Source organism: Schistocerca gregaria, chromosome X (assembly GCF_023897955.1).
Source record: "Schistocerca gregaria isolate iqSchGreg1 chromosome X, iqSchGreg1.2, whole genome shotgun sequence".
NCBI classification, from domain to species: Eukaryota; Metazoa; Arthropoda; class Insecta; order Orthoptera; family Acrididae; genus Schistocerca; species Schistocerca gregaria.
This window is the reverse complement of record NC_064931.1, coordinates 684,007,577-684,140,088: the sequence shown is the minus strand read 5'-3', so window position 1 is coordinate 684,140,088 and position 132,512 is coordinate 684,007,577. Positions and strand designations below refer to the sequence as shown.

Below are 132,512 nucleotides of genomic sequence, written 5' to 3'. Positions count from 1 at the left end.
GTAATTCCTAGGTATTAAGTCGAATTGACAGCCCTTAGATTTGTGCGATTTATTGTATACCCAAAATTTATCAGATTTCTTTTAGTACCCATGTGGATGACCTCATACTTTTCTTTGTTTAGTGCCAATTGCCACTTTTCGCACCATACATAAATTCTCCCTAGATCATTTTGTAATTGGAATTGATTGTCTGATGATTTTACTAGACGGTAAATTACAGCGTCATCTGCATTGTTGATGCTAAGTTTTATCACAGCTGGGTATTGTGCATGTTTCAGAATTGAAATTCAACCCAAAGTTCTGATCTGTGCATTCCTTCAGCTTTGTTATTTTCCTTGACAAATTGTGATGATATAAATTCAGTGATTAGCAGTTTTATTTGAATATCTTTGCCTGTTTCATATTTAGGGGTCTAAGTATGTATATGGAGGAGGATGGATGAATGAGCCACAGATTGAACTGATACCATGCTCCGTTCCATTACAGTTCCGCTAAATGGCTATGTTACAGGTGTCCAGGTTAGGTGTAAAGTAGCCAGGATGACTGGTCACATCCCAGTGTCACTGCCTGTCACTGATCGCAGTGAAACCACATCAATGAGCATTGGTTCAGAACCCAATGCCATGGTGAAATATGACACCTCTAGGGTCACTGGAGTAGCCTTGTCCTGATTCTTCTCCTCCTTCACAACCTTTGGTGAGCACGATTATTGCAAGGGTCTATCCACGACTGATGAGCATGGGGATAGGCAAAGAGTGGGCAACCATGGGACCCACAGATTGTAGTTTCTTCAGCCATTGGTTGGCATCATACCAATAAACTGTGGGTTTCCTTGGAGAGAGGAACCAAAAGGGAGCCCTGTCACCACTACATGCCACAAAAGGAAGCTGCTCTTCCAGCCAGGTGAGGAAAGTGGTTCCCAAAGGCTGTGCCACAGGAACCACAAGAGAGGAGGGCAGTGGAAGAACTGGTTTTGAAAAAACTGAAGTAGAGGGAATGATGGTGGTTACTTTCACATAACTGGTTGTCACATCAACAGGATGTAGGTGTTCATATTTTTTTTCATGCCTGAGTATACAAAAGGCTGTCAGTAGATTTATACACCTGTACTTTCTCTTCTCTATTGAAGACTGGGCAAACCAGGGAACATGGAGGATGGTGTTCTGTGCAGTTGACACACAAGGGTGGTTGTTCACAAGAACTACCTTCATGGAGTGATCATCTGCAGTTACCACATTTTGGGTCTACTGCAGAGGGCGTAACATATGCTCAAAGTATAGGCATCAGAAGAACTTCATGGGCAGTACGATGTAAGGTTTCATGTCACATCTATACACCATGACTAATTTTTTTCCATGAGGACATTCTACCCCAGGCAAATTAGTAAGAAAATCAGCAAATGGGGGAAAAATTTATAAATTTTTGAAACTTCAGGAAAATGATCATGTGGGGTGAAGTAATAAGAAACAGAAAAGTTCCCCTTCATAGGGAGGGGGGGTTGCATCCCTCTTATCCCCTGCAAAAGTCAATTTGTACCACATTTTAAATTTATGCACAAAAAGGCTCATGTTTCGAACAGAGTTCATATTAATAAATATATTCCTCACAAAATTGTATACAAAAAAGATCTTTTGCATCTTTTCATCCATACGAATGGTATTTGAGGTACAAGAATTGTAATAGAATTCTGTTAACATAATAGTTTGTAGTTTTTGTTACTTAACGAAGTATTAAAATAAAAAGTGTAATTAAGTGTATGGAAATATTTCATGGCTTCTATATTCTACCTGATGATATTTCTTTTGCTATCAGTATTGTTGAAATCAAGAGTACATGCCAACAATGAAACTATCAAATTTCCCTTCTGATTCACTCTACGCTCTCCTACCACTATTGTCACTCCCATTTCTTCCTATCCGGTGTCCAGTTCAGTCAAGTTAACGTTGTGAACTGTCAAACTAGTGCCAGAGAGTTCCGTTTTGTGACAGTATTTATCAGTTTGTGGTGTTATGAAGTGCTTCTTGTTAGCCTCATTTCTTTTGTATGGACTGAGAAAACAATAATGCTGGACCCTACTACCTGTTTTATTTGTGGTAAATCTATTTTGGAAGGAGACACATCAATAGTGATGAAGAGCTTGGAAACTCTGATACGCATCAGCAAGGAATGGAAGGGTGGGAGCTAATAATCTTCTACAGATTGCTGGACTGATTGAAGTGCATATGTTATGTTGACATGACTATACTAAGGAACGTAATATAAGGAAACCAATTAATAAGAATGTTTCACATGCAGATGATAAAAGTTTCAGATCCTCTTCCTCTTATCTATTCAATTTCAAAAAAGACTGTTTCCTATGTGCTGAAAAGAGTGACAGAGAGATGGAAACAAAAAACCACTCCACAAATGCCGTGGAGTATTTGAAGTTCACTCATTAACCGTGATACAAACACTGCTTGGGAAAGCTGAAAACGTGATGATGATTTCGGTAGAAAGGTTGCCGAATGTATCAACAGTGTTTTGTGTTTCGTAGCTGCAGAACCTGTTATCATCAAGATTGCTATGCTAAATTACTGTCGAACCTCTCCTCTGTTCGAAAAAGAGGCCCCCACTCAAGATACCAACTTTGATGTCGCTTTTCAAGAATTATGTAAATTTATAGATAGTTCAGAGGAATGTCAGTTTCCTCTGCTTGGTTTATTGCAGAAAGTTACTGAATGTCTCCCAGAAGGAGAGACAATAACTATAAAAACTCTGAAAAACAAACTGACTGAACACTTCAGTGATGGGGGTCTTGTTTGCCACCACGCCAGAAAAGCCCTCAGTTGTATGTTTTTGTAGCAGTGGCCACAAATTTTAAATCAATGGTACGATGAACAAGCTGTTAATGAAAAAGATGACAGAAAGAGAATAGTAGAAGTAGCAGCAGCAATTATCATCCATGAAGATATAAGAATTACTCCTTATAGTATTGCCGATTATCCAGATATCAATGGTTTGACAGATAATGTTGAAGTTGTGGTTGCTGACACTTTACACGAATTTTTGAAGGGTGTAGCTTTGTCAAAAAAGAAAGGTAGTTAAGTTCCCTTTTAAAAAAAATGTACAGCAATATCCCATGTGATTGTATCAGCTGCCAGGCCTCGTTCATTTATTACCCCACTGCAACTTGGTCTTGCAGTGTACTTGTTTCGTAAAGTGGGCTCAAAAATCATTTTTGAAATTCTGTTGAATATAGGTTTCTACTCTTCATATAGCACTGTGACTTTATCTGAGGCTTCTGCCATTCAGTTAGGAAATCAAATTGTTTCAAATTATTCGTTCTCACAGTTTGTTTTCAATAATGTTGACTTCACTGCGGCAACAATGACAGGCAGAGGTACATTCCATGCTATGGGTGGAATCAGGTGTGTGACTCCTGGGAGAGTGACAGAACATCAGAAAGTAACAAAACTCTCTGTCATGCCAAGCTCTACTGAAACAGCAAGTGTCAAAAAATTAGTCTGGTAACATTCCGAAGGCAGAATAGAGTTAGAATTGAAGAAATTGTTCTGCAAAATGTCTACTCAGAACCATCGTTCGCTAAAGTAACAATGGCTACCAATCACGATTTTACTTGGATGATGAGAAAGTTTTTGCAGCTTTCTATTCCTCTATGGCAAGGTTTTATGGAGAAAATCACAACTGGTGAAGCTTATACGCAATCAGATGTATTAGCACTTCCATTCGTCAACAGCCCTCCCGTAGATTATAGTACTATTTTAACTGCTTTAACTTATGCCATCACAGTGAATAATAAGAGCACACAGCAAACATGTATCGTGATGTTTGATCAACCATTTTACATGAAAGGTAAAGATAAAGTTGCATTGGAGGTTAATGGAAGGAATGAGTTATTCACTAATATAGTTATTTGATTTAAATGCGTTCACTTGATAATGTCTTTTCTAGAAGCAATAGGATTCTTAATGAGAGACAGTGGACTCCCTCAACTTTTGGAGACTGTATATGCTGCAGCTTCTGTTCCCCATATAATTTCTGGTCTCGTGCATACTTGAGGCCAATTCAGGCTCACACTGCAGTCATGTGTGCTCTGTCCATCATAATACTGAAGGAAATGGCAGTCATGGAGGAAGAGAAGCAACATATTACAGACTGTATTTCTGATTTGAGTAAAAAACAGTGCATCTTTCAGTGATGTGGAAAAATATCAAGTGATTGAAAAACTGAAAAATAAATTTGTCAAAACAATGAATGATATTAAGCACAGAAGGAAAACTTCCCAGTTATGGATCCAGCTTGTCATTTTGGCATTGCATTTCATCCCGGCAGAACATATGGGGAATTGGGAGCTCCATATAGACTGTGTGAGAGCTATGCTCCCAATATTCCATGCAACTGGACACTTTCCTTATGCTAAGGCATGTCATTTGTACCTCCAGGTACATGGAAAAACTGAAAGAAACCATGAAAACCGCAGAGTCCAATAAATACACCAAGGACAGCTTCTTCACAGTTCAACACTCTGATAAGCATTGGTGTGAAGTATGGACTGACATGACAATAGAATAAATGATTATGAAGAACCTGAAGAGTGTTGGAGGTGTTTCACACGGAAGAGATTTCACGATAGTGTGCTGAACTGATAGTTTTGTGGTATACCAGTAGCTCACCACATATGTGAAGCTATGGAACAGTTCTGCAATTTACATTCAGTTTCGAATGATCAACATGTTGAACTGAGGAGTGGGAGTACAGAAACTGGCGAGAAAATTCGCAGAATATTTCAGCTATGGTTGCAACAACACACTCCATTTGTTTATAAGGAGCAATTGTATTCATTAGGATCTGGATTAGTAGCTTCTCAGGAAGTAAACTGCTACAGTGGTGAATCAGCTCTTCGAACAACAGTTAGTGTCTAGCCAAAATTTGGTTCTCTGAAGCTTAAGCGATCCAGCATTGTTAGGACAATGTGCATCTCATCTGTTTGGCTTGGAAAAAAATATAACTGAAGTAGATACAACACAGTTATTTCAGAGAATAGTGTGCACGGTTTTTTTTTTTTTTTTTTTTTTTTTTTTTTGGTGGTTTTAGGGCGCACAACTACAATGTCATTAGCGCCCAGACTAATTTAGGAATGTACCGCGAGGCACAAGGTTAAAACAGCAACTAAAAGGGACAACACTATAAAAGATGTATTAACAGACATAGGATTAAAAAACTACAGCATAATCAAACGTCCTTAGACAGGTGTGTCAAGTTGATAAAACGAAGAACGTGAGCAGCAGCTCCTGGGTCATCCGCTAAAATGGCATCCAGAGTACATGGCAGGCCAAGATCAAGACGCAGCGTAGTAAAATCCGGACAGGACGTTAAAATGTGGCGGACCGTCAGCAATTGCCCACATGGACAGAACGGCGCCGGCGCTGCCGTCAGCAGATGGCGATGGCTGAACTGGCAGTGTCCAATTCGTGGCCCAGAAGGACGTGAGGAGGATGTCCAAGTTACAGGAAGAGGTTTCAAGGCCCAAAGCTTGTTGTCCCTAAGTGCAGCCCAATCGGCATGCCACAGCGATAAAATGCGCTGACAAATGATCGTGCTACAATCTGATGAAGGGACACAACAAGAAGCTGTCCGAGGCTGGAGAACCGCAGCCTTGGCCGCGGCATCTGCAGCTTCGTTCCCAGGGATACCGACATGGCCAGGAACCCACATAAAGCTAACTGGAGACCCGTCGTCCACCAGCTGCTGAAGAGAGCGTTGGATCCAGTGCACGAAAGGGTGAACCGGATACGGATCACTGAGGTTCTGGATGGCACTCAGAGAATCGGAGCAGATGACATAAGCAGAATGTCGGTGGCGGCAGACGTAAAGAACAGCCTGACAGAGGGCAAAGAGCTCAGCTGTGAAGACCGAACAATGGCCATGTAGCCGATATTTGAAACTTTGTGCACCGACAATAAAAGAACACCCGACCCCGTCATTGGTCTTAGAGCCATCCGTATAAATGAAAGTCATATTAATGAACTTCGAACGAAGTTCAACAAAACGGGAGTGGTATACTGAACCGGGTGTAACCTCCTTTGGGAGCGAGCGGAGGTCAAGGTGAACGCGAACCTCAGCCTGCAGCCAAGGTGGCGTGTGGCTCTCGCCCACTCTAAAGGTTGCAGGGAGCGAAAAATCAAGGTGTTAAAGGAGACGACGAAAGCAAACTCCAGGGGGTAGTAGGGCAGAGATATACAACCCATGTTGACGGTCAAGAGAGTCGTCAAAAAAGGAACAATACGATGGGTGGTCGGGCATTGACAGAAGCCGACAGGCGTAACGACAAAGCAGCATATCGCGCCGGTAGGTGAGTGGCAATTCACCGGCTTCAGCATGAAGACTCTCGACAGAACTAGTATAAAATGCTCCGATCGCAAGACGTAAACCCCGATGTTGTATGGAGTTGAGGCGGCGTAAGATGGACGGCCGTGCAGAGGAGTATACAAAGCACCCATAATCCAGCTTGGAGCGGACGACATTTAGAGAACGGGTACAACGGGCAGCCAAATATGACACATGTGGAAACCAACTAAGTTTCCTGTCAAATGTAAGACCTAAAAATTTTGTTGTCTCCACGAATGGGAGAGCAACGGGGCCGAGTCGTAAGGACGGTGGGAGAAACTCTTTGTAGCGCCAGAAGTTAATACAGACCATTTTCTCGGCAGAAAAACAGAAGCCATTGGCGACACTCCAGGAGTAAAGACGGTCAAGAGAACGCTGAAGAGAGCGCTCCAGGAAACATGTACGCTGCGCGCTGCAATAGATGGTAAAATCGTCCACGAAAAGGAAGTCTGATACATGATCTTGGAGGCAATCCATTATTGGATTGATCGCTATGGTGAAGAGAGCGACGCTCAAAACGGAGCCCTGTGGCACCCCATTTTCCTGGCGAAAGGTGTCTGACAGGACAGAACCCACACGTACCATGAACTGTCGATCCATTAAAAAGGAACTAATAAAAAGAGGGAGGCGACCGCGAAAGCCCCATGTATGCATGGTGCGGAGAATGCCCACCCTCCAACAGGTGTCGTAAGCCTTCTCCAAATCAAAGAACACAGCCGCGGTTGGGCGCTTCCGCAAGAAGTTATTCATAATGAAGGTCGACAGGGTAACCAGATGGTCAACAGCAGAGCGGCGCCTACGAAGTCCACATTGTACATTGGTAAGTAGGCGTCGAGATTCGAGCAGCCAAACCAACCGACAGTTAACCATTCGCTCCATCACCTTACAGACACAGCTAGTAAGCGAGATAGGTCGATAACTGGAAGGCAAGTGCTTGTCCTTCCCCGGCTTAGGAATCAGTACAACAATAGACTTGCGCCAGCATGCGGGAACATGTCCCTCAATCCAGACGCGATTGTAAGTATGAAGAAGGAAACCTTTACCCGCAGGAGAAAGGTTCTTCAGCATCTGAATATGAATAGAATCAGGTCCTGGAGCGGAGGACTGAGACCGGGCAAGTGCACTTTCGAGTTCCCGCATGGTGAATGGGGCATTGTAGTTCTCACAATTCGAGGAGTGGAAATTAGGTGGCCGAGCCTCCTCTGCCTGCTTTCGGGGGAGGAAGGCAGGGGGGTAATGAGTGGAGCTCGAAACCTCTGCGAAAAAGCGGCCGAAGGCATTGGAGACATCCTCAGGGGCCACAAGGACGTCATTCGCGACCGTCAAGCCAGAAACTGGTGAGTGGACCTTAGTGCCAGATACCCGGCGCAGGCTACCCCATAAAACAGAAGAAGGAGTAAAACTGTTGAAGGTGCTTGTGAAATCAGCCCAGCTGGCTTTCTTGCTTTCTTTAAAAATACGACGACACTGCGCACGTAATCGTTTGTAAGTGATACAATTTGCCACAGTAGGGTGGCGTTTAAAGGTGAGTAAAGCACGTCGACGAGCATGTAAGGCGTCTCTACATGCTGCAGTCCACCAGGGGACTGGTACACAGCGTGGAGAAGAAGTAGTGTGAGGGATGGAATATTCAGCAGCAGTGAGAATGACTTCCGTGAGGTGTGCGGCCTGACTATCGCAGCTTGTGAAGGTTTGATCCTGAAAGGTCGCCCTGGAAGTGAAGAGCCCCCAGTCTGCTTTGGAGATGTTCCAACTAGTTGAGCATGGAGAGGGGGTATGATGCAGGAGATGGATAACACACGGAAAGTGGTCGCTCGAATATGTATCAGAAAGCGCATACCACTCAAACCGGCGTGCAAGTTGGGTAGTACAGACAGAGAGGTCCAAATGGGAATAGGTGTGAGAGGTGTCTGAAAGGAAAGTAGGGGTGCCAGTATTAAGGCAGACTAGATTGAGCTGGTTGAAAACGTCTGCTAACAGGGAGCCCCTCGGACAGGATGCTGTAGAGCCCCAAAGAGGATGGTGAGCATTGAAGTCTCCAAATAACAAAAATGGTGTAGGGAGCTGAGCAATAATTTGCAGCATGTCTGCCCTGGTAACGGCAGACAACGATGGAGTGTAAACGGTACAGATGGAAAATGTAAAATTGGGGAGAGTAATGCGGATGGCAACACCTGCAGGCCGGTGTGCAATATGATGGGATCATAGTAGATATCATCCCAGACCAGCAACATAACCCCTCCATGAGCCGGAATACCTGCCACAGGGGTTAAGTCAAAACGCTCAGAGGTGTAGTGTGCCAAGGCAATTTGATGGCATGGGCGTAGCTTCGTTTCCTGGAGGGCTATGACGAGAGGACGGTGCGAGCGGAGCAGCAATTTCAAGTCGTCTCGGTTGGAACGAATGCTGCGAATATTCCAGTGAATAAGAGCCATCGTGAGAAGAAGAAGGTGCAAGAAGGGGTCATCGAGAAGGCCGCTGAGGGCCCTGCTTCGAGCGAGCACTGCCGCCGCTAGCAGGAGGCGGACAGTGATCGTCCATTCGTTCTAGAGGTTCATCGGCCATGGTGTGAAGATGGCCAGAAGGGGGACCTTCCTCCGCTGGTGAACAGCCAGATGTTCGGCTACCAGCGGTGCGGCCAGGCGAAACGGATGACGGCCTGGAGCGGCAACCGCTGGGGGGCGCAGGAGGAGAAATGCGCCGTGGCGGGGAAGGAGAACTGTGCTTCCTATGAGCCTTCTTGGAAGGCCGTTTTGTGGAAGGATTGGTCGATGGCTGAGGGTTCGAGGTACGTAGAAGGTCTGCATGAGACGGTTCTTTCTTGAAGGCCCGTGCTTCTGACTTCTGGGTCTTCGTCCTGGCAGAAGCTGATAAAAGTGCTTGTGTCGGAGGAGCGACAGGAGGAAGAGGAGACGTCGACCGGGCGATCTTAGGACTGGCCGAACAGATGACCGTAGTGCTGAAGGTCAGATCGCATGTCTGCGTCGCCACCTCCCTGGTAGTCCGAGGAGAGGCGAAGACAGTACTGTACTTCCCCGCTGGGAGCAACGTGGGCTTCCTGCTAGCGAATAGCTTGCGAGCAGCCGAAGTGGAGACTTTCTCTTTGACCCGAATTTCTTGGATACAGCGTTCTTCCTTGTAGACGGGACAGTCGTTGGAGGACGCTGAATGGTCACCGCGACAGTTCACACAACGAGGAGACGGAGGTGGACAGTCACCCTCATGGGCAGCCCTGCCACAAGTCACACATGTAGCCGCATTGGAACAAGAATGGCGAGTGTGATTGAAACGCTGATACTGGTAGCAGCGCGTAGGTGTTGGGACATAGGGGCAAACAGAGATAACCTCGTAGCCCGCCTTGATGCGTGACGGCAGCTGAACACTGTCAAAGATCAAGAAAAGTGTCCGGGTCGGTACAAGGTCATTGTTGACCTTTTTCATGACCCTATGGACAGTCGTCACGCCCTGCTCAGCGAGGAAAGACTGAATCTCCTCATCAGTCAATCCGTCGAGTGATCTAGTATAGACCTCTCCACGAGATGAATTCAAAGTGCGGTGAGCCTCCACCCGGACAGGGAACGTGTACAGGAGTGTGGCCCGAAGCAGTTTTTGTACCTGAAAGGCGCTCTCAGTTTCTAGTAACAAGGTACCATTACGCAAACTGGTACAAGACTTGACAGATCTGGCTATGGCATCTATGCCCTTCTGGATAACGAAAGGGTTGACAGAGGAAAAATCCTTTCCGTCCTCAGATCGAGAAACTATGAGGAACTGTGGGGCAGGCGATAGTACTTTTGTCACTGGTGGCTGGTCAAGTTTCCGTTTGTGGGCAGAAGTCGAGAGAGAAGAAGAAGAGAAATCCATTGTGGAGGAATCCCCCATGATTGCCAGCGTCTCCGATGGCGCGCTCCTTCCTTGTGGGGACCCTCTCAGAGGGCACTCCCGCCTTAGGTGATTGTTCACACCTCAGGTCACACCTCCTGAGAAATGGACGGAGGGACCAATCGGCACGGTCGGAAGGTGTCAGTTCAGGCAATCACCCCTCCCTGGGCCTGGCCTTTACCAGGGGGTACATGCGTGCCTTACTTGTCTACCCAGGGCGGGGAATTAAGTCACCGGCTACGCGTGCGAACGCGTGGGTCGGCCTCAGGCGCACACAGGGAGGAAGGAAGAAGAGGAAAAAGAAAGGACATACTGTCTCAAATGCCGAAGCGGAGACCAGAGAAGGAGAAGAAGGCAAGGAAAAGAAGGCAAGGAGAAGAGTAAGTAAGACAGCAAGATGGAGAAGAACAAAGAAAGGAACCAACCAAAGGAAGGGAGGAAGAAACCAGAAGAAGTGAAAAACCAAAATGAACGCAAATATAGGTCGTGAAACCGTCCGTCTCCGGATGCAGGCACTAACTACCCCCTTGAGGGGGAGGGACTCCTTTTAGTCGCCTCTTACGACAGGCAGGAATACCTCGGGCCTATTCTAACCCCCTGACCCGCAGGGGGGAGTGTGCACGTTTCATTCACCTGACAATTTACAGGTTTAGCTTCACGTATGGATTATCGAGTGTACCAAGGTCTCTGTTTTACAGCAGTAGATTGATGAGGAAAACAAAAAAAGTCGTCTCTGTACAATCTTTTCAATCATATACCTGGAAGGAAAATTGACAATAATGAATAGATGGAGGTTTTTTATCCACCATGTTGTGTAGCCCGAGAATGGAACTTTTGGTGACATTTATAAAACCTTAGTAGCCTATATTTGAGACATCATAAAGACAATGTTGCTGCTGTATTTGATGGATATTCAGTAATTTATCTGAACATAAAAACTACTGAACACCAAAGGCGAATGATGAAGCAGACCTCATGAGAAATTTTCTTTAGTGACAAGATGTTATGTACTGAATCACAGTCCGCCTTTCTTAGTAACCTCAGCAATAAGGAAATGTTTATTACACAGCTTGTGCCAAAACTAGACAGCTTTGGTACTGAAACCAGGATTGCAGATGACTATGTAGATGTTGAAATTGTTGCAAAAGCAATAAGTACCTCAAAATTTTGCCAGCAATTGAGTATAGTGGGTCAAGATTTAGATCATCTTCTGCAACATATTGCTCTTGCTCCAGACAACACAGACATAATACTGATGAAGGAAGGTAAAGGTAGCATCAGAACAAGGTGCTACAGTTCTAAAGATATACATAACTCCTCACTCATTCATGAATGCAAGAATTCAATATTGTTTCTTCATGTAGTAAGAGGTTGCGACAACACTTCAGCCTTGTTTGGGAAAGGAAAGCTGCAAGCTTTCCAACTATTCAACTGCTATCCCCAACTTCATAATATCCCACAGATATCCAACGATCCTGCTTCCTCTCTTGATACCATTGCAAAATCAGGAGAGAAATTTATAATCTTTCTCTACACAAAAACAGTGGTTTGTCTTGATAATGACAACTTAAATGCCATTTGATTTAAATGTTTTAATGTACTTGTGGGTCAGGCAAACAATGCTGCCATACTCTCTCATTTGCCACCCACTACTGATGCAGGATGCCTCCACTCTTATCTAGTTTACCTACAAGTCCAGCTATGGCTGGGGAACAACTTGGATCCGAGAAACTGGGGCTGGAGGGAATCAAACTCATCCCTCTCCCCAATTAAAATAAAATGACCACCTGCTCCAGAGAAAATACTGCGACTGGTTTCATGTGACTTTACTCAAGGCTGCGGAAGAAAGTGTGGATGTATGAAGGCTGATCTACATTGCACAACACTTTGCAAAAACTGTCATGGACAAAGCTGCACTAATGTGCCTCGCAGTGATTTGATGGAAGATCTGGATGATGGTTTTATGAAAAAAAGAAAAAAAAGGAAGAATTTATTTGCTTGATAGGTATTGCAGTATTTTAATTGTCTACATCCTGTACATATAATTGTAAATACATTACAGCAAAAGTAATTGTTGATTAGTTTTACAATAATTTTTAATTTTCATGGAAAATGATTTTCATTCCAATAATTTAAGTTGCATAAATCTAAAGTAAAAGACTGTAAAACAAAATTGTTCTGTATAAATAAAAGTTTGTTTTAAAAGAAATTTCACTTTTTTTACCTCCAAATTTTAGCACTCGAACTAATTGCCTTGCTTAAACATGTATCTGACCACCTCTACGTTGAATTTCACCAGAAATATTTTCTGTCATATAAATAACTTCATTAAATGAACCTTTTTCATAAAGTTTGAAAAAAGGAAAATTAATTACATTAAGGGGTGGGGGACGGGAAGCTCCTTCAATAGGGGAGGGAACTTTTCTCTTTTTTACTTCCACATCCCCTAAGCATGTTCTTCGAAAGTATCAAAACTTTATAAATTTTTCCCCCATTCTTACTAATTTGCCTGGACTATTCCCTTCAAAGGCTAAGGTGAATGTGCTCGTATCTGTTCGATCATAGTTGGGACCTTTTTGGACGTGTTGGATAAAATGTACACCTCATCACTCAAGATTAGCTCGCAGCTGCTTGTCTGTCTGGAGTGTAAGGTCTCAGTGGAAAATGATTCCCTGGACAATATTCAGTCTTGTGTGGGACAATAATCACTGATATATCACCCAGATGTTCTCATGCCTGAAGAGTTGTAGATTCTGCAGCAGAGGAAGATTTAATCAGTAGCAATCCATTGCACATTTTTCCCAATGACTCAACTTTTCAAACTTTATCTTCAATGTGTGTAACAAAAAATAACGGTTTCATTGAAGTAAAATTATCTCTGTCAGAGTACATACCAGGTATTGGATAAATTGTTTTGCTCCTAGTCATCTGGCTTGTCTCTCTCTCCATGGGGATAGCAATGGTAGGGAAAGCAGTAATGGTACAGACAGCAGAATGATAGTAACTGTCCACATTGAAATTTCTATACTTGTCTGATGAGATGGCCAGATCAAAACACTTACTGTTTTGGTTTAATTTGATATGTTGTATGCCCTTCTGATCTACCTACTAACATCAAGGGCTCTCCCCATGGGTGCCACCCAGCAGCAGCAAAAGCCACCTGGCATGATGGCCTTTGCTGGGAGTCATGATGCCCAGGAACATCAGAATCTACTCCTGGGCATGTGTGAGAAGCTAGCAGCTCAGGTAACAACAGTGTGATCCCTGTTTTGTTAGGGGCCTCAATCAAAAGGATAAGTAACGACTTCACCATTTTGGATTGGCTACGACATTCGATTTTAAGTGCAAAAAAAAAGCCTACTCAGGTATTGTGTGCAAATGATCTTTAACACTGCATGGAGTGGGCACTATTTACATCCATGTTAAATCCAGTTGGTCCACATCACATAAAAATTTGGAAAATGAGGTCAAACCCAGAAAGGAGACCACAAATTATTACTTCAGCCAACAGGTGCTGAACGAAAGAATATTCCAAGAAAGGAAGGGAGAAGCTAGGGAATAGCTGGGGCGACATCAAAGGCTGACATCATGAGAAAAACGAACAAGAGATGGAAGGAGTGACATAGATGAGACATTTCAGCACAGAAAGGAAACATGCTGCTATAGCCTTGGGCCCCGTGTTTGCCACATACACTATGTGATCAAAAGTAACCGGACACCTGGCTGAAAATTACTTACAAGTTCGTGGTACCCTCCATCGGTAATGATTGAATTCAATACGATGTTGGCCCACACTTAGTCTTGATGACAGCTTCCACTCTCACAGGCATATGTTCAATCACATGCTGGAATGTTTCTTGGGGAACGGCAGCCCATTTTTCAAGGAGTGTTGCACTGAGGAGAGGTATCGATGTCGACTGACATCAATGACGCATGGCACGCAGTCAGCATTCCAAAGCGGCCCAAAGGTGTTCTATAGGACTGAGGTCCGACTCTATGCAGGCCAGTCCATTATAGGGATGTTATTGTCGTGTACCCACTCTGCCATAGGCTGAGCATTATGAACAGGTGCTCGATCATGTTGAAAGATGCACTCACCATCCCCAAATTGCTCTTCAACAGTGGGAAGCAAGAATGTGCTTAAAAATCAATGTAGGCCTGTGCTGTGATAGTGCCACACATAACAAGGGGTGTAAGCCCCCTCCGTGAAAAACACGACCACACCATAACACCACCACCTCCGAATTTTACTATTGGCACTATATGCACTGGCAGATGATGTTCACTGTGCATTCGCCATACCCACACCCTGCCATTGGATCGCCACATTGTGTACCGTGATTCGTCACTCTACTCAACATTTTTCCATTGTTCAATTGTCCAATGTTTAAGCTCCTTACACCGAGCGAGGTGTCGTTTGGCATTTACTGGCATGATCTGTGGCTTATGAGCACCTGCTCGACCACGAAATCCAAGTTTTCTCACCTCCTGTCTAACTATCATAGTACTTGCAGTGGATTCTGATGCAGTTTGCAATTCCTGTGTGATGGTCTGGATAGATGTCCGCCTATTACACATGACTACCCTCTTCAACTGTTGGCAGTCTCTGCCAGACAACAGACGAGATTGGCCAGTATGCTTTTGTGTTGTACATGTCCCTTCATGTTTCCACTTCACTATCACAACAGAAACAGTGGACCTACGGATGTTTAGGAGGATGGAAATCTTGCGTACAGATGTATGACACAAGTGACATCCAATCTCCTGACCACGTTCTAAGTCCACGAGTTCCATGCAGCACCCAATTCTGCTCTATCATGATGTCTGACTACTGAGGCTGCTGATATGGAGTACCTGGCAATAGGCTGCACCAATATGCACCTAATACGAAAAACGTATGTTTTTGGGGTGTCCGGATGCTTTTGATCACATAGTGTACATACAAGAGTGTCATGAGCCCCCTCAGAGTCCTACATACTGTTCCCAGAGAATTCATGTTCATTTTCTATCCTTCAGGATAATGAACAGTCCCAGTGTCGCCAAGAATGGCTGCGTTCACAGGGGCACTGACAACGGTCATCACACACTGTCGCCAGACATCGCCCTATAACTTTGGCTGACACCGTGGCCGTAGTGCATCCGATCTCCTCCATCAGTTTTTGGCAGGGCCAAGGAGGTTAGGTTAGGTTAGAATCTATATCGTGTATGAAGTAGGTTAGATTTTAAACGCTTAGGGTGGGGTGGATACCACGTCTCTGTGCTTGGATAAGAGTGCTGCACAGTGGCTTCTGCTGTTAGAGAGACACAGAATGCATGCGAATGAGCTTTCCTGTCTCATCAAGAATGTGGCTAGTACTATACACTCTGTTGCCCGGTATCAGAATGACCAGACAAGTTTTAAGAATATACAACATGATGTGAGAAACATTCTGTTACACACCTGCGATGATTCATGGTGACCTTCAAAAGCAAGTTATAAACGCACTGTTTCATGGTATTTATTTAAAGTTTTGCAGACACACGTCAGTTAACCTTCAATGACTGTCATTTCGCACACGAGTGAAAGACAAGCATAAAGTGTAGCATACGATACTCTGGAAACCTAAGATACTTAAAAGTGGAAATATGTACTGCACACCACATTTTCATGTTAATGATTCATGTTAATAGCATTACTACTCTACCGCCATAAAACACAAGTAAGCAGTGATGATTATTTGTAGACAACAAATGACATCCTACCATGAAAAAGGTCCAGTACAGTAGCTATAAGCAAATAAGATATGCCACCCTTTTCGCCTGAACAAATTATTCTTTGAGTTTATAATCTAGGCCTAAAATTTTCAATAAAGACTTTGCCTATTTGAGGTTTCTAATAAATCTCTGAGTCCAGTCCACAGACATATCCGATTATGATATTTTCATCCTCAGGATGCCACAAACTCTCCCTTTCTTGGATTAAACTTGTCAGTTTCTCATGCTCCATATTTTGTGTGCGAGAACGTCGCTTGATACAACTGAATAAAACAAACCTATTTGAGTTTCAACGATTGTCATCTGAAGCCTGTACATTCAAGAGATTATCAGCTGTTTATGACCACCCACGTAGTGGCATAATTATTTGAAAATATCGGCTGTCTCTGGCCGATGTTGGTCATTGGTGGAATCCACCGATATTAGAGCGACATTCAGAATTTCTATACATCTTCTGGTAGGTCTGTAATCATATCTGTAACAGTACATGGAATATAATCATATGAGTTCCAGATACTGCTGCTTGCATGAAAATCTTGAAGCCTCATTTGTGGTGTTTGTTGTGACTATGCTGACGTATATGGCCACATCTGGTTTCTTATGAAGAAACATAACGTAAATTTAATATTTGTTTTCTGCATCAAGTTTTTGACACTTGCTTACTACAGAATTCAGAAAAGGTCTAGAAATTGCAGAATTCCCATTATTTGATAAGTGAAGGTATCTGTGGACTTTCTTAATTATTTTAAACTCTTAACACTGGAGATTTCTTTTATGTTGGTAGAGTGAGCCCAGTAGTTGGTTTATGAAGCCAAATGTATTATACCCATGCAATTTAGCTACCAATGAATCACTCCAATTCAGTTACATTCGCGTTCAAGGATGACAGTGTCTGCTGCACAGAATATACATTTGTCTGATAAACAATCAGTTCGATTTTCTCAGAGCCAAATAGTTTTCTGAAATATTGCAATGAGTTTCACCAAATGAGTCATGTAATTCTTGAGATAGATCTGATTCCATATGCATGATATCTTGCTTCACCGTATCTTGCTTCACCAATTTTAACTAAAAAAAGGAGAAAGAAACAGAATGAATCAACAAATCGAAGAACAGGTATCAGGGTCAGGGACTGAGCAGACCAAGTTCATCACACACAATCCTATAAATGTTAATTGCAACATAACATCAAGTATAAAGGTGATGTAGTGTCCAACAAGATGATATCAAGATTGATGACACATAGGGGATCTCAGTGAAAACACATTATTTGACACAGTGAAATCTCAAGGCTTTGCTGCTATTGCCTAAACACACATTAGTCCCTACAGATCACTTACTCATACATGCACACAAGAAGTATTGATACCAGCAATATTTGCATTTGGACAAATTGTAGATTCCGATATCAACACAACTTTAGCAGCATTTTTCTCGCTGGCAAATACACCATTGCCTTTGTATTGCTCAAGTATGCCATCAACTTTGTTTAAAAGTGTCCAAGATGTTATACTTTGATTAAAAAAAACTTTCTTTTTGAAGTTTCAGGGAGTCAATTGTTAGGGGACTAGGTACTACCCAATCACAGATGTTTCTTGAGCTTCACATGCTGGTTCTGCTAGCAAAACCAGCTGCATGGGTGAGAAGGGGGCCAGGTGAGGTAGTCCACAAGGCAGGGGAGGGGGGGGGGGAGGAGGGAGGGGGAGCAGACGTAGAGCCACATATGCATTATGTTACTACAGATGCTATGGCATTAATCACTGTGTGGCCCCTTTTTTTTTTTTATGGTGCGAGCACAACTATCAGTTGGATGAGTACATGGCATGCTGCGTAAGAGCTGGCAGTTTCCCACCACTGATAACTGTCATACACAAAGTTATTTTAATCTAAGGACAGCACACCACTATCAGAGCCTTGAATTAGTTGACTAATATTTCTGTGAGGACTATGAGCTGCAAATTCATTAGCCTCACCATCAATAATAAACTCAAGTATGCACTGCGAGCTTGACATGTGAGAGTGTTTGTATAACAATACCAATGCACAGAAAGACAAGTAATACACAATGCACATCTTGTACGAAATTAGTGTAGCAAATTATTTTAATATTACCAAACCATGTGTCTCCATTACAGATCACAGTAATAGTGTGAAGACTTAAAATAGTTTCTAACTGCTTCCATACATGTACAATGTCAGTTGGTGGCGTTGCAGTGTGAAATCCCATGTTTCACTACACCACTGAGCATGAAATGCAGAATCTAGTACGTCAGATCACTGCCTCGGGGAGAGGAACATGGCCAATGAGATGTGACATTGTTTTCACCTCTCAAGCAGAACTGAAGAGCCAGCATATTTGGTGGATTTGATTTATAGTATGTGTATGTGGTATGGATATCAACTGTTCCAAAGCATCAGCAAACTGAGGATCCCTCAAAAATGCTTCATTATTTGTTATAATAAAGTGATATATAATTACATATTGGTAGATAAAGGCTTCCTGTATGTGATGTTTTCCATTATAATTTGTGTGCAATTTACGTATACCATTTCACTGCTACAGCACAATGGTGCTCTATCAAATCATGCCATTTTGATACAACCTGTCACAGTTACATATCAAAATATAATGACAGTTGAGGATAGAGTCTTTACACAGTGTACCCCATATATGGAGGCTTAGTTTCTTGTGGAAGCGGTACCTTTGTTGACAGCATTGCAGATTGTGAAGCAACAGGTAGGAAGTGTGCACCTACCTCTTTCCAAATTTCATTTGCTCACCTGGATCTTTCTTATTAATTTAATAGAAGAATTACCTGCAGTAGTCAATGTTACTTATTTCAAGTAAGGTATTTGCTGCAGTTCTCATTGCAATGGCCATCAAATGGAATGTTTCCCCAGTGGTTAGAAATCTTAACATAACTGCTACTCTGTCAGAAAGTAAACACACATTACACTGGAAGTTTTTGCTATTATGAAACTTTGTGTAAGATATATGTATATATCTATCTACCCCTTGGGTTTATGGACTGCCTTACATCTGTATCTTGTCAGTAAATATCTTTTTCAATGGTGGTGAGCAGTCTAGAAAAAATATCTTCTTCCTTTCATATGGAATTGCGAAACCAATCTCTATTTTGAAATCTATGTAGTGTAGTATGTTACTTCGGTGTGATGATAGTCAATGCAACACTGATAATATGGATAACATTTAAATTGAAACAACAATCAACCACAAGTATGGTTTGTAAAGGTTTATTTGAATCAAACCACGATCAGTTTCAGATTTCTTATAAATCTATCTTCACATGGTTGTTACAGACTCAACTGTTCTCTTGCTGGGCCCTCAGTTTGTGTATGTTATTGGTTTGCAGCAGTGATATACGATTCTGTGTGATGAACTCGTCCTGCATTTTTGTTATGAGTTTTAAAAATAAAAACATTTATGGACATGCACCTTCAGATGTGGATTTATAAGAAACCCAAAACTGGTCACAGTTTGCTTCAGATAAACCTTTCTACACCATTTCTGTGGCTCGTTGCTGTTTCAGTTATAAGGTTCATAGTATTACAGTCTCAGTTCTAAAATTGTCAATTTTTGACAACTAGTGAGAATAAGGATATTATGTATGTGCAAATTAACATTAGACACTATATTTTAGCTATATTGAACTTAAAACAAAAAATGAGATGAAAATTCAATTGAGTTAACTAGTAACTTCTACTAGTATTTATGTCAGATCATTTACAGCATTATTCACTGTTCAAGTTATTGACAAGTCCAGAATTTTCTTCGGAATTTCTTCCACTTTTCTTCAACAACCACCACTAGAGTTAATGCAGCTATTTTGCACCTCCATTTTCATTAAGAAACCATGTGATTTCTGCACCAGATGCCACAGACGGCCACTGGAGAGTGTCGAGATCACAAGTCACACTGAGGAGCACATTCCATACGATGTACCACCTCATTTCAGTGTGTGCAGCAAACACAACTGACACCGCATCTGATGGGCTCCACCTAAGAGACGTGTCCAGTTTGATGACGCCTTTAGGAGATGATTAACTGACTGATTCAACACCATTTCCTAGACCGACTTTAGTCAATGAGGTGCTGGTTCTGCTGCTGCCTCCCCTCCTGCCATGCTTAAACTGTCAACCTATTTCAGTGAATGAAGTACCTCTCTTTCATTGATGGATTGGGAATATTACAACAAAGCACTTTTCCACAACAGTTTACTGCACTTTAAATACAGCTTGAGCCTATGGGACTGGTCGGTCATACAGGGTTGGTTGGGATTAAGGAACTCAACTGCGTAGTAATTGGCCCTTGTTCAGCGGGTAGTCTGGCATCAGCCAGAAATTTGAGTGAATTGTGGTAGTATGATGGGAGTGGTAAAATCGAAGCATCATAAGTAACACTGATGCCAGAGGTGAGAAATAATTGTATGAGAGAGAAAAGTCATGGGCTGGGCCAGCCATCAGGACACAGGGCAGACAAGATCTCTCTAAGGCTCATCTGTGGTGAGAGGCACCTCACGAACGACTGACACCGTTAACCAAATGCAAGAGCATGACAATAACAGAACTACTACTCAGGTGGACAGAAGATCCATAACAGTGAAAGTGAAAAGTCTAAAAATGTAGAACCAACAACAGTAAAACAAGATGAGAAAAATAATCACATGGGTAGGGTGTGGGTGCAGTTGTATCCCCTGTGTGCCCTAGGGCTTTGCATGCAATGAAGGAGATGTCCTGCCATTTATCGTCCCACCATCGATCTGAAACAGTAACAGTGTTAAAGATGGGGATAGAGCCCCCTCTTTCAGACCCGAGGTACAATAAAAACCCGTTCAACTGTTCTTCCATCATCAGCTTATATCCAGGATAAGGAATCATTAATGTCTCATATTCATCCTGAAAAAGTAAAATAGGGTGTGACAAAAAAAAGGACTCAGTGCATCTAAAAGTAATTAAAAAACAGACTAAAAGAGGGATGACCTTTACCACAACTGGTCCAACTGCACCCCAAAAGCATTTTAAGACATTAGATCTGAGACTAAAAACTACTTTATCGTAGGCAATGAAGAACCAGTTCAACTTTCTGTGAGTTGTCTGCTAACATTAGAGGCAAGAAGTCGGAAGGACCATATTTGGCATAGAGAGCTAGGAGGAGTATGAGGCATTTTGCCAGGATGTCAGCTGTTGTACGTACAGCTTTGCAACCACAGCGTGAGGGTGACTCGTTACACAAGATAAAACTAAATGTTAACCTATTATGACTGATGGAGAGGCAACATAAGATGATGGGTTCCTTCAAAGAGAAATGGAAGGAACAGTGTCATGCAGCCATAGCTTCCTCGATAGCAAAGAATGTACTCGAATGGGCAGCAGCCCTCCACATGATGTTCATCCAGGACGGTTGGATAGTTTGTTTCTCTGATATCCACATAACTTGGGACACAGAGAAAGATAAGACAGCAGATAGTAAATTTCATATAAGAGAGATGAGTACAAATATAAGATATCACAGGATGACAAGAGTAACATCAATCAGTAAACAGGAGACTCATTGAGTTACTACAAATTAAGCTGCAGGCAGGGGAGGTCTATTTAATAAAATGCTGTGCTCTGTCAATGGCTATCAGCTCCACCATGAAAACACTACATGTTACTTAAAAAAAAATAAATAAATAAATAAATAAATAAAAATAAAAAAAAAATGATGTTCCTGACTGGTATAGGATGTAAAAGCATATCCCATCATATGCATGGCTTTGGAGCTGTCTGTGTAACTCAACTGTAGCACCCTGATACTAAAAAAGGGCTGAGAGGAACAGATACCGAAAGGTCATGGGGCAACTGATACTTTAGCTCTTTAATATAAATCAATCCTAATTTGTGGCCAGGGTACTAACCAAGATGGAAGGATGAACAGTCTAAGGGAGGTAGGTGGAGGACCCGGCGAAGAGTCTCAAGGTGCATTCTAACTGGAAAACCCAGCCAAAGGTGTTTGTCGGGAGGTCAACACCCCCTGTATGAAAAAAGGAATTTGATAAGTCCGACAATTAGGAAACCATCATATGGTGACAGTGGAAGTCAGCAAGAGTTGTTACTGGCAGGATGGAGGATTTAAGTTACCTGCTTCAGCAAGAAGACCACCTATAGGACTAGTGAAAAAGGTGCCAATGGCCAGTCTTACTCCACAATGATCTACTGGGTCCCATAATTTCCAAACCAAAGGTGCTGCTGAGCCACAAACTGGGCAGCCATAGTCCAGTCATGATGAGATCAAGGCCTGGTAAATATGGAGTGGAGTAGAGTGATCAACATCCCAAGAGGTATGGGTGAGGAAGCAAAGAGAAAATATGGGGAGCAGCCAGGTCAGCTTCTTATCAAACAGGAGTCCCAAAAATCAAGTCCTAGCGAATTCCAAAATTCAAGAATCGAGCATAATTGTTGGGCTGCTGCCATTCCAAACAGTCTCCAGAGCATGTTGGTCAGGCTAGTCAGTTGTTAATTGTCGGTGGTCATTGCATTTTTACATGGCTTAAGGATTGGGATGATGACAATATATCTCCACTTCCAATGGAAACACCTTCTAGAAAAATACACCTAAGACTCTGAGGACCATCTGATCATGAATCAATTCACGGCCTACAGCTGTATTGTGAGAAGTCAAGAGCTTGAAACAGTTCGTAGTCAGTGAACTGATCATTATAAATTTCAAAGTTACAGGGGTACGGGACAGGGGGTGTCTTCAACTTGTGGTCAAAAAAATCCTTAAGTTGGATATGAAAGGGAGTGGTGATCTGAGTCACAGTCAAAGAAACTATCCTCTTTGAAAATCTGAAAGAATGAAAAAAGTACCCGTCAATCCACTTTTCTCTGCTGAGTGTGAATCATGTGAATCTAAATGAAAGCAGCATTTATGTGCTACTTTTATACAGTGCACTATTGAGAGCAAAATTAAACTTTTTTTTTTTTTTTATAAGACATTTTATTTGTAAGATAAGTACATTACTTTGCTCTACAGAATATGGATTCCTAAACAATGTATATCTAATAGGTATTTGCTCTACAGACTATAGATTCCTAAACAATGTATATCTAATATGTATTTGCTCTACAGACTATAGATTCCTAAATAATGTATATCTAATAGGTAACTTCAATTAAGGAACAATTTCTTCTACACGGTAACTACAAATATGAATGAATACTATTACTCCCAATACTCCCACAAGTACATATTATTGGAACAATTTGCAATTGCAAGTAATATATCATGAAATCTCTTATCGAGGCGCATATATAATGCAAGACCATTCCGCACTTCAGTCTGGACCTGTGAAGAGAAAATGATAAAGAATTAAATTTCACAAACAGACAAAAACAGATGTCTCACCTACAATTACACTTTTACCCATCTAATTCAATCTCACTGCACAACTGCAAATACGAATTTGACTCTTCACGGAGACGCATGCCACAGAGTGTCTATGCCACATAGTGACTCTGTCCACAAAATGTTTCACTTCTAAATACACTGGACTCTTTTACTACAAAGTATATATATATATATATATATATATATATATATATATATATATATATATATATATATATATATAATGGTTACTCCGAGTTGTTACACTTGCCACCATTTAAACACCCAGGGATATGGAATGAATGCTACATCCATGAGCCGAAATATGGCACTTTGTGGCTAAAATATTAATGTGCATTCCAGGTGCTCAGTGCACTGTAATTATAGTACTACTTTTGTGTACAGTCAGAGTCCTTCACTTGAGGTGGCCAATACAACTGGCCGCCCCTCAGAATTTTAAGTCCTGCCGTATGCACAATCTAGCAACACTGTAGGATGTGGAAGAGTATGGGAGACGTGCCATCACTCTTCACGTGTTGTTACATTGCTGTATTTGCTCCTGGCCTAGTGGAAAGCGTCACATCATGTAGATATTAAGTACCGAGTTTAAGACCACTCCATTCATTAGAGTTTTAAACTGCATTTCGGTTGGCTGCTAAAGTTATCAGTCTGGTAATTTGCTTCACTTTATGACCCACCTATAACAGTAAAAATTTCCAGAAACTATTCTGCTGAACAGTTCTTGGCTGCATCAAGTTCAAAACGATTTATGTTCTTGAGTTTCCTTGCCCTACAGCAGCCGCCGGCCACCAGCTATAGCCATACACCACCAGGTGAATGCAGCGCAGAGCTACGAGTGTGTTTACCAACTGCAATTTCCTTATTTGAAGTTCTAGTATTTATTTTGCAATTATGTATTGAATTTTGCATACTTGAAATTTATGAACACTGTTGCAGAGTCGTAAAATAGACATGCAAGTGGAAAATAGGTCTAACATTTGCGATGTATTATTTGCTTTGGATTTAATACAGGGGTGCATGCAGCAGAGGCAGGTCAGAATCTTCGCGAGGCGACTGCCTTTATGAAAAGCGTGTCAGAAAAGGATTTTCTTCATTCAGGAAGCCTCAATGGGAGACGTGATGAACTGTAATCATTTAAGCATCATGCAACATGCAACATTTTCATTCAAAAGGTAAGGTTCGAGAAGATGGGCATAGGAGTTGGGTTGTTTTGGGGGAGGAGACCAGATAGCAAGGTCACCTGTCTCATCGGATTAGGGAAGGATGTCAGCCGTGCCCTTTCAAAGGAACCATCCCGGTATTTCCCTGGAGCGATCTAGGGAAATCACAGAAAACCTAAATCAGGATGGCCGGATGCAGGATTGTACAGTCATCCTCCCAAATGGGAGTCCAGTGTGCTAACCACTGTGTCACCTCACTTGGTGGCATAGGAGTACTCCATGCTCTAGTTCAAAGCAGCAAAAATCAAAGCAGTGATTGTTACTGTATTTTTGCTTGAATGTCGTCAGTTCATACACTGAACTTGTCTAATCAATATTGTTATAGTTTGTAAGTTATGATACCTTTATGTTAACTCTAAGAATAAATTCACAGCTCGGCTATAACAAGAGTCATATACTCATGCAATGGTCAGTGTGAACATATTTTGAAACTTTTGGCTGAAGAAAGGTGTTGTGCACTAGCAGCTTTTTCCCAGGGATGTGTCCATCACAGCTGGTATTTGTTGCCAACAGACACCTTCAGTTGCAATGTAAGAAAAAGACAGACAAAACTGCATTGGCGGTTCTTACCAATCAATAACATAGTCTCCTGATTTCAAAAACAAAACTATCCAGGAGATGTTTGGGAAATTCTCACGCACTTATTATTCTGATCATATGTTCTCAAATTTTTAACTTTGCCAGTCCTTATTGAAAAAAAAAAAAAAAAAAAAAAACATCAAGAAAATTTGTTTCCAGATGAAAATGCACTTCCAACCAGGTTTGATGACATTTTAAACTCAGAACCAGTAGTTTCCTACAGACGTGGAATTGGTGAACAATCTGATCACTATTTTAGACAATGTGGGAGCGTATATTGTTGTTGATTGATTAATGTTTACTTTTGAGTCCAATAAATTAATGAAAAATGCTGTTATAGCATGCACAGTACTAACACAAAGGAAATACAACTTATTACGAGAGCTTATGTCTCAAGGAATGTATCCTCGCCCAAGAGATTGAGAATGAGTGGGACTGCAATGCGACGATGAGAAAGTGGGCTAAAGATCTCAAGGGACAATGGACCATTTAAGGCACCCTTCCCCAATTGGCTTGCTCTTCAGAAAAATTTTGAAATATGGCGGTCAAGCTCCACAGGGGACCATCACATAAATGCTGAAATGTGTGGGCCGGCCGCGGTGGTCTAGTGGTTAAGGCGCTCAGTCCGGAACCGCGCGACTGCTGCGGTCGCAGGTTCGAATCCTGCCTCCGGCATGGATGTGTGTGATGTCCTTAGGTTAGTTAGGTTTAAGTAGTTCTAAGTTCTAGGGGACTGATGACCACAGCAGTTAAGTCCCATAGTGCTCAGAGCCATTTGAACCATTTTTTGAAATGTGTGACTCTCCTTTCAGTCGCCTCTTACGACAGGCAGAAATCCCTCGGGTCTATTATTACCCCCGAACCTGCAGAGGGATCCATACCTCAAATTTATACACAAATTCTGAAAGTTTGTATCATCATCATAGAATCATCCTGCAGGTATAAATCTCATTGTCCCAAGTTACGAGACATTCACAGTGGGTATGCTGGGCGAAGGGAAGGAGTGAGCATGACCAATAGTGTGGTTGAAACTTCCTGGCAGATTAAAACTGTGTGCCCGACCGAGACTCGAACTCGCGACTTTTGCCTTTCGCAGGCAAGTGCTCTACCAACTGAGCTACCGAAGCACGACTCACGCCCGGTACTCACAGCTTTACTTCTGCCAGTACCTCGTCTCCTACCTTCCAAACTTTACAGAAGCTCTCCTGCGAACCTTGCAGAACTAGCACTCCTGAAAGAAAGGATATTGCGGAGACATGGCTTAGCCACAGCCTGGAGGATGTTTCCAGAATGAGAAATAGTGTGGTTAACCGTACCATCTGTTTCTTGCCTCAGCATAAGGGTGACAGCTTGCTGCAAAAGAAATAAGACGTTAGCATAAAGATGCGGGCATAGGGCTGTGATTAATTTTTTTATAATGGGTCTGTGTTGTGTGGGTCGCAGGGATGTTGATGCTATTCATCCAATGTTGTGTAGTTATTTCACTGGAAAAACAATATTTAGGTTATAATCTGGTGCAGTTTTAGCTTGACATTACAAATCATCAACATACGGATAGCCTCTGCAATTTCTAGAACCTTCTGCCCATCTGTGTCATTGCATTACAACTCAGTAATTCTCATGAATTTTGTGGCTGCCTAGAGGCATAGTTCATATGAAATGTATGAGCTAAATTAACAGCATTCTGCACAGGTGCTGCATATAATCTCAGGATCCTGCCCAGCTTGGTGATTCTGTTGCTATTTTGGGTTATCTCTGTTTTAGGCATACTGCACACTGAAGCATACTGCACACTGAAAAGCTCTTTAACACAGGCACTTTTCAATTTTATTGACAATGCATCAGCAGCAGATATATTGTACTCATAACAAGTAGATGATACTTGTCATTCTTTCACTATTTATAGATTGAATAAAAGTTTTGACAGACTATGAGTTATTCTAGACATTACAGTCAGCATTTTATGTTGTTTGTTTCATACACTGGTAAGAACTGTTTCTCCTTGTGTATTAGCAAAAGCTGGACTCTATAGTGGACTAGCGGACTGCATACATTAGGTGGCTTCATTTTCAACAGATTTTTGAGGCCACATTTTCTGTTTCCCGCACAGCAGCCTTTCTTGATTTGTAACTTTATGTTGTTCATTGCTTTACAAAGTCTCCTGTGGATGTGCATGTACTGGAATTGGTTCTGTGTTGGTGTCTCTTTATTAGTGTGGTTCTATTTTGGGGATAGTGCCAATGACAGCAAAATCAAGAAACATGTTTTCTGAGTATATAATAATAACAAAGATGCTCTGCCAACTTATAATGTTTACAACATAACCACTGGAGATGCGCAAAAAAGTGAACAGCTTCTGATAAATGATGTTTTCAGTTTTCAGTAGGTTTAAGACAAACAAACATAGATGATGACAGTTATTGTTTTATGACATTTAGTTTGCAGTCAGTGCACCTGATTATTATTAGTAACTATGCCCAAGTCTGTAAACCTAGCTACTGAAATTTGAAGAAGACACTTTGACATATCCTTTGGGTATTCCAGCATTCAGCAGCTGCCGTCTTTGAGACACCAGCTGTGGTCACTTCCCAGCCTACTCCATGAATACACTGACTTATTCTTTTTGCTAGCAGAATAACTGAATCTTGGCAACAACACAGGCTACGTTTGACAACTCTGTGACCAACGAGTTACTTCCTGGTTAGCATATAATTACCCAGCTAACTTCACTTGATATATTCTTACAGTTTCCATTGAATAAGCTCAGTGATTTTCACAAAAGGTGTGAAATAAGATTATTAATTAATGATTTCAAGTCCAGGAAAGTTGTTCCATGCAAAAATTGCAACTGTTTCATCTTTTATATTGCAATTTCTCTGTCCTAGTCACCACTGGGATAACAAGGGAGAGGGAAATAATGTAATTTTTCGCTAGCACTGAAGGAATGTGGTCGCCAGTAAAATGAAGGCTGCTTTTGCCTTCTGGTTCCAGTCTCACTGAAGACCAGATTTTTGGCCATTTTGTGGCAGAGCTACAAACAGCCGGATCAAAAATCAATAACGGAATGTTACATCTTTTGTTTATGAAATGCCACATTTTCATACTAATTGAGAATGACCTAGGACAGCAAGTATACATAGACCTCTTTGAAGTTCAGAGTGAGTAGTATCTTACAAACTCGTGCCAATATAGGCACATTCTAGTTACAGAAGCCTTTAGTTCTATTAAGATAGACTTTCGTCATAAGGTTATTGTGGTACACTATACGTCATCTGTATTAACACGGTGCATATTTTAATAGTGATTTCCATTAGTTTGTTGAACACAACAGTAAACATCAGAGAGAGAGAGAGAGAGAGAGAGAGAGAGAGAGAGAGAGAGATCAATCAACAACAATATACTGTCTCACATTGTCTCAGTCTGACTGTGCTTGGGTAGTTCAGTGATTCCATGGCTGTATAAACATATTGGATCTGAGTTAAAGAGGTCATCTAATCACACTGGAAGTACATTTTCACCCAGAAACGAATTTTCTTGGCTGTTTGTCATTTAGGAGTGGTAAAAGTAAACATTTGTGGGCATAAGATCAAAAAAATAAGTGTGTTTTTTTAAAAAATAAAATAAAATAAAAAACAATAAGATAGTTTCGTGTGCGAAATCAGCAGTGTGTGTTACCGTGCAGTAGCAACACATGATGGACACACCCATGGGGAAGGGTTAGTAGTGCACAACACCATTTCTGAGCCACCAGATGCAAAATATTATGTTCTCATTGCCCTTTGCTCGAGTTTATGTCTTTTCTTGGGGGTCCAGCCATTAATTTCTTCTTAAGAAGTTAACATAAAGGCACTGTGACTCATCACCAGCAACAATATAGCAGAGGACTGCTCCATGAGCAAACTGATGATGTTCAAACAAAAATGCAGGAACAGTCAACCCTTTGATTTTTGTTGCTTTGAATTGGAGGATGCAGTACTACACCTGACTTCTGAACCTTGCCTATTAATTGCAAATGTCACACAAAGCTTAAACGGTCACAGTTTATCATGTGTCTGCTATTGATACTTCCTGAATGTGGAAATTATTCTTTCCAGAACGATTTTTTGTGAAACAAGAAAATAAGAAAATCCTGTTCTGATGTCTTTTGTTCAAAAACACTTGCCCCACACAAAATACAAAGGTTCAGAGCTGCCCCCCTGCCTTCTATTAAACCTAAAGTGAAGAATATGTCACTAATGTGAGACATTTTACCATTTTCAACCATTTTACAACACTTTATCAATGTTTGTAAGTTTCAAGTACGAAAAGTCCCATTCATAACTGCAAGATGAATACTACAACTGCAAATTAGAAAATGACAGTTGATAAACACACTGATAGAGCCATGTTGCTGTTGCCTGGTTGGAGGGCATGTGACACCAAGTTATGTGGGGTTGGCAGCTGCTGTAGCACTAGGGAACTCTCAAGTGCAGCCACAACCTGTTTTGTGGGATTGTTTCCGGAGGTTTTTGCTGTTATAGATGGGTTATAAAGTGAAGCAAATTATCTTTGAGGTTCCATTAGACGCTGATAACTTTAGCAGTCAACTAAAATGCAATTTACAAATATAGAGGATGGAGTAGACTAACTCTAGACTTTAAACCTACACTGTGCGAGCCTTATCACTACATCATGATCAGATACAGCAATGTAACAACTTGCTAAGAGTAACAGGACTTCCTCCATACATTTCCACAACCTACAGTGTTGCCAGATCGTGCATACAACCAGACAGAATGCTAAGGGGTGGCCAGTTATATTGGCAGTGAAGAACTCTGACTTAGCCTCTTCGGCAGGTGGTGGCTGCATTTTATGCCATGTCAAAGACTGTACATTAAAATGGTCCAAAAATTCAAAGAGTTCTTGAGATGGTCTTCCTGAAGCAATGAAAGATATCTTGAGCATGCAATATTCCTGTACTCATCTTAAATGAACAATTGAGCTGTTAGAGAGAGAGAGAGAGAGAGAGAGAGAGAGAGAGAGAGAGAGAGAGAGAGAGAGAGAGAGAATGGCAATGCCTAAAAGTTAAATTTAAGTTCAATACTATCGATCCATCCATCAACGGCTTAATTTCTCACTATATTTTGAGTGGTTACATTCACTCTTTCAGTTGTTTTTATTCAACTTGGGACATTCGAGTATTGCATAAATATGGTGAATATTCAGAAGTCGTCGCAAATTCATTGAGAGTATTTTACTTTAAATGAAACTAGTACTTATGTCCCAATTAGATATTCTTGATTTATATGGACCATAAAAAAGGGAATAAAATGAACCTACCCACTTAATCCACCATGTTTAAGAAAAACTGGTTCTAAGTTCATACTGGCAAGAACAAAAAAGTATGATTTTTAATGGCTTCCTTATACTAATGGTCAGTGCTAAATCTTCATTAACAGTCTTAATTATGTGACAATGTGACTGCAATTTGATATCCAACAAATTTTTTAGAAGTACAAAGTTTTCATTTATTTAATGAGTATATACACGGAACTGTATTTCACATTCTAGGGCAACAAGGCAATTCAACTGTCCACGTTGAACACTGAAAGTGTCAACTTTAACTGTCTTGATGTAGGAGCCTATTGCTGATAGTAAGCAAACCTACAAATGGTATCACAAACCTTTACAGTCAAAATTATAAGAATGGTAGTGGATTCTAGATGGAGTAATTTGTGAAATTGAACTAATGGTTATAAATGAATGTTTCAGGCAGTATGAGATCTGCAATGAGCAATGCACAACAGGCATATGTTTGTAAGAAGCTTGATTCACAGATTCATAACAAACAATTATCCATCACACTGATAATGGTCTGCTACCTTAACATGCAATAGACATATGCTTGTGATGACACCATGCCGTAATCAACTATTGTTAACAGCTAGTGACTGATTGTCAAAAATGGAGAATTACTCACTACAAGAATTGGATGTCTTTATAGGCCCCTGGCTCAGCAGCTGTTGTGGCTGAGCACCTGAAGGATAATTTGGAAAACATTTAGAACAGATTTCCCCACCATGTTATAGTTCTGGGTGGAGATTTTAATTTGCCAGATATAGACTGGGAGACTCAAACATTCATAATGGGTGGCAGGGACAAAGAATCCAGTGAAATCTTTTTAAGTGCTTTATCTGAGAACTACTTTGAGCAGTTAAACAGAGAACCGACTCATGGCGATAACATATTAGACCTTCTGGTGACAAACAGACCCGAACTATTTGAAACAGTTAACGCAGAACAGGGAATCAGCGATCATAAAGCGGTTACTGCTTCGATGATTTCAGCCGTAAATAGAAATATTAAAAAACGTAGGAAGATTTTTCTGTTTAGCAAAAGTGACAAAACGCAGATATCAGAGTACCTTACAGCTCAACAACACAAAAGCTTTGTCTCAAGTACGGATAGTGTTTAGGATCAGTGGACAAAGTTCAAAACCATCGTACAATATGCGTTAGATGAGTATGTGCCACGCAAGATCGTAAGAGATGGAAAAGAGCCACTGTGGTACAACAACCGAGTCAGAAAACTGCTGCGGAAGCAAAGGGAACTTCACAGCAAACGTATACATAGCCAAAGCCTTGCAGACAAACAAAAATTATGCGAAGCAAAATGTAGTGTGAGGAGGGCTATGTGAGAGGCGTTCAATGAATTCAAAAGTAAAGTTCTATGTACTGACTTGGCACAAAATCCTAAGAAATTTTGGTCTGATGTCAAAGCGACCAAAATGCTACTGAAACAGGGGATGACAGACTAAAGGCCGAAATACTATATGTCTTTTTCCAAAGCTGTTTCACAGAAGAAGACTGCACTGTAGTTCCTTCTCTAGATTGTTGCACAGATGACAAAATGGTAGATATCGAAATAGACGACAGAGGGATAGAGAAACAATTAAAATCGCTCAAAAGAGGACAGGCCACTGGACCTGATGGGATACCAGTTCGATTTTACACAGAGTATGCGAAGGGACTTGCCCCCCCCCTCCTTGCAGCGGTGTACCGTAGGTCTCTAGAAGAGTGTAGCATCGGTTGTAGAATTTTGGAACACGTATTATGTTCAAGTATAATGACTTTTCTGGAGACTAGAAATCTACTCTGTAGGAATCAGCATGGGTTTCGAAAAAAGACGATTGTGTGAAACCCAGCTCGCGCTGTTCGTCCACGAAACTCAGATGGCCATAGACTGGGGTTCCCAGGTAGATGCCGTGTTTCTTGACTTCCGCAAGGCGTTCGATACAGTTCCCCACAGTCGTTTAATGAACAAAGTAAGAGCATATGGACTATCAGACCAATTGTGTGATTGGATTGAAGAGTTCCTAGATAACAGAACGCAGCATGTCAGTCTCAATGGAGAGAAGTCTTCCGAAGTAGGAGTGATTTCAGGTTATATATATATAAGGTGATGGGCTAAAGGTGATAGGCTCCTAGCAACTTTTAGTGTCATCATGTATCATTGGTCAGGGATTACCAGCTAACAGACTAAGAAATTACTGTCCCATGTGTAGGTTGCCATTAACAATGCAGGGAAGCATGTACTGCTGTTGAATGGCAATGCATTGCATTGCGTTGCGTTGAGTGATGAATCTTGGTTCTGCACCACACCAGATACCATCATTGGTGAGTATGGTAGTGGCTTCAGAAGAGGTCCCATTCTTCCTACATTTTGAAAAGAGACAGCAGTGTTACCCCTAGTGTCATAGTGGGGGCAGCCTTTGGTGTCATGGATGGTAGTGATTGATGGAAATCTGATGGCAAAATGGTACATCACAGACATTTTGCATCCTCGTGGGTTACCTCTTGAGCGCCAGCATAGCTGTGCTAATTTTCGACACTACAATGCTTGTCCACATATGGCACATCTCTATAAACTGTCTGCATGATGTTGAGGTTCTCTCAAATCCAGAAAAATCCACAGATCTCTCCCAAATGGAACATCTGTGGGGCCAATTCAGGCATCATCTCAGTCCCAGGTCCAGAGCATTGAGGACCAGTTACAACAGTTTTGGGCCAGCTTGCCTTCCCAACTGAACCATCGCATGCATAGCAGCCAGAGACGGATGCAAGTCATACTTATAAGTGAGCTCAAACTGTTGAGTTTCTCTAAATTTGATTCAACATCGTAATCAGGGAAACAACATCATATACCTTCTCAAACTGATAGGTATCCTTTCATTTTCGTCTCCCCTTCTGTATACCTCACTTTGTGATGTAATTGTTTTTATGGCAGAATTGGAAGAAGTGATGTTGACTTGTGCAGGAAAACCCAAATCGGAACGAACCTATGACATGCCTACAAAGTGCACAATTCAAAAAAACACAGTGAGAAGACTACTGGCGAGCAGGAACTACACCCCTATCATAAACATGTGCAAACATTGGGGCCAAATAATTTGGACCCTGGAGTTCAGTTCTGTCAATGGATTATTAAGCACCACTAAAACGCATGCACTCAGACTGGCATTCACTGCAATAAAAGTTTGATATGAGCACAGGTGGTTGTTGTTGTTGTTATTCTTTTAAGATGTAAGTGGTTTATGCCAATAAAGAGCTAAATATTCATTTCAGACCATTATATTCATTTCAGACCATTATTTTCACACCTCAAAAAGCACCCAGTTTAGGGTCCACCACAGTAAAATTTTGATTCTAATTGTTTCCTTTAGTCCAAAAATGAGCAGGCATAAGGAGGGGCATTTTATAGTGGGGAGGAGGGGGGCAACTGTGGCATATTTTTGAGACATTGGATGATTTTTTTTTTCAGTTATCATATGGTGAATTATATAAATATAAGTTTCTTAATTACAGCTTTCTAGCTAAAGAAAACACAGTACTTACAGCTTCACTATAATGTTCCGTACTATAATTGTAACTGTCAATAAATTTGGTGAATACTTCAATAGCTTTTGCTCTCAGCGTAATAGTGTTCTGCCTGTTGATCTCTAGGCGCCTCTTGATCTCGTCAATCATGTCAGCTTCCATGAAAGCCTTTTGATCTAATGCTCTACGTTCTGCTGTTACTTTTGATATTGCCATCAAAATTCTTCTGGTTTCACCATTTTGCGCTTCAAGCGTATTTTGCAATGCAGTGTAATACTCATACTCTAGTCTCATGAGAGATTCTTTCCTGTCTTTCAAGCTGTGGAGTTTCTTCATTTGTAAAAGCTTTCCCCACGTCAGTGCAAATACCTTTCTTTCTATCTCAGCTTTATCAGAAAGAAAAGTTACATAGTAGTTCCTCGTTTTTCGCAGAGCAGCATAAAATGGAGTTCTGATGTCCTGTCTTTGCATGCCTCTACTTGCTCCTATACCAACATGTCCCTCTTGCTGCAACTGTCCATCTGTGACAAAATAAAAAATAAGCATTTGACTAAGCAAACCAAGGAAAATCAGAAATGAAATTGCAATCAAGCTCTACAGATTCAAATCAATTACTATTTAAATTTTTAGGATAAGGATTATATGCATAGATGATCACTGGTCAAGAAATGGACAAACTGGGAACACAAGACATGTCACTTTACTAAAAACTGGGATGACAGACAAGCAGTTAAAGAATGAGCATAAAAATGAAGATAACACTTAAAGTTCAGTCCTAAAGCAAACAAATTAATTTTAGTCATTTCTTTTTCTTCCAAGAAGGGCTGCATTAGTTAAGTAAATGGTGAAGCAAAATGTCAGCTTCAAGTGAACTGTATGTACATAAATTGTAAATTTATCATATGCAGTGTATTTTAGATCCTGTAGATCAATTTCTGGGTATTGTTACAGAAACACTAATTGTAAACTAATACTTAGTCTAGGGTTTTGTTTTTTTTTCACTGGGCCTTAATGAAATATCTTTTGAGAGTGAAAATTTCATTGCGCAAACTTTCATTTCAAGCTAAGTTCACAACTGTCAATTGTGTACAAGATAGTAATACAGAATAACCATATTGACATGTTTAGAGAAAGAAGGAATGACATACCTATTCGATAACCTGTTGACACTAAGGTCACTAGAGACAGAACACTAGATACGGATGAATGAAAAGGGAGGGGGGAATCTGCCACCATATCATTGGCAGAAAAATTCTGACATCAGTAAAAGAACAATGAACGTCCATCTTCCTCTCACTGATGGAACCCATTCAGCATTCACTTCGTGTGAACTACAGAAACAAAAGAAAAGGATGTTTGAATCCCACTCCTGAATGTGAACACAGTGTCTTAACCATTGTGCACCTTGTTCTGCATTTACAGGCAGGTGATCAGCATTCTATTTCTTGCAAAATTTGAATTTGAAATACTGTTCTAGTCCTTTCCTTTTAGAAAGAAAGAGGGGGAAAAAGGGTTCAAATAGCTATGAGCACTATGGGACTTAACATCTGAGGTCATCATTTTATTTATTTATCTCTTGTTCCAGTGATCCATGTTGTGACACTATCACAGGATATGGAACATATAAATTTTACAAGCTTTTGGCCAGAATTTATGGTAATGCATAAAACAAAACAAAAACAGTAAACATTAACTTAGGTCCCACTAAAAAAAAATACATTTTAGAGACAGATAGAGATTACAAAATAATAAGTGTTACAGAGAAATAAATATTGCAAAATATATGTTTACAATAAAAATATTTGGTATTACAAATACAAATTTGGGCATACATTTGCAATTTACAATACAAGAAATATTAAACACTGTAGTTCAGGAACTCTTCTATTGTATAAAATGATGCTTGCAATAGGAACTGCCTTAAGGTTTTTTTAAACAAGAGATCATCATCTACTGAACACTTAATTCTTGAAGGTAGGGCACTAAAAATCTTACAGCCACTGAAATGGACTCTTTTCCTGCACCATACTTAGATTTGGCTGTTCATAGTGGATATTACGTTTCCTTATAGTATTGTGACTGATATGCACTATTCAGTTTAAATATGGATTTTTCTTTCCTTATGAAGCACATCAAAGAGAATATATATTGCAAAGTGGATGTAAGTATTTCAAGCTTCTTAAAAAAGATTCCTGCATGTGGCTCTAGGATGGACTCCACACATGACCCATATGGCTCTTTCTTGTACACACAGTACTTTTGTAGCCAGTGGCTGATTTCCCCAAAATATAATTCTAAATGCCATAATTGTATGAAAGTAACCATAATACGCTGACTTCATGGTTTCCATATTCCTATAAGAAGACACAATGCATATGTTGCTGAACTTAGTCTTTTGCATAGATCCAGGATGTGGTTTGACCAATTCAGTTTGCTATCAATATGCAAGCCTAGGTATTTTGAGGAATCTACCCTGGTTATTGTCTGCTCACCTATTTTTACTACTATTTCCTCATCTTTGGATGTTGTGTGGAACTGAATGTAGTTTGTTTTACAGTAATTTACAGAAAGACCATTACTGTTAAACCAGTTCACCGTTTCATTTAAAATCTTATTTGCTGTTACCTCAAGTTTATCTACTGAATTATCAATAAGTAGTGTAGTGTCGTCAGTGAAAATGGTGAAGCTACAATATTCCGTACAGAGAGGGAGATCATTTATAAATATAATAAAAAGTAGAGCGCTCAGAACTGAGCCCTGCGGCACTCCACATGTGATGGTACCCCATCCTGACTATCTGCTACAACTTTTTGTTTCCTGTTTGACAGATATGAGTCAAGCCATTTCCCTGCTGCACCATTTATACCAAGAAGTGCAGCTTTTTATAAAATAATTTGGTGATTTACACAGTCAAATGCTTTTGTTAGATCACGAAATATGCCAATCACTTTTAGTTTTTTGTTGATAGATTCCAAGAGTTTGCCAGTAAATGCAAATATTGCATCTTCTGTTGACAAACATTTATGAAATCCAAAATGACTTTTGCTGAAGATATTGTGTTCACTGAGATGCTTAACTATCCTGGCATGCATTAGTTTCTCTACAACCTTCAAAAAGCTTATTAGTGATATTGGCCTATAGTTAGCAGTATCCGTCTTATCCCCCTTCTTACATAGCGGGTTTACAACTGCATACTTAAGCCTCTCAGGAACTATTCCTTGTTTAAGTGATGCATCAAAAATGTGGCAAAGGACTTTACTTACATGGCTGGAGCAGTATTTTTGTCAATTCCAGCAGAGTGTTTACTTTTCAGGAATTTAATAACTAGTTCAATTTCTTGAACAGTGACTGTTTTTACCTTCATGTGTTGTACTGAACCAGGTACTCTAGCTTTCAAAAGATTGATGGCTTGCTTCATGGGCCCTTGTAAACCTATTTTTTTCTGTTACTGTTAAAAAATTGTTGTTGAATGTGTCTGCAACTGTTTTTGGATCACTAACAAGATTACCCTCACTTTTTATTTGGATATTTTCACTACAAACCGCATTTTTCCCAGTTTCCTTCTTTACAAATTTCCAGATACTTTTTACTTTATTGCTCAAGTTGTCAATTTCTGCCTTTAAGCACACGTTCTTTGCCTCCTGAATGGTCTTATTCAGATTTTATAGTGTGTAATCCTACTGTTATCATTTGAAATCCTGGCTGCAGCATATAGTTTTCTTCTTGTTTTACAAGAGATTTTGATGCCTTTAGTAATCCAAGGCTTGTTTCCAGATTTGAATAGGTTTTCTCTCACTGATTTTTTAGGAGATGCTTCTTCAAAAAGGCTTGTAACTTCATTGATAAATATATTAAATTTTGAATTAACATCAACTGTAGCATATACAGGGGACCAGTCCACTAGCTGTAATTGCTGGTTAAAGGTTTCAGTGGTGTGTCTGTTTATAATACTAAATGTTTTCCAAATGAAATCATCTTTTCTTTGTACATTCGTTTGGTTTAGAGTGAGGAATTACCCTTCATGATCAGAGAGACCATTTATAATATTTTTCATGGTTAAAATATTGCAAATATCCTTATCTACAAATACATTATCCATTAAAATGCTAGAGCTGGCAGTTACTCTAGTTGGAGTGTCCACCACTGGTACTAAATTGTAACAGTACATTAAATGTTCAGTCTGTTTTGTTTCTATTTTCTGTTAAAAGGTCCACATTGAAGTCACCCATAAGAATGATTGATTTAGTTTTCCTACATAGGTGGGACAGAAGTGATTCAGTTTGTCTTAATTTATTTAGATTTCCAGCAGGTGCCCTGTAAACAGTCCCCTAGAACTTAGAACTACTTAAACCTAACTAACCTAAGGACATCACACACAACCATGCCTGAGGCAGGATTCGAACCTTTCCTTTTAGCATATCTGTCCAACTGCAATCAGTTTAACCTCAAATGAAACTTTCCAGAAATATCATAATACTTAGTTAGAGATGGCTCATTGGGCTGCCCCTGAGGCACCACAATTCACATTTATTGTGAAGTGCTCATCCTGCTATCACATTGGCATTGGCTACCATTGTTTTAACCATTTTTTCTGAATGTTGTCTTTAAGTACTTCAGCTATACTGGCTAGATCTCTTCGTCAGTTGGCTGTTGTTCTAAGGGCTACTGACTACTACACATTGTGAGTTGTGATAGCAACTGGATGTGTAAGTATAAATCAGTGTGATGCTGATACCTATTTCATGATGCTGATTGGAGGGTGTGAATTGTTTTCCAGGAAAACAGCTCCTTGAGACCTTCACTGCTGGATGGAGACAAGCTGGTGGTGGCTACATTATGCTCTGGGGAACTTTCTAGTGGACATCCATAGGCCCAGTGGAGCTCGTGCAAGGCAACATGATGACAAAGGAGTATTGTACAATGGTTGCAGACCATGTACACACCTTCCTGATGACCATGTTTCCAAACTGTAGTAGCATTTTTCTACAAGATAATGCACCATGTCACAAGGCCAGGAGGGTGATAAAGTGGTTTGACGGACATAGAGGCGATTTCCAACTGATGTGCTGGCCCCCCAGACTGCCAGATCTGAACCTGGTAAAACACATTTGGGATGTCACTGAATGTGCCATCAGACCTCCTTGGCCCCCTCCCTGGAATTTATGGGAATTAAGCAACATGTCAATGTGTGTTTGTGTTTGTGTGCGTGTGGGGGGGGGGGGGGGGGGGGGGGGGCAGACGTGGTGCCAAATCCCTCCAGCAACCTGCCAAGGCATAATTGTTTCCACACCATGATGCGTTGCCACTGTTATCCGTGCCAAGGGTAGTCATACCAGGTATTAGGTAGGTGGTCATAATGCTCTGGCTGATCAGTGGTAAGTCTTCTTTCTATATTTTTAGCAAGCCGTATACTGCAATGGTGCTGCTACATGTGGCTGCAGTTTCTTCACAATTTTATCTTGGAATGGGTTTTAGAGGGGTTAAATAGTTTCTCTCTTTAAGCAGTTTGTTGGATCCCACCTAATTTACTCTAGTCTCAATCGCTGAGTACTTTATATACTTCCTTCTTGCAATTTGTGGGTTGTACCAGCGAAATGTTGCCTTAGTCACATTGTAGGCTCAATACATTTTGGACTTCTCACAGCTTTTTCTTCTCATTGCTTTTTTCTGCCCTCAAATTCTCTATCTTTGGTGACAGGTTTCCAGTGAGCACATAGCATTTTCATGTGGAGTTTTTCTACTGCCTCTGCAGGTATGGTGGAGACATGGTCCACACAGCTAATGTTGTCTATGACTAGTAATAACATGGAGTCTGAACGAGTTTTCTGTAACATTCAAATTTGCTCCACCCACCCCAGAAGTATACAGTTCCTCATGAGGGTGGAACAACAAGGAGCTCTACAATCCTTCACTGTCTGGATGTTCTAGTGAAATGAAATGATGACAGCTAGTGGGACACAGTATGTATCAAAAACTTAAGCATTCTGATTTGTTGTTATGTACACTCAGTTGTCATCACAGCTTTCAGTGTGAAGGAGTTTAAAGCACACTAGTCCAGAGAGCAACAGCCACTTCTGATGAAGAGAGCTTGCAAGAAGAGCTTTAATACTCGCAGACAACATCCAAAAAGAAATGGTTATAATAAACAACAAACATAGTACGCTTTCTTCATCTTTATCTACATAGATACTCCAGAATCCATCTCACGGCACATGGCACCCCGTACCATACTAGTCATTGTCTTTCCCATTCTACTCGCAAACAGAATGGGGGAAAAATGACCATCTACGTGCATATGTATGAGCCCTAATTTCTCATAGCTAATATTTGTGGTCCTCATGCGCAGTGTGTGTTTGAGGCAACAGAATCATCTCGCACTCAGCTTCAAATGCTAGTTTTCTATATTTTCTCAATAGTGTTCCTCAAAAGTAATGTTGCCTTCCCTCCAGGGACTCCCATCCGAATTCTTGAGACACCTCCGTAACACTTTTGCATTGTTCGAACCTACCAGTAACAAATCTCACAGCCTGCCTCTGAATTGTTACGATGTATTCCTCTCACCTGACCTGGTATGGATCGGAAACACTTTAACAGTACTCCAGAATAGGTCGCACCAGTGTCCTATAGGTGGTCTCTTTTACAGATGAACCACTCTTTCCTAGAACTCTCCCAATAAACTGAAGTTGACCATTAGCTTACCACAATCCTCATATGTTCTTTCCATTTCATGTTGCTTTGCAATGTTACACCCACACTTCCCTGGGACACTCCTGACGATACCCCCATCTCTGATGAACTCTCACCTTGGACAGCATACTGTTTTCTATAACTTATGAAATCTTCGAGCCACTCACATATCTGAACCTACTCCATATGCTCATACCTTCTTTAACAGCCTGCAATGGGGCACCACATCAAACACTTTCTGGAAACTACAAATATGGAATCTGCCTGTTGCCTTCATCCATAGTTTACAGTATGTCATGTGAGAAAAGGGCAAGCTGGCTTTCGCACAAGTGATGCTTTCTAAAACTATGCTGATTTGTGGACATAAGCTTCTTGGTCTCAAGAAAATTTATTATATTTGACCTGGGAGTATGTTCAAGGATTCTGCAGCAAACCGATGTTAGAGATATTGGTCTGTAAATTTGCAGGTTCGTTCTTTTGCCCTTGTTATACACAGGAGTTATCTGCGCTCTTTTCGAGTCACTTGGGACTTTGCGCTGGGCAAGAGATTCACAAGAAATGCAAACTAAGTAAGGGGCCAATGCTGTAGAGTACACTTCGAAAACTCAAACTGGGATTCCATCCGGACATGGTGACTTATTTGTTTTCAACTCTTCAGTTGTTTCTCTATGCCACGGACGCTTATGATGCTTACTGCTATGTCGTCCATGCTGGGGTTTGTTTGATGCCAATACAATAGCATGATGAGCAGGAACTTCTCAGAATAATAGCAAACGAGTGATAAGTAGGCAATGTGATGACAAAAACTTGGTCATAGGATGGCACGATATCGAGTGTGTGTTCTTTCTCTCTTCCAAGACCTCGACCTTATTAGCACCTGTGAAAGATGATGTGGAGCTCTTCTAGCCTGGAATCTACTGCATCCACTGGCAATGAGGAAATCATTTATCGATGAGCCAGTATGCACAACTGAGGGGATGCCATGGAGTGTAAATGTCATTCTGAACTGTCATCCATTAAGACGGCCAGCATAAAGTACTAATAAACACTGGTCATGCCATGGAGTATGGAAAAAAAACACCAAAGGTACTAAGACAATATTCTTTTTATGGGACTGTGTGTTTAAAGAAGTGGTAGAAATCAAAAACTGACTTTAGAAGAAGATGGTAAAAGAATATTTTAAATTACACATTCACCTAAAAATTTTCAATTGTATAAGGGGCAGTAAAGGGTCTTTGTCTCTTCATGAATTCTGGTACACTATTAAGTTTGAAGCACGGCATAAAGACTTACTGTTAAACTATATGATTAAGAAAGAACTCACTCTTCCTTTGAAACAAACTATTCTTAGATGCATCTGGATGATCAACACTAGCAAGAAAGTATAAGCAGAATAAACTATAGATATATAAGCACTAAGTATAGATAGATAAGCAGAATAAAGTATAGATACAAAATCCCTCACAAGATTGAAAAGAAATGCAGATAAACCTATGGTAAAGGTACTGGGCACTGGCAATTTTTTTTTTAAAAAAAAGAGAGTCTGTCAGGCATTAGAAAATGCTCACAAACCTTTAAAGATCTAATTTCGCTAAAATTGTCCAAAAAGCTCAATGGTTCACAAATATTTTAATTTATGTATAATGAAACACGCAACATAGTAGTGCTTACAGCAAAATAAATAAATAATTCATTAACTGATAAAGTCATTTAACAACCAATATACAAGAGATTGTTAATATTTTAAAACAGAAAATAAGTAACCGAAGTGGGAGTAACAATAACATACAGGCTGAGCAGTTCACCTTGTATTTCCTGAACCATTTACAACAGTTTAATTCTATTGTCACACAAATGAATTGTAAAAAGGTCCTCTTAACTGAATGATATACAGTATCTTTTCATTCCTATATTAATTGCAGATATATCAGACTCAGTTTTTTCAAATGGAGCTATGGTAATTCATGCTAGTATAGTTGTTTTAAGAGAAATGAATTCAGTGGCATTTCACTCTTCAAAATCAAATTGATAGTAGTGAACAAATTACAATATTCAGAATTTAAGATTTTTCCATTTTGAACATAAAACTGATAGCTGTCTGAAGTTAATGCTGCTGTATGGAACTGTCACAACAGGCTGGTGGGTCATTCCAGCTTGACATAGCTGAGGAAGGAAGGAAGATCAGTCTTTAATGTCCCGTCGACATTGAGGAAATTGGAGGTATTGTGCAATTAAGAGTGTCTACTTAAAAAAGTGGAATAATGGAGAAAATTTTGATTTAAAACCAACACTCATCACATTTGGTGGCCACAGTGGGCAGAGCACTAGACTCCAGCCCAGGATGTCCCAGGTTCAATTTCAGACAGAGGTGAGGATTTTTCTTCATTCCAGTCCCTCCAGAATGACGCCAGGTCCACTCAGGCTCCTGTCAAATAAATGCCGGTACCTTTCTTTCCCAGCAGTAAAAGGCAGCTGGGACGCCATCCTCGGACATCCCCCCATGCTTCCTAGTGCCACATTATGAAACTAGTATTGTGTCAAAGAAAGGTTGAATTTTACCTACAGCCAGGCCGATTGCCCAGTGATGGACCTGTGCCACAGACTTCACTTAATCTTACTAACCACATTAGTCTACATTCAGTTGGACAGACATCAGCTGGAAGGCTAATGACATTGCATCAAAGGATGTGAAGTATGAATCACCTATTAATTATACTAAGAGTTCTGCTCTTCCTTCTGCTGGCCTCTTGAAAGAGAAGCGTATGTAAAAAAAATCAAATGAAATTTGTAAAACAGGGAATTTAGGTAAAACATTGTTAAATACTAACTTCAAATCATGAGTTTCAATTCCAGATACACTCACTGCAAAATTACATCAGCAATAGCAACACTAACGAAACTACAGATTTAAGAGATTCCTTTGATATCATCTATATCATCTCTCATGCTGCAATGTAATCCTCTTTGGTACTCTTAACTTGTGCATAGACTTCACCTTTGAGAAAAAACATCAAGTGGCAAACACGCAGGTCAACTAATAATGCCTTCATGTACTATCCAGTCACCAGGAAAAAACTGGGCCACATGTAAATAGTGAGCTGAACACCCTTTGTGGTCCATTTACATCCATGTATTTTGAGTGGTACTTCCTCAAGGAGTCGATACTACTTTGGTAAGAAATTGTGCATACCATTTATTTGTTATAATTTCTTCAATGAACTGAAGCCCAATCACAGAATCTCTAACAACCAATCATTCCCATTCCACTGTCTCTGATGTTCAACCTGTCTCAGCCAGTACAGATTCTCAGCAGCCCAATATTACATATTTCTTACAGTCAGCTGCCATGATTTGTAAAGGTAGCTTCACTGGTAAAGAGAATTCTTTGAAAATATAACATATCATCCTGATGTTGCATCAGAACAAAGTGAGAGAATTCCATGTGTCCTCTGCAGTCCTGTTGATTAATCTGCTGGTGAAGTGACACAACATAGATGGAAGCTGTCTGTGAGCAAAATGCGAACAATGCTGGGCTGACTTATACCTGAGGCACTCACAGTGTCTCTGGAGCTAACATGTTGATTATGAGAAACAGCAACCAGATCATCTATTCCATTCACTCTGCCCATTGCAGGCTTATTCCTTACCCTCTGCAAAATATTCCACTTCTCTGCCAATAATGATTGATTGCACATCGTTGAATTGTCCTTTTTGTTGGACACTGTATGCCAGGATATCTTTACGCGTACATCTATCTTTGTGTTCCGTCTGCATTTTTCAAAAGAAGTAGCATACCTAGTTTCTCATGGTTTGTGAAAAATACTTTTATTAAGCTACTCACCACTCAACAAACATTAACCACAGTGACTGACTGAAAGCTATATTTCCTTTGTGCATCTTTTATTCTGTTAGTGTAGTGGTGCAACACTGTTTCCACCTTATCTGATGTGTCTTATTTTCTTATCATGGTACGAAATAAACTTCCGCACAAGACAGCAATTGGGTCCATCTTTGAAACAGATAAATCCTACATTCTAAGTTTTGTAATAACTGCAAAACTAGTAATTGGATCTTTAGGGGAAAAACATCGATGAAATTGTCTCTTTTAAAACTATAATACTAGCAGCAGAAATTACTATAGTTTAATCTGAAACACAAAGATGATTATGATATCTCTGTAATAAATACAGCTATGGAAAGAGGTTATACAGTGTTTACTGAGGACATTTCGCAATTAATCTGGATGAAAATAGGATTACAATGTATAAAACGTTTCCAGAAACGTTTGAGGTGAACAGCTTAGCTGAATCACCTTGTATTATTCAAGAAAATAAGTTAATTTTAGTAAGTCATTACTTTTTTATTGCATCATGTAACAAGAAATCAGTTCAAAGATAGCTGTAGTTCCCGTCAAAAATTTAGCAGATTGCACAATGCTGTTGTTAGTTACGACAAAGTATTAAGTCATGATAAAGTATTACAAAAAGTAAAATAGTAAAAAAAATATTAGCCTAAGGTAAAATGTGAGGGCACTGTAGTCAAACACACAGAATAGAAGTTACCTTAACGGACAAGAGGGAGGGTTAAAAAATGACTCAAGTATCTAAAATAATATAACCTTGTACATTTCCTTTCAGAAATAGTATAAAGATAGGATTTACTTAAATGTTACGACTTAAGCCATCTACAGTGGCAAGGGTGTTGTATTTATCAACCCAGTGTGCAGAAAACATACCTAACAAGTGTAAATTGCCACCCTTATTTAATACTGATCAAAACAGAAACCAAGACAAAATTCTTTCACTAATGGCAGAATATATACTAGATCCTGATTTATTTACTTATTACGTTGCAAAAACCTGTCCTCATGTGTGCCTAAAGCAAGTCGTACAATGCATTTTTAACAATGAAATTTTGCTACATAATTTTTAATGGTATATATATATATTAAGATTAAAAACAAAGATTCCAAGACTTACGAAGCGGGAAAGCGCCGGCAGACAGGCACAATGAACAAAACACACAAACACACACACAGAATTACTGTGTCTGTCTGTCTGTGTGTGTGTGTGTGTGTGTGTGTGTGTGTGTGCGCGCGCGCGTGCGCGCGAGTGTACACCTGTCCTTTTTTCCCCCTAAGGGAAGTCTTTCCGCTCCCGGGATTGGAATGACTCCTTACCCTCTCCCTTAAAACCCACATCCTTTCGTCTTTCCCTCTCCTTCCTGAAGAAGCAACCAACGGTTGCGAAAATTCTGTGTGTGTGTGTGTGTGTGTGTGTGTGTGTGTGTGTGTGTGTGTGTGTGTGTGTGTGTGTGTGTGTTTTGTTCATTGTGCCTGTCTGCCGGCGCTTTCCCGCTTGGTAAGTCTTGGAAACTTTGTTTTTAATATATTTTTCCCATGTGGAAGTTTCTTTATATATATATATTAATTAGAAAACAACAAGAGGTAAATAAATACTGAAACAAAAAAACAAAAATGGATGTATCAAGTTGCTTCTATTGTGGATTTCTCTTGCTGCCCTTCAGTTTGTGTCTACCTCGGTAACTCAAGTTTTTTTTCTGCACTGAGTGAAAAAATAGCCTACACTTACTGCCATCAATGAATTTCAGCAAATATTATCCATGCATACACTATATACATGGATAATATTTGTAGCTCTCCAGCTCGTTTATGGCTATGTAAGTCTTGAACCAGTGCAACTCTACATGTGTTTCATATATAATAAGTCAGCAGTGCCCTTTCAACGTAATCATCCTGGCATTTGCCTGAAGCGATTTAGGGATATCGCATAAAACCTAAATCAGGATGGCCAGATGTGGCTTTGAACCATCAACAGAAGAAGAGAAGGAAAAACTGCAGCCAGGGACAACAGAGGCAACAGGGGAAGGAATTATGAATGTGGCACCAGTATTTGGCCCCATGATGTTGCATGGGGTACTCAATGAATGAAGAGGTTTCAGTTGGAGTGGGAGAGAAGAGGGAGACACAAACAGTGGAGAGATACTGTGGGTGAACTTTAAAATATAGATGGATTGGGGTGAAGTGAAGTGAAATACTGTATATTAGGGGGTGTGGGTGTGGGTGTGGGTGGGGAGGCAAGGCACGTGGACAGAGGATATCAGAGATTAAGATTAAAGTGTGTGCAGGATCAATGGACATATTATAAAGACTGTGTGTGTGTGTGTGTGTGTGTGTGTGTGTGTGTGTGTGTGTGTGTGTGTGTGTGTGTGTGTGTGTACTCTGCACCCACCCATCACATTCTAGTCTATCCAACCACATACTAAACCTAATTCTCCTCTCTACAGTAACTTCTTTACACTCTTACATGAGCATCCCCATCTACCAGATGGCCACCTAAATAATGCTTCACAGAATGTGCCACGAATTCTTCCCTCCCCTCCCCCCCCCCCCCTCCTCCCAAAAAAATAAATAAGTAAGTACAATGCTTTCTGAATGAGAGCACATCTTTTCATACCTCAACTTCCTTGGCCTCAATCTCCATTAGCCTCAGCCCCACACTCTTCTCCATCTCAGATGAAATCCAATGCCGCCCCCCCCCCCCCCCCAGGCACAAGCACTATACTCTAATCAAATCCACTTATTTGTGAATCTTCACCCACACTGTTTTCTCCACACTCTACCTCTCCTCTGTTCCACTATTCTCCACACAACCTCCTTTTTCCATCTCAGCCTCACCACCTACTTCATGGAATGTAGCTTCCATGCCTATTCGAATTATACATTCATATCTTTGCCTCCTACTGCCTCTCCCTTCCACAGCAATCGCTTTCCCTTCTCTTCTTACACTCTACACCTGACACTTCAAATCAACCTAGTAAGGCTGCAGAGACAGGATAAAATAATTCTGTGTAAATTTGTAATATTTCCTTATTAACTAAACATCCCTGTTCCCCCAACCACCTCTGCTTATTTCTTCCCCCATACCCATTTCTTCCACTTTCCTCTTATTCCACTTCTCATTTCTCTTCTGCTCAGTCCATCTTCTCAGTCTGTCCTCCTACCATCTCTGGACTGAAGCAGTCTACAAAGTTTGACCTTCTACTTTCCTTGACATCCAGCACATCATCTGTATCTGCTCTCATTCTCACAACAGTTGGGTCCTGTCCAAATTGGGGCCTGAGGGACCTGCACCTCCATCCCAAACTTGTCTCTCTTTCCTCTATGAGGAAGGAACCAATATTTCCAAAAAGCTAGGAATATATTTTTCATTGTTAAATATGTTTCAGCAGAACTGGAATTTTACCTCCAGGAGAAAAGTTCTGGGCAGACATATCTCCTTGTGATTTTAAATTTTCTCAAATGAATTCTGCTTTGATACAGTTATATACTGTAATGTTATACATAACATAATTGATAGAATATACACTTTACTAACAGTTCAAGCATTTCACTTCAACTGCAACTCTGAAGGGAAAAGTAAAACCATCTGCTATAGCTACCCTCACATTAGTGCAAGCCCACAGCATCATGGTGGGTCTTGTGTAGAATTTTTAGGGAAAAGGGAGAGGTCCATTCCAAGTTGAAGCTTTGATTCAGTCAATGAGATATGCTTGGATGATTCATATCAAAAAGCACTGCTCATAAAAGTCACATTTCTAGGTTTGAGTCTTGATCTGGCATATAGTTCCAGCTTATGTTCATACATAGGCTGTTATTTGATATCTTGGTAACTTGATCTGAATTTTTAATGATTTCTTTGTGTTAACAAATATTACATTACAAATCTGAGATTTTTTCTTAATTTTTTTAAAAGTTTGTTTTTCACTTTTACCAACTGAATCTGTAAAAATAAGTCTGACAGGAATAGTAATCACAGAACATGATGTTATATTATTCTTACCTGTATATCCTGGATATGATGGAAACTGGGAGGGAGCTCCAAACTAAAAAAAAAAAAAAAAAAAAAAAAAAAAAAAAAGTTTGGTTAAGAAATACAAATGGGTAACACTTATTTTAATTTCTGTGACTTACATTTAATGCCAGTTGAATAACACAAGTTTCAAGCTTAGTCACACAAATAAAGAGTGGAATGGGAAATGTTTTACATGCTATTTTTTTCAAAAAATTGTTTTCAGTGCTATTGTGTTTTTCAACTGTTACATGCCCCTTCAGTTCTTCCAAGTGTTAATCATGGACGAAATGTAGGTGCATGTTCTTTGTGCCTAGCAGTGCAACAACAAACATGGATTGTCAAGAAATACGAGTAATGTTCTTTCATCAACAGACAGCCATGACAAATCTACCCAGCATGTTCAAAGAAACAAAATGAGACATCAGTGACTAGTGCAGTAAAATCTGGAGCAGGTACTAAACATGTAGTACATACTCACTTTCGGACAAAAATAACACTGTAAAATGACTACCAATTGTATAACACACTGCAATAATGTAGAAAAAATGAAGCACAGATTTGCACAAGAACTCCACATAATTTTCTAGAAATGGATAAGCCTAAAATACAGTAGTTGCTACAGTGCCTCATATGTACAATGTAATTTATAATTCACGTGTGAACAAAGAACTATGGTAAACAAACATTAAAATAAAGAAACTGTGTTATGTATAGTATATAAGTAAGCTGCACTACAACCTAAATATGAAACATGGAATGCACTTTAACTATGAAGGGTAAAGGTTCATGTACCATCATGTCAATGGAATAATTAAAAAAAGCTTTTCAGGAATAAAACTGTCTATTAGCTTCATGTACATCCCACTGGCAACAGTATGGGAAGTAAAATGAACAAAAAAGACTAAAGAAAATGCAGCACTACTGGTGATCCAAATTTAAAATAAGACACCCCACTACCTAGTCATGAATAAAACTGATCTAAAAGTTTATCACAATAATGTACAGTCCCCACGTAATAATACTGACAAAATTAATCTATTATTAACAGGTGACGATATCTCAATATTCCGCATTTATGAGCACTGGCTTAATCTTGAATAAACTCAACAAACAAAAATAAACAAATTCATAGTGTGTTCCTACTATTGCAGAAATAAAAGTAAGCAAGGTGGGGTAGCACTTTGCATAAGGGAAAAAATTTTGAAACGGACTACCAAATCACAGTCACAAAAAGTTTGGTTACTGCTACAAATTACCAATCACAATATGCAAATTTTGAACTTTTCTTAAATACGAGAGCTGTCTGAAAAGTTCTCAGCCTTGTGCAGTGATCACAGCACTATTTGTATGAGTCTCCCCAGCCCCATTATGTTGGTACGTGTCAGCAGCTGCTACATTAAATTGCAAATTATTCCAGGAGGCAATTGAATGTAGGTATTCATTTGAACCAGTTTTGGTGCATTTTGTGCTGAAAACGGAAAGAAGATCTAGTATCCTGCAGTGATTTAATTCATCCTCAAACAAGGTTCCACCAAAATTCATTTGCAGCTTGCAAATATCTATGGTGTCTCTCTCTACTTTCAATGTTCACTTTTAACACTTATATCAGTTAGAAGTAGGTTTATATTATGTAACTGTCTATCTGCAATTTATGAAGTATGTATTCTGTGTTGTTTAAACTCCTTGATCTATGGCAAGAAAATTAGTTTTGTAATGTATATATGAAGAAAGTAAAAGAATATGTCGAAATGATACATTATTATAATATGAATATGTTTATATAAAGAAAATTTTTGTTAAAAGCTGGTTCATGCTTACAGCACTTGTATTTGTAACATGTAAACGCTGTAGGGGAAACCCTCTGTAATGGAAGTGGCGTGGCGTGATGTAAAAGGTGGGTTTGGCAGTCAAACTGAGTGGCTACTTTGTGTGAATGGCACGCAGTATGTGGCTAGCCTTAGCATGGCACACTTTGATGGTGCTAAGAGAGGCAATTGGAAGCTGCATTATAAAGGATTTGCCTCAGATGTGGATCTGGCTATTATTTGGTATTCGTGGCTTAATGGAATTGCTCTAATATGTTGAAAATCTGACGCTAAGAAGAGATTTTATAGAGCATTTTTATATCTAGAGTCGTAGGTACAGTTAGCTGCCATGTCACCTGCCACCAATCTTCACCACCTGCTTCACAAACTTCATAATTCAGGTAAGTAATGTATATGGACACGGACCAGTTAATTTGTGTTGTTCCAGTGATAACCATATAAAACATAAATCTGTGTCCTGAACTGTATTTCCAATCCTGATCACGAACCTCTACAGGGTCCTCACCTAAGTGCTACTAAGACAGAGTATCCTGATTTAAATTAACTATTCTTGCATTCATGTGTTTAAAAGTGATTTTTGTCTAAAGTAAAAGAAGTAGTAAAAAATCTAAAGCTAAAACCACATAAGTGAAGTTGGATAGGCTTTTGCTAAAAAATCGTTAGTGTATTAAAAAATATAGTTTTGCAGGATTACAGTGCAAGATTATGTAAATATTATTGTCTACAATACCTACTTCACAGGTGATTAAAAGGCAAAAATACATACAAATCTTTAATGATCAGATTTACAATAGTAATCTTAGAAGTTAAATTATGCTCATTTTCAAAATTAGTGTGGTTTTGGTTTCTATTATACATGGATCCTTTTTTGAAGTTAATTAAGCCCAGTGTTATATTTTATTGTCTTGCAAAGTAATTTATGAACTACTCCAAGTGAAGTGAATGGTAAGATTTTTGAATTAGTCTTTACTACTGTAATAATCAAAAAGTGTTGCCTAGTGAAACTATACTAGTTTATGGGTCACCATTATATTCTTCACCTATTAGTAAAAAAATTGAACTATTACTGTTGCAAAGGAAAACTGATATATTTAGAGGAGCTTAAACAGTGTATTTATGATATTATTCATCTTTATTCGTGTTTTTCATGTCAGTTAAGAAAGAATCACCTCATGTCCAAATTTAGTTCTGCACTTCATGCAGTGACATTTCAGTATTTGATTAAGTAATGCTCTGGAATGTGGCTGTCCTTAGTATGAGCTTGGTGCAAATTTACTCCCCATAATTTACTTGTGTGTGTGTGTGTGGGGGGGGGGGGGGTTGGTTTGTTTTATTGGTAACTGCTGCTACACACAGTACAGAGTGCACTGTGTCAAGTGGTATCCTGTTTGCTATTCAAAGGGAAATTTCAACAAAAGTAACTTCAATAATCAATATTCAATTTTCTCCAATATACATTTTGAAATTAATGTGCCTAATTGGGCTGGCAACTGTTCATTTTCTCTTTCATTTGAGATTTTACCACTTTCGTTAACTCCCAAGATTAAAGTCCTTTTGGTTTTTCTGTTATTTCACCATTTTCAAATTTATAGTCTGATACCCTTGTCCATTAGACAAATGCGGGGTCAAACTTTTAAATCCTCTCAGAGGGTAATGTTAGCATGTTTCACAGCACGTTAGAGTGTTATATGTGCCATTCCAGTGACAGGACTAAGGGTTCTGTTATAGAGTGTAATACGTTTGTGTTATACATTGTCAAGAAATGGGCAGCCGAGTTTAAACATGGCCGTGAAAGTATCCAAGTTGTTCCATGCAAAGGATATCCAAAATTGCAAGAACACCAGAAATTGTCGGAAAAATGCAATATATCATTTTGGAAGGTCAGTGTATAAAGATGGACGAAATTGCTTATGCTCTAGGGATTATCAAAGGCATGTGTTGATCTCATCTTGCACCAGGACTTGAATATGAGAAAGCTTTGTGTAAGATTGTGCTCTGCAGTGAGCACATGTGGCACCAAACACATTCACATGACACTTTCAGTAAACTGCTTGATGTGTTTTAAGAGAAACATAAGTGACTTTTTGCACCAGTACATGACAGTAGATAAAACATGCATTCACTGCTACACACCTGAATCCAAACAACAGTCTGTGCAGTGGACAGAAGCTGGTTCTTCAACTCCAAAGAAAGCAAGGATGGTACTATCGGTGAGAAAGAGCATGGCATTGATGTTCTGGGATATGAAAGGAATTCTGTCGATTTGCAACCTTGAAAAATGTAAAACCATAACTGGAGACTACTACTCTTAACGTCTAATAAAACTGGACACAAGAATTTGTGAAAAAGAGACCAAGTTTGAAGAAGAAAAACGCCACTTTCCATCAGGACATATTACCTACCCACAAAAGTGTCTTGGCAATGGAGAAATTGAAGGATTCACACTATGAAGTGCTGGAACATCCTCCCTATTCCCTAGATTTGGCTCCCTGAGGCTTCTACCTATTCTCAAAACTGAAGAAATTCTCACTAAACAGCACTTTTTGTCCAACCAAGAAGACATTGTGGCTGTAGCAGCACTTTGGGAGGAACACTGCAGAGAGGGGATAATGGCAATGGAACACCACTGGATAAATACACTCAGACAAGAACTGATTATGTTTAAAAAATAAACCTCCTTTGGCAGCATAAAAAAACAAAGAGGCCCTTTTGAACCTTGTTGCATTCTACAATTTAAGGGCTAAAGTAGAGGCTGCTACCCAAGTAATACACACTTAAAACTGCTCTAGATAAGTTCTTAGTCAAGAAAAGTTTACACTTCAATAAAAATTTTCAGTGTAAGCTTTAGTGACCGTCTTGCTCAAATACCAAGCTTGAAAATAAAAGTACTTTCAACAACACATCTTTAAGACTCGCATGTAGAAATTATAGTCAGGATAAAATAAGCTACTTCAACAGCTTATGAAACAAAGAAAAATGGACACAAGCTAACTAAAATAAAGACATAAATGAAAAAGTCAGCACCTTCATTGATACATAAACACGTTTCTTTCAAATTGCATCTCCACAGAAAACTGTAACCATAAGGGAAAATTCTAGAACACACAGTTGGATCACAAGGGGAATAAGGGTTTCATGTTACAAAAAGAGACTACTTGTGTAACATGTGTAACCTTAAAAATCCCTCACCTGAATCACATGTACACAGTGAAAACATTCCAAAATACTCAGAAAATAAGTGTATGTAGAGGATCAATGTACATAATCCCTGTCTCTCAAGGTGAAAGTAGCAAAAGCAATAAAAAGACTAAAAAAGTTCTACCTCTACTGGCATTGATGGTATCCAAGCTATGATTCAAAGAAAGAGCATCAAATCTATGTGAAATACTCCCACATTTATGTGACAGCTCACTTCAAGCAGGCACTTTCCTTCACATACTGAAAACATCTAAGGTTATTTCAGTATAGAAAAAACGGAGAGAGATATTGTAAATAATTACAGACACATCACAATTTCAAGAATAGGAGACAAACTTATGTATGACAACGTTTTGAAATCTGTAAATAAAAACAATATCCTGTGTAATGAATAACTGGGATTCTGAAATAAGTGATCAACAACAACTGCCATATATGAATGCATCAACTACATATTAACCCTGATCGAGAAAAAACAGGACTCAGGAGAACTATTTGTTGACTTGTCCAAAGTTTTTGACATGCTGTAGCACAAGTATCTGTTGTCAAAGCTTGATGAATGTGGTATTAAAGCTTAGTCCAACACATGAATCAGTTATTTTCTGACCAATCATAGGCAAGCAGTGTGCATCCACACACAAATATTAACCTAGAACAAATGTGAACCTAATAACATTATGAAAACCTTTAAATTTTGCAGATTTTTTTTAAAAAAAAAAACATCAACTGTGTTATTCATGATCACTTTGCAAGACAAAACACAACTGCTTTCACTCCATTAAAGAATATTTCAATTTATGAAGTGTACTATATAAATATTTAATGTGTATGGTGTATTACGGTAATAAGCACTTGCAGAAATCCCTGTCACCTGTATACAGGTGTACATAAAGTCCGGGAACATTTTCAATTATTTATTGCACAAGAACTATACATCGTACAGATATAATATATATTGCATTTTGAAGAGAAACTCTTTTTATATACAAACATTTGGTATGCGAACCATGAGTGACCCAGCAGACATCAATACAGTAATCGAATTCTTGCCATACAAGTCCCAGCATGGCATAGTCGACTGTGGCAGTTGCTTCCCACATTTCTCCTGGACGTCTGCTACGTCACGTGGCAGAGGGAGTACATACACCAGATCTTTAATGTGTCCCCACAGAAAAAAGTTACACGGAGTGAGATCTGGTGATCGGGGAGGCCATTTCATGAAACATCTGTCCCCTTCAGTAGCACGGCCGATCCATCGATGCGGCAGCTCTGGTATAGGTACCGGCGAACTTCACGATGAAAATAGGGTGGAGCTCCATCCTGCTGAAAGATGAACGGAGAGTCTGATTGCATTTGAGGAAGCAGCCATTGCTGCAACATGTCCAAGTAAAAATATATAGTGACAGCGCTCTCGACGAAGTGCTCTTACATCTGAACTCGCCATGTTTGCGACTAGCGCTGACTATCTGCATATTACCAAACTAAGCTGTGGCAGTATTCATGAAAAAAAACTTTCAGGGTTTCTCTTCAAAATGACATATGTATGATATCTGTACAATGTTTGGTTCCTGAGTAATAAATAATTGAAAGTGTTCCCAGACTTTATGTACACCCTGTACTATAAACAGACTTGCCCAATGTCTTGGGCATAAGCTGCTTTGTAGACAAAAGGATCAATAAAATAAAATTTACAATTCATCACAAGTTCCATAAGCTACAGCTAAGAACTCATTCCGTATCATTACAATGCAAACAACTGACTACTTTGATTTTAAAGATGGTGCTGAAACAATATTCGGGATGCAGCCGCGTGTAATATCTCTACATGCAATATGATTGAAGTGTTTCAAACTTGTTCCTCTCAAACAGCTATAACAAACTCTTACTCCGAGACAGAAGAATTAAAAAACCTCACGTAAGTGTATTCAAAAGAGGAAAGACCATGTCAGACGTATGCCTTGATGCAGTTCACCTGAAAGACTAGTCATGTTTATCAGTTGCAGAACAGGGAAGACCTGTTGGCAATGTGACCATTTCTTCAATAGCCCAGTTTAACCCCCAAGTATACAGTTTTATAAGAAACAGAAGTCAATATTAAACAGTGTTGAGGTGTGCAACATAATTCTGTGTTATCAGAATACCTTTTCAGTTTTTTGGATTACAAATAAGTTATTAACAACAAAAGATATGTTCCTTTTGGATCTGCATTAAAAAAAATGAGTTTTGGCACTCAGAACATTTCCCACTTCCACCCTTCAAACATTGTCAATTTTTTTTCCTCATGTCTGATTCCATGAGGAAGCAGTTGTGCCTAGCCACTGTATTTATCTGAAGTAATAATGGGTACATTAATCAATTGCAAATAATGTTTATTGCATATCAAGATTTTGGTCACTGCGTGGCCATCTCAAGTGCTAAATGACATGTAAAGAACCAGTTACAATAAGGTAACATGAATGCCTTATTAAATGTACAGTTGTATACACTTTAAATGAGAGTCTTTTATAAAATAATACCACTAAATGTAAGTTAAAACATTAAAACAACTTATATATGCACACAGTCCCAAATGCACTATTCATGTCAAAGGTTGTGTTCACACTGTTGCTGCTGTTTACAGTTAAAACACAGGCTGCTTCAGTGTACGTCATATCAATCCTCAGCACCCTCTTTACATGTATTGACAACATGCATTAACTTTTTTTACAATTCCTATGTTTTATCACTTTATTTACTAATTTATACCTTTTGAAAACTTATGTACATAAACAGATAAGGTGGTTCTAACTAAAAACAGTGATTAATGTTGTAGAATTATACATGGTGGTAATTGTGTTAACTAACCAGTGACATTGGTTATTGGTGCACAGTTTACAATTGAACATAGCTTAAAATATGAAAATCTTGTTCAAAATACCTAAGCTAGTAATGTTTAAATTAAAACTGTTTTACATTATAAGTACAGTTGAAGGAACTTGGAACAGACAAGAGTGGTGGTGTAAGTTATAATACCAGGAACAGTATATCAAAAGGACAACAAGTCTTTCTGCTTTAAAATGTCCGCTCATAAGTTTCACATAAAAATACATTACAATTTACGCAGTTTGGTATTACACCTAATAAACTTTTAACTACATCATGCAACAATGTAGAAAATACATAACATTTGTCTCCAGAAATTTTGTACTTGTATGCTATGTAGAAGGATTGTAATCATAACTAGGTTGTTACTGTTAGATCAGCCTCTTTGGATTGGCCCACAGTAGCCGAGTTCCTATGATTTTTAAACAGTACCCAAATTTGGGAGTTTCTCATGGCCATCTGCTTATTAAGTAGTGTCCTACAAGACAATGCTTTCAAGACAACTATTTCAAACTCCAAAAGGTCTATACACCTACCCTTTTCGCATGAGTGGAACATCCTCACGTGTGTGGACGAAAATGGTACACTATGACCACTTTCAAGACAGTGGGCAGTGAACTTAGATTTTTATGCTGCATTTTTACAGTCTAATACAACACATTCACTAAACCTGTCTACCAGTTTGTCCAACAAAACAAGCACCACAGTCAAGACATTCAGTTCTATAGACACCCGACCTACAGAAAAGAATTCTTGTTTCAATAATATTCTTTAAAATTCTAGCCAAACTACCCAGAGCAGAAAATGTGACATTTACTTTTTCTTTACTAAAAGCTGATGTCACCCTATCACTAATTTTGCCATAGTATGGTAAACAAATGAACTTATTGTTGCTACTGTCAACTAAAAAGAAACCATTTTCTTTTTGCCTTTTGTTTACCTTGTTGTTATACAAGTTGTTATTGACCTTAGCAATATATATCATTGTATTCAGCTTAGCTTCATGATCTGTACTTCAAAGTGGAATTATTTTTTTACAACTGACTGATGGTGAAATTAAAGTATGCCTTCCTGTGCTGAATGGTCTGGTCTCAGGTGTAATTTATGCTACTGCCCATACAGGTGCTTTCTGTAAATACGAAATGCATGTTTCCCATTTAAAATAATAATGTTCAATTATGATTTCCATGGTGTTATTAATCTGAAAATTGGTGTATAAATTAGTCATAACTAAAAAAAAGCCAATTTCATGTCATTTGACACCTTTATCCCCCCCCCCCCTCCCCCCTCCCTAACTACTTCGTAACTTTTTCATGTTCGTAACTTTTTTCATGGAGTATTAAATGTTAAAAACAAAGCACTTTTTAAAAAAATTTAAGCATTTCTTTGCTACTTTTCTAACAGGGTCACCTCCACTGTTAAAAATCAGCCTAATATACAAATATTTTTATGGACTTTTATTTGTGCTTTAAGAGTAGGAGTACATGGGTTCATCACTCTTAAGTGGTAAATTTCATTTGGTGAAAAATTACACTACATTATTTTAATTTTTCATTAATTTTCTTACTTGCTTCTCCAAGAAGGGAAGGCATATAGAGCTGTTGGAGAAGTCAGAAATCTTTCACTACCAGGCATCGTCTTGGAGGAAACTACTTAATGAGCAGGTGATCACGAGAAGCTCCCCGTTTTGAGAACTGATTCAAAACAATTGGGATTTTGCTACTACGGGCCAATCCCAACAGACACTAAGATCTGACAATAATGACCTAGTTATGACTGCACTCCTTCTAGATTGCAGGGGAGTACTAAGTTTTGGAGACAAAGGTAAGGGGCAGTCAAATGAAAACCCTAACACCGACCACAATTGGACCATGGAAAAGTTCGTGCAGAGGGTTGTCGTCTTGCAAACATCCCTATCTGTTGACTCAGGGATCGAGACGTCACTCCACGATCCATTACAGCCATGCGGATAAGATGCCTGTCATCTCGATTGCTAGTGATACGAGGCCGTTTGGATCCAGCACGATGTTCCGTATTACCCTCCTGAACCCATCGATTCCATATTCTGCTAACAGTCATTGGATCTCGACCAAGGCGTCCAGCAATGTCGCAATACGATAAACTGCAATCGTGATCGGCTACAATCCAATCTTTATCAAAGTCGGAAACGTGATGGTACGCATTTCTACACCTTACACAAGGCATCATAACAATGTTTCACCAGGCAACGCTGGTCAACTGCTTTTTGTGTATGAGAAATCGGTTGGAAACTTTCCTCACGTCAGCACGTTGTAGGTGTCACCACCGGTGCCAAGCTGGTGCGAATGCTCTGAAAAGCTAATCATTTGACACTAGATCGCGTGTTGGTTAAATTTCTCTTCTGTAGCATGACATGTTCGTGGTGTAGCAATTTTAATGGCCAGTAATGTATTTCCCAAATTATTACATGACACTGTTGAAAGTATTACTGTTAACACCAAATTGTGTGAAATTATAATTATTCTCATGTGAAACTTATGAGAGAGTGCATTTAAACACAGAAAGACTTCCAGTTCTTTTAACAAACTGCTCCTAGTACAATAACTTATAACACCACTCTTGTCTGTCCACAAACTTTACTAACTTAGTTATTTTGAACAAGATGTTTTGTATTTTTAAACCATCTTTAATTGTAAAGTATCCAGCTATAACTGATGCCACTTGTTAGTTGACAAAATTACTACCATGTATAACTGTACAACATTAGTCACTGCTTTTACACCACCTTCTTCATTTTATGTGCTTAAGTTTTTAGACAGTATAAAATAATAAATAAAATGTAAAACATATGAATTGTAAACTAACATTAATGCATGTTATCAATGCATCACACATGTAAAGAGGACACTGAAGCACACTGTTAGGACTGTGAAATCAAACTGACATGATTAGTTCAGTCAGGACAGTGTGCATTACAAGTGGTTTTAATGTTTTAACTTACATTTACTGGTACGTATCTCATGAGTGACTCGCATTTAAAGTGTATACAACTGACATTTAATAAGGCTTTGGTGTTACCTTATCGTAAATGGTTCTTTATATGGCCACAGAGCGACAGAAATCTCCATAGGCAATAAACATCACATGTGACTGATTGCTGTACTCTTTACCATGTCAGATAATTTTTGTTTCCTGCTATAAATAAACAAGAGAAGAATGGTGCAAATTACTAAATTCAAACTTCTAGAATGAAATTTTCACTCTACAGCTGAGTGTGTGCTGGTATGAAACTTCCTGGCAGATTAAAACTGTGTGCTGGACCGAGACTCAGACTCGGGACCTTGGCCTTTCGCGGGCAAGTGCTCTACCGACTGAGCTACCCAAGCACAACTCACGCCTCGTCCTCACAGCATTAATTCCACCAGTACCTTGTCTCCTACCTTCCAAAATTCACAGAAACTCTCCTGCTTGGCCGCCTGGCACAACAGTCATTACCAAGCAAGGAGGTGAAATGGCTATGGAAGAAAGGGGGGAGAAGAGGAGGAGGAGGGGTGAAGGGGGGAAAAGAGGAGGAGGGGTGAAGGGGGGAAAAGAGGAGGAGGGGTGAAGGGGGGAAAAGAGGAGGAGGGGTGAAGGGGGGAAAAGAGGAGGAGGGGTGAAGGGGGGAAAAGAGGAGGAGGGGTGAAGGGGGGAAAAGAGGAGGAGGGGTGAAGGGGGGGGGGGAGGAGGAGGAGGGGTGAAGGGGGGAAAAGAGGAGGAGGAGGGGTGAAGGGGGGAAAAGAGGAGGAGGAGGGGGTGAAGGGGGGGAAAAGAGGAGGAGGAGGGGTGAAGGGGGGAAAAGAGGAGGAGGAGGGGTGAAGGGGGGAAAAGAGGAGGAGGAGGGGTGAAGGGGGGAAAAGAGGAGGAGGAGGGGTGAAGGGGGGAAAAGAGGAGGAGGAGGGGTGAAGGGGGGGAAAAGAGGAGGAGGACGGGTGAAGGGGGGAAAAGAGGAGGAGGACGGGTGAAGGGGGGAAAAGAGGAGGAGGACGGGTGAAGGGGGGAAAAGAGGAGGAGGACGGGTGAAGGGGGGAAAAGAGGAGGAGGACGGGTGAAGGGGGGAAAAGAGGAGGAGGACGGGTGAAGGGGGGAGGAGGAGGACGGGTGAAGGGGGGAGGAGGAGGACGGGTGAAGGGGGGAGGAGGAGGACGGGTGAAGGGGGGAGGAGGAGGACGGGTGAAGGGGGGAGGAGGAGGACGGGTGAAGGGGGGAGGAGGAGGAGGGGTGAAGGGGGAGGAGGAGGAGGGGTGAAGGGGGAGGAGGAGGAGGGGGTGAAGGGGGGGAGGAGGAGGAGGGGTGAAGGGGGGGAGGAGGAGGAGGGGTGAAGGGGGGAGGGGGAGGAGGAGGAGGGGGTGAAGGGGGGGAGGGGGAGGAGGAGGAGGGGTGAAGGGGGGAGGGGGAGGAGGAGGAGGGGTGAAGGGGGGAGGGGGAGGAGGAGGAGGGGTGAAGGGGGGAGGGGGAGGGGGAGGAGGGGTGAAGGGGGGAGGGGGAGGGGGAGGAGGGGTGAAGGGGGGAGGGGGAGGAGGAGGAGGGGTGAAGGGGGGAGGGGGAGGAGGAGGAGGGGTGAAGGGGGGAGGGGGAGGAGGAGGAGGGGTGAAGGGGGGGAGGGGGAGGAGGAGGAGGGGTGAAGGGGGGAGGGGGAGGAGGAGGAGGGGTGAAGGGGGGAGGGGGAGGAGGAGGGGTGAAGGGGGGAGGGGGAGGAGGAGGAGGGGTGAAGGGGGGAGGGGGAGGAGGAGGAGGGGTGAAGGGGGGAGGGGGAGGAGGAGGAGGGGTGAAGGGGGAGGGGAGGAGGAGGAGGGGTGAAGGGGGAGGGGAGGAGGAGGAGGGGTGAAGGGGGTGGGGAGGAGGAGGAGGGGTGAAGGGGGGAAAAGAGGAGGAGGAGGGGGTGAAGGGGGGGAAAAGAGGAGGAGGAGGGGCGAAGGGGGGAAAAGAGGAGGAGGAGGGGCGAAGGGGGGAAAAGAGGAGGAGGACGGGTGAAGGGGGGAAAAGAGGAGGAGGACGGGTGAAGGGGGGAGGAGGAGGACGGGTGAAGGGGGGAGGAGGAGGACGGGTGAAGGGGGGAGGAGGAGGACGGGTGAAGGGGGGAGGAGGAGGACGGGTGAAGGGGGGAGGAGGAGGACGGGTGAAGGGGGGAGGAGGAGGAGGGGTGAAGGGGGGAGGAGGAGGAGGGGTGAAGGGGGGGAGGAGGAGGAGGGGTGAAGGGGGGAGGAGGAGGAGGGGTGAAGGGGGGGAGGAGGAGGAGGAGGGGTGAAGGGGGGAGGAGGAGGAGGGGTGAAGGGGGGGAGGATGAGGAGGGGGTGAAGGGGGGGAGGATGAGGAGGGGTGAAGGGGGGGAGGAGGAGGAGTGAAGGGGGGAGGAGGAGGAGGGGTGAAGGGGGGGAGGAGGAGGAGGGGTGAAGAGGGGGAGGAGGAGGAGGGGTGAAGGGGGAGGAGGAGGAGGGGTGAAGGGGGAGGAGGAGGAGGGGTGAAGGGGGGAGGAGGAGGAGGGGGTGAAGGGGGAGGAGGAGGGGGGGTGAAGGGGGAGGAGGAGGGGGGGTGAATGGGGGAGGAGGAGGAGGGAGGAGGATGGGAGGGGCTGGGGTAAGGTAGGGAGGGGCTGGGGTGAGGTAGGGAGGGGCTGGGGTGAGGTAGGGAGGGGCTGGGGTGAGGTAGGGAGGGGCTGGGGTGAGGTAGGGAGGGGCTGGGGTGAGGTAGGGAGGGGCTGGGGTGAGGTAGGGAGGGGCTGGGGTGAGGTAGGGAGGGGCTGGGGTGAGGTAGGGAGGGGCTGGGGTGAGGTAGGGAGGGGCTGGGGTGAGGTAGGGAGGGGCTGGGGTGAGGTAGGGAGGGGCTGGGGTGAGGTAGGGAGGGGCTGGGGTGAGGTAGGGAGGGGCTGGGGTGAGGTAGGGAGGGGCTGGGGTGAGGTAGGGAGGGGCTGGGGTGAGGTAGGGAGGGGCTGGAGGTCTTGCCTTTATTAAGTGATTTAGGCTGCTTTGCTACGCTGCAGATATCTACTTCTAAGTCACACATGTTGGCAGTAGTTGTCGGTCAGATTCTGGAATATTTTCTTCATCTTCTTTAGTGGAGAAATTTTGGAAAACCATGTTTAGTACCTCTGCTTTAGTGGCACTGTCACCAGCAACATCACCACTTATCTTGCAGTGAAGGTATTGATTGCGAGTAATGTGTGATTGTAAGACCATAAAAATACAAAACCTCAGCACCAAGCATTGCATCACATGGTGGATGTCAACAATATTGTTAAGAGAGCAGCAAGCTCTTTCAGAGAAAATTTACCATAGGCTTTCAATAGGCATCAGAAAATGATTGCAGTACTCATACCATTGATGTGTGATCACACTTACATTCTGTGGGAAATTTGCAGTACAGGAATAATGAGCATAAATCTGAATGTTTGCCACAATTACAGTTGTGCACTACCCATCAAAACAGATCACTGCTGGATGCTAGAATAATGCAAGAGCATCACATGAAGTGATGAATCATGTTCTATATAGCAACATGTCTAACAATTTGTACTTACCTGTAGAGTTCTGCTGAGCGTTTCTTAACAGAGGCACAGACGGTGTTTAGAAAGGATAGATTGAATGCAACCGGTGGTGGAGTGTTTGTCGCTGTTACTAGTAGTTTATCCTGTAGTGAAGTAGAAGTGGATAGTTCCTGTGAAATATTATGGGTGGAGGTTACACTCAACAACCGAGCTAGGTTAATAATTGGCTCCTTTTACCGACCTCCCGACTCAGCAGCATTAGTGGCAGAACAACTGAGAGAAAATTTGGAATACATTTCACATAAATCTTCTCAGCATATTTTAGTCTTAGGTGGAGATTTCAATTTACCAGACATAGACTGGGACACTCAGATGTTTAGGACGGGTGGTAGGGACAGAGCATCAAGTGACATTATACTGAGTGCACTATCCAAAAATTACCTCGAGCAATTAAACAGAGAACCGACTCGTGGAGATAACATCTTGGACCTACTGATAACAAACAGACCTGAACTTTTCGACTCTGTATGTGCAGAACAGGTAATCAGTAATCATAAGGCCGTTGCAGCATCCCTGAATATGAAAGTTAATAGGAATATAAAAGTTAATAGGAATATAAAAAAGGGAGGAAGGTTTATCTGTTTAGCAAGAGTAATAGAAGGCAGATTTCAGACTACCTACAGATCAAAACTAAAATTTGTGTTCCGACACTGACAATGTTGAGTGTTTATGGAAAAGTTAAAGGCAATCGTAAAATGCGTTTTAGACAGGTACGTGCCGAGTAAAACTGAGGGACAGGAAAAACCCACCGTGGTGCAATAACAAAGTTAGGAAACTACTGCAAAAGCAAAGAGAGCTTCACTCCAAGTTTAAACGCAGCCAAAACCTCTCAGACAAACAGAACCTAAACAATGTCAAAGTTAGTGTAAGGAGGGCTATGCGAGAAACGTTCAGTGAATTCGAAACTAAAATTCTATTTACCGGCTTGACAGAAAATCCTAGGAAGTTCTGGTCTTACGTTAAATCAGTAAGTGGCTCGAAACAGCATATCCAGACACTCCGGGATGATGATGGCATTGAAACAGAGGATGACACGCGTGAAGCTGAAATACTAAACACCTTTTTACAAAGCTGTTTCACAGAGGAAGACCACACTGCCGTTCCTTCTCTAAATCCTTGCACAAACAAAAAAATGACTGACATCGAAATAAGTGTCCAAGGAATAGAGAAGCAACTGGAATCACTCAACAGAGGAAAGTACACTGGACCTGACGGGATACCAATTCATTTCTACACAGAGTACGCAAAAGAACTTGCCCCCCTTCTAACAGCCGTGTACCGCAAGTCTCTAAATGAATGGAAGGTTCCAAATGATCGGAAAAGAGCACAGGTAGCGCCAGTCTTCAAGAAGGGTCATCAAGCAGATGCGCAAAACTATGGACCTATATCTCTGATGTCAATCTGTTGTAGAATTTTAGAACATGTTTTTTGCTCGAGTATCATGTCATTTTTGGAAACCCAGAATCTACTCTGTAGGAATCAACATGGATTCCGGAAACAGTGATCGTGTGAGACCCAACTCGCTGTATTTGTTCATGAGACCCAGAAAATATTAGATACAGGTTCCCAGATAGATGCTATTTTCCTTGACTTCTGGAAGGCGTTCGATACAGTTCCTCACTGTCACCTGATAAATGAAATAAGAGCCTACGGAATATCAGACCAGCTGTGCGGCTGGATTGAAGAGTTTTTAGCAAACAGATCACAGCATGTTGTTATCAATGGAGAGGCGTCTACAGACATTAAAGTAACCTCTGGGGTGCCACAGGGGAGTGTTATGGGACCATTCCTTTTCACAATATATATATAAATGACCTAGTAGATAGTGTTGGAAGTTCCATGCAGATTTTCGCGGATGATGCTGTAGTATACAGAGAAGTTGCAGCATTAGAAAATTGTAGCAAAATGCAGGAAGATCTGCAGCGGATAGGCACTTGGTGCAGGGAGTGGCAACTGACCCTTAACATAGACAAATGTAATGTATTGCGAATACATAGAAAGAAGGATCCTTTATTGTATGATTATATAATAGCGGAACAAACACTGGTAGCAGTCACTTCTGTAAAATATCTGGGAGTATGCGTGCGGAATGATTTGAAGTGGAATGATCACATAAAATTAATTGTTGGTAAGGCGGGTACCAGGTTGAAATACATTCGGAGAGTCCTTAGAAAATGTAGTCCATCAACAAAGGAGGTGGCTTACAAAACACTCGTTTGAACTATACTTGAGTATTGCTCATCAGTGTGGGATCCGTACCAGATCAGGTTGACAGAGGAGATAGAGAAGATCCAAAGAAGAGCGGCGCGTTTCGTCACAGGGTCATTTGGTAAGCGTGATAGCGTTACGGAGATGTTTAGCAAACTTAAGTGGTAGACTCTTCAAGAGAGGCACTCTGCATCGCGGTGTAGCTTGCTAGCCAGGTTTCAAGGGGGTGCGTTTCTGGTTGAGGTATCGAATATATTGCTTCCCCCTACTTACACCTCCCGAGGAGATCACAAATGTAAAATTAGAGAGATTCGAGCGCGCACGGAGGCTTTCAGACAGTCATTCTTCCTGCGAACCATACTCGACTGGAAGAGAAAAGAGAGGTAATGACAGTGGCACGTAAAGTGCCCTCCACCACATACCGTTGGGTGGCTTGCAGAGTATAAATGTAGATGTAGATGTAGAGTGCATAATCACGAATTTAATGGATCTGACATAGTAGAATTGACTTTTTTTTCTTCACAGTTTGAACTTTATTCCATGGTTTAGTTTCTTGAAATACATCACGTAATACTAGACAGTTATCTGCTTTCTAATGTCAGACAGCAATATGAAACTGACTCATTTTTCAAAGTGGGAAGGTTTCCGTCTAAAAAGTGTAAGCTGCATGGTCTGACAAAACAGGTTAATAGGCTGTCCAAGTTCTTGACCTCTGCTCATCAGCTCTGGTATGAATTATAGTGTCAAAAGATAGTTATACAAGATTATGCCATAAGATTTACAGAACAGTTCATCATGTTATTTGAAGTATGGAGGATACTATTTGAAAAGAGTTAGAGTTATTTGGTGGAATTTTTTCCTGGAAATGTCATTACTGTATTGGATAGCTATTGAGGATATTACTGCAATTCAGATTCACTCTGTAGTAGGAGGCAAATGAGTGTTATATCTGGTTTGGTTCCTACAATTTTCACCTAAAATATTTTCTGATGTATTAAAACATCTTCAACCATTTTCACCAACACAGAGTCACAAGGCGAGGTTCATAAAATAATGACCTACAGGTTTTCTGAAGTTCTTGTACAACCTGGAAGTTCATGACTCTCTCAATGATAGAACGCTTCACTGAAACAGGATAAGCTTGAACTACTGAGCATTGTCCGTCAGACAACCTAAATAAAGCGAAGTAGAACCAATTTTTTGCTATACGCTTTCCACAATATCCACTTTTTAAAAAATCATGTTTTCTTTGTGTAAAAACCCCATTTTAATTATGAATGTTAAGAACAAAGTAGAAGCAGTTTTTATTTTCACTCACTAGTTCTCAACAAATGCAAATGTGTTTGCTTTGCAAATAACAAAGAGTAAATTAGTTGCTGCATTTCACCTAACAAACTTTACCATGCTGATACTGACTTCACTGCACTTCACTCCACTTGTACCTTGGTTGGGTGTGGGATTGAAGGGACCAGACTGCTAAGGTCATCGGTCCCTTGTTCCATGATAAAATCACACGAAATAAAAGCTGTCAGTCGTTAAAAACGGAGAACTGAGACAAGGGACGACACAATACAAGAAAGACAGAAAGACCAGACAAACGGAACTAAAATCACACCGAGTGTGAAGGTGGTTGGCCGACCATGAAAATAAGGAAAAGCCAACCACCAAATGACATTAAAACCCACAGTTTAAAACCACAGGCCAAAGGCCCAAGTCAATACAGGAAATAAAAGGACAAACACTCAAATCATACGATAAAAACCCCCTGCCCGAATAAAACTCAACACGAGGTCCGCCATAGCAACGTCATCACATAAAAGGGCAGGGAGGGTATCAGGCAGCGCAAACGTCTGCCTGAGTCCTGTTAAAAGCGGGCAGTCCACCAAAATGTGGACCACCGTCAGAGCTGCCCCGCAGCGACATAGCGGTGGGTCCTCCCGGCGCAACAAATGGCCGTGCGGCAGCCACGTGTGGCCAACGCGCAGCCGGCAGAGGACGACAGAGTCCTTCCGAGAGGCCCGCATGGAGGAGCGCCACACACCGGTCGTCTCCTTCACCGCCCGAAGTTTGTTGGGCATGGGCAGGGTGCGCCACTCGTCACCCCAGGCACCAAGCACTTTCTGGTGCAAAAGCGACAGGAGATCACACTCCATAAGGCCGAGTTCCAGAGCCGGTGAACTCACTGCCTGTTTAGCCAGCATGTCAACCCGCTCATTGCCCGGGATGCCGACATGACCTGGGGTCCAAACAAAGACCACAGAGCGGCCACAACGGGCAAGAGCATGGAGCGACTCATGGATGGCCATCACCAGACGGGAACGAGGAAAGCACTGGTCAAGAGCTCGTAAACCACTCAGGGAGTCACTACAGATGACAAAGGACTCACCTGAGCGGGAGCGGATATACTCTAGGGCGCGATAGATGACAACCAACTCGGCAGTGTATACACTGTTCCCGGGTGCCAGCGACCATTGCTCACAATGATCCTCTAGAGTAAGAGCGTAACCAGTGCGACCAGAGACCATCGAACCGTTGGTATAGGCCACGGCAGGTCCGGGAAACTCGGCAAGGAGAGAAACAAAGCGGCGGCGGAGGGCCGGAGGAGGGACCGAGTCTTTCGGACCCTGTGCCAAATCCAGCCGAATGCATGGTCGGCACACACACCAAGGGGGCAGACGGAGATTGGCCTGGAAAACAGGTGGGAGAGGAAAAAACTCAATCCCATACAGTAGAGCCCGGATGCGAACTGCGATCGTACACCCTGACCGGGGCCGCCTGTCTGGAAGATGGACGATCGAGTGCGGGAACAGGAGACGGTAGTTGGGATGCCCTGGCAAACTACAAACGTGGGCAGCATAAGCGGCCAGAAGTCGGTCGCGCCGGATCCGCAATGGAGGAACACCAGCCTCCACAAGTAAGCTGTCAACAGGGCTTGTCCGAAATGCTCCTGTGGTGACTCAGATCCCGCAGTGATGGATGGGATCCAGCAACTGCAATGCCGATGGCGATGCCGAACCATAAGCCACACACCCATAATCAAGGCAGGACTGGATCAGCGCTTGATACAGCTGGAGAAGGGTGGACCGATCGGCACCCCATCCGGTGTGGCTAAGGCAACGGAGAGCGTTTAAATGCCGCCAGCATGTTTGTTTAAGCTGCCTAATATGAGGCAGCCAAGTCAACCGGGCATCAAATACCAGTCCCAAGAACCGATGCATCTCTACCACAGCAAGAGGTTCACCGTCAAGGTAAAGGCGTGGCTCAGGGTGAACCATGCGACGCCAGCAGAAATGCATAACGCAGGTCTTAGCAGCCGAAAACTGGAAGCCGTGCGCTACAGCCCACGACTGCGCCTTGCAGATAGCCCCCTGCAGCTGGCGCTTAGCAACTGCAATGCCAGTGGAGCTGTAGTAGAGGCAGAAGTCGTCTGCATACAACGAAGCTGCGACGGACGATCCCACCGCCTCAGCGAGCCCATTGATCGCAATTAAAAACAGGGAGACACTGAGGACAGACCCCTGTGGGACCCCGTTCTCCTGGACCCGGGAGGAACTATGGGACACAGCAACTTGCACGCGGAAGGAACGATACGACAGAAAATTCTGAATAAAAATCGGGAGCGGGCCCCTAAGACCTCACCCATGAAGCGTGGCCAGGATGTGATATCGCCAAGTCGTATCGTACACCTTCCGAATGTCGAAGAAGACGGCAACCAGATGTTGGCGGCGTGCAAAGGCTGTACGGACGGCAGACTCTAGGGAGACCAGATTATCGACGGCAGAGCGGCCTTTACGGAACCCACCCTGAGACGGAGCCAGAAGGCCTCGAGACTCGAGGAGCCAACTCAACCTCCGGCTCACCATACGTTCTAGCAACTTGCAAAGAACGTTGGTGAGGCTTATGGGGCGGTAGCTGTCCACCTCCAGCGGGTTCTTGCCAGGTTTCAACACGGGGAGGATGATGCTTTCTCGCCATTGAGACGGGAACACACCCTCAACCCAGATGCGGTTGAAAACATCTAGGAGGCGTTGCTGGCAATTCACAGAGAGGTGTTGCAGCATCTGGCTGTGGATGCGGTCTGGCCCAGGAGCCGTATCAGGGCAAGCAGATAGTGCACTCTGGAATTCCCAGTCGCTGAAAGGAGCGTTGTACGACTCCGCGTGGCGCGTGTGAAAGGAAAGCCTCCAACTTTCCAACCGCTCTTTCCGGGAGCAGAAGGCCAGTGGGTAATTCGTAGATGCGGAACACTGAGCAAAATGCGCTGCTAACCGGTCCGCAATCGTGTCGGAGTCAGGACACATCACTCCATTCAGCGAAAGCCCAGGGACAGAGACAGGTGGCCGATAGCCATGGAGTCGCCTAATCTTAGCCCAAACCTGCGATGCAGAGGTACGGATGCCAATGGTGGAAACATACCGTTCCCAGCACTCCTGCTTCCGTTGGCGAATAAGGCGTCGGGCACGGGCACGGAGCTGTTTGAAAACGATGAGGTTCTCCAAGGACGGGTGCCACTTATGGCGTTGAAGAGCCCGCCGGCGATCTCTAATCGCCTCTGCGATTTCGGGCGCCCACCAAGGCACAGTCCTCCGCCGAGGGGACCCGGATGAACAGGGAATCGCAGATGCCGCCGCAGAAACGATGCCGGTGGTGACCGACTGAACCACCGCATCAATGGTGTCATGGGAAGGAAGTGCGATAGTGGCGAGAGAGGAGAACAAGCCCCAATCAGCCTTATTTAGAGCCCATCTGGAGGGGCGTTCAGAAGAGTGACGCTGTGGTAGTGACAGAAAGATGGGGAAATGGTCACTGCCACATAAGTCGTCATGGACACTCCAGTGGATGGATGGTGAAAGTCGAGGGCTGCAGATAGAAAGGTCGATGGCCGAAAATGTGCCATGGACTACGCTGAAATGTGTCGGCTCTCCCGTGTTTAAGAGGCAGAGGTCAAGCTGCGAGAGAAGAGTCTCGACATCTCTACCCCGGCCAGTAATCGCGGCGCTACCCCACAGGGGGTCATGGGCGTTAAAGTCGCCCAGTAACACAAAAGGAGGAGGCAGTCGTGCTATCAATGCAGCCAACACATGACGCGAGACATCACCATCTGGCGGAAGATACAAACTGCAGACAGTAATAGGCTGAGGCGTCCACATCCTTACAGCGACAGCCTCGAAAGGTGTGTGAAGAGGTACACATTCGCTGTAGACAGAGTTGAGGATGTAGACGCAGACTCCACCAGATACCCTCGCATAAGCTGCCCGGTTCTTGTAATAACCCCGATACCCACGTAGGGCAGGGGTCCGCATTGCCGGAAACCAAGTTTCCTGTAGGGCAATGCAGAGGAAAGGGTGACTGCTGATGAGTTGGCGAAGCTCAACAAGGTGGTGGAAAAAAGCGCTGCAGTTCCACTGGAGTATCGCTTTGTCCATATCCGAAAAAGGCGTGAAGGGGCCGAGGAGGCAGATCACGCCACTGGGTCACCTGCTGCCACCGATGGAGGACCAGTACAATCTACTTCCATGGTGTCTGAGGGTCCGGCAAGATCCAGGTCCTCAGCGGACGCCCGGATCTCCACCTTATCCTCGGACGCAGAGCCTGTAGGGAGCAGTGGGGTGGATGCCACCGCATGTTCCTTGGCCTTAGAGGTCTTCTTCTTCGTCTTGTCTCTCTGGTCCTTGGGTTTCATTGGCTGGGAGGCTCCAGCGAGTCAGTCTCCGGGACGGAGGAGGAGCGGGAAGCCCTGCGATCAGCCGCTGGTCTGCTTTTCTTCCATTGGCTGACGTCACCCTTCCCAGAGGCGGAAACCTGGGAAGGAAGGGACCCAAGGGACCCTTTCCGTGCTATTCGAGCTGGGGAAGTTTGAGGCTTCCCCAGCTTAGAAGTGGGGACTGATGACCCCGATGGTTGGGGGGTTGCTGCTCCTGAGGCAGGTAGTGCAGGAGCAGCAGGGAGGGAAGTGCCCCCCACCATCAAGGGGGCAGGTGTAGCATTCCGGCTCTGAGAGGTGGCAGTCTAAGGGAGGGCTAATGGGGCCATAACAGTAGTAGCCGCGGCGCAAGAGGCAGTCATTCGAACAGGATGGAGGCATTCGAACTTCTGCCTGGCCTCAGTGTATGTCAGGCGGTCCAGGGTCTTATACTCCATGATTTTGCGCTCTTTCTGGAAGATCCTGCAGTCCGGCGAGCAAGGCGAGTGGTGCTCTCCGCAGTTTACACAGATGGGAGGCGGAGCACATGGAGTATTGGGATGTGATGGGGGTCCACAATCTCGACATGTGAGGCTGGAAGTACAGCGGGAAGACATATGCCCGAACTTCCAGCACTTAAAGCACCGCATCGGGGGAGGGATATATGGCTTGACGTCACAACGATAGACCATCACCTTGACCTTCTCAGGTAAAGTATCACCCTTGAAGGCCAAGATGAAGGCACCGGGGCAACCTGCTTATCCCTTGGACCACGACGTACGCGCCGGACGAAGTGAACACCTCGCCGCTCTAAATTGGCGCAAAGCTCGTCATCGGACTGCAAGAGAAGGTCCCGATGGAATATTATGCCCTGGACCATATTAAGACTCTTCTGGGGCGTGATTGTAACCGGAACATCCCCCAGCTTGTTACAATCGAGTAACCGGCGGGACTGGGCGGAGGACGCCGATTTGATCAAAACCGAGCCCGAGCGCATTTTGGACAAGCCCTCCACCTCCCCGAACTTGTCCTCTAAGTGCTCAACGAAGAACTGAGGCTTCATGGATGTAAAGGATTCACCATCAGCTCTCGTACATACCAGGTAGCGGGGCGAGTATGGTTCGCTGGCATCCTTAGTCTTTCGTTCCTCCCATGGTGTAGCCAGGGAGGGGAACGATTTGGGGTCATATGTAGTTGCGTTGTATTGAGCCCTGGAACGCTTAGAGACTGCTGGCGGCTGGCCGCCAGCAAGAGATGATGTACCACGCTTCATTGCGGGTCATCCGCCCTGATGCCACCTACTCCTATCAAGGGCCCTCCCCACGGGCGCCACCCAGCCTCAGCAACGACCACCTGGCAGGATGGCCATTGCCGGGAGTCCCAATGCCCCAAGGAGATAGGCATCTACTCCTTGGCATACGTGGGGAGTTAACGGTGCTGGCATCAGCAGAGCGATCCCTGTGTAGTCAGGGGGCTACAACCAACAGGGTACATGGCGGCCCCACCACAACGGACTGGCTACCGTGCTGGATTTCAGGTGATGTAGTCCAATATTGTCATTGGCGCATAAAGCGACACAGCATAGCAGACTGCAATAAACTGCACCCAAGAACAAATCCACGCCCAAGAGATGGTAGGTGAGCGGGACTGCTAAGCGATGACGACAAACCTGGCTAGAGATGGTAATGCATGATGGACACATCGCTCCTTGTAAGGCGCCCTTCCCCAATCGGCTCGCTCTTCGGAAAATTTAGAAGGATGGAGGTCAAACCCAGTAAGGGACCATCTCACAAGGCCAAAACGTTTGAGACTCCTTTTAGTCGCCTCTTACGACAGGCAGGAATGCCGTGGGCCTATTCTTACCCCCGAACCCACAGGGGGGACTTGTACCTTTTTATGGGCAATATGTTACTTATGAGGTAATTGTGATTAAGCATTTTAATGATGAAAGTGCCACAAATCTCTGTGCAGTGTGTCATTTAGGACATCAGGAAACTCAAATTTTAAATTCATTTTTACTCTATAATTTTCTGCCAGACCTACAAACTAGTTACATCACTCAATTTATCTCACCAAGTATTACTATTCTGCAAGGAAATAAATCATATTTCCATTTGATAAATCAAAGTTTATTTCTTTATTCAGTTGTTAATAAGGTTATGAAAAGGCACTGGTCATTATTTTATGAGTCCATTGCAAAGTGTAATTGTGAAGATCAAAACAAATCACCAATATGTTTCATCTTCCCTTAACATTTTAGGCAAAAACATTAGGTATTTTGTCCTGCATATTGTTTTTATTTATGGAATAAAAACTGCACGTAAGAAATCATATTTTCTAAATTTTTTAATTACATCGTCTGTTCCATTCACTTTATTCAGAACATTAAAAAATCTCATTCAGTTTGTTCTTCAAGTTCTGGCCACCATTTCCCAATTGCATAAGGAACCATATAATTCATTTTTTTACTCTGTTTTTTTTCTGCACAATGTGGTAATTGGTCCGTTGTAAAATAATACATTTCTCTTGTACTCATGTTAGATTCTGCTTCATTTGCCAAAACAAAGTGCAGTTTACACAAACTTCATTTTTACTAGCATGCTAAAGCAGTTGCAATAGCAACAGGATCCTAAAACAGATCATAAGACAAGTCCACAACTTATGAAAAAGCTCATCACTGGTAGATAAATAAATTTGTAATTTCTTCACTTATATTGTTTGGAACCTTGCAAATTCTTTTCACCACTACTGGTGGCCCTTAGAAAATTACATTATTCCATTGGCAAAAAGACCTACAATTACTTCTATATCACAGTAGATAAGAAAGTTTCACATGTTAACCATATGGTCCTTTTTACATGACATTGACTGTTAGAAACTCATTTTGGTATCTTCAGCCATTTATGAAATATGATAGTGGTTATGAATAGTTCACCCTTGTGCACTACATGTAATTCATTTTCTTGAGACTGAAGGAATAATATCTTGTCCCATGTTTAAAAAAAGAAATTCAATACGTCAGCTACATTTTGTACCTGATGATTTTGCACCTAACATGCACCAAACCAACTGTGTCAACTCATATTTTTTACTGCAAACTATTCGATTTTCATGTGATGGGTTACTTAATTTCGAAACATATGAATAACTATGTGTACTTATAGAAAGGTAGGCAAGTTCACCACACTACATGGGGCAATAAAATGCAAAAGAATTACCTTTTTTTTTACTGAACAGTTTCTTTGAGATCATTTTTGTAAGACTGCAGATCAACCAGCATGTGCATGCTACTGTTCTTCTGGTATAGTGAGTTGGCCACAGACCACTGAAGTGGGGAAAGAATGTTTTGATCATTTTGGGTAGCCAGCTGATCCTGCCATCCTTTTCTACCGTATTCTTGTCCCACTATATAAAATGTAGAGATCTGTTGCACTGCTTCAAGCAGGCTCACGCTTTCACCCAATATGTGAGTAACCTGCTTCCTTTGGGTGTACACCTTACGGAAATTTCCCAGCTTAGATCTGTCCAAGTATACTTCCATACAATTGCAGTGCTTATTTCAGATGTCAAAGTATAAACTGGAGATAAAGTCCCAACAAGCCACAGATGATCTTAACATAGATTACTTGATAAGGTGATAAATTCTGTAATATGCTCATATTTTGAACAGTTGCTACTAGTGAATTTTATACCCTTATAAACACAGTAAAAGTAAAGTTTATTGACAGCCAATTCATTCATCTTAGAACAATATGTGATATATACTGCTGGTTACTTACAGCAAAATCGCGTTCATTTACACCACCAAAACTCTGACATAAGTACGCTATTGTCATTTCCTTGTCACTGATGATACTATATAACTCTGCAATCCGCCTCTTGCAATTATCAAGTTCATTCTCCAATTCTGCAACTACCTAAAATTGAAGAAAGCTTATAAAAAATCACAATAACTCTAATTGTCAATGGAGACTATTAGCTTCAATGGGCTCATATGCTATGGCTGAAAATGAATACTTGCCACCGAGTTGTTCTGGCGAGCTATGTCATACTGATGCACCTGTCTCTCTACCTCTGCTTCAAGCCTCCTCAGGTTCTCCATAAGGGAACGATTTTTGTTCACTTCACAGTTTAGATGAGCTCTCAAGTTAGCATTTTCCTGTAAGTACTAAATTCAATTATTCTTACAATGTACCTAAATCAAGAAGTACCATAAGAAAAATCAGAACTAAAAATGCTGAAAAACATTAACATGGTAAAATTTTAACATAAATAGGTTTTGGGCACTAAGTTTAACTGACTATCAACAAAAAAAATAATAGGCAACTTAATTTGATTTGTTTACAGAATGTAAAGTTATGCTGCAAACTATACAAACTTCTCAAAGTAATAGGTTCAGAAATAATTGTGGTTAAAAAAGTAGTGTGGAGATAACCACTAAGAGCTGCTGCCCACTCATATTATGGGGTAAGGAGAAAATTTCTTACCCTGGCACAGAAATGGCAGTGACATCAAAGCCACCATAAAATTCTCTGTTTAGACAGTTTATTGCCACCAAAAATTCATTTGAGGCTGCTTAAGATTTACCATCACAAGTTTTATTTCACTATTTAAGAATGAGAACTAAGCAGCTGAATTCAAGCACTGCTGTATTTCCCCTCAAAGATGATTTCGGCGAAGAACCAGAAACTGCATCCAAACGTGGAACCTTTGAGAAAGTGCACAACGTGTCCTGAACAATCAATGACTAAAGATGCATGAGACAGTTGATGTAACTGGCTTATCTGATGAAGGAGTATGGTATATATACACAGTGGTGAGAAAAGTCATAGGACTCTTTTCACCCAGCATAGTGGAGCAACCCTACGTGGCATGCAATTAACAAGTTGTTGGAAGTCCCCTGCAGAAATATTGAGCCATGCTGCCTCTATAGCCATCCATAAATGTGAGAGTGTTGCTAGTGCAGGATGTTGTGCATGGACTGACCTCTCAATTATGTCCCATAAATATTCGATGGGATTCACATCAGGCAATCCGGGTGGCCAAATCATTAGCTCAAATTGTCCTGAATGTTCTTCAAACTAGTCATAAGCAATTGTGGGCCAGTAACACTTCCACCATTGTTTGGGAACAAGAAATCTATGAATGGCTGTAGATGGTCTCCAAGTAGCCGAACATAACCGTTTCCAGTCAATAATCAAAGGATACAGTAAGATCAGAGGACCCAGTCCATTCCATCTAAGCACAGCCCACACTGTTATGGATCCACCAACAGCTTGCACAGTGCTTTGTTGACAACTTTGTTCCATGGCTTCTTGGGGTCTGCACTACACACTAACCCTATCATCAGCTCTTACCTACTGAAATCAGCACTCATCTGACCAGGCCATGATTTTCCTGTCATCTAGAGTCCACCCATATGGTCACAAGCCCTGGAGAGGTGCTGCAGGTGATTTCGAGCTATTAGCAAAGGCACTCACATAATTTGTCTGCTGACATAGCCCTTTAACACCAAATTTTGCCACACTGTCCTAATGGATATCTTCTTCATATGTCCCACACTGATTTCTGCGGTTATTTTGCGCAGTGCTGCTTGTCTGTTACCACTGACAATGCTACGCAATTGTCAGTGTTCTCAGTTGGTAAGTGAAGGCTGTCGGCCACTTTGTTTGCTGCGGCGAGACGTTATCTATGAAATTTGGTGTTCTCAGCACACTCTTGACACTGTGGAGCTTTGACTATTGAATTCCCTAATGATTTCCAAATTGGAATGTCCCATGCATCTAGCTCCAACTACCATTCCACGTTCAGAGTCTTAATTCCCATCATGCATCCATAATCACGTCGAAAACTTTTCACATGATTCACCTGAGTACAAATGGCAGCTCCTCCCATGCACTGCACTTTTATGCCTTGTATAACGATACCATGGCCACTAGTGTATGTGCTTATCATTATCCCATGACTTTTGTCACCTCAGCGTATCATGAACAATTATCTACTAAGAAGCCTTGTGCAAAATTTGTTAAATAATGATCAAAGATAAATGCTAAAATAAATTTCTCAGTAATTTAAAAAATAACCCAATTAATTTTTTGGTCTTTACTGTGGATGAGATACCTGTCACTTCTGGTCAGCACTGAAACTACAATTAAAGTGTAGCCTGAAACCTGTGGTTCTGCACCAGACAAGGCAATTGATTTTATTTGCCAAAAAGGGTTTTACATGTGTTTTCTTGGATGTCACAGGGATCCTTCTTAGCAATTATCTTACAGACAACTAGTGAAGTCTTCAGGACCAAATGGATGAAATTTTTTTAGAGAAGACACCTTGAGTGCAAAATAAAGAGCGTAATCTTTAGGATGATACGCCTGCCCACAAAGGTGTTTTGACACTAGAAAAACTGCGCGATTTAGAATATGAAACTTAAGAACATCCATCCTTTTCATCAGATTTGTCTCACTAACGTAAACTCATTGTTGCAAACGAAATATATTTGTGAATGGAAAATATGCCAAGCCCAATAAGGAGGCTATGGCAATTGTTTAGATGCATATTTTGCCAATCTTCCATGACAGAAATTGAGAGAGTAAACCTACTCATTAGAAACTGACTACTTTTTCAAAATAAAAAATCTCCTCTTTCAATGTCAGGATGAGACATTATATCTTGGCCCATGTATAATAGCCACTGCTAATTTGATCTCACTTTAAGACTACGCCAGCCACCACTACAATTTCTGCTTAGAACAATCATCCCAAACATCATTTGGAGTCTTCTCCAACGTCAGCAACTGACAACTTGATACATTTTGCCTATGCATGTATTCTTTTTACCTGAATCATCACCTAACATTAGCTCTTAATCTCTCTCCTTTCTATTCAACCTCTGCATTTCTTTGTTTTTTGAGTCATTACACATTTTTTCTTTTAATAAATAGAGGACCCACACATGAAGTCTAAGTAAGAGACAGCAATCAAATTTCTGGCACTTTAATTGCAGTTTTCAGTCTAGATTGTGGGTATTTTCCTTACTATGATTCACAAATAATCTTATAGCAAAACTAACCATTTGTGAAATGCAATCTATACAAATAATAAAACCATAAAGCTGGCATGTCTGTGTCTGAACATGATAATCTCCAAAATTACTAATTGAATTTTCATGGGGTTTTCATAGGTACTCAAGCACAGCTTGGGGCAACATGCACACACTATTTCACCAAAACTGAATCATGGGGTGGGGGATTTAAGGTTTTATTTAAAACCTTTGTGTCTCTCCTTTTGTCTGTTTGAACATGCTAATCTCCGAAACTATTAATCAAATTTTGGGCCTGTTGATCTAGCAGTAAAGTGCACACCTGGAAATCAAGAGGTTGCAAGAATAAATCTCAGCAGGAATAAATCTCGTTTTAACCTAGCCTTCACTGGTCAATGATGTGAGGAATGACTAGAAATAACATTTGGTTTGGGTTCCATGTTCAGCTGTAGGTCTCCTTTCTCCAGTTGGATAACAGGGGTAGGTTAGACACACAAAAATTGTCAGAGTGGTGTCTAGCTGAAAGACACCCTGTAGTTGAACCACGCATAATAATAATAATAATAATAATAATAATAATAATAATAATAATAATAATAAACTCAAACATCCCAGAGCAAACAAACAAAGAACAACACACATCAGTTAAACAATCAGAAGAAAACGAAATCTTAAGACAGCCACCAGAACAAGCACAAATAGAACACGAAGTGCCACACATGTTAGATATAGAAGAAAAATTTCAGCTGGCATATATAGAATACAAGGCACAAATACAGACATTAGACCATTCTTGCATAGACCGCCAAATAACCCACAAGTCAAAACAACAATAAAAACTATCAACACAATCATACATAACAAAATAAATGAAAACACAACTATGGAAGAGTTACAACTTCTGGTTTATATAGGAGCACTCACTACACTAAATATACACACTAGGCAGAGATCAGAACAAACCAACACACAAAAGAAACCCACAAAACCAGCATGGCAACACAGGCTACAGATCAGAATAGAAAAACTGATAAAAGACATCGGACAGTTAACACAATTTATAAGAAATGAAATAGCAGGGGGCGGGGGAAACGAAAAAGGTTAGGTAAAATCTCACAGCAAGAAGCAATAGAGCAATTAGATGAAAAGAAGCAGAAATTACAAGCATTGGCCAAACGACTTAGAAGATACAAAAAAAGTGAAAGTAGAAGGAAACAGAACCAAACATTCAACACAAACCAAAAGAAATTTTACCAGACAATAGGTAACACACACATTAAAATAGACAATCCACCAAACATAACACACATGGAACACTTCTGGAGCAACATATGGTCAAACCCGGTAAAACATTACAGGCATGCACGGTGGATACAAGCAGAAACAGACACATACAAGATGATACCACAAATGCCTGAAGTGATAATTTTGCAACATTAAGTCACACAAGCAATTAATTCTACTCACAACTGGAAAGCCCCTGGAAAAGATAAAATAGCAAATTTCTGGCTAAAGAAGTTTACCTCAACACATTCACATCTAACTAAATTATTTAACAGTTACATTGCAGACCCATACACATTCCCTGATACACTTACACATGTAATAACTTATCTGAAACCTAAAGATCAAGCAGACACAGCAAACCCAGCTAAATATCACCCCATAACATGCCTACCAACAATATACAAAATATTAACTTCAGTCATTACACAGAAATTAATGACACATACAACACAGAACAAAATTATAAATAAAGAACAAAAAGGCTGTTGCAAAGGAGCACGAGGATGTAAAGAGCAACTGTTAATAGATGCAAAGGTGACGTATCAAGCTAAAACTAAACAAAGGTCGCTACACTACACATACATTGATTACCAAAAAGCTTTTGATAGTGTACCCTACTCATGGTTACTACAAATATTGGAAATATACAAAGTAGATCCTAAATTGATACAGTTCCTAAACATAGTAATGAAAAATTGGAAAACCACACTTAATATCCAAACAAATTCATATAATATCACATCACAGCCAATACAGAATAAGCGTGAAATATACCAAGGAGACTCATTAAGTCCTTTCTGGTTCTGCCTTGCTCTGAACCCACTATCCAACATGCTGAATAATACAAATTATGCATACAATATTACTGGAACATACCCACACAAAATCACACATTTGCTATACATGGATGATCTAACAGTGAGATGGAAGGATTCATGATTGCAATACAGGATCAAACAATAAACACCAGATATTACAGCAAGCATATTATTAAAGATCCCAATACCACAACAGATAAATGCAGACTTTGCAAACAACAAATAGAAACAGTGGATCACATCCTTTTAACGGTATGGTATATGTTATGTTGTATTTAGGAACTTTCGGGTAATTGAACATGTATTAATAATTACGGATTTCTGTAGTTGTATGTATAAGAAGTTAGGATGTAGCTGCATTGCATTGATGTACTGGTGGATATTGTGTGGTATGACTCCTGTAGTTGATAGTATAATTGGTATAATGTCAACTTTATCCTGATGCCACATGTCCTTCACTTCCTCAGCCAGTTGGATGTATTTTTCAATTTTTGCTCCTGTTTTCTTTTGTATATTTGTTGTATTGGTATGGATATTTCGATTAGTTGTGTTAATTTCTTCTTTTTATTGGCGAGTATGATGTCAGGTTTGTTATGTGGTGTTGTTTTATCTGTTATAATGGTTCTGTTCCAGTATAATTTGTATTCATCATTCTCCAGTACATTTTGTGGTACATACTTGTATGTGGGAATGTGTTGTTTTATAAGTTTATGTTGTAAGGCAAGCTGTTGATGTATTATTTTTGCTACAGTGTCATGTCTTCTGGGGTATTCTGTATTTGCTAATATTGTACATCTGCTTGTGATGTGATCTACTGTTTCTATTTGTTGTTTACAAAGTCTGCATTTATCTGTTGTGGTATTGGGATCTTTAATAATATGCTTGCTGTAATATCTGGTGTTTATTGTTTGATCCTGTATTGCAATCATGAATCCTTCCATCTCACTGTTAGATCATCCATGTATAGCAAATATGTGACTTTGTGTGGGTATGTTCCAGTAATATTGTATGCATAATTTGTATTATATAGCATGTCGGATAGTGGGTTCAGAGCAAGGCAGAACCAGAAAGGACTTAATGAGTCTCCTTGGTATATTTCACGCTTAATCTGTATTGGCTGTGATGTGATATTATATGAATATATATTTTTATCCAGACATAACATCTGAGAAAGGAAAGAAATTATTATTATTATTATTATTATTATTATTATTATTATTATTATTATTATTATTATTTCTTTCCTTTCTCAGAAGTTATGTCAGGATAAAAATGGAAAGTGACGTGGACCTTGATCAAGTGTAGCTTCCTTTTAACTGTACAGTATATGTTACATTGCATTTAGGAGAATGTATCAATAATTACAGATTTCAGTAGTTGTATAGATATGTTTGGATGTAGCTTTATTGCGTTGATGTACTGGTGTATATTGTGTGGTATGACTCCTGGATAATCATGAATGACATTATTATTATTATTATTATTATTATTATTATTGCTGCTGTTGTTGTTACTACTAGAGAAATTTTTATGGGGTTTTCACAGATAACCTGATCATAGCTTGGAACAACATATCAAAATCAGAATCTGAACATGCAGAAAGATAAATTCAAAGTGTTCCTAGAATCAACTGCTCTGCTTAGAAGTTCAGATGTTTAAACATCATGGTGCTGTACACAAAAGAAGCAATAGTACACCAAAGAACAGTTGATGGTGCTGTTTGTTGTTAACTGGGTGACACATATTTTTGAAAGTTTATGTAAGTGACAGAAATAAGTGCCCCAATATGATCTTTACAAGTACAAATTAACAGCACATTTACTGGGCCAGGCTATACGGATTTACTGATTTTGCTTTGTGTACTAAAAATTTAGTGCCACTGCTTTGTTTCTTTCGGTTGGTTTTATTTATGTTCTATGCTAGGGAAAACAAATTTATTGAGCTTGTTCTGTGATTTGAGTGTCTACTCATTTCATTTTCATTTTGTTTTGTTTACAAATAAAAATGCCTAGAAAATAGTCGAGTCTCTCTCTCTCTCTCTCTCTCTCTCTCTCTCTCTCTCTCTCTCTCTCTCTCTCTCTCTCTGAATACTCCTAAATGACTGAGGACTATGCAGTCTGCAGAATTCAGTGAAGATCATGATTGCTGCAGCTCGAGAATGTCAGGCTTTAACTCGCTCTTTGGAAATTCCTTCCAAAAGCAAGGCACATTGTAACTCTGATTGAAAGTATCAGCCATTGTCTCAGTGCTTAGAACCCATCACTCGTAGAGGCTTAAAATTACCTTTCCTCCAATGTGACATCACAGCAGTAGAATTTTTGATGGGGAGTGGGTCACGCAAGCAAGTTTTTATACCATGAATCCCACTTATTTCTAACAATCTCTAGTAAGCTTATGCTATGCCATGACAATAAACAAAGCATAAGGTCAGACATTGGGTGCTGTGGGTGTGGACCTTAGTGTCAGTTGCTTTCCACAAGGCCAGCTCTATTTGGCTCACTCCCATGTTCGTTCATGTCCTCAATCATACTAATTGAAACATTGTATACAAAGATGCTTTATATGTCAAAAATAAATTCCACTCATATGAAGTCTCAGCCACAACTATAAATAAATACCCAGGCAACACCGGGCTTCCCAGCTAGTAAACAAAATATCTGTAATAAAGGGTGAACAATTCAATAGCTGTTCTACATTTTTCTTATCTGGGAGCTGTACATGTTTAAAGGGAAATGGTAAATTGTTACAAATAAGTGGGATTCAGGCTATAAAAACTCACTTGTCTGCCCTGCTTCCCATAAAAAATTCCATTTCTGTGATGTTACGTAGGAGGGAAGTAACTTCAAGTCTCTGTGAGTGAAGGTTTCTGAGGAGCAAGGTAACGCATGACACTGTCCACCGGTTATGTCATGCCTTGCTTTCAGAGGAGTTTCTAAACAGCAAATTCAAGCTTGATGTTCTTGAGCTGCAGCAGTTTCACTTCACGATCTTCACTTGATTCTTCAGACCAAATAGTCCTCAGTCTTTCCGCTATTAAAGTATATTCAGAAAAACTTTACTGTTTTCTAGGCATTTTTGTTTTCTGTTATTTTCTATTTTTCATCTTTCACTTTTCCATTTATTTTTCATTCCTCAATTCTGATGTTCCCACTACCGACACATTTTTTTACTCTGATTTAATTTTGTCATCACACTGTATCATCTTTTGCTTCACTTGTCTAGACCCCCATATCTCTGTCCTCTCTTCTCCGTAACTCCAGAAATTCCACTTTTTCTATTCTAAATTACAGCTTCACCCACCCAATTCAATATTAAAGTTATGAACATTGATTATCATGTACATGTGCTCTCTCTTGAAAGACTCCACAATTAAATTTAGTTCTGAAGTACACAAAAATAGCTGCTCTTTTTTTATGTACCTGTACATGACTCACCTTTATCAAGGAGCTAAACAATACTCTGTTCTTTTCACAATCTTTTACTTATCATGCCTAAGTGTCTTTAAATCATTTCTTACCATGATGTTCTCACCACATAAATACAGTTAACACATGTATACACATACCACAAAGGGACAGCATTGTTCACTTCCAACTCATAATAAAATAATCAGTTTATTTTCAATATACAAGATAAAGGTCTAAAGTACAAAGGAAACAGACCAAGGGAAAGCAAACATAACAAAAACACACAGATCTATTAAGTCCCTAGTGAATGAAAGAACTAAGGAGTATCACTTTATGTTGTTAGTTTTACCTCACTGACTGTATTCATTGTTGACACTAACATCCGTTTCTCATTTTCCAGTGAGATAAATCGTCCCCTACCATCATTATTTATGTTTGCTGATTGTGCGATATTTTGATCATTGCCCTGAAAACAAAAACAAAAAAATTATACAAAATTATTCAAATTAAATGCTGAATTACACTCTGCACTATATTCAAGATCAACAATCCTGACTCTAGACATCCTGCCTCAATCATTCCTACATTTTGTTAAAAATTTCATGAATAGTTATTATATAGAAGTTCTCACATCTCCCCCACCTCATGAACAAGTTAAATACAGGATTTGGTGGCACAGTACTATTCATTTCCTATATACATCACAAATTGTAACAAACAAAAGTATCAAAGCAAAAATAAAAAATTAACATCTCCATAAGTTTCTAGGGAAAATAAATGAAATGACAATTAGTACCGAGTCATTACTGCCACTGGGAATGTAGACAAAAGATGGTACTCCTATTTCTGCACTGTCCGCCCCTTGAGATGTGGAAGCAACTGCTGGAGTATTATAATCTTTATACATACTTTTCAAAGATACACCACTCGTATTTTTCTGCTTCTTATTCAGTGAGAGTGGAGCAGTCTGTTCGCTACTTGTTACTTCAGTTTCTGCTGTATTTGTTTGTAAAGGTTCATCACTTGTATGTCCAAGATGGGTGACATTGGTTCTGCCTTCATTAGAAGCCACAGTAAGATTTTGTGGATATTCCGCTGTTCTCTGAGTTCCAAGATGGGTGGCATTATTTCTGCCTTCATTAGAATTCAGAGAAAGATTCTGAGGATATTCAGTTGAATTTTTTGGGACAAGATGGATGACATTATTTCTGCCTTCATTAGAAGACAGGGTCAAGTTCTGTGGATAGTCAGCTGATACTGTGACTTGACAATCCCCTCCAGTGGATACAATACTTATTTGTGCTGATGCACCAACTGAAGAATTATTCCTCAAGTACAATGCTGTATGCTGATCTTCTGCATTAACATTAACTTCTTTTTGAAAACTGAAAGGAAGGCTGGCACCACAAATTTTTCCGGCATTTATATAACAAAATTGATAAAAGCGATCACGTGGTGGCAGTTGACAAGCTGAAACAAACAAACAAACAAAAGAAAAATGTTGCGTGTGCAAAATGCTAATATTCAACTCACATATTCCTAAAATAATATCACACAAATTTCAATGAAAGTAGCAGTTCGTTCATTAAAGCAATGTATCAAGAATTATGTATGTTACTGTAACTGCAGAGTTGGCCATGGCTATGATTCTACATTGCATACATATGCCATCTACGTCTATGTTCTGCACAGCACCAGCATCAAATTACTTAAATAAATTTAAAATGCCAACAAAATTATTTAAATTAGATCTGTGAGTAAATAAAAGTTCTATCTTCTTGTGTTCAAAACTGCAGCAAGACAGTAGCATTATCACAGACTATTCTTACAAAAAATTTTAAAGTATGCAAGCAGTTTAATAAATATCAATGAAAAATCACTTATCTCATATTCCATATAGTAAAGAAAGTAGAACTAGTGAAGCTTCTAATGGTATACTACTACCTGCATAAAATATATAAGAAATAGTAGCCCATGTGTCAAAAGACACATCACTGGTACGCAGCAGCTCCTCTAAGCAAGTCTAACAGTACAAAATGAAGAAAACCCCAATTTAAAGCAAACTCAATTGTTAAGCATGACTTACTTTCCAATTGTTTATGTACAAGTGAATCCAAAGATTATGTTCATGTCAAAAAATCACAAAAATATCTGTATCTTTCTCGTTATGTATTAATCCATGACGAGGTTTACTTTCGTCTCCACTTAATGTATTTCAGTTAAAAAATACTTCTTGCATCAGTCACAATTTCACCTCGCCATTTATGGTACAATTCATGAACTACAAACACCCCTTCACAAGGAAATACTACATTTTATCTACAGTCTGTTGTGGACGTGTAAATTTTACAGACAGACAGTGGAATGAAAAAAGACATGCACTCGCAACTAGCAACACTGAGCAGCAGAGAGACAGAAGGTAGGTAGGTTGGTTGATTGGTGGATTTGGGGGAAGAGGACCAAACACCGAGGTCATCCGCCCCATTGGATTAGGGATGGTTGGGGAAGGAAGATGGCTGTGCCTTTTCAAAGGAACCATCATACATTTGCCTGAAGCAATTAGAGACATCACAAAAAACCTAAATCACTACAGCCGGACACAGATTTGAGCCACCGTCCTCCCGAATGCAAGTCCTGTGTGATAACCACTGTGTCACCTCACTTGGTGCTACAAACACAGCACACAATGCAATGCAAAGCAACGCATCGGGTTACTGTGCACCCCCCCCCCCCCAAAAACACACACACACACACACAAAAAGAGAAAGAATGTGTGTGTGTGTGTGTGTGTGTGTGTGTGTGTGTGTGTGTGTGTGTGTGTGTGTGTGTGTGTGTGCGCGCGCGCGCGCGCGCGCGCGTGCGAGAGAGAGAGAGAGAGAGAGAGAGAGAGAGAGAGAGAGAGAGAGAAAATCAAATTGAGTAGCTAAGCTGCAGCCTGTCTGCCACTGTTACTGCACCTGAAGAGGACTGAAAGAAGCCAACCTTCAATCCAGAAAGCCTACTACAGGTCCAGAACTTACCACAGAACATCGCACAGCTCAACTATGTTTCACAGGGGGATATCGTGGCTGAAGAGTACAACAATGGAAGCAAGTGGTGTTCATCGATGAGTAATGATTTGACCTGCAGTCACCTGACAGAAGGAAAGAAGATTAGAGAGAAATGTCCCATGGACAGTGAGGTTATTACGGCAGAATGGTAGAGAGATGCCTTTTTAGGATGGTTCTTTGACGGTGTGGTCATGAATCTATGTGACTGCAAAGACAGATTTGGTCTTTGCAGAGCATGGGAGCCTTACAGCACACTGGTATGAGGAGAAAATCCTTTTGGAGCATGTTGTGTCTTTTACTCCAATTATTGCTGATGGTTTTACACTAATACATGACAATATATGCCCATGTGTGAGAATTATGCAAGAGATGAAGTGGAGATCCATATCAAGCTTGGCCTGCTCGAAGCCCTGATTTGAATGAGAATGTTTGGGACCAGCCGGGCATAGGAGCCTGTCAGCATTATTCAAAAACCCCACAGGCCATTCTGAAAGAATTGGAGATGATTCCTCATGAGGACTTTGCAGCAATAATAAGAAGCCTGCCTAAGAGATTGGATGTTGTGACTCGTGTAAGAGGAGGGAATACATGCTCTTGGAAGATGTGAATAGAGGTCTGCAAAGTGAAGTGCGAAGTACAGGAAACCAAAACAGTGCTGCTTTAACTTCAGGCATTTCATCAAAATTTGCTTTAAACATGAATCCATTCATGCTATTTCCACAGCTTTGGCTTAATTTGTTTATAATCATCTTTTCTCATTGTAAACACCTAGATGATACTGTGTCACAATATTTTATCATAAAACGTAGACTAGTAATCATAAAAATGACGAATTTAAAATAAAAATTTTAATAAATTAAAGTGTTGCATTTTTGTGCCATTCAGCATAGTAACCTGAATGTTAAGTTCTGTGCACTCCTTCATTAATATAATGATATATTTCTGTTGCCTGAACAATTTCTAAGTTGCTCCTGAGTTCCCCCAAAATATTATTCAACATTTCACTGTTGAGTTAATATATGCAACATATCTGGCCCTGATATGGTTACACAAGAGACAATTTCTTAGTATTGAGTTGTTGATACATGTTGTGTTCAATTTTCTATTAATATAGTCAGTCAGTGTATCCATTTCAGGTTCTGTTACATAAAAAACATCTAAATTTTTTGCATGCATTGTTTTGGCAATTGTTTGCGCATTTAGTTTAATGAGGATTATTCGATGTCCTAATCTATGTGGTAAATATATTATTGAAACAGTTTTTTCAAGACTTAAAATTTTAAGTACTCTACCATATCCTCTGTTAAAGCCTTAATCAGGGTGTATACACATACAAGAAAAATATTCCTGAATTTTTTACAGATCTCCAAGTTAAAAGTACACTCTTTTCCAGGCGAAAGTATATTTTTTTTGTTAAGTGACAATATACTTTCCCTTGGAGTTGTAAAACTTTCAGTCCTTTGAATGGTAAAGGTTTTATACACCGCTGCAGAAGTTCCCAGCACTTTATGAAAAAACATATTTTGGAAAGATTTTTCATATGCGGGAACATGTACACTCTATATTTTTTTATTATGAAAGCAAAAGTATGAGTTTCTCCAAATACAACGTGGTAGCTTCCGACACACTAAAATCAAGACTGCGAAGTGCTTTTGTCAGCTATCATAGCTCATGTCATGTGATCTCACCAGGCAATGATAGCAGATATTCAGAGCAAAGGACATGTAATGTAGTCAGCCAAGCAATATCACTGTTAAGTAGTGCTAACACACAAATAGGAAAAGCTAATGGTTTAAATTAGTATACATGCAGTATAGCTACAAGAAAAGCTAAGCCTTTAAATGTAACACAAGTCATCAAAAATATTTTGCTGCTTTTTTTTTCCCCCTCTCTTCGAAGGTGTGGTTAGGCAGGATCCTACGAGCACAGCTTAAATTGCAGCAGCTGAAAATTATTGACAAGCATTATTATAAATTTCACTGCTGTGCACCAAAGATTTTGTATGTTACCTGGCTGAATTACATGTTCTGTTAAGCACTTCAACTTGTCCCCAGAAAAGTCAATTATGTGTGGAATTGCTCAAAACTCATGCCCCCCTCCCCCCTCCTTTTTTGGAGAATAATTATACTTTTTTCCCTGTGTTATTGCATGGTATTTTTAGCATGTGTTACCCTTTAAGCTACATCAAAACAAATGTGCCAGTAAAATTTTAAGTAATGGCTTAAATGGCTGGTCTTCTGGGCCAATAATTTTTCTAATGGTTGATCCTCAAAGTATAAAGCTACAAATGAGAGTCAAACACACCGTGATTTAAGACATTCATCATTCACTCTCACATGTTACATAATTCATTTTGCATAAAAGAAAATTCTCAAATTACCATTATAATATTTTCCCGTGACTTGTTACAAACGTAAACAGTTGTGATGTCATGCTCATTGAAAGCAGTTTGTTGTTACCAAGTACTGCACAGTTTTCGTCCTCAACATTTTAACACATCTTGCTGTCTACTGACACTTGTGTGTGCACTATGTTTTATTGTTGTAAATGCCGCACTTTCTCTGCCACTTAAGTTTTATTTTGTTGTTGTTCTCTCATTTATGTTTTATTGCTGCAATATTACTCTGCAGTAGTGGCTAAAGTAAAATTCTTCATTTGAGTATCAGTTCTTACCAGTCAAAATTACAAAAAATTAATTGGAAACTAAAACAATGATAAATTCCTGCATGTTTCCTTGATGAAAATAATTCCCAAGTTTATCCCAGATTTCCTGGTTGTCCCAGCTTGTATACATACACCCTGTTAATGGACTTTTCAAGTATTTCTATAGTATTCTGTCTTAATAAGACACTGATGTCATCTGAAAATTGATGTATTTTTAAGTTTAGGTCATTTGCCTACAGTAAAAACAGAACTGGGCTCAATACAGTGTGCCACCTTCTTCATGTGTTATTAACTGTTTTCTTTAATGTAAACAGGATTAAGTTCAGTTACATTCTGCTTCCCTGATACTCAAATTATCTAACTTTTAAAATAGCTTAGTTCAGCAGAGAAAAACAAAATATCAGCAACACACCCAATGGAGGCAACAAAAAAGAAAAGGTGGGGGATCAGTTGTCAGGGAACACTGCCTGGAATTTAATCATGGCATGAAATGCACCAAGATCAGTATTGTGCTGTAAACTCCAAATCTATACGACCGTTAATAAAGGAGTCCATTAAAATTAGAGTATCATAAAACCTAGCACTGCTCACAATCTTACTCTATCTGTTAATATTCAACTGAATCTCATTTGCTAGGTTAAAAATACCATGAGGACATTCACTTCATGGCATACCAGCTTGGCATTGGGAAATAAATATGCATCAAAGGTTGTAACAGGTATTGCGAGTTGACCTCTGACATAGGTAGTGGAGCACTGTAAAAAACAAAGTGTGGTTTGATTCCAGGCAGAACGCATATCAAGACCATTGCATATAACATCTGGCAAAATTAGCTCATCAAAAAATTGCACATACAAATGGAATCCTCAAAGTCCAACATATTCAGAAATACTGCTTCTATTAATCAACATAAGAAACAGCAGAAGCTATTCACCTCCTGTCCATTTCATAATAGTTATAATGTATATAAGAAATTCTTCCGAAAAACTTTGGCACTTTTTAAACAGATCCCATAACTATGCTTCAAAGTTGAAATAATTGCAATGAATTATTCAATTAAGCAAATATTGTCTGTGTGCTATTTAAGAGTTGGTCGTGGTCGATGGTGCTGTCGTTTGTGGAAGTGATCTCTTGCAAAAACTGTTCTGAAATTTAGAAATGTTTCCAGACTTAGTGGCAGCTGGCATCGTTCAACAGTACTACACTATACATAAATAAAAAAACTGCCAATATCTTTTAAGTACAACATCAACAACAAATCACAACCAACAAACACTGAGATCACTCAAAAACACCACCAATAGAACTCGTATGTGAGGAAGGATTAGTATATTAATATTACAGTGCTGAAAGCAACTATGGGTATGATGTTACATAGGTGGGTTGTGGGGGCACCCTTCCCAAGAGAGAAGTAGCTTATAAAAGACACATAGCAGCTCATACTTGGGTGTTGCTCACAACTGTGCATGCTACTTGTCAAGTTGAAATAACTGAATAAGACAAAAGGATCATTTTCGAACATGAAAGGTTCATTTGGTTGATGCAAGAGTACTACAGCAAAGCTCAATGAACTCCATCCAATATTTTACATGAATGGTGTCACGCATCATATCATCAAAAACTACTTTTAAATTTGCTGTCACAAAAAACATGGATACAATCTACACCATGATTAAAAGGAGAGATGCACAGAGAAACATATAGGCATTAATTATTCCCCAAATGATTCTCTGCAGGACACCACCTTATAGAAGCACAGTCTGTGCGAGTGGAGAGGCCTGCATGTTTGCAACAAGATGAAGGCTATGCTGGTGGCAGCAAAGCTACTGGCATTGTCTCCCATGCCACGCAGGCCTCAGTAGATGAGCCATACGAAGAGTGTCCCACAATGCCCCATCTCTCTTCTATCCATGCCCATAGTAATTCCCCAATTCCCCAGATACCCAATCCAATGTGTTATGTTATCTATGCCAAGGAGTGTGTGGCATATGGGAAGATGCGTCATTAATCAAGCCTCAGGGATACTGGGCGACCTCTCCGAGTAATTATGCTTACAATGCTTGGGGTTCCATGGTGTTGACCAAATGGATCCACAACTCTTCTGGGACCAGAGAACACAGAAAGTAAAACAAAAACTGAGAGGCTTTACAAGACCTCAAACACTAGAGCATAGGGGCTGGAACTGATGGAAGACGTTACCACAACTCGATCAGGCACAGACTAGTCCAAAAAGTGGAAACTGTTACTAAGAAGTTGGACCACATCAAGATCAACTCCTTGTCTGAGGCACAAAACACTTAAAAGGGGGGGGGGGGGAGGAGTAAAGAATGGTTTTTAAAAGATAAATGGAAAGGACTACATGGTCTTGAACGAAGACCCCCCCCCCCCAAAAAAAAAAAAACCTCTGAGTGTAGGGGGTAATCAGATACCTTCTACCTCTAAGACAGGAAACAGGAGGATAATGGCAGAGTGTAATACTCCCACTTCTCAAGATAAATGGATCCATAAAAAACCAAGGCAGGAAACAGGGAAGCAGACCTACAGTACTGCATTCTTGGTTTTAATGATGGCAGTTATCCAACAAGGACATCCACTGGTCAACATCACATTGCAGTAGATGGAGTTTGTTCAAATAGCCCTCTTTGAAAAGACTGGGGGAGGGGGATTGTTGAGGACACAAGTCAGCAAACAAATTCAGGAAGGTCTTTCTGGACAAAGGTGCTCTTATTTTTGCCTGTGAGGAGATGGGAGCTGTGGAGTGCCTCTGAGAGACAGAGAACAGCTGCTGGTCAAGACAGCAGGTGAGCTTGCCAAGACCGCAAAGGTATCAATTTGGGTACCAAACCTACTGTCCCCGCAACCTCCATTCAACAGTTTCTGCTCCTCTGTCCTATCAACACCTCCATATTCATGTCCCCTCACCCTCATTGTGTGTCACCCTGGTCCAATACACCTGCCTGTCTTTCCCCTTCTCTTCTCCTGCCCATCTCCCCCCAGCCCCCTTCCATGACGAACACTTCCCATCACTACACCTAGCAGTCCTCGTGCCTCAATGTAGTTCCTGCACACTTTGCCAGACAGTGTGCTTTTCTACTCCCACCTGTACCCTGCTATCACTTACCCTTCCTCATCCTCTCCACACTGCTGCTTGCATTCAGCGTGTCAGTTGCATTCAGGTATGGTATAAGCTACCGGAGATGGCGTGTGTGTGTGTGTGTGTGGGGGGGGGGGGGGGGGGGGGGGGAGCTATCTACCCTTTTCCTTATATTGTTGACAGTCCAACCTGGAGTTTCCATTGTTTGATTTTGGCTAAGTATGAGATACGTAGAAGCCATCATAACATATGAGAAAATGACAATCAACACCACCAGTGGAGTGTCCACAAGGAGGGGCTCTTATCCCCACTACTGTGGAACCTAGTGGTGAATGAACTCATCGAACAGTTAAACACTAGAGGCTACTTTTGCTAAGGATATGCAGACAATTTAGTCATAGTAATACTCGGCATATTTGCTAGTACTGCTAGAAAAATGGCACAATGTGCACTAGAAATTGTGGAAAACTGGTACAGAAAAGAGGATCTAAGGATGAGTCCCAAGAAAACTGTTGTAATACCATTCACAAGGAACGAAATCCAGTACACATACTGGAAATTCTAGCTCCTCGATGTAACACTGCCAGGAGAGTGGGTTAGTGAAGTATGTAGGGATAACCCTGAACGTGAAACTATCATGGACTCCTCATTTAAATTATATATGCTGCAAGGCAAAAAGTACTCTCAAGACCTAGTAGATATTTCCAGAAATAAATATCCACTATTAGAGGAGGGCAGAGGAGAATTTGCGTAGATGCTAAAAGGATTGTAGCACATTTATTCATACAGCCGAGCAGCTCTGAAATCTCTACCAGTCCCTGCAACAAGATCAAAGAACATGGCAAAACGTCATACAGCACTTGGGAGTAAACCTGTTGTGGGTCCCTGGTCGCTCAGAAATTAGTGGCAATGAACAAGCTGATAGACTGGCCAGGACAGGTGTGACAACGCCATTTATTGGACTGGAACCTGTCCTAAACATCAATAAGACGATGGTAAAATCAGAACTGTGTAGCTGGATCAGGAGGGAGCACATTCAATACTGGACTATGGTTCAAGAACAAAAACATGGCAAGATAATGACGACAAAAGCCATGTTCCAAGAGAAGTTTTGTAACACTTCGTGGCAGATTAAAACTGTGTGCCGGACCGAGACTTGAACTCGAGACCTTTGCCTTTCGCGGGCAGGTTGATAGAGCACTTGCCCGCGAAAAACAAAGGTCCCGAGTTCGAGTCTCGGTCCGGCACACAGTTTTAATCTGCCACGAAGTTTCATATCAGTGTACACTCCGCTACAGAGTGAAAATCTCATTCTGAGAAGTTATGTAATCCTGAACTTGAAACAAACTCACAGTAGGTCCTATGACTGGCTATGAGAACTTCAAGAAAGACCTACACACAGAGGATATAGAGGGAGAAGCCCTTAAATGCAGACTGGTGAGGAAGATGAAACCACACCATATGTAATCTTCCAACGGGAAGCTATGGAAGACAAGAGACACAAAGTGTTTGGAGTGGTTGAACCTGAAGAAATAATGTCTAAGACGGAACTAGTAAAGGGTCTCCTACCGCTTCTTAAGGGTAGTGGTTGGCTTAATAGTGTCACAGGGAACAAATCCACACAATAAACTAAGTTTTGGTGCAGCAACAGTGGGCAATGACCATTTTTTGTCTTCCTGCTTAAATCAAATAAACAAAAATAATGTACACGGTATTCTTGTCACGCTGGGTTTCGAAATAAACCTGACATAATATTGTAACACTGAAATATTTTGGGCTTCATTATGAGAGACTGACACAAAAACTGTCATCATTTCATTCACAAATTCCTGAGCTAGTAATAGTCAACTGTCATGTTTTGACTTATTGCTTTTTTAGAACATAAAATCTTTGACACCACCCTCTTATCTTTTCCATGTGCCACAGTTGTAAGTCTAGGCTGCAGAGTGTGAACTTATGATTAGAACTACACAAAAAGAGGTCAGCCATTTATAACATTTTGTTTAGATCCAATGTATTGCTATTTCACCTATTAAATTGTTAGGGACCTGAAAATGTAGCATCTATTTTTGGCCAAATTCACACCTAAATTTTTATTTTGTTTATAATTGATCAGTCGTACCTGTACAAATCTAAAAGAGTGTCGCACTATGTACCTGAAAATGAAGCCTTTGTGCTTTGAAATTTACAGTAAAAAGAAGGTGGTGATTTGGGAGATTTTTGATTTGAATGTTGGACCTTTTTTCCCTTCCAAAACTGTCTTTGCTCGTTTTCTTCTTGTAGCTCTATTTAAGCTTTCAACAAAAGATTGCTTCTCTGGAGAAGTTGCACCATTTTTGAACTTCTGTATTAAGATGTTTCTCGAGATTAATTTCTTTTTCCCACCCAATCTGATAATTATAAAAATCAACAGATTATCAATTTTAACATTTCACAGGCATTCTTAGCATAGCCTGACAATATCACATATAAAAAACAACAAGGTACTTAGCATTGAAGTAGAACTGAAAATAATTATTTGCACTTTCAATGTGGTCAAAATATTCCAGCGGGTTTTATTTTCTGGTCCTGCTGCAGTGCAGTGTGTGGACACTATAAAATGGCGAACTGGCTGCTAGCATAAACAAACTAGAATTCTGACTCCCAGAGTGGACAGGAGCAGTGTAGGGAAATAAGTCCTCTCCCAGGGTAGACAACCTACACCGTCATTCTGCTCCTGGGAAAGCAGAACTTGACTCACAGTCATAGGGATTGCTGATCCCTTCTGGTGTTTTATGGTCATAATCAAACTCAGTGATGAGCCAGGATTAGGTTTCTCACCCATTTCAAAACAAGAAAAGAACACAACTAGCAACACACAAAGAAAAGGACTCAGTAACAGCTAATGTGCAATTGCCTACTGATGTTGGCAGTGTCATAAACAAGGTAGTTTAGGCCCGACCTCTACTGGTGTTTGTTGTAACCACAGTTACAAACTCATGCTACCTAAAACTGCCATGTTATTTTGAATTTTAACTAGTAGACAAATCTACGCATTTCTTAGTTCAAAGTTGCTATGTCCTACAGTTACAAACAAAAAGCACAAAAGTATTATTTTTGTGTTTTTCCCATTGTTGACTCGTTACCGGGTAAACAATTTTGGTGGGACTTCAAAATTTCACATTCAGCACTCTCGAAACAATATAGACAGCTTGTCAGAAAACTTCATAAAGAGTATTCTGCTATTTGGTTTTTCTAAGTACCATTTGACTTGATTACTACAAGAATGGACATGGCAGTTCTGCATGTGTGTTTCTAGGTGGGGCCTTCAAGAAACAGAAACTGTGGATGAGGACACAGTTTGTCTTAATTCCCAGAAAGACAATGTGCTCTTGTAGTCAACCAGGTGTAGTACTGGGGGAGGTAAGGTACAACTGGCAGAGGACCACGGGCATTTCAAAGGAAGATTATGGTTTAATATCCTGTCAGCAGGGCTACAAACTTGAGATAGGACTGGAGGTCATGCTGGACCTTTGGGATGGGATCATTTCAGTAGACCACGTGGGTGGATATGTCAGATAACTTGCAGACACACACTGGCACCACATAATCACTGCACTTCATAATCATGATAGTGGTGGTGTTTTTGCATGGAGGATGATCACGTCAGCATCAGTTTTGAGATGGAGGATGCTGGTTATCTCTGCAGTTGTTGTACAGTAGGTTTCACTGGGGAACGATCTAGGGAAGTAAGACAAGTTCACAAGTTAAAAGTTCTTGGCGGGAGGGGGGGAGAGAGAGAGAGGGGGGGGGGGGGAAGAGAGAGAGAGAGAGAGAGAGAGAGAGAGAGAGAGAGAGAGAGAGAGAGAGAGAGAGAGAGAGAGAGAAAGCTATGATGAAAGCCTTTGCACAAAGGACAATTCTTTATCTTCAGGAGGTGAAATTTTTAGTGCTGCTCACTATCACTAAGGAATTAAAACTATTAATTCCTTCCGTGGAAGAAAAGCTTTTGGATGGGAGGGCAGGTCACTCAGAGCCCAGGATCAGAGGGACTCACCTACTGTGAAGATAAGAGGAGACAAATCAGAGCATCACTGAAGGAAAGTATTGGCTAGCTATTATCTTGTATACATCTCTCTCATCCTACGTTTCCTGTTATAGTAAAGACACAAAATCTCAGGACTGCTGAGAAAGGCAGTCAATTAGTAAAAATGATCAATGGAGACATAATATATTACTTTGTTGCTATATATTAAACAAAATAACATAGTCCATTTGTAGAGGACATAAAAATCCAAAAAATCAAAATCACCAGTGTTTGGCTGAAAGCTCTGTTCTCAGTTTTGCTATCTACTATTTTGACCCCTTCCCACAACACAGAAAAAAAAAAATCTTAACTACATCCAAACTTGCCAAAAGCTAAGAGAAATGCAAATACAGCCAAGGGACAATATTTGCGGTTTTGTCCAAGATGGGTGAGCTATATCTGTTGTATAGGCAGGGTATTCAATTTAAACTTAATTTTAAAAAATACATTTTCATCGTTAAGTTGTTTAGAAGAAATGCAGCACTACCATGTGGAAGAGAACTGTGAAACTAAACTTTACTACTAGCAGCCATACCCTTAATTATAGTAACATTTCACATTAAAGCCATCACGTAAATTCCATTTTTGTCTACATTAATGAAAGATATGGTAGCATGCTAGAAAAACTGATGTCACTCAAAGGTAAAAAGTATTCTGAACTAACTAGCATCACATCATATACTCTACATTTGCGACCAAACCAGTTTCTCTCTCTCATCCACGAATGTAGAGTAGTGAAGATTTGAACTTTTAATGAGTTTTCAATGTAGCCACTACCCCATATGTCTTGGCAGCAATTCTTCACAATGACCACCAATGGAGCTTTGACTTTGGTATTTATTAAATCCAGTATATTTCTCACTTTTTTTATTTATTTTTACAGAGGTTCCATTTGTGACCAGTTTATCCTGTTTTCCAATCCATGCTGACCTGTTGTTATGATCATAAAAATCATTTTATTTGACCTATTTCAAGTTACCCTTTCCACCATGCTTTACAACTATACCACAAACATTCAATTTTGTCATCATCTAGCTATGTGCAACTTTAAACATCAATAAGTATGTACAAAATAGAAAAAATGCACACAAATTACAGAATTCTATGACTAAGTGAATTTGCAAACTTGCAGTCTGAAGAAAAAAAAGCCTATGATCTGCACAACCATTTAATTTTGAATATATGTAGCTTATTAATTTCCTATCTAATCCTTGGCAGCATTGTGTTGAAATTTCTGTGCCAAGGGATATCAGTCACTTCAGTGTTTTATGGACTGTTCATTAGGTATTACCAAAAACATGTTTAAATTGTTATCACAGATGCTAAAATTTATTTGAAATCATGTTTGTTATGTGCCACAGATTTCATGAAGAATAAATGCTCCTGCAAGTCAGAATACTTTTAAGTATACCCCTCTTTTGGAATCATCTAAGCTTCTTGATGCTCCCAACAAGTAAAATTGTCAGCAGAACATGCAATTTATGCAGAAATCGAAGTAATTTTTAAAGCATGCATCAAGTCACAGTACTTGAACTGTCAACTTTCGACCCATGAAAAGACCTTGGAAACATCTGGTGATAGTGCCTAGCAGTGAGGACATATTTATTTGGGCAGTAGCTGTCAAGCTGGGCTCTTTCCAAATTAATTCTGACTTGTGTCATCCAGGATGTAGTGGTCTTGAGTCTCTGGATGTACCTGAGGATTCTGTTGGTGAGTCTGGTCTGTCGGAGTCTGCTTATGTGTCCATAAAATTTTAGTCGCCTCTTTCTAATGTCCGCTGCGATACTGGAGAACTTCTCTGTGGTATCCCTGGAGTGAAGCCAATATCCATCATCCATGAGTTTTGGCCCAATAATTTTCCTAATGATCTCTCTTTCCTGTGTGAGTGTTCTCAAGGTCAGCCTTTGTGTGTGACATCAGTGTCTCACTACTGTATAGCACCTCAGGTTTGATTACAGTGTTGTAGTGATGAATTTTGGTACAGGTAGACAGACATTTCTTGTTGTGAATTCCTTGTGTTTTGTATAAGGCTCTCTTCATTTTCAATAACATAGTGTTCTGGGCAATTTTCTCCTTTCCTGTCAGTTTGAGCACTTCACCTAAGTACTTAACGTGTGTGACTCTGTTGGTCTTGCCATTATTATTATTATTATTATTATTATTATTATTATTATTTCTCTCCTTTCTCAGACGTTATGTCCGGTTAAAAATGGAAAGTGATGCGGACCTTGATCAAGCTCGACTTCCTTTTAACTGTACGGTATATCTTACATTGCATTTAGGAACTTTCGGGTAAATTATTATTATTAATTATTATTATTATTATTATTATTATTATTATTATTATTATTATTATTATTATTATTATTATTAAATGTACAGACGTGAGTGAATAACTCTTACCCACCATCTTTTATTGATTACAATAAAAGAATTTTTTCTACAGAACAGAAGGATTTGCCAAGGAGATACTTTTTAGTTTGTTCCCAGTTTTTACTTTGCTGTCTGTCACACATTTTTTATCATTGGGTAAGGAATCAAAAACTTTAGTTGTTGCATTGTACACTCCTTTCTGCACCAAAGGTAACCTTATTGTGAAGTAATGAACATTTTTCCTTCTGGTATTGTAGTCAGGTCTATCATTGTTCCTTCAGAACTGCTATGGATTAATTACAACAAACTCTATGAGGAAACAAATATACTGTGAAGCAGTAGTCAGAATGCCCAACTCCTGAAACAGATGTCTGTAAGATAATTGTGGATCAGAATCATATATTATTCTTACAGCATGTTTTTGAGCAATGAAGGTTTCCTTTCTTAAACATGAGTTACCACAGACCATTATTACATATGGCATTAATGAATGAAAATATGAAAAATACGCCAACTAACTGATTTCTCTCTTCCTAAGATTTGCAGTGATTCGAGGTGCAAAATTGGCTGTACTAAGTTGTTTCAGGAGTTCCAAAATGTGTTTTTTCCAGTTTAAATTCTCATCATATGAAGGCACAATTTTTTGAAGTTTCCATCCTATTTTTTATTTCCTCACCATGTGTCATGCTTGTCACTGGTGTAGAACCTCTAAATGTGCAGAACTTAGAATGTTGAGTCTTTTTCTAAATAGAGAGTGAGCCTGTTCACACAAAACCAGTCAATGATCCCTTTAAGAACACTGTTTAGCATCTCTTCTGTTGCAGTATGTATGCTTGGACTGATTACAATATTAGTATTGTCTGCAAAAAGAACTAATTCTGTTCTTTGTATGTTAGGCAGAAGATCGTTTACATATATGGAGTGTTTTACTAGCTTTAAATTATAATTCCTGTATGTCACCATATCCAGTTGTTGGCCAAAATCTAAAACCAATATTGTTGGTTGGTTGGTTTGTGAGATTAAAGGGACCAGACTGCTACGGTCATCAGTCCCTTTTTTCAAAAACTAAAAACACCCACATAGAATGAAAAAAAGGGAAATATGACAGATGACACAGGACAAGAGAAATTGAAACAAAGACTGGACAAAACGAATTAAAATCACACAGAGTGTGATGGCCAACCATAGAGAAAAAAAAGGAAAAGCCAACCACCGAGAAACATATTAAAAACTCAGTCTAAAACTGTAGACTAAATGTCAGATTCAACACAAAAAAGGACAAACACTTAGATTAAGTTATTAAAGCCCCCTGCCCGAATAAAATGCAAAACTAAGTCCGCCATGGCAGAGTCATCTGTTAAAAGCGCAGGGAGCGTATCAGGCAGCACTAACGTCTGCCTGAGCACAGCTAAAAGGCAACACTCCAACAAAATGTGGACCACAGACAAAAAGGAGCCGCAGTGACAGAGAGGGGGGTCCTCACGGCACAATAACTGGCAGTGTGTCAGTCGAGTGTGCCCAATGCACAGCCGGCAGAGGACAACAGCCTCATTGCAAGAGACTCGCATGGATGACCGCCACAGAGTCGTCGTCTCCTTGGTAGGACGGAGTTTGTTTGGCATGAGCAGGTTGCGCCATTCAGTGTCCCGTAGTTCGAAAATTTTGCGGCGTAAGATTGGCCGCAAATCAGTCGCCGGGAGGCCAATCTCCAGAGATGATTTACTGGTGGCCTCTTTCGCCAGGCGGTCAACATTTTCATTGCCGTGTATCCCAACACGGCCTGGGGTCCACATAAAGACCACAGATCGGCCACAACGGGCAACAGTACACAGGGACTGCTGGACAGCCATCACCAGACGAGAGCGAGGGAAGCACTGGTCGATGGCTTGTAAACTGCTCAGGGAGTCGCTACAGATAACGAAGGATTCACTTGCACAGGATTGGATATACTCTAACGGCCACCAGCTCAGCAGTGAAAACGCTGCACCCAGCTGGCAATGAACGTTGTTAGGAATGGTCCCCTAGAGTTAGAGCATAACCGACATGACCAGTAACCATCGAATCGTCATTGTAAACAACGCCAGAGCCCTGATACATGGTGAGGGTGGAATAAAAGCGGCGGTGGAAGGCCTCCGGAGGGACTGAGTCCTTCAGGCTCTGTGCCAATTCGAGCCGAAGGCAAGGGTGGGGCACACACCATGAGGGTGTACACAGAGGGGCCCGGAAAGGAGGTGGAAGAGGGAAAATCCCAAGCCCAGAGAGAAGCTCTCTGACGAGGACAGCGATCGTACAACCTGATTGTGGCCGACATTCTGGGAGACAGACGACCGACTACGGGAACAGGAGACGATAATTAGGATGCCCGAGCAAGCTACAAACGTGCGTAGCATAAGCAGCCAGTACACGTTGGTGCCGTGACCACAGTGGAGGGACTCCTGCCTCCACAGGTATGCTGTCCACAGGGTGGTCCGGAAAGCTCCAGTTGCAAGTCTGATCCCGCTGTGAAGGATTGGGTCCAGCACGCGCAACGCAGATTGGGATGCTGAATCATAAGCCAGGCTCCCATAATCCAGACGGGACTGGATTAATTCCTGGTAGAGCCGTAAGAGGGTAGATCGGTCGGCGCTCCACCTGGTGTGGCTCAAGCATCGCAGAGCATTAAGATGGCGCCAACACATGTGCTTAAGCTGCCGAATATGTGGGAGCCAAGTAAACTGGGCATCAAAAACCACACCCAAAAAGCGATGTCTCTCCACCACAGCAAGATGTTCACCCTGAGCCGGCGAACTGTTCGTCACCGGCAGAAATGTATAACGCAGGGCTTGGCACCCGAAAACTGGAAGCCATGAGCGAAAGCCCAAGACTGTGCCTTATGGATAGAGCCCTGCAGCTGACGTTCAGCAGCTGCAATGCCAATGGAGCTTTAGTAAAGGCAGAAGTCATCAGCATACAAGGATGCTGAGACAGACGTTCCCACAGCCACAGTGAGCCCGTTAATTCCTATTAAAAACAGGCAGACAGTTAAAACAGATCACTGTGGCACCCCATTCTCCTGCACTCGGGAGGAACTATGGGAGGCTGTGACTTGCACGTGGAAGGTTCGATACGACAGAAAATTTCGGATGAAAATCGGCAGTGGACCCCGGCGACCCCAACTATGAATCGTAGAGAGGATGTGATGACGCCATTTCATATTGTACGCCTTCCGAATGTCGAAAAGCCAGCGACCAGGTGCTGATGGCAGGCAAAGGCTATACGGATGGCTGACTCCAGGCTCACCACATTGTCAGCAGCAGAGCGGCCTTTACGGAATCCATCCTGAGATGGAGCCAGAAGGCCCCGAGACTCGAGGACCCAACTCAATGCGAAGGACGTCCACAATCTCGACACGTGATGCCAGAAGTACAGCGGGATGACATGTACACGAACTTCCAGCATTTAAAACAACGCATCGGAGGAGGGATATATGGCTTCACATCACAACGGTAAACCATCACCTTAACCTTTTCAGGTAAGACATCACCCTCTAAGGCCAAAATGAAGGCACCGGTGGCTACCTGTTTATCCCTCAGACCCCAATGGGCGGTCCGGACGAAGTGAACACCTCATCATCCTAGGTTGGCGCATAGTTCATCGTCGGACTGCAGAAGAAGATCCCTATGAAAGATAATACCCTGGACCATGTTGAGACTCTTATGGGGTGTGATGCTAACTGAAACATCCCCCAACTTGTCACAAGCAAACAACTTCTGTGACTGGGCAGAGGATGCTGTTTGGATGAGAACTAACCCAGAGCGCATTTTGGACAAGCCCTCCACCTCCCCAAACTTGTCCTCTAAATGCTCCACAAAAAACTGAGGCTTGGTTGGCATAAAAGACTCACCATCAACCCGCGTACAAGGTAGCAGGGTGAATAATCAGCACCACTGTCTTTAGCCATACGTTCCTCCCATGGAGTGGCCAGGGAGTGAAATGATCTTGGATCAAATTTATTCCTGTTGAGATTAGACCTCGGTCGCTTAGAGACTGCTGGTGGAGGCCCACCAGCGAGAGATGATGTAGCACGCTTCATTGCGGGTTATCTGCCCTGATGCCACCTACTCCGACCAGGGGCTCTCCCCACAGGCGCCACCCAGCCGCAGCAAAGACCACCTGGCAGGATGACCTTTGCCGGGAGTCCTGATGCCCCAGAGGGATAGGCATCTACTCCTCGGCATACGTGGGGAGGTAGGAGCTCAGGCATCAGCAGTGCGATCCCTGTGTAGTCAGGGGGCTACCACCAAGAGGGTACATGACGACCCCACCACAACGGACTGGCTACCATGCTGGTTGTCGGGTGTCGAATATCCATGTATACAGGGAGCAAAGATAGAAGTGCACAATGGAGGGAATGTATGCTACCCGGAACACACTGCAGTCGACGTGACCGGAAGCTCAATAAAAGTCCAACTCCACGACAATAAAAGTCCAACTCCACGACAATAATGAAGGTGCCCGATGTTAGGGCAAGATGGATATATAATACACCACGTAAGGCGTCCTTCCCCAAATGGTATGCACTAACAGAAAATTTTGAAAGCTAGTGGTTAAACCCCTTAGGAGACCATCACATTGAGGCCGAAACGTTTGAGACTTGTTTTAGTGGCCTCTTACGACAGGCAGGAATACTGCGGGCCTATTCTTATCCCTGAACCCACAGGGGGGACCAATACTGTAGTATTAATAGTTATTAGTAAATGATTGCTTGCAGACCATCTGTTATAAACCTTAATTAGGCAGGTCCAATAATTAAAGAGGTTCTAAGATACAGGGAGAATCGATACATAAAGGATTTCATAAAATAAGGAAACATTTGTACACCAAAAATAAATTATTATAGAAGTACTGCACATGACTACTACATAAAAACCAGCAGTGATGCCCCTTGCTTACATCATCTGCAAATATTAGACAATTGCATGTTTAAGGGATGGGCTGTGATGGACGTCATTGTTAGATTAGAGGTAGATTGGACTTGCACAATGGTTAAACGTCCACCATTCTCTTGTTCACGGGCCATCTCAGCAATTTCTGACTGCAGGTTCAGCATCACTGAAAGGTTCATCATTGACTGTTGTGCACACAAGAATACATGGAGGTGTATATGAAGTAAACAGCTATATAAGCACTCCCCCCACAAGTCTTAAAAAAGAATGGTCGAGTCCACACACTGAACAAATACACTGAACTGCAAATCAACTTATTTCAAATGAGTCAGCTTAATTTGCTAAGTGACAGCTCCATTTTGATTTGGTGAGAAAGCAGAATCCATTATTATACACCCATGAAAGTGATGCTTCAGGCATAGAGGGCCTTCAACTACTTTACATGTGAAACTGTGACTGAGCAAGTTATACATAAAGTTATGCATGGTCTTATGCTATTGCAATAGGTTACAATCTCATACAAATTTGAGAATGCTTGGACACTTAAGACTCATCTCGTGGACAAATATCTTCCAAATTAAACACTGCAGGGCATAGGAGTGGCAGCCTTATATGCCAACCTGAACTGTAATCTCATGTCTACTGTGCTCTCTCTATTTTGCTGCTCAGAGTTTCTACTAATGCTTCTGCTGTGTTGAAGTGGCTTTACTAGAATAAAAGGCATACCATGCCTATCAATCTCACAGAGAGCACAATTAACAGCTTGACATATTACTGTATATGGTGCATTGCTGATTTGAGTAATCACACTTTCCTTATTTACGCCTTACCAAAGTGACATCTGCTGCATACACTTCAAACATTTTCTAAATCTATTTTCAGGTTTTATGTAATGTCATGAGTTCTACAGTGTGACTAAATTTTAACACATAACTTTTAATAGTATTGACATTATTACTGTTCCTTTATTTACATGAACCAGCATATCATAATTTATAAACAGACATAACTGAACTGAAACATTTCAACTAAAGCACAACCAAAGTTGCCTTTGAATAAATTTTGTTTGTGCTGTTAGCAAATTTATCACACACACACACACACATTCACTAACAGATAATATAACTTGCAAAATGTGATGAAATCAACAAAGTTCTGAGACAGTCACAATTATCTTAACAGATAATGGATTTTGACCATCTCAAACAGCCATCTTCAGATCAAATGCAATGCAGCAACTGGATCTGAAGATGGCTCTTTAAGAGTGTCATTAGTACAGCAAACTGCAGTTGTGTAACAAAAAATATATAAAAAATTAAAAAAAATTGGAAGTTATAATTTCTTTTCTTGAAGTTGCACTGTATGTAACAACAATAAAGAGTGTGTGGATAGGCTGAGACTTTAGGTCTTATGAGAGGATTGCTAAGGTGGACCATGCAGTTGTGTTGACCACTGAGCCGAAATAATGCCGTGGCAGCACATTTGCCTAGTAAGCAGGAGACTCGAGTTTGAATAATGGCCCGGTGCAAATTTTAAACTTTCCCCATTTATAAAAGTCAGTGCCCACTGACAGATGTTGTCTTTAACTTCTTTGTGTCTTGAAAAGAATAAAACTATAAGTCGGGTAAGCAAAAGGAAACCCTGTATCAGGATACTGTCACATACAGTACTGAAATATGTCATGCCCCACATTCTTGTCTCATAAATATTGATCAAGTAATAAGGATGGTAATGACGAAATGTGAAGAAAATAGAAAATATGTCAATATAGTCAACAAGTCAACATAATTGTGCAGGAGGTTATGAAGTGAACACACACACACACACACACACACACACAAATGGTTCAAATGGCTCTGAGCACTATGGGACTTAACATCTGTGGTCATCAGTCCCCTAGAACTTAGAACTACTTAAACCTAACTAACCTAAGGTCATCACACACATCCATGCCCGAGGCAGGATTCGAACCTGCGACCGTAGCACACACACACACACACACACACACACACTTTTTGTCAGGGCTACATTTAACCATTACTTGTAATGGTATAGAGACCCCTGAGACAGATTACACTTATAAATTGCAAAATTTCCCCTCACAATTAAAGTATCTGGCAGATAGTATGAGTTAAGTGTCTTAATAAGCACAAGTTCATTTAATCAGAATATATACAACTTACTTTTTATATAACAACTTGTTAAAATTAATTAATAATTTAAACACTTATGTCATTATACATTGCACATTGCCTTTGTATTAATAAAAAGTGTACCATAGAGGACACATAAGAAGGGTTTTATATTCTGCATGCAAGCAGCTACTAGAACAATTAAAATGAGTTCAACACACTGACTATGAAGTCCAAAATTCAGACCACATACCTGGAAAAACGACTGAAACCTCATTTGCCCAAGGGTGCTTTGCAGCAGGTACCCAAGTAACTTCTTCTTCAGGTTTTAAACATCCAGCAGTGAAAATTGCTACACGATCATCATCTCTAACTTCAATGCCACTCTCTACACTATACATACAAAGTAAATCGTCATTTGGTGGATAACGATCCTTCACATTTCTAAACACGACCTGTAATAAAATACAGAAAATGCGAACAGATATTTTAAAGGGTATCTCTTTTTTGATGACAACAATGGAGCTGCTAAAAAACAGAAGCAATTATCAAGTTATCATTCACATACTACCAACAGACAGTGCATCATATGACAAGCTTATAACAAGTCACTCCTTAATGTTAAACTGCAGTGGCTGGTCACCTAGAAGAAGACGTGCACATAGAACATCAGAGCAGATGATGAAGGTGAAATGAAGAGAATTTAGCTAACTTCTACACAGTGCCAACAAAGAAAGCAAACAATAAAAGCTATTGGAGATTGTCACAGTGAGCAAAAAGGCGTGTGTTTTGTGTAGTGTGGTAGTTGCTCGGCCACGTTGGTGCTTTAATTTGATGACACACAATTAATTAGTGTATTGATATTGTAATTTTTACATGTGTCATCACTGAATATTACTTACACTTTAAAATATGATGGCAATTTTAACAGTGAAAAGCTATTCTCAAATTTATACAAAAAAATTATTTTCGTGTTGTTGTGGGCTGCATAATCTGATGGACTTTGATCAGTAATTGCCATGAATGATACCTGAATGACTGAGATGAATTGTTCCTTAAATCTTAAGTCTCAGAGTAATATCAATTTTTAGCACAGTAGTAATTATCATAAACTCAAATTTTAAAAAAAATGACTGGTTCCAAAATAAAACTGTTCACTCAGTAAAAGAAAACTGACTCATTGTGTACTTTGTCGGTGTAAACATATTTTATAAGGTAAAATGAAAGTAAATGTTCATAAATCTCAGAGTGCAGCCAGGTAGAATTGTCAGAGATGGGCAATATTTCAGCAGGCAAATGGCCCACCATTCTCAAGGTATGAACTGTAACTAAGATTGTTCATATATGATTTAAATCTGTTGTGCAAAACCTAGAAGAAAGCAAACTGGAAGACAAAATACAACTGGCAAGTATAATCAATACCTGCCAATGAAAAAAAATCAGAGATTATTACACTCAACTATTTTCTTAAGCCAACAGCTTATTACACAGAGAAATGGTTTCAACTTGACACCTCTGATGTTTTACGAAAGAGAAAACTGGGTCCTACAGAGAATTTAAACAAAACCCTCCATTTAATGTAATATCAACTGACTCCATCAGGACAATAGTTTGAAGAGTAGACTAAAATCTTTGTATTAGAATAATCTTTGACATGTCGGGTAGTGAAGCATAGCTCTACAATCACAGACTTGCTTGGCCCCTGTAAACAAATGTATCTATTTTGTTCACTGCAGTGATGGCTTGACCGATATAATATATCGAGCCACATCTCAGGGGAAAGGGATACATCCCAGCCTTATACAGACCTAAATCATCCTAGCAGGGCCTGGTCTTCAAGGGTTGTTGAATAACACACTTCACATTGTTTCTTCCCAATACAACCAAATTTAGTCACAATACTCCCTAACAAAGACAAAAGAGTTAGCATCTTGTGTGCTTCCTCCTCAGTCTCTTAAGGTAAAAAGACGAACGACAACGAAGAAAATAGTTCTTATATTTAATAATTCAGCTTTTACACAAATTATTATATGGTTCTAAAATTTAATGCAAAATCGCAAGCATCTGTTTATCTGACACCCTGAGAAATGTGTGGCAGTGAAAGGATTAAGGTAAAAATCTGTGTAAGAAGGAGTCCTAAGCAATCCATGTCCTAATGTTAGCTTCACCTTATCTCCTAATCATCAAGTCAAGTAAAGGAACCTTTATGACCTCCACAGCAAATCTAATACCATGGCTGAAAGTGTTTATGTGGCGAAAAAACATGTGCAGAGTATCACTGGAGGAAGAGAATATGACAAAGGTGTCATCCACATGTCTCCCTAAGCAAGAAGCACACACAAAGGTTCATCCTTTAAAATCTCCTATAAAAAGATTGGACACTATGAGAGACTAACTGCTCCAATTAGCCACACCTACAGTCAGAGGAACTGGCTGTTGAATTATGAAAATTTAAGAACTTGAACTGAAAAATATGTGGAAGTTAATAAACATGTAAACACAGAATTATTAAGGTGCAATCCTTGCAATATGAGAAAGAAATTCACTAAATTCACACTATTCTGTTTGCATGAGCCTACCCGATGACTTAACAAAAGTATCTAGGTGCTGAGCTAGACAATATGTCAAAGGTTGAAGAGGAATGCCTTCCTCATGAACTTTAGGAAGGCCATAGAATCTAGGGCTACTGCAGCAATAGAGTGGAGACTTACTGGTCTCCCACAATGAGCTTCTATTGAGGAAAGTTGATTTGCCTATCTTTCTCAGAACAGCACTGAGTCTGCAGCAAGGCAAATCACTGTGGATATACGCATGTCAATCCAGCAGAACTATGACACTGCCCTTTTAATGGGCAGAACAAGCTTTTCAGAATCTTCATTAAAAGAATTTATGGCTGATTTTTCCACAACTTAGATGATACTCTAAGGCAAACATGCCTTGGTCAACACACAGCACATTTATTTCCCTTCTGACCTACTCAGTAGCAACTATAGAAATTCAAATACAGGTTGCTCATGTGTGCTGAAGGAGGACAGCAAAGGGGAAGCACCTGCAAGTCAAGGAACAATCACTCAAGTCACGAACAGGTTGGAGAATAACACATACAAAAATAGAAGACTTGCACAAAGTTATACCTTAATTCTTCAAGCCAGGAACCTGAGAAAGTACTCACTTGCCATTAGTGTCTGAAGTGATGGTACACCAACCACAGTTGCCAGCTGCAGCCTCACAGGTAAAACTGCATTGCTCTGCCATCTGTTGACAATCGACAAGACTACTTCATCACCTAAGTGTAGGGATATCTGTGCTGAGACACCATTATGATCTTTGTCAAAAAGTGAGTGAGATAGAAGAAATCAAGACCCACAAACTACATCCGTGAAAAGAAAAGCACGAGTGAAGTGGCTACTAAATATTTCAGTGCACAATTTAAATACAGGTTATCAAGCCACTGAAAAGACAAAGGAAGATGTTCATACACATGACATAATTGGTTTTAGAGCAGACTGGGGAGTAGGAATTTATTTCAAAAATTGATACAAGTATAACACATTATAAGTTCATTTTATGTGAACATATATGTTTTAAATATAATAAAGGCATGTTGTTAACAATTCCTGAAATTTTCATTGACATTTGACAACTAACTGCTGTGATACAACAGTTTAAATGAAACACTGACAAGGGTACAGTGTCTACTCGTCATCACCGATTTTGTCGAAATTTATGGCAGATGTATGGCTTAGCCAGACATGTAAGTGACAGAAGTCGAAGATACAGTTAGAAAACATTACAGTTTTGGCAGTGGCTGGTCAAGGCATAACCCATTTACATAAACATTGTTGCAGGCAGCAGTTGACATGGTAATCCAACAGTCGTGGAGTCAAGAATTCTTTTTTTAAAATTTTCAATTTCTACATTACTTACACTGCAAATAAGCCAAATAATGCACAATATGTCGTGTTTGACATCTTGATAAAAGACATGAAAAGAAAAGACAATAAAAAATTTGTGACAGTAAATAAATTTCCAAGAAAGGATTGTAATGAAAGCATACAGGACTTCATATAATGACAGTTTCATTTTGATCTCTAAGCAGCATTACACGTGATTAACTGCCAAAGTGTGCAGTAAGAGAAAACCTTTTATGAATGTAAACCGAGTTTAATGAATTATTTAGAAATAAAGAGATGATTCACTGAAAGGCAGAAGTGCTGCGTTGGTCAACAGACACAAACGAAAGGTACAGAGCTTTGTTTTGCTTCCTTTCTTTCTTCTTTCTCAAGCTGTAGGAGAAACACACACACACACACACACACACACACACACACACACAGTCTCCCTACACATGTGAGTGCACATGCTTCTCCTACAGTTTGAGAAAGGAATCTCATTTTGAAAGCTAGCAAAGCAAAGCTCTGTACCTTTTATTTGTATGTCTGTCAACAATGTAGCACTTCTGCCTTTTGGGGAGTCATCTCTTTATTCCTATATAATTCATTATTCCCAACCAGAACTTTCTGTGCAGTACTGTAAATCAAGTTTGTTTGTTTGTTTCTGCGGAATTTATAATGTGTGCAAAATACCAAGAAAATAACTACTTCCTTTATCATGAATATAACCCCAGGATGTGTAAATCATTAACTGTAAAATAATAAAAGGATGTAATTTTACATGTATGCCCTACAATCCTTTGCTTGAAAGTTGTTTGCAGAGACCTCATGGGTGCTCTAAGTACAATCTTTTCTTGCAAATTTATTAGCAATTCCAAATTTTCCTTATCTGCCTTTAATGAAAATATTATTAAATACAATATATTGAGCATTATTTTGGTTTATTTGCAACATAGCTAACATAAAAACAGAGAATAAAAATAAGCTTCTGGATAGTACTCTACTGCATGACCCCTGAATTATCATTCTGCACTTTTTCCATCATGCCTACCACAACCTAACTGCTCATGCCTCACACAACCCACTGCCAAAATAGTATTTTTTGCAAATTCTTGGCCTTCTGGAGCTCCCAACTCTGCCTTGCATATACAAGTGGTGTTCAATAAGTAATGCAACACATTCTTTTTTCTCGGTCAGTTTCAGTTGAAACAATACAGAATATTTTGTGGGAGACGGTTCCTCTAGTTTCATGAGGTTCCGACAGGTGGTGGTGCTAAACATAGTCTTCACAAAGGCATCTGTAACAGATGTGTTCCAAGCACTGAGCTGTCAGTATGTTTTGGCAGAAAACCAGAGCATCACAGATACTCACAGGCATTTACAGAATGTCTACAGAGATCTGGCTGTGAACAAAAGCACGGTGAGTCACTGGGCGAGGTCTCTTGTCATCACTGCAACAACATCGCACAAACTTGTCCTATCTCTTGTGCAGTAGCCACCAGAAAGATTGCCGCAAGTAGAGTCCCGTCCACCAGAGGGCACAAGAGAATTCGTACGCGACCTCTGCCGGCGTAACAACAACAACAACAACAACTCAGGCAGCACGGGCCGGGCCTAGTGAGTTAACATCAGGCATGCCTAGGACACGGTCCCGGTCTATGCTAAGTGAAGTGCGACAAACATTAACAGTGTTACTACACAATTGGCGAAGAGTAGGGTCGTTCTTTCGCGTGTTGCGATGTTGTTCCGGTTTTGCAGCTTCTCCACGGCATGGAGGATTTAGTGCGGGTTTTGGTTGAGCAGCAGACGGAGCTCATGGCCACCATGAAACAAGTGCTTCCGGCGTTGCTCTCCACGCAGTCTGCTCCAGCACCGTTCCCTCCTCCCTTTCCCCCGTGTGACGTGACAGCAGTGGATTGGGATGCATATGAACATCGTCTTCAGCAGCATTTCCAGGTGTTTCATGTAGCAGATGCGGAGGTATGTCGTGCTCTCTTCTTGTCTTGAATATCTCCCTCGCTGTATCAAGTTTTGCGGCAGCTAGCACCGTTGCAGGAACCCTCGTCCGTGTCTTTTGATGCATTGTGTTCATTGCTGTCTTCATATTATCACCACTGCATGCATGTTGTGGCGCCTAGGGTTGAGTTCTATCAATGCAAGAAACAGCCCCATCAGTCTTACTGCACGGTCTTAGCCGCAAGTGTCATTTTGTCACGGAGCAGTCGCAAGAGTCGTATGCCCACGTTAGGGTACGTGAAGTCATTGTTCGTTCGGCCCCTGATAGGGAGGTCCGGCAACGCGCCCTGCAGTTAGAAGACCCTTCCCTTGAGGAAGTCCTGTCCATTGCTCAATCGTATGAAGTCTCTCACACCGCAGGTCAACAGCTGGAAGCGTGGTGCAACATCGTGGCGGTTCAGAGCGGCACCTCCGCGTCCGCTGTGTCCGGGGTGGACGACGTGCGAATGGTACAATCCGGCCGTTACGGCCACTCCCGCATGGTGCGTAAACAGAATTCCGGCCGCTGTTGCAGTCCTGTGTGTCATGCTTTATACATCACAATCTGCTTTATACATCACAATCGGTCAGAGTGCCCCCAGCGTTGGGCCGATTGTAGCAAATTTAATAAAAAAGGTCACATTGCTAAAGTTTGCCGCTCAGCCTGAAAAGAATCGAAGGAAGCAGGTACAGAGAACATGGACGTTGACATTCAGGAAGTTTCATCGGGCCAGGCTAACAGACGCATCGGCACGCAAACTCTTTATTGAGGTGTCGGTTCGGTTGCGGAGGTTACAACTGCAAGTAGATACGGGCGCGGCAGTTTCGTTGTTAAATGCACAAACTTATTCCGACCTTGGATCGCCCCCGTTGGCGCCAGTTTACCGGCGTCTAGCGGTTATGGTCATTCCCCTACTGGGTCAATTCACTACCGACGTGACTTACAAATCAGTCACTCGGCCTATTACTTTTTTTGTTGTCAGTGATGCGAGCTCCGCTAACCTTTTTGGCCTGGATGCCTTTCGAGCTTTTGGTTTTTCTATCGCTGACACCATACAGTTGGTCTCCAAAGACTTTCCCTATCAATCACTGGAATCTTTGATCTCAGACTTTCCAGATATCTTTGAGGAGGGCCTGGGGCGCATTTCAGATTTTGAGGCTCACTTAACATTGAAGGCGTTAGCTCGGCCGCGTTTTCTACATGCGCGGCGTATCCCCTTGGCTCTCTGCCCTCAGATAAAGGAAGAGCTAGACCGGCTGACAGCCCTAGGGGTTGTTCCCACTTCTTCTAGTGAGTGGGCTTCGCCCCTCGTTATTGTAAGGAAGCCCTTGGGAAAATTACGTCTTTGTGGCAATTTCAAGGCCACCATTAATTCCCAATTGGTGGTGGACACCTATCCTTTGCCTCGTGCTGATGAATTGTTCTCCGCCGTGGCAAGAGGCCAATATTTTTTGAAAATTGATCTTCCGGAGGCTTATCATCAGATACCACTTGATGAGGGCTCCAAACGGCTGGCGGTCATCAACACCCCGTTTGGCCTTTACCAATACCAGCGGTTGGCCTTCGGAATATCCAGTGCCCCGGCAATATTCCAGCGTAATCTTGAGCACGTCACGACGACAATCCCTCATTGTATTAATTACCTGGATGACATTATTGTCACAGGCCGCAGCACGAAGGAACACTTGCACAACCTTCGCACCCTCTTTCTCAAATTTAGGTCTGTGGGCTTGCGTTGCAACCTGCATGAGTCAAACTTCTTCCAACCGTCCATTGAGTATGTGAGCTACACCATCTCTCACTCGGCAAGGCGTCCAGACACTAGGAAGTTTGGTCCGAGGTATCATCGACCTTCCCCGGCCCGCTTTGCTGAAAGAGTTACAAGCTTTTTTTATGCAAGATAGCCTATTACCACCAGTTCATTCCCAGGGCTTCCACCATAGCCCGCCCCCTGTACTGCCTTCTGCGCAAGGGTATTCCTTTTGATCGGTCGCCTGCATGGGAGCGAGCGTTCACCTTGTTGAAGGGCCTCCTCACGTCAGCGCATTGTTTGGCTACTTTTGACCCCCATAAGCCGTTGGTCTTGGCTACAGATGCTTCGCAGTATGGGGTGGGGGCAGTCCTGGCCCATCGCAACGCAGATGGTTCCGAGCAACCCCTGGCATTTGCGTCTAAAACTCTTAGTCTTGCGCAGGCCCATTACTCCCAGGTGGAAAAAGAGGCTTTGGCCATTGTCTACACTGTTACCAAGTTTTACCCTTTCTTGTATGGCATGAAGTTTCAGTTAATCACTGACCATAAGCCGTTAATATCGTTATTTGGCCCCGCCTCTCAGATTCCGGATAGGGCAGCCCACAGACTTCAGCGCTGGGCCTCGTTCCTCTCTAAGTACCATTATGACATTCATTTTCGCCCTCCCAGACAGCATGCCAACGCCGATGCTCTTTCCCGTCCTCCGGTGGGCCCGGATCCTACGTTCGATCGAGAGGAGATTATGTGTTTTCATTTGGATGTGGAATCCCGCCAAGCAGTTGATTGCTTCCCGATCACTAGTTCTCGAGTCGCCAGGGAAACGGCAGCTGACCCGGTTCTCCAGCAAGTAGTTCGCCTCATTCAGCAGGGGTGGTCATCCCGCCCTCCAGGCCGGGCCTCGGACCCTCTTCATAATTATTTTATTCTATGAGATTGCCTCGCGGTCTTGGAAGGAGTTCTCCTTCTGGCTACCGAGGATACAGCTCCTCGCATGGTTGTTCCTGCAAGTTTAGGAAGGGAGGTCCTCACGTTATTACATGCAGGGCACTGGGGTGTTTCCCGTGCTAAAACCTTGGTTCGCAGACACATGTACTGGCCTGGTATTGACAGAGAAATTGAGCACTTGGTGGCCGCCTGTTCCCAGTGTGCAAGCCAACAGGCATCTCCCAGAGCAGCATACTCTTCATGGCCACCGGCAATCCAAGCATGAGAACATGTTCACATCAATTTTGCGGGCCCATTTCTCAATGGCTTTTGGCTCATTGTCATTGATGATTGTTCCCGATTCCCATATGTGGTTCGCTGCTCCTCAACCACTTCAAAAGTTGCAATCCACGCACTAGCAAAAATCTTTTCTGTGGAAGGTCTGCCAATCACCCTGGTCTCGAACAATGGACCGCAGTTTATTTCGCAGACCATCCAGGATTTTTGTAGGCGCTTCGGTATTCGGCACATTTGCTCTCCCCCCTTCCATCCACAATCGAATGGGGAAGCCGAACGCATGGTGCGCACATTTAAGACGCAGATGAAAAAGTATGTGCACGGATTATCTGCGGAGGAGGCATTGACGTTTTTCCTGACGGCCTACCGGACCACACCAATGGGAGAACGCAGCCCCACAGAGCTCCTCCATGGGCACCAACCTAAGACTCTGCTGCACCTCCTTCGGCCTGGTCCTCACCAGTCTTCGCAAATCAGAGTACCTGGCTTTCCACTGGGTATGTCGGTCTGGGCACGTGGGTTTGGTCACAATCCACATTGGATACCGGCAGTGGTCCTGCGCCGAAATGGCTGCCGGCTCTATACCTGGCAGGCGGGGGACCAGGTGGTACGTAGTCACCAAAATCAGCTACGTCCACGTGTGGGCATCCACCCTCCGACCTCTTGAACACCTGCTTCCCCATTGCCGGCACCCATGTTGGTTTCTCAGGGGACGTTACCACCTCTCCTCACTGTGACTCTGCCGCACTGCAATGGTTCTCAGCCTTGGCACTCTCCAGTAGGTCCAGCACCGCCATCGCCATCGTTAGCGATGCCCCAGCCAGAGCCGGCCCCCCATGCAGGCCCGGTTTCTCAGGAGGCTGGTTCACCTGTTGTCGTCCCTTCCCCATCGTCCCCGCCACTGGGTCTTGCCCCTCCCGGGGTGGAACAGGATCCGGAGTTCAAGAGCTTGCCGCCCATTCTGTCCTGGGCTCTGGTGATGGGACGACGGGGGCCTCTTCGTGTGGGTAACTTCCAGCCGTATTCGATGGTTCCAGCTCGAAGGTTGGCAGATCCCCTCAACTCCGGCCTTCCAATGGATGTGGAGGTCATCGCTCCTACCCGATGCTCCACCTTCCGACGCAGTGGATCACAGTGGCTTCACCCCTCGAAGGAGGAGGAGTGCAGTAGCCACCAGAAAGATCGCGGGCGTCGCACATCGGCACGGCGTGTCACGGACGGTAGTTGCCAGAAGTAGAGTCCCGTCCACCAGAGGGCACACGAGAATTCGGACGCGACCTCTGCCGGTGTAACAACAACAACAACAACAACAACTCAGGCAACACGGGCCGGGCCCAGTGAGTTAACATTGGGCATGCCTAGGACACAGTCCCGGTCTACGCTAAGTGAAGCGCGACGTAAACGTGAACAGTGTTACTACATCTTGCATGCCAGCCAGCCACACACAGCAGTGACTCCTGCACTGCTGGAATGTGCAGACACACTCATGCGGTGATCGATTCATCACAATTTAACACCTTGCTGCTCTACTAGATGCCTCTGTTAATAGTGCAGATGCTCACATCCACCAGTTGGTGTTCTCAATATAATAATTGCCCGCTGGGTTCCTCGCTGCCTAACAGAAGACAATGAAGAGTAACAAAGGGCCATCTGTACGGAATTTGAGGCAAAACAAGTGCTATACAATTGTAAGAGGTACAGAGGTGAGTGAGTGTGCCCCAGGGCTTACTCCAGTTCACTACTACCAGCGCCACATCAAAGTGCCTGTGCTTAACAAACTATTGCACCAAAATTTAAGAGCAAAATTAAAATAGCTTTTCCATACTTTATCAGAGTAAGCTTAAGTACATTTATGTTAACACTGTAAAGTCTCAAAACGATCAAATCAATAAGTTAGTCAAAAAATATGATCTTAAGAAAAAAAAAAGTGGTGCTGAATAATAAACCTGAAAAGATAAAAATTGGTCAGAATGCGCAAAGGTATGCCACAATTAAAAGTTACATGCCTCAACTTCCATCAGTGAAATATTTTGGTTAAAACTGTCATTTTTATGAAAAACTGAAGATACTAAATATGACACTTAGAAAGCTGAAAACAGGGTGTATACGTGGACAAGGAAAAAAATTCCCGAATTTTTCCCGGATTTCCCAGTTAAAAATACACTTCCTCCCGGATGAAAACAAACTTTTTCCATGTAATTAAGTGACAGTATATTTTCCCTAGGAACTGTAAAACTTATCAATCCTTTGAATGGTTATGTTTTTATACACGGGCATAGAATTTCCCGGCTCTTTAGAAAATGAAACTTAGGGAAGAAAACTCCTTTTGGAAAGATTTGTGATGTGCAGCAACATCTACGCTGCATATTTTCGTATTACAAAAGTATAAATTTGAATTCCACTAAACACTGCATGTTACTTTGCAAACCATTGTAATCGAGAGTCCAATGCACTTTTGTAAGCCAGTCATAGCTCTTGTCACGTGATCCCACCAGCCAGTGACACCGAACATTCAGAGCACAGGACACGTGATGTAGTCAGCTAATAGCAACATCACTGTTAAGTATCACGGATATACAAACAGGAAAAGTTAATGTTTAAATTAATATATATAACATTGCTACAAGAAAAGAAAAGCTTTCACATATAATATTGGTCTCTAAGGTTAGTAAGCGGCAAGAGAAGCTAAGCTTTCACATATAATGTTGATATTTTTTGCGCGTGTTACACTTTAAGCTATATCACACAAATGCGCCAGTAAAATTTTTAGCCGAGTCCAGTGATTTGTCCTCAAAATTATCCACATATAAATTAGGTACCGCACAGGAGAGAGAGCTTCCTGTAGCACTACATCAATTTGCTCAATGACGACATGAGTGTCAGATCTTCTGGGCTCGAAATACTTCTACTAAATGCCTCGTCATCAAATGCTCTGTGGTTTAAGAAATTCATCGTACATTCTCACACATAGTTCAACTTGCGTAAAAGGAAATTTACTTTGAAAGTAATGCTTTTCAAACCACCATTTGCAACATTTTCCCGCGACCTGTTAGAAATAGGTTCGTTTCAGTAGTCGTCAGAGAGCGCCAGATAACGCGCCACCGTGCTTTGGCAGCTGCTATGACGCAGGAAGCCCGTATGTTTGTACATGTAAAACATTACAAGATCTTACATTATGTCACAAAAGAAGAAATCAGAGGATACTCCAAGAGCATCAGAATTTTGTGAACCATACTAAAATGGCACATTTAAAGTGCATACTTAAAGAGCACATTTGTACGTCCAGATTCCCAACGAAGTAGGCCTCAACCTGATATTAAGCTTTTCTGTGTGGATTTCGGGATGTACATTTTCTTGAAGTACCAGTACTGTATTAACTCATTTTTGATTCTTTATTATGGCATAATGCCATACGTGCTAGAAGATGAAAACGTGCATTTGAAATTAGCCAATAGTGTGGAACTAAACACTTTGTTTCAAACACACTGACTGCCTCCGTGTAAAAGATTAATAAAAACCAAATTTCTTTAGCAAACCGACAAAAATACCTTCATTGTTCTACAAGGCGATTAATGCATGCCTGTCAGAAAAGTAGAAGTAAAATAAAATCTGAAACTAATAACATACAATAGCCTTCCGTAATTATGTGAATATATTTTAATTCACTTGATAGCTCCCGGCCACAGAAATCCATTTTCTTTTCATTTGACGTCTCCTATCAGGAGACAGGAAACCTTTTTACTTTTTTTTTTTAAATTTTCTCCAATCAAGAACACAACAATTGATATAATAACCATTCAAGTCTACAAAAAATTAATATTTCTTTTTGTAAATCTGTACCAAAAAGAGTCAAACATTTAAAATCACTGACTAGTAATACACAGAAATGTCACATATGGCGCATATTACAAAGTTTTATGTCATGTCATAACATGAAAATCATTAAATGTTAACAGCAACATTAGTATTAAAAGAAAACAAAAACAATAGAACTTTTTGAAGTCCTTCACCGGAATGAGTCAAATACATAAAATGATTCACCGGTAATATGCAGCAGCGTCATGTATGACGCGTATTACAAAATTGTATGCCATGTTGGCATGTATGTGGCACTGCTGTGTATTACTGGTCAGTGATTTTAAGTATTTGACTCTTTTCATTAAATATTTTAAAAAAAGTATTAATTTTATTGTGGACTTGTACAATTATTATATGAACTGTTGAATTCTTGATGATTGGAGAACATTTTAATAAATAAAAAGATTTCCTATATCCTGATCGGGCACCCCCTTCCCAAGGTTTCCTAACAGCAGGAGGAGGAGTGAAATGCTAGTTATCTGTATGCACTGTGAACATTCATTGCACATTTTTGTCACCTTTGTAAATGGCATTTTTGACTTTGTTATGTAAGTTTAAAAATGATATGTTCTCTGTTTTTTTGGCCTACACTTAAGAATTTGGTAACAACTGTATTATACATGAGTGTAAATTTGGTTTTTTGCTCTGCAGGATTATTTGAAAATGGGTCTCGGCCCGAAACCAGCCACTGAATGAATAAAAAGTAAAAATTTGGAACTTAGACTGGTTTTCCATTCTACTGATTAACAGAAGTTGCTGGCCCAAGCTACTCCAGCATGCTGGACGTTTGTTACTTTGTTTTGTTTACAAATGTGTCTGTAGTCCTGTTACATACTGAATTTCCTGCGCCACAGTACTCTTGCACGCCATTAAGGAAGCCAAAAGAAAATGGTGTGGCCCATTGATAAAGTGGAGTATCATGTTAATTCATTTCCAGCATATGTGGAAATGTCGCAGTTTTTAGAAGTCAATACAGACGGCTACAAAAAGCATAATTACAACTTTATGACTACCCCTCACATTTGTTCCTCCTGTTAGTACTTTTTCATGTTGTGTGCCGGTGCAACTCTGCCAGTCATAGAATTATATGACACACCACAAACAGTCTTGCATGTAGTTTGTACCTCAAGAATAGCACAGTATTTACCTACTGAAATATCATGGTCTTAGATGATTCTACACAGAAGTTCTGCCATGACATACCAAAACTGTCAGTACAATGGTAAGTGCTTAAAATTCACATCAAAGTAAAGATTATCACACACAAATGAAATAACTGCCTTATTGTTATATCCACTATTAGAGGATTAAAAGATAAATGTCTGCAGTTTCATCTATGTTCATTAGCAATATGAATAATTGACTAAAGTTCTTCCTTCCACAAATGACTTAGGCCACACTAAACAACTTTACAAAATTTAATAAGTCAAATTAAAGTAATTAAATTAAAATTTAGACTCATTTACCCTAAACGATTTACAATAAAAATCAATGCTTCATATCTGAAGTCAATATTTGCTCCCCTTTAATGTCCTCCATACCTCAGTTCAGATTCTTCTGTGTTCCACTTTCAACAGGCTCATCTTCTGACGTGTTTAGTTCATCATTCCTAACCCATCCCCCTTATCATAAACACAATTTCCTACAAAAATTTGTTTCGTGATGTTTCTTACAGTAGGTGGTGGTAATATGGAATGGTAATTTTCAACCACCTGTTAACTGCAGCATGTTTATTTTATGCAACATTTCTTTTTACAATACTGCCTCAGAATTTCATAACCTGCAATCTGAAATTAATCCCATTACATTTCTTTAGCCATAATTGAGAAATTGTATACTGTGTAGTTTATCACAAACTTGGGTTTAATACAGACTAAAACTAAATTCAAATAAAAAATATTTTAAATTAAAATAATAATCTGAAGCACGCAAAAACTGAAATTACATGCAAGTAAAAATACAATTAAAATGTCTGCCATTTTTAAAATTATTACAGAACCTATCCATATGAAAAACTTTGGCATCTACAATAGACAAGTAATGCAGAATTCATACAAGTTTATACGCCAAATATCTCCACAGATGAAGACATTGAAAAAATGTATGATGAGATGAAAAATCATTTAAACATAGTTGAAGAGGACGAAAATTTAACTGTGATGGGGGGCTGGTATTTGACAGAATGAAGAGGAAGAGAACAAAAAACAGTTGGTGAATATGGACCAGGGGAAAGGAATGAAAGTGGAAGCCACCAGGTAGAATTTTGCACAGAGTTTAAATTAATCATCACTAATTCTTCATCTACGAATCACGAAAGAAGGCTGTGTAGTTGAAAGATCTAGAGAAGAATGGATAAATTGGTAGAAGCCAACCTTGGGGAAGATCAGTTTGGATTTCAGAGAAATTTAAGAACACATAAGCCAGTACTGACCCTACGACTTGTCTTAGAGGATAGGTTAAGGAAAAGGAAATCTACATTTATAATATTTATAGATTTACAAAAAGCTTTCGACAATGTTGACGAACACTCTTTGAAGTTCTGAAGGTAGCAGGGGTAAAATACCAGGAGCAAAAGGCTATTTAGGCAGTTATGCGAGTTGGGAGGCATAAAAGGGAAACAATGGTTGAGAAAGCAGTGAGACAGGGTTCTAGACTATCGCCAATGTTATTCAATCTGTACATTGAGCAAGCAGTAAAGGAAATGAAAGAAATTTTGAATTAGGGATTACAGTTTAGGGAGGAATAATAAAAACTATGAGTTTTGCTGATGACACTGTAATTCTGTCAGAGACAGCAAAGGACTTGGAGCGGCTGAACGGAATGGGCACTATCTTGAAAGGGGGATATAAGGTGAACATCAACAGAAGCAAAACAAGGATAATGGAATGTAGTCTAATTAAATCTGGTGATGGTGAGGAAATTATCTTAGGAAATGACACACTTAGAGTATTAGATGCATTTCATTATTTGGGCAGCAGAATAACTGATGATGGCTGAAGTAGAGAGGATATAAAATGTAGACTGGTAATGGCAAGAAATGTGTTTTTGAAGAAGCGAAATATGTTAACATCAAATATACACTTTAGTGATAAAAAGTCTTTTCTGCATGTATTTGCATGAAGTGTTACCATGCATGGAAGTGAAACATGGATAATAAACAATTTAGACAAGAAGGGAGTACAACCTTTTGAAATGTGGTGCTACACAAGAATGCTGAAGGTTAGGATGGTAGATCATGTAATTAATGAAGAGGTACTGAACAAAACTGGGGAGAAAAGAAAATTGTTGCACAACCTGACAAGAAGGGATTGGATGATGGCACACTTTCTGAAATGTCAATGGATCATCAAATTAGTACTGGAGGGAAGTGTGGGTGGTAAAAATCATAGAGGCAGACCAGGGGATGAACACAGTAAGCAGATTCAGAAGGGTGATATTACTAAAATAGTTCATTAAGAGCCAAGACAGACATCTATATTTCCCTTCAAACAGTAAAACATGTTCTGCATCAGCTTCTGAAGTGAGTCATCACCTGCTCAAAAAATGGTGGAAAATATGCTACTTCTGTAAGTATGCAGGCTTTTGTGGCTGTTGTCACTGAAGTTAAAATCTTCTGGGTTGTTAGGCCATGTCATATTTCTTCAAACACCAGATGTTTCAATCTCTCTGCTGGGATCTTCTTCAGCATCTTTTAGTGTCCACTGTAGATTAAGCACTGTCAGACCAGTGTTGCCTTCTCTTACAACGGGGAGTTTTTCCACACCTGTGCTAGAGAAGTGGGATTGTTGGGTAAAAAACCTTGGCCTACCATTGGTGGACCATTATTTTTGTATAGTAAGAGAAGTTCTCCCATACTAATGCCGAAGAAGGGGTTATTGGCAGTAATTCCTGGGCTACCACTGGTGGGCCAATGTCATCAGATAGAAAAGGATTTTTCCTGCATTTATGCTGGAGAAGAGTTACTGGTTAAAATTCCTCTTGCTGCTATGAGCCAGTGCACACCATTGGCTGGGAGCGAAATGGGCAGAGCACGAGATAGTGAATGTTTATTCAAATGTCTGCAGAGATGGTTTCCAGGATGTTGTTCATATTGCTCGCACACTGCAGACGAATATTCACTTCATTGATGGTGGGGAGTCATGATGCTGCCTGAAGCCTACGGCCAGCCTCTCTACTGAAGTTACATGTGTTCTTAGAAATTTCCATTATTTATCAACTTTTCTTCTATAAATGTTGGTTTCCTTAGCTGGCACATGCACATCATTGAAATCAATGTCGAGGTCACAGTTCTCGTGATGTTCCCCTAACACCAACTTCATGCTTTGTTTAATGTGTGTGTGGTGATTGTGTTCCTTAATATGTTCTTTAACAGCCCTCCCTGTTCCACCTAGACACACTTTGCTGCAGCCACACATCATTTCATAGACATCTACATTGTGGGGGGCAATCAGGTGCATCCATTTTCTGTCAGAAAAGGTCTTTTCCTTGCTCTCTCTCTCTCTCTCTCTCTCTCTCTCTCTCTCTTTATACTGAAAAAAGTGGTCTGAAGACCATTTTTCCTTAGAATTCTTCCTAGGTAATCAGTGGTCCCACAAACAAACGGTAAAAGCCCAGAAACAAATGGTAAAACCCCAGAGACAAACAGTAAGACTGAGGAGGAGGTTCTTCATCCTTCCTATTACTATAATTAACATTTCACTTAAAAGCCCCAGCTATGAACAAACTGCCATAGCCATTGGCCTTCATTGTCTTCTTTAAAAAATCAAACTTCAGTTCCAAGCTGTCGTCGTTGCTCATACAGAATGCACATGAAGACAGTGTGTCGAGCACTACTTGCTTCTGAGCTGGATAGTGGTGTGAAATGGCATCTAAACATCTGTGTGTGTTGTTAGGCTTTCTATACACACTGTTTCCTAGACTACTGTCAGATTATCTATATACCAACACATATAGAAACAGGAGGCTGACCTCACTCTCAACCTCCAAAATAGAGTTGATTTTGTGGTGAATACCTCTTAAGAAATTGTGGAACACACGAAGCTCTTCTTTGCCATGTGGCCATATTTCAAATGTGTCATCCACATAGCGGAGCCAACAATATTCCATAAAAATGTCAACTGCTACTGGCAACAAGGATGGTTCCATAGCAAGACTGTCAGACTGTCCATAGAATTCACTACTTCATTTAGAATAGCTCAAGCAAAGACATAACCCAATGAAGTCACAGACATCCAGAGCAACTTTCTCACTTATGATCTTCAGTGTATCTGATACTGGTATAAATAATGATGTTGCATCAAAGCTGACAAGAATGTCACTTGCAGCTATCTTCACTGTGCATATCATTTCTAAAAAATGTTTTGAACCTTTGACAAAAGTACTGGTTTCTCCAACTAGATGTCTCAATTTTCCAGACAAATGACTTGCTAAAACGTAAGTTGGCGAGTTAATTCCACTCACTATAGGTATCAAAGGAACCGATTCTTTGCACCTCTGTCCATTTCACTTCAAGTTAATGGTGTGGACCCACCAATAGCAGCAGGAGGAATTTTAACCCATAACTGGTCTACAGCATAAATGTGTGTGAAATCCCTTTCCAACCAATGATGTTGGGCCACCAAAGGTAGCCACAGAAATTTTAGCCAATAACCCCATTCTTTGGCATTAGTACAGGAAAGTTTCTCTTGTTATCTGATGATAATGGCTCACCAATGGTAGTCAAAAGTTTTTTACCCAATAATCCCACTTCTCCAGCACAAGTGCAAGAAAACTCCCCTTTATAACAGAAAGTGACACTGGTCTCTGATGGTGTCCAATCTACAGTGGACACCACAAGATCCTGAAGAACATTCCAGAAGAGAGATCGAAACATCAATTGTCTGGAGAAATATGACATGTTCCAACAGCCCAGATGATTTTAACTCCAACATGATGCCCGACTGCCATTTAATGTTCAAACATGTTCATGTGGTGCATCTCTCTACTCAAGTGATTGGTAATTGGTGTGTTTTGATTTATGTACATAAAATGTACCGTTATCAGTCTTCAATGGCAGTTTTCTTCTCATGCTTGTGAATGGAGTAGTGCTCTAACTTGGCATGCTTACACTTCTTGTATAATTGTAGATGAATTCTAATTAAAGCTATCATAAATTGGCTTTCAAAATAAAAGCAGATATGCAGCAGCTGCACCATGAGATTTCTTTTCTCCATCCAAATTTATTTCACGACTACTTACGATGTTCTGACTATCTTCAGGTGATAAAAGAATACTGGTACACATTGCATTACATAATAGCACCTGTTATATCAGAAATATCTCACATGCATAGTTTCACAATCTCACAATAACCCGTGCTGATGAGAGTGTCTGATGTCATCTGACTTACATAAAAAAACGGTGATTAAGCAAACTACTCATTTTTGGATGTTCTCTATCCCCTGTATTAACATTACATGATAAGGAAATGTGTGCAAAGAAATGACATAACATAAAAAGTAAGATCATCCAGGCACAGAGAACCATGTGATACAGTTTGAAATTTAAGTAAAAACAAATAAAATCAGTGAAATGAACTTTATTCTTTGCAACAATAAATGGAGTCAACAGACCTCAAAATACAACAACAGATGTGCTTTATTTTAGCATAGTACCATACAAATACATCAAAAAAGTAGTTGTCAGTGTGTAGCCTAATCCTGCATTGTGTAGTGATTTTTTTAATGGGTGCCCGAGTAATGTCTATGATATTTGTGTGAAAAAATGTGGCAGCATCTTTAAACATTATTTAATGTTCCCCATTTATGAAAGTAGCACAAAACTTTTCACCACCTTTAAATGTGGAGCAGAACCCAATAAATCTTACAGTTACCCTCTTGTCAAAACATCAAATGCACACTGTTGAAATGAGACATATGGTCATACACCACTAGAATTGACATTGACGATACTTAATCTAACGAGTGAAGAAAGACATCAAACTCACAAGATTGAACAATGTTCAAAAAGCACATGAAACCATAATGAAAGATTGATGGCAGTGAATAGCTCTGAGCCATTGCTGCTCTCTTTGCACTGAACTACCCACATCTTTCAGTAGCAAGAGGCCCAGAATAGCCCATCACCTGAGGCAGAGTACCATAGAACATGATGCACATCGAGGTATGCACAGATTACGAACAGGTGGAGAATGTGTGGGAAGAAGTGTTAGAATCTCTCTGTCCACAGCTTCATGTGGTTGCAGACTGAGGGATCCCAAAATAATCCCAATTGCCATATGCATCACAGCAGCAACTGCCTTTAATAAAGGGACAGAAATAGGGGTTTGCTGAGTCAATCAGGGTAACTTCCAAAGTGTTTTTTAAGCCAGTTTCTCACCAAATGATTCTCATTTGGGGATAAAGTAAACCTCCCAATAGTTCATGATGTACTATTTAATCTTTACACATATGTATGTGTATATACAAAATAAAACTTTGCATTTTGTTCTGTTTGAATAGAGAACCAACTTTATTACAAGTAAATCCTCCCGGAAACATTTAATATTAGATGTGCTGCTTCCAATTTCCATGGTCTGTGACACAGTGATCTTTGTATTTACTTGGCTTCAGTCACACAACTGGATGACTACATAATATTTATGGTTTCATACCCCTGTATACTTTTTTCTTTTTTGCCATCATATTTCCTGTGTGACCTAGATTTCTTGAATTTTCTTCTCTTAACTGAAAATTACACAGTCATGAATCAGGACTACACCACTTTCAAAATGGTTCATGCGTACCTGTGGCAATGAATACAGTACTTTTTTTCATACCCAACTTTGCCTCAAGTAACTTGACACTCTCGAGGCACAGTGGTACAATTATACCACTGCCATTTGAAAACCATCATGGAATGGTTCAAATAGGGTTAAACTTTAAACCTACGGAATCTAGAATTCATGTACTCCAGCAACATATGTGAACTGACAGTAAGTTTAAATGTAGTTTTCCAACCTTGCTGTTAACATTTTTTATCATCATCATCATCATCATCATAGCCTCGCATATGTGGTTCACACAGATTTCAGCATTCCAGTAGAAGCATATACTCTGCTCCTTGAGAATATTAATATGATCAGTGTCTTAATCACTGTGCCAAATAACTTAGTATCAAGCTCAGAAACACTGCTCTCATATCTGTATTATATTTACCTGCCTCGGGTCGACCAAAATGTCCGATCCCTCCCGTCTGCTTTCACCCGTGACGGAAGGCTGTTGTGGTGCGTGACGTCAAGACTGCGCGGAATTTAGTTTGTGAGGGTGGCGTGTTTGTAGGTGTCGTTTTGATGTAATCGGTGGTGCTCTCTGGTGATGTGTTAGGTGATGTTTTTCGTTTAGTTTGCGAGTGTGGCATTGTGTGTGAATTTTGGTAAATTGCTTTTTTATGTCTTTGGTAGGTATGGATATGACTGACACGGTCAACAGTTTTCGGTTATCAGCTATGATGGGGGACAGTGCGTTGTCTCTAGTAAAATTTCTTCAACTATTCGGATTTTTGGATGAAGTCGTGAAGTGCTCAGTATATTGTGAAGAAATGAGACTCACTTAAAGGTCCGGCATCTCGGACCAGGGATGGCTGTATTTGGAGATGTCTTAAGGATAGCAGGTCAAGGGAAGTGTTCGATCACAATGTGCGGCTGTGAATGTTGGTATTGGTATCGGGAGATGTTTTTGAGTTATATAGGTCAAGGGAAGTGTTAGGTCCTAATTTATGGGATTGACAGCTGCTGTTGAGCCATATAGGTCAAGGGAAGTGTTCTCCGAATTTATAATATCGGGACCTGCTGTTGACCTGTATAGGTCAAGGGAAGTGTCCGATTCCAGATGATCTTGTGTTTAGCGGTATTTGGGGAGTTTTGTGATGTCTGTTTTTTTCGTCGTTTTGCGTGGTTTTGTATGGGGGTGGGTGTCTAAATTTGTTTATATTTAGTTTGTCCCCACCTAAAAACCTCCTATTTCCCATGCTTGTCCTGTTAGTGTCGTTAGGCTTTTTGTGGAATGTGTGTTTGTTTTTTGATGTATTTTTGTCCTAGAATGAGATTTTCACTCTGCAGCGGAGTGTGCGCTGATATGAAACTTCCTGGCAGATTAAAACTGTGTGCCCGACCGAGACTCGAACTCGGGACCTTTGCCTTTCGCGGGCAAGTGCTCTACCATCTGAGCTACCGAAGCACGACTCACGGCCGGTACTCACAGCTTTACTTCTGCCAGTCCTCATAATGTGTACGTAATGACTTTACATGCACCATATTGGAATCGTGGTTTATGGTCGTTTCCGCCATATTTGTGACGTCATGCGTCAAAGCAGACGGGTGGGATCGGACACTTCCATATTTCCCCTGCCTCTTGGTACATTGCCTTAAATGCGAGTCATGGCTTGACCTCTCATTCATTTACATTATATCAGTCAGGATTCTCCATTATCATGAAGAGCTGAAGAAAGCTTCACTGTGTAAATATATGTCCCTCTGAATGAATAAGCATACCATGTGTAATGCATAGATAAGTTACCTTTTAACATAAAAGTAAGTGAATGCCTCATAAGCTCATGACTGACTCACCAATAAGATACACTGTGTTATTAATTACTATCCCATAAATACAAATACTTACCTTCCCAAAATCAGATGCTGATATATCTGTCGTATGAGGCCATATTATATCTGGAAGCAGACTGTATGTTCCAACATCAAGATTGGAATCATATCTTGCTGCTGCACCATCAACAAGAATATTTGTCTCCATTTCAGAATCATCGTTCATTCTGGAAAATTAAGCACAATAGTCTTCATCTTCCATGGATTAAAACTTTCAGAGTTTTAATGAGCCTTTTAGTTACAAATTTACTGATGATTAAAAAAACACTATTATCTCTCTCTATGATCCACTAATTCTTTTACACACACACACACACAATCTCAGATTAACACACCACACTTCATATGTGTATTACAAAGTAGTTGTGCAACATCCTACTTCTGCAATGAATTAACTGCTGTTATGAATGCACAGACAAACAGACTTCATTTATAAATATCTGTTCATCTGTATTATAGTAAAACACGTTCCAGAAAGATTTACTGTTTTTATTTTCATTATGTACATTTCTGAATTTTTAGCAACAAAAAAGGATTTAGTATACGGTTGGCATCATTATGCACTAATCTTCAAAGTTACCATTTCTGCAGTCAGACCAGAGATTAGTGACCAGAAATGTTGTTAAATCACCTTTAAGCTCTTATGACTGCTCAAATATGTATATAACTTTCAACAAAAAATACCAAAACATGTACATAACTAAAATAGTTAGTATTGATATCACTCTATAAGCAAGCAAGCAAGCAATAACACACACACACACACACACACACACACACACACACACCCATGGCACCAGTACCTGTGGGGCAAGGTAGATTGAGGAGGGGAGTGAAAGGGGGAGAGGCATCCCTGGCCTACTAGCTCCTAGAGAAAGCAAAAAATTTAGTGTAGTCAGGTGTTTTTCTTTCAAGACAATGATTTAAAATTGGTATTACACAGGTCTTTAACAGGGTCGGAATGAAATTTTTTATCACTGCTTATTTGGTTGGCATCATTATGCACTAATATTCAAAGTTATTATTTTTGCAATCAGACCAGGGATTAGTGACCAGAAATGTTGTAAAATCACCTTTAAGGTCTTCTGACTGCTCAAGTATATATAGCATGCAACAAAAATCAATAAACCCTATATGAAACCATATGTCAAAAAATTTGGAATTATTAATCTCTCAACACAAACACATTACGAAGGGTGCCCATACCCGTGGGGGCTCCCACCACAAGTTCTCAGGGAAAGGAAACAAATATAACGAAGGTAGAGATTTTTCTTTCAACACAATGATTTTACAGGTTCTTAACAGGATCAGAACTGGAACTTTTTTATGTCTACTTATACGATTGATATCATTACGCACTAATCTTCAACGTTAATATTTCTGCAGTCAGACCAGGGCTTGGTGACCAGAAATTTTATAAAATCACCTTAAACCCCTTCTGATTGCTCAAGTATGTATACTGTGCACTAAATGGTCACACACACACACACACACACACACACACACACACACACACACACACACACACACACGGGCGCCAATACAGGAGGGAGGGAGGGAAGTAGGGGTAGGGGTAGGGTAGGGGGGTGTGGTTGGAGGCGGCATCCCCCTATATACACATATTTTGCCATTTTACAACTATTCACAAGTCGCCACTCGCCTTCCAAAATATTAGAAATATTGTAGGTGGCTGGCTGGCTGGCTGGCTGCCTGTGTGCCTGCCCACCCCCACCCCCTTCCCCCGCCACAGGTCTAGACCTAGCCGCCACGGCACCTACCTACCTCCCTCCCTCCCCCCCCCCCCCTAAACCACATAGCGTATCTGCGTCCTTGCATAACACAACACTACAAAGTTGCAAACCAGTAGTGCCGAAACTCGGCAGGTGGTGCCATTGTTGCGGCGTGTTATACAACATAGGCCGCAACATAACTTACACATCAACATGCAACTAAAATGCTGAGACCACATCTCTATCACATCAATGGCTCCCTAATACAAAATCAGGTTTTCGGGAAATTGGAGTTGTCAAAAATGAATAATCGGTTACTTTTATTTACAAACCTGACACACTGTAACTGATTTAACCTGTAATCGATACTCAGATAAGGCCAATGTAGCAATAGGGGACAACAAGCAAAAGGATTACAGAGTACACCTCAGCACTACTTCATCATCCACACAACTGTAACCCAGAACCCTCAACATGACAGCCGTTAACGATTGACACTTGGTTTGACAAACGTAAACTTTGGAAATACACAAACCATACAAACCAAAGATAAACCCTAGCGGCGCTGAAGTAGTGACTAGTCGAAACATCACGATAAAACGATATCGAAATCTTTTTTTATTTTTATTGGCTTCTAGCATAGATATCGAAATCACAACCTAACGAGCCTACTATTGTCCGCGAATATTACCCCTTCAACTTCATTTAATCTATGCTTTCTAAATTTTAATAACTCTTCTAGTTACCAATTTATTGATGATCGGAAAATAAACACTACTATCTAAATAATAATAAGCAATTCAAAGACATAATACCTAAAATCAAAGCCGCTCCTTAGCCACATCCGAGTGTTTGTTCACTAGTATTTATTTGTTGAATATCTATCTTTAAGCATACTGCCCAGTGAAGTGAGTGAAGTGTTATGAAACAATGTGTGTATAGTGTGTGCAGTGACTGATGCTGAGACGCCGATTACATAATGTAATGCCTCATTGTTCACTCATATCTCAGTATCAGTCACTGCACACACTATACACACATTGTTTCACAACACTTCACTCACTACACACACACACACACACACACACACACACACACACACACACACACTGGTGATCTCTGGGCCATTTTCTGTACCGCAACTTCCCTCTTGCTATCCTGAAAAACTGAGTCAGCATCCCTCCATAATGCGTGAGGTGTTGAGCTCAGAAAGAGGAAGAAGTGTTAGTATTGTGCCAGGCATAGCTTGGGGATACGTATTTCTAGAAAGGAAAAAAAGAGGGAAAGTGAAGGTGTTATGTGGAATGTTAGCTATTTTATAATCATTATTATTATTTTTATTTATTTGTGTAACATTTTTTATCAAACCCCTACTTTGTTTCAGCTAAGTACTCCTTCACTGTATAAAACATATTGCATAACAGGTACTTTTTAGTTGCCTCTTTAAAGAAATGTATTTTTGCAATATCTTTAATCTCTTTTAGTAATTTATTGTACAGGTTTATTCCTTGGTAGAAAATTTTGTTTTGAGTTTTCTGTTTATTTTTTCTTGGTAAATGTAAGTTGAGTTTCCTTTTTTATAACATCCCAGACTGCTTTGCTTTTCTTCTCCTCATTATATATTATTTTGTCATTAAATGACTCTTTTGCAGCAATCAGCACCTTCCTATAGATCTTTTTGCATCTATGATAGAAATTTAAGACTTCTGAATCATCGCGAATCTTTCTCATGGAACTGAGGTGTTTAAGTGTTTGGGAGGACTTCTTAATACCCGCTGTTATCCACGTCTTTTTGTGGGATGTTGATAGAGACATGCATACTTTTGGAAATTCCTTTTCAGAGTTCAATTTAAACAATGTGGAGAATTTAGAGAATTTCATATTCACATCGGTTTTCTTATATGCTTTATCGCAGCTTTGTTTTCCTAGTTCCTTTGAAAATTCGTTTATTTTTATTTCTGATAGATTTCGTTTGTAGGCTTGTAGTTTAGGGAATGATTCGAAGCCTGACTTTACTGTTGTTATTTGACAGAGATGATCTGATAGTGCGAGATCTTTTACAGCTACATCACATTTGCCCTGTCCATATTTGTGGCCACATATTCAACTACTGATGAAGTTGTTGTAGTAACACTTACACTATAGACCAATAGAGACATGCCAAAACTTTGAAGGATGCATATGAAGGTGCTGCTGGATTCATTTATGATGTTGGTGTTTATGTTAATGTCCCCACACAGAATTATGTTGACCTTTGTACTTCAGACCTTATCTAGAACTTCTGTTAACTTATTGAAAAAACTGTACACACTCCACTGGGAGATCTATACACACACACGCAAGGATTAATTTCTTCTTTATATCAAGCGCTGTTAATTAAATAGCTGATATTTCAAAGTGTTTGTCTTCAATTACAGTACGGAGGTCATGTCTTAATTTGAACTTTGTTCCTTTTCTGATATAAATGCATCATCCTCCACCCCTTGAAGTAGTATTGCAGTAAGAGATTGCCTTTTCATACAAAGATAATACTACATGTTGGATTTCTGTCTCTACACCAGTGCTCAGTAATATAAACTA

At 40.9% G+C, this 132,512-nt stretch overlaps 1 protein-coding gene across 6 annotated transcripts; it reads right to left on the bottom strand.

Moving 5' to 3' along the window:
* Nucleotides 1-22,998: 22,998 nt before the first annotated feature.
* Nucleotides 22,999-130,490, bottom strand: LOC126298094 (uncharacterized). 6 transcript variants are annotated; one of them, XM_049989411.1, is made up of 10 exons: nucleotides 130,265-130,490; nucleotides 128,219-128,369; nucleotides 106,096-106,297; nucleotides 84,335-85,008; nucleotides 83,888-84,004; nucleotides 75,010-75,147; nucleotides 74,768-74,905; nucleotides 48,638-48,680; nucleotides 34,107-34,609; nucleotides 22,999-23,371 (listed from the first exon to the last, which is right to left on the bottom strand). In XM_049989411.1, the coding sequence occupies exons 2-10, from the start codon at nucleotides 128,366-128,368 to the stop codon at nucleotides 23,249-23,251; spliced, it is 2,088 nt and encodes a 695-aa protein (XP_049845368.1). In that variant the 5' UTR covers nucleotide 128,369; nucleotides 130,265-130,490; the 3' UTR covers nucleotides 22,999-23,248. The 6 variants fall into 6 exon arrangements, with proteins under 6 accessions (XP_049845368.1, XP_049845367.1, XP_049845370.1 ...); XM_049989410.1 differs by having other exon boundaries at nucleotides 75,010-75,156; nucleotides 130,265-130,474; XM_049989409.1 differs by having other exon boundaries at nucleotides 23,020-23,371; nucleotides 74,768-74,901; nucleotides 75,006-75,156; nucleotides 130,265-130,474.
* Nucleotides 130,491-132,512: the final 2,022 nt, after the last annotated feature.

What these genes read in the sequence shown, in the direction of transcription:
- LOC126298094 (XM_049989410.1), bottom strand. Translation starts at nt 128,368, where the DNA reads ATGAACGATGATTCTGAAATGGAGACAAATATTCTTGTTGATGGTGCA. An exon ending in CAGCATCTGATTTTGGGAAG is followed by an intron (nt 106,298 to 128,218) that starts GTAAGTATTTGT and finishes ATTTTATTACAG; the next exon opens with GTCGTGTTTAGAAATGTGAA. An exon ending in TAAATGAACGCGATTTTGCT is followed by an intron (nt 48,681 to 74,767) that starts GTAAGTAACCAG and finishes TTTTTTTTTTAG; the next exon opens with TTTGGAGCTCCCTCCCAGTT.